Source organism: Pongo abelii, chromosome 3, assembly GCF_028885655.2.
Source record: "Pongo abelii isolate AG06213 chromosome 3, NHGRI_mPonAbe1-v2.0_pri, whole genome shotgun sequence".
Lineage (NCBI taxonomy): Eukaryota > Metazoa > Chordata > Mammalia > Primates > Hominidae > Pongo > Pongo abelii.
In genome coordinates this window covers 158,770,534-158,914,712 of record NC_071988.2, presented here as the reverse complement: position 1 = coordinate 158,914,712, position 144,179 = coordinate 158,770,534, and the positions used below count along the sequence as shown (strand labels likewise).

The window sequence follows — 144,179 nt, the reverse complement described above, 5'->3', positions numbered from 1 at the left end:
ACTGGTCTGGTCCCAGTCTAGTCCCCCCCAACACTTGTGCATATAGTTCAGGGGGCTGTCTAGGGGTGTGTGAATTGAGGATTGCCTTGCCCAGTCCAATACCACTAGTACCTGATCACTCCATGGGGTCTGAGGTCAGGCCAATCCAACCAGCGGACACCATCCCAGCTGATATTCATCCACATAGGCCAAAAGGCAGACAACCTTCCCCTGTCTACACAAAGCAGCAGCACTTCTGCATCAGAGAACAGGCAAGTCACAAAGCTGTTTGTTTTGAGCCCAGGGAAGATCTTCCACCCTGAAGCCAATTCAGTGGAGAGCTGAAGAGGCATTTTTTAGATCTCAGCTAAATTATGGACTGAAGATAGACAACAGTATTGGGCTGAACTGAGTCAGGAGCCCAGTACAGGAGTGTGATAGGGAAACAAATCATTTTTCTGCCTACCTAAGACATACAGCTGGTGCAGCTCCTTCTGGACATGTGGAGAACTTAGTGATTGTCACCACGAGCAAGCTGCACCACCCCCATCAGGGATGGTGCCTGTGATTATCACTGGGGTATATATGAGTGAGCTTTCCAACACAACTCTGCCTAGCATTGTCACCTCATCCCCACAACCTTGGTGTTGAGCAAGGAACTCAGGACACCAGGCATTCTACAGACAGGTCCATCACCTGAGGCAACAAAGAGCACATCCCAGTAAACAAATATCAAGCACATATCCATCTGCTTGTATTCAGCTGGTTCTTGCTCATAAGCATCATCTACTGGCCTGGAGGTTGAACTGCACAACTCAATACAAAACCAGCTGACGAAGTGCACAGCCTTGGAGAATGAGATAACATTACTGAAAGCTCTGCAAATTGCAGTCCTGAAAAAGGAAATTAATCTGCTCATACACCCAGTACATCACTACTACAACCAGCATTTGAGAAAGCTACCACACAAAAGCTATCTATAACAAAGAAACTCATATAGAGCATTAGCTCCCTGAAAGCACCTAAAATCAAAACCAAATAACCATACACAACACAAATTACAGTCACACCTGCAAGAGGGAAAACAATGTCCCACCTGCATGAAAGTAAATCCAAAAATAAAAAGTGACAGCTTCTTTTAATGAGAAGGAACCAGAATAAGAACTCTCACAATATTAAAAAACAGAATATTATGACACCTCCAAAGGGTCACATAAGCACTCTAACAATGGATCCAATTCAGAATGAAAATTTTGAAATGACAGCTAAAAAAATTCAAAATATGATTTGTAAGGAAGCTCAATGAGATCCAAGAGAAAGTTGAAAATCAACCCAAAGAAATCAGAAAAACAGTTCAGGATGTGAAAGAAAGACTTACTAAAGAGATAGATACTTAAAAAACAAATTCTGGAAATGAAACTTTTATTGAAGTAATTACAAAACACAGTTGAAAATTTTAACAATAAGCTAGACCATGCCAAAAAAAGTATTTTAGAGCTGCAAGATAAATCTTTTAAATTTACAGAGTCAGACAATAAAAAAACTTTTTTAAAAATGAACAAAGCCTTTGAGAAATATGGGAAAATGTAAAGCATCCAAACCTATAAATCATAGGTATTCCATAGGGAAATGAAGAAAAAGTTAACAAGTATGCAAAACTTATTTAGGGAAATAATTGAAGAAAATGTCCCTGGTTTTGCTAGAGATTTAGACATCCAGATAGAATAAGTTCAGAAAACTCCTGGGGAACACACTGCAAGAGGGACTTTGATCAGAGCAGAATTAAATGACATTGAGACCAAGGGGAAAAAAAAAACAGCAACAACAACAAAAACCCACACACACAATACAAAATGTCAATGAAATGATGTTTGTTCTCAGAAAATATTAAAAAATGGACAGATTACTAGCTAGATCAACCAAGAAAAAGAATGAAGATTGAAATAAGAACAATAAGAAATTAGAAGGTGACATTACAACTGATATTACAGAAATAAAAAAGATCATTAGAGACTACTATAAGTATCTTCACACTCAAACTAGAAAACCTAGAGAAATTGGATAAATTCCTGAAAAAGTACAACCTCCAAAGATTGAGCCAAGAGGAAAAAGAAATTCTGAACAGACCAGTTATGAGTAGTAAAATTAAATTTTAAAAAATCACCTCCCTCAAAAAAGTAGCCTAAGCCCAGGCAGATTCACCGTTGAATTTTACCACACATACAAAAAAGAACTAGTAGCAATCCTACTGAAACTTTTCCAAAAAATTGAGGAGGAAAGAATCCTCCCATACTTACTCTATGAAGCCAGTATTAACCTGATACCAAAATCAGTTAAGGACACAACAAGAAAGAAAACTTCTGGCCAATATTCTTGAAGAAAATAAATGTCATAATCTTCAATGAAACTAGCATACTGAATCTAAAAGCACATCAAAAATATAATACACCACAATCAAGTGTGTTTTACTCCAAGAGTGCAAGGATGACTCACCATATGCAAATTAGTAAATGTGATTCACCACATGGAATTAAAAACAAAAACCCTATGACCAGCTTAATAAATGCAAAAAAAGCTTTCAATGAAATCTAGCATCACTTCATGATAAATACCCCAAACAAACTAGGCATAGAAGGAACATACCTCAAAATAATAAGACTCATATATGATAAACACATGGTCAACATTAAAATGAGAGGAGAGAAGTTGAAAGCATTCCCTCTAAGAACTGGAACAAGACAAAACTGCCCACTTTACTCGCTGATGTACAACATAGTACTGGAAATCCTAGCTGGAGCCTTCAGGCAAAAAAGAAAGAAATAAAAAAGCATCCAAATGGGAAAAGTGGAAGTCAAATTATCTCTGTTCACTGATGACATCATCTTATACTTAGAAAACCCTATATACACCTGCAAAAGACTTCTAGATTTGACACATGACTTCAGTAAATTTTCAGGATACAAAATTAATGTACAAAAATAAGTAGCATTTCTATGCTTCAGTAATGACCAAATTGAGAACCAAATCAGGAACCCAGTCCCATTTATAATAGCAACAAAATATAAAATGAAATAGCTAGTAATATGTTTAACCAAGGAGATGCTAGATCTCTACAAAGAGTAGTATGAAAGTCCTAGGAAAGAAATTGTAGATTACATGAATGGAAAACCATCTCATGCTCATAGATTGGTAGAATCAATATTGTTAAAATGACCTGACCTCCCAAAGCTATTACAAGTGTTATTTTTCACATAATTAACCAAAACAATCCTAAAATTTGTATGCAACCAAAAAAATAGCCAAAATAGCCAAAGTAATCCTAAGCAAAAATAATAAAGCTGGAGATATCACATTATCTCACTTTAAATTATACTGTAAAACTTTAGTAACCACAAAAGCATAATATTGGAATAAAATTAGACACACAGATCAATGGAACAGAACAGAGAATCCAGGAATAAAGTCACATACACTAACTGATCCTTGACAAATTTGACAGGAAATATACACTAAGGAATTAGTGTATATTGAATAGTGTAAACACTATTCAATAAATGGGGCTGTTAAAATTAGACGGCCATAAGTAGAAAAATCAAACTGGGCTCCTATATCTCACCATATACAAAAATTAACTCAAGATGGGTTAAAGACTTAAACCTAATACCTAAAACTATAAAAATCCTATAAGGAATCCTGGGAAAAACTCTTCTGCACTTTGCCCTAGGTAGTGAATTTAAAAGTAGGTCCTCAAGAGGAAACCCAACAAAAACAAAAGTAGACAAAGAGGGCTTAGTTAAACTAAGAAGCTTCGGCACAACATAAGAAATAATCAGTGGAGTAAACAGACAAACTACAGAAGGGAGAAAACATTTATAAGCTACGCATCTGACAAAGAGCTGATATCCAGAATCTACAAGGAACTCAAACAACTCAGTGAGAAAACAGACACAAACACACACACACACACACACACACACACACAAATGATCTCATTAAAATGTGGGCAAAGGACATGAACAGATACTTCTCAAAAAAAGACAGACGTGGGCAACAAAGGTGAAAAAATCGTTAACATCACTAGTCATCAGAGAGATGCAAATCAAAAACAATGAGATACTATCTCAGTCAGAATGGCTATTCTCAAGAAGTCAAAAAATAACAGATGTAGGATGCAGAGAAGAGGGGACCCTTATACACTGTCGGTGAGGATGTAAATTAGTACAACTTCTATGGAAAACAGTATGGAGATTTCTCAAAGAACTAAAAGTAGAGCTACCGTTTGATTCAACAATCCCACTACTGTTTATCTGCCCAAAGGAAAGGAAATCATTGTATAAAAAAAGATACCTGCACTCATATGTGTGTCATAGCACTATTTACAATAGCAAGTCATGGAATCAATTTAAGTGTCCATCAATGGATGAGTGGATTAAAATGTTGTGTATATATGCCATGGAATATTAAGCAACCATGAAAAAGGATGAAATAATGCCCTTTGCAGCAGCATGGGTGGAAGTGGAGGTCATTGCAGTAAGTGAAATAAACCAGAAACAAAAAGTCAAAAACCACATGTTCTCACTTATGAGAGCTAAACCATGAGTGGACATATAGTGTGTAATAACAGACATTGGAGACTCCAAGGGAGGATGCAAGGGGGTGATTGTTGAAAATTTCCTATTGGGTACAATGTTTACTATTTGGGTGATGGGTACACAAGGAGCCCAGACTTCTCCACTTCACAATATATCCATGTAACAGCTGCACTTCTACACCATAAATCTATAAAAGTTAAAAAAATTTAAAAAGAAATAGCAAGGAACGAAGTATTCTAAACCTTAAATTCTCCAATTCCATGGAAAAATTCCTGTGGGATTAGATCAACGATCTTGTGCCTGACATGCTATTGACTTTGTACAGACTAGCAAGACTGCCACTGTTTTCTCTTTTGTTCCCATGGGCCCCAAATTTCTCACTTAAGTGCTCTCCCTAGCAGTTGAGTAACCCACTAGTGTGAATGGCTATCTAAATTTCAGAATGAAATACCCTTTGATCCATATTCCAGTTGTTTGTCTTTACAGCTATTGTTGCTCAGCAATATCTCTGTTCTGTTTTGTGAATATTCTTTACAGTTCCTCTTTTTGAGTTGTGCCTCCAAAGGAAGTCATCCTGAGATAAAAAGCAGAGGACATTTTTGTGCTTAGTAATCATTGACAAATTTTTATTCAGTAGAGACCCAGAGACCCAGTGATACAATAATTAACATTAACTATATAAAAGTTGTCTTAGACAGTGAGTGCTGCTATAACAAAGTACCGTGAACTGGATGGCTTTAAGCAACAAAAATTTCTTTCTCACAGTCTGGAAGCTAGGAGTCCCACGGTCACGGTGCCAGCATAGCTAGGTTGTATTGGATGATCTCTTCAACGTTGCAGACTGCCATCTTCTCACTGTGTCCTCACACGATGGTAAAAGATTTCAGAGAGTTCCCTGGAGTCCCTTTATAAGTGCACTAATCTCCTCCTAGAGACCTAATCTCCTTGAAACCATCACAATGGGGCCAGGACTTCAACATATGGATTTGAAGGGGACACAAACATTCCACCCCTTGGAGAAGACAAATATTTAAATAAAATTATAGGTTTCGTTTAAATCTGTAATTTAAGAGATTATAGTGCTAAAAGCTTACCCCATAAGCTAGCAGAGGTTAAACATGCCCTTATGATGCTATGAAGCACCAAGGGAATAACAAAATCTAATAGTAAGTGAACCAGATTAGTTACTGTTTTTGTTAGCTTTCAAATTGTCAATTGTTACAGCTACTAAAAAGGAAGGACACTGGACGGCCTATGAGAATGTTATCGTTTTATTTAGCACTTTCCATTGTCTTCCAGATGTTATTATCGTCGAAGTTTTCTTCTTTACATCTTACTATAAGTCTAAAAAAATCAACATGATTGTTACTAATCTTACCCTATTTGATGAACACCTAGAGATCATATAAACTACATGAAATGAGACAAGTCCTCTGATTCTAGCCCAGGTGCTGACACTTTTCAAAGGAACTGCTGCAGCGAACCCATCATGAGTTATCTCTCACTGTGCAAAGTAAAGACATCTCCTACACCAACTTTATTCCTTAAATTCTCTACAGTTTCTTATCTTTTAATGAAGTCTACCACCCACATTTTTCATATGTGCTATCCTGAACTGACCATATTTAACCTAAAAAACTATTGCATCCATAACCATGTCTCTGAGCATTTTCATCAACTCTTAACATCAACAAATTTTTATCTGATGACGTCATCAACTCGCCTACAGCCTTTAAAAGTGGTGGTCTTGTTGCGAAGATGTGGAACAACCGGAAATCTCATGCACTGATGGAGGAATGTAAATTGGTACAACCTACTTGTTAAACCAGCAGCAGGTAAATTCTATACTTGAGCAATTTATCATCTTAGGTATAAAACCAACAAACATTTGTTCATATAGTCACCAAAACATAGGTACTAAAATTTATGGCAACAATGTTCATAACAGCTCCAAAAAACGTGTAGTGTAGTATATTCCTATTTCTGGAATATCCAAATGTCTACAATGTAGTAGAATCAATAAATACAATGTGATATATAATGCAAATCTTTATAGCAAAGACAAAGATCATTATATAGTTATGATATTGTGTTATACAAATAAAATGTTGAGTGAAATAAACTGAATATAAAATCCATGCATATTCTATTATTCCACTTAAATGAAGGAAATAAGAGTGACATGGTATTAGAAGTCACAATGGTATTATTCTTAATGGCGAGGGGCTTTAATAATGTCTGAAATGAACGTGAGTAGTTATTTGTGGGGTACTGGTAACATTCTGTTTATTGATCTTGGTTCTGATTACATTCATGAATATTTGTATTGAAATAACATTTAACACTTTAGAACGTTTCTCTTTTCTCTTGTTATGGTACTTTGAAAAACAGAAATTTCTATTTTATTATATCAAATAAACTAATTTTTCATTTATGGTATCTTTCTCTCCTGCTTAAAAAATGTTTAAAGTCAGGAAGATATTCTTAAATATTTCCCTTTAAATTATTTCTCTTATAACTTTCACACCGTTATCTGCAATCCTTTTGAGCTGTGTGTGTGAGTGTGTATATGTGAGTAGGTATAGTATATGTAGAGTTCAAAATGCATTTTTTCATAAGTGTAACCATTGTCATAAATGAGGGTTGGATCTGTTTAAGTACTCATAGTTTGTTTAAATGTTTGCCACTGCCAAATTGTCTTAATAACCCAGGTTAAATAGGTCTGGATATCTGGTAGCACAAGTCCTTATAGGTTATGTTAAGTCCTTATAGCTCATAGCTAGGCTCTTCTCCAAGTTTGAATTGACTAAATTTTGATTTATATTGAACTTATTCTATATATTAAAATTTGGAAAGTCAGCATCTGTAAAATATTGAGGCTCCCAATCTATGTATTTAGTGCTTAATTTCTCCAGTGATACATTATAGTTGTCAATGTGGAGATCTCACAAAACTTTAGATTTATTCCTTGGTATTTATTATATGTAACAATATTATAAATAATATTTTAAACCTTATTATACTGTTTGTCTCTGGCGTATAGAGACACTACTAATTTGTAGACAATGTATCCAATATTTATGTCTTTAGTTTATATTTTACATTTCAATACACTGATAAAGACTATAGTATGATATACATGATAAAATACTATGCAGCCATAAAAAAGAACAAGGTCATGTCCTTTTCAAGGACATGGATGCAGCTGGAGGCCATTATGCTTAGCAAACTAACACAGGAACAGAAAACCAAATACCACATGTTCTTACTTAAAAGTGGGAGCTAAATGATGACAACACATGGACCCATGGAAGGGAACAACACACACTGAGGCCTTTCAGGGGGTGAAGGGTGGGAGGAGGGAGAGGATCAGGAAAAATAACGAATGAGTACTAGGCTTAATACCTGGCTGATGAAATAATCTGCACAATAAAACCCACAACACAAATTTACCTATGTGATAAAGTTGCACATATAACCTTGAATTTAAAAAAAGTTAAAAAACTTAAAAAATATTCTCAACTATTTGTTTAAGAAAATAAAGTTCTTAAAAAAGAAAGACTAGAGTACAATATGAGAAAATATGTCCGTTTTTGTCTCATTGACAACATATAAAATATTTAATATGTTATCATTGCATATGATATTTGGAACTTATTGATATAAAGTATTTAACAGGTTTCAAAGTTTTTCTCATATTTGTAGTTAACAAAATAAATATTTTAGAATCATGAGTAGTTGTTGAATTTTATCAAAAGTTTATTCTACAGCTATAAAAAATCATATAATTTTTCTGCTTTTCTCAATTAATGTGGTAAAGCCTAGGCTGAGAAATACCTTTGTATTTCTGAAACAATCTGAGTAAATCAACTACGTTTTTAGTGCAGTTTGAAATTCACAGCAAAATTGAGCAGAATTCCCATATACCCACTGCCTGCACACCTGTACAACTTTTCCTGCTATCAGTATCACCCTATCAGAGTGGTACTTTTTTTTTTTTTTTTTTTTTTTTTTTTTTTTTTTTTACAATTAGTACACCTACAGAGACACACCATCATCCAAAGGCCATATTTTACATTAAGGTTCACTCTTGGGGTGTACACATTATGAGTTTGGACAAAAGTATAAAGACATGTATTCAACATTGTAGTGTCATTCAGAGTAGTTTCACTGCTGTAAAGATCTTCTGTTCTGTGTCTGTTTATTTCACATTTCCCACTATCCTCTGGCAACCAACCCCTGATCCTTTCATTGTATCCATAGTTTTGCCTTTTTCAGAAGGTCATATAGTTGAAATCATACAGTATGTAACTTTTATAAATCTGCTTCTTTCACTTAGTAATGTGCATTTGAAGTTCCTTCATGTCTTTTCTTGGCTTGACATCTCATTTCTTTTTAGCACACAATAATATACCATTGTCTGGATGTACCACTAATTATCCATTAACCCATTACAGAACATCACGGATGCTTTCAAGTTTTGGCAAGTATAAGACTTGTAAAAGTTTTATAAACATCCATGTGCACATTCTGTGTGGAAGTAAATTGTGAGTAAATACTAATTAATGTGATTGCTGGATCAATCCTACAGTAAGAGTTAGTTTGGTAAGAAATATCTAAAAGTGTGTTTTCTTTATGAGAATGACTTGTAATAAGAGATTCAATTTCATTAGAAAATAGTCAGATTTTCTGTATCTTATTCTGCCAGCTTTGTTTAGTTGTAGATTTTTAAGGAATTGGTCCATTTTTAAATTTTTGTTAAACTTGCTCATTTTAAGTTCATAATACCTCATTTTTCTCAGTTTCTGTAAGATTTCTATTGATGTTCTCATCTTTTTTCCTGAGAATCTCTGTCTTTCTCTTCCTCTCTCTGACTAGTTTATAGATTTCATCATTGTATATTTATTCTTTTTTGTTGGTATCTGTTCTAATTTTTATTATTTTATTCTGTGTACTTAATGTGTTTACTTAGCTCATTTTAGAGAGTGTCTCACATGTCTTATATTCTTTGATTATTTTTCATTCTTTTTCATGTCTGTGCTTTAATTTAGACATTTTTATTGACCTTTTATCCATTTCACTTTTACTTGGTACCACTATACCTACTATATCAATAATCCATTTATTAATTTTTTAATTTCAAATATTCTTATTTTTAGTCTTAGAATGTTTGATTCTTTTTCATACATCTTTATTTCCATATATCTTTAATAAAATTTGCAATGTGTGGGAAAAAAAAACATTTATACTTAGTTTTTTATCCTTTCCTGTATTGTCTTAAACATAGTTATTTAAAATTCTCACTTGAATAACTCTAAATCCTGGATTATCACAGGGTTTACTTCTTTAACATACTTCTCTTCTTGAACAATATCTTGAATGTTGGTCTCATTTTATTGCTGCTTTGTATGTCTAAATTTTTTATTATGTATTGGATATTTGTATAAATGATGTTACCATTCCTCAGAAAGCATCCTTTATTGCCTGTATTTGAAACACGGATAGGTGACTGACCATATTTATTTTGCCTGGTGTGGACCTGGGCCTTGTTGGATTACCAGTTTAGCAAGATAGAGCCTGCCTCCAATTTATCCCTTTTACTAGAAGGGGGCCCTCTAGAGATTTCAATTGAAACCCTATTAAGTCTTCCTTTATATAACCCTGAAAACAGGAAAATTCATTTAAACTCTTCAGAGTATTATCAGCAAAGCTCTTTAACTTATTTTTCCCTTGTAGATTCAAAATTTAGTACTAAATTTGAGGAGGAACTAGCTGTGTTTTTGAGATGGCTTCATTATCTATCTGTCACTTCAACCCTGAATGAGCTATAAAGTCTCTACTGGTTTCTTTGTAACTCAAAATAAGCATCTGCCAGAGGGCAAGCCTATTTTCCCAGATTCTAGCCAGCTCTATAATCAGTAAACGGGCTGCATACATCAGTATTATTTCACTATTCCCTTTTTAGAGCTTTCATCTTTTGCATATTTTACCTTCAGGCCCGTTATGGTCAGCGCTATTGTTGTTTCCTGAGTGCTGAGGGTCTGATGGAAATACATCTTTTCCATTTGCAAGTTTTTACCTTAGCTCTTTTTAGCCTCCCTTAAAGACTTACATTTCCAGAAATACCTTCTGGGGCAAATAAGCAATCTGTTGAAGGCTTTTCAAGCTTTTAGTTTTATCACTTTAGCCCTGAATGAACATTCTGCTGGTTCTTTCTTCCACTTTCCCCCAAGAGTATCCCTCAGAGTGATTCTCAGATTCTCAGCCCCAGTCTAAACTAGCAAATGCCCTCTTAGTGGGAGGGATCTTACAATATTCAGCTCATCTCTAAATCTTAATTTTCTCTTTATTAATTTAGTCCGCCTAATCCTCATTGTTTCCACAACTCTCTGATGTTTTGAAAAGCATTATTTAAAAATACATAGACTTTTCTATATGTTGTCAGAGGAAGCATATTTTCTGTCATCAAAGATAATGGGTCTCATCATGACTATTAAACATGACTCCAATGGTTCTGGCTAATGTAGTATGATTCACAACAGAAATAATGATGTTTTATGGCAAAAAAAGACCAGATCATAATTCTTTACAAGTGATAATGGTTTTCTTAATAATCCAGAAAATAGGTGAAAACTTATTATGGTCATTTAGAAAACTTGTTGAAGTGAACCATCAAAAATCCTTAAATGTCCTGAATAACAGACTGTCAAATGGCAACAGTGGTTAGGCTTGGTAATGTTCATTTGTAAAACAGAGCTGATAAGAGAAAACCTGTCCTGTGAAAAAGAAATAATTTCCACTGAGTTCTACCCAATGGAAAAACATGTTTACTGTGACAGTCTTTCATTTTTCTTAATATAAAGATGTAAATTCAGATTTTCAAGTGAAGTATTCTGTTATTTTATAATTACCCTTTTCAAAGAGGTTCTATAGATAAAATATGTCATTATTTTCAAACTAAATTTTTCTGTGGATGGTAGGTATGCTTCCTTATATCTTTTATGTCCTGTTAGAATATACTTTGTGAAATAATCCATTTACAGTAGTATTACAAGATAAATTAACCTGATAAATACTGCATGTAATCTATGGAAGAAAATAAGGAAAACCACAACATTTAATTGGGAGATAATACATACCTGGAGGTAATATACAATTCCTTATTTGGAAAAACTGAGCATTATGAAGGTGTTCATTACTTTAAAATATGGATTTAAAATTTAGTCTACATATAATTTACAGATTATTGGAATGGTGCCTTCAATTCCTAGTTCTTAATATGAATATTCATCTCCTCGTATCCACAGGGGATTTATTCCAGGACCTTGTGTAGATTCCATAATACATGGATTCTCAAGTGTCTTATATAAAATGGTGCAGTATTTGCATATAACCTATGCACATTTTCCCATGTACTTTAAATCATCTCTAGATTACTTAGAATACATAATACAATGTAAATGCCATATAAACAATTGTCATACTGTGTTGCTTAGAGAATAATAAGAAAAACAAGTATATTTTCAGTAAAATGCAACCTTTTTTAAATTTGAATATTTTTGATATTCAGTTGGTTGAATCCACAAACTTGGAACCCACAGATATGGAGGGTTGGCCCTACTAATTTTAACACGAATTGAGTCTGAACCTGATTATACTTTTACTGAACACTGTGGGATCTGCAAAAGTGAAGAGTAGGCGATGGTATGAAGTGGTTGAGTAAAGTTATGTCATAATGACTCTTGAGGGACTGGTACATTCCCAATATGTGGGGCATAGAATTGGCATTCTATCAGTTTATGTTGAATGAATACTCAACTACTACATTTTGTTATTGAGTCAAAAAGTGAGAATAGAATTTGGTAATCAAGCAGAAATGTTATTCATGGTAAGAATAAAGAGAGTGTGTAAAATATTAGAAGAAAAGGAAATGAAGAACAGATTGAGTTAGGTTAATATATGTGCAGCAGACAGGTAATGAATGTTTTCTTTTAAGTATTTTGGGGAAATAGCAAGCAGTCATCGGCTAAGAGTTAGAGGTGGATTTGGTAGAAGAGAGAAAAGAAAATATGTATTAATCATCTAGAATAATGCAAAAATGAATGGTTTACAAATGTATACTATGAATTCTGGATAAAATTAAGATCTTTATAAGACTAATTGCTTTATAACTTAAAATAAGACTTGCCAGCAATGTGGTACACTTTTGTTCAACCATGTTCAACTGTATGAGTGCAGGCAAAAAGTAGGTGGAAGGCCAAATATTAGGTTTTATTTTACTAATAGAAGTAAGTACAGTTGAGCGTAGACACACATTGAGCTTATATCTATCTATGTAGTAATAATTATCCTAAAATTTAAGCTTGTTAAGGAATAAAATTAGACTATCAATGAACAGTAAGTCTAAATGGGATCAAAAGCTTGGGCGATCAGTCAGAGAGTTAGATGGTTGAAATTAGGACTATGGAGAATATTCTGCTTGTTATTAATCAAATGACTCTATCATTTATTATACAACCTGGCACATCTTTATTCACTGGACACATTATATGTATATTAATTTAAGGCATTTATCTAAGGTAGGTGATCTTTGGCCTGTGGAAGGTAAATGGCTGGATTGGGCAGTTGGGAAGAACATTGGAAAACAGAAAGAAAATAGTCTTAATGATGATAGGTTTTGGAGAGATTAGGCATCTAATTAAGACAGAATTATGTTGGAGATAGAGACAATGAGCTTAAAGCAACCTCCAAAGAAAGACGGAGAGAGGCCCTGGATTACCATATAAATGCCACAAAGACAGAGAGTTAATTGTATAAAATTAAGAGCTGCAAATGTTAGGGTTTCTTGTTTTTGTTTTTTTATCAAATATGCATTCAGTGCTTATCTTCATTGCTATACTTTAATTCAATGAAGAAAAACACAAATTAATATTCATTGTTGTGACTGCAGCACCAAATATTATAAGCACTCAGGGAGTATTAGCTGAATAAATGAGTTAATTAAATTAAATGTTGTATATGAATGTGCATTGTCCATATAATGCCACAAATATATTTGAATTCAAACTTTCAAAGTGAATGAATGATGTCGTGAGAGTATTTCCAAGGAGTGAATATTATTATTATATGACGCTGCTATTATAAAGTATATAAATACTTACTTTTATCTTCTAACTACTACAAAAATCATACATTGAATTGACCAAATTGAAGCAAATCAACTTCAAGCATTTCAATGTTTCGAATAGAATTACATTTATATCAATAGAGTTTAAAGAAAGCACGGACAATATGTAGGCTGGCAAAGAGGTCTTTGCTGCAGAATTTTGCATATTACGAATGCTTAACAATTTCCAGGCTTGACACTGGGCAATATCACTTTAATATCAACACTTGGAATCAGTCATGCCACGTTAAGAATAGAAAATGACTTCCTTTTTTTAGAGGTAGATAAACACTCACAAAACTAACAAAATTTTTTTTAATGCTGCCCTACTTTGCTGCTTCACTGGTTACATTTATTGAAAGGATTAGAATTTTTTATTTGTTTCTCATATTTTATCTTCTTAATGGTTATGGAATTAGAGCATGTGGGTATCTGATATTCTACTTAGGTATATAGGTCCATAGCTTCTCTCCCCCTTGAGGGCTCAAACGTCAAAAGGAAAAAATATATATATTTTTTATTTTATTAAGATAAGGACCACTATAATCAAAAAGCAAAACAGAAAAAGTTCTCACATCAAATTTCATTATGTTTAACTATTTCAAATTATATTCCTTAGAGACTAGAGTTTCGCCTGAGGTGAACCTGGCTTGTCACAAGAGGTAAGGTGAGTGAAAAGCTCAGTATGTGTACCCTTGACCCATAGAATTTCAATCTTTATTTAAAAGACAAGAAAATCTCTACTTAGGTATGTTATATATTGAAGTTTCATATATTAATGTTAAAATATTACATTGTTTAATATTCTTTAGTGACATTTGTTTTCATTTCCTTTGCTCCTAGTGTAGTGATAAGTACAACTGCCAAACTCTTGGAGTTATCATAAGTAAAGGACGTGTCTTGGCTATTTGCTTATTCTAATGTTGCTAGTTTAGTGCACATAAATGCTAAAACCTTGGTATATTTGCTCTTCAATTGATGTAATTCATACAATAATTGATATTTCTTCATAAGGTTAAATGGTTGCATTGTTGTACTTGGAAGAGAATACTCTATTTCAAGAGATTAGATTTGTAATTAGCAAGTTGAATTTTCAGAAGCCTGAATTTAGCTTTACACAGTAATATTGTGTGTGTGCTTTAAATACATACCATACAATAAAGAAATGGGGTACTTTATTAGCTAGTGAGATCCCTGTAACTAGATCTATTCTGCAGGGTTGTAGGGATACTTTATTGAATTGGTGGTTAGATAATTCCATAGATTTCTTCTGTGTCTGAAACCGTATGAGTTGTCTTCATATAAAAGTAGACTATTTAATTACTTGTATGATTTGATTGATATATTTACTTTGATTTTACAGATTACAAATGGATGGATAAGGCCCATTTGCCTTTCTTATATAACGAAAACTTAAAACCTTACATTGGTTACTAAGATTGTTAATCTTATCACACATGCCTTCACCTGTCTGTATACACTTTATTGCTGGGATAGGAGTACATTTTTAAAAACTAACATTTCACAATATGTTTGCTCACTTTGTAGAAATAAAATCCTATTTGCATGCAAATAAAACATTATTTTAAAAATTATATATTGTTTCAAACGTTCAGTTTTAAGTAAATAATATCTTTACAAAAGGGTTCAATAACTACAATAGTCAAAAGAAACAGTAAAATAAGTCCAGAGTGAGAAAAAAATTTATTTGCTTCTGGTATGGTCCTTTCTTGACATTTAATTGAATTTCTTATAAGGGAGTTTTACTTTTAGTATGCCCACTGGTATGCTATGATGCCTTAAACCGAAGAACCATTAGTGCTTCCAAGATGGCAATGTGTAGACATAATCATCTTGTTTAAGTTGGCACGCCTCACAATAGTCAAGCATTCTGGGAATCTGTGTGTTACCAAATCCATATGCTGGAAATCACTATGTTTAAGTAATAGACATGCTCCTTTCTAAGAGCTAAGGCTCAACAGAAACCTGAAATATAAGATCATTTACCTCCAAGAGGCTTCATAAGAAAACAATCAAGGTATTCTATGACATGGACACACTTCATTAATTGTCTATAAAAGGATGAGAAGGTGGAGATCTCAGCAGGTTTGTTTCTGTGCTGTATTTTTGCATGTCATTGTGGTCGGGGTAACTTACAGAAGATAAATGCACTAAAATATATCAGTTGGGTTAAAATCACTCCTTTTAGTCACAGCTTAGATTATTTTCTTTTTTAAGCATTATATTTGAATTTTCAGCTTTCAATAAGCCAAAGGATTGTAGGGGTGCCAGAACATTCTAAAAGATAAATCTTTAAGTCTTATAGCAAAAATGATAAAACAATAGTAAAGTAATTTACTACTGTTTAGAAATAGAAATATCAATGAAATAAAAAATAATACAGAAAGGCAGTATACATGTTGAAAAAGAGACAGAGAGAGAGAGATGAATAGAAAATAAGAAAGAATAGGAAAAAGGTGCCATTACAATCTTTGAGATGGACAAAACATTCCTGCCAGTTATGTGGAACAACACATTAGACACAATGGAAAGTAAATGGATAAATAGAAAGACAGATACAGATAGATAAAACAAGAGCCATACTTATCTCCTTAAACGAAAATATGTTTTAGGATGATCAAAAATGTAAACATAAAAATAAGCTATACAATAGAAAAAATAGATAATTTTAAAATATTTCATGGCAAGACATGAACCCATAAATCACAGAGAAAAAGATAATTAAATTTGATATTTAATTTGAATTTCAAATAGCTAAACATATATGCAATTAGGTAGTAGAGTAGTGAGGCTTGTCTTTTAAATATTGATTAAAATCAATAAGAAAAAATCAACAGGCTAACAGATAATACAAAATATATGAATGTATAATTCATAACCAAAAATAGACTGAAACAAAAAAGATGCTGAACATCTCTTATAACATTAAAATATCAAGATATACCTATTTTATTTATATATTAGAATTGAATTTATTATAATAATAATTTTTGAGGAAATAGGCACTCCTATACTGGTAACCAGGTAGTAGTTATTAAATTAAATAAACACATTATTTCATCCTGCAATTCATCTAGTAGAAATGTGTTTTACATATTTACTGTCAATTGTATCCAAAGATACTCATAAACTGAGGTTTTTATATATTATTTTTGTAATAACACACACAAAATATGATTAACACAAATGTCTTTTAAAAGAGGACTAATTAAATTATTGATTACCAATATAGACTCTAAAGGACTCTACACTATTATTGTAGGATGAAGTACTTAAGATATATTGTTAATTAAATTAGAAAGGAGGGTACTGAAAATGTGGGTCACATACTCCCACTTGTATAAAAACAAAACACACAATTAGGAAAATTTTCTGTACTGATACAAATGACCTTATTGGTAGTGATAATTTTTCAAGAATAAAATTATAAGTCAAGTTTGGGAAGATGTTTTACCTTTTATAAAGCTTTTTACTGTTTTAGTTTATAATATGTGCAAGAGTTTCTATGATAAGACAAATAAGGAAACAGTAATAATGTTAAAAAAGCTATTTTACTGTTACTATGTACTAAACATTGTAGTAGGTACTTTATGTTCACATGTAACTAAATTCTTAAACAATTCTTAAGAAAAAGTATCATTATTATTTCATCTCGCTTTGTACAGACAAAATGAAATAGAAGAGCAGAGAAGTTAAATAACTACCATGACTTGTATGACCAGAAAGTGACTGTGCTGAGAAGTCTTATTTCCAAATTTCTGCTCTTCAGTGCCTTACTCAAAGGTCATGAATCAATATCTGATATAAAGGATAGTGGTCTTGTTATAAGCTCCTGACCTACTTTTCATTTGACCTCACTTGCATTTTATGTTAACATGGAAGAAACAAATAATTTTATATAAATCAGAGACAAATTAGTATCAGTAGAAATTAAGTAATTCTTCCTTTGTCTGTCACGTAATCTGAGTATTGATATCTTTTCAAGAGAAACAGAAACCTGCAAACTTAAGGTTCTCTATTCTCTGAAATGACCTTCTAGGAAATGTCCTGATTTACATGCTTTCGGCTTGTCTAATCTTAGTGCCAAGAGCTCAGTCAGTACACGCTGGTCTCAAAACGGGTAATTATTTTTAAAATAAATTACTTTTATTTTCTCTATAAAAGACAAAGATTTTGACATATTCATCTATTCTTAAGAGCTCATCTTAGTAGTGAAAGCATCTGTGAAAAAATCAAACAGCTGCGAATCTAAAATAGTATCAGATTCAGTCTTTACAACATAAAGGTTGGAAATGTTGCTGCTCAACATGTGAAAGTATAAATGACAGTGCTATATGTTACAGAAATCACAACTTTGGAAATTGAGCTTAATGCTAATTTATCTCATAGAGGGATGCTATTATGCATCATCACATATATTGTACTACATTTTTCTAGTGTGAATAGGCCCACATGTGACTCATAACTCAAAAGAAAAGTTGATAGAAGACATAGTTTATTGTTGTTTCTTTCTTATCGATAGTATGGTATCTCAGGGCGCAAAAATACTGCCACTAGGTAAAGAAAAGCAATGTTTAAAGAAATTTCAGCTAAGACAATCCAGTTAATGTGAACACAAAATAAGTATTTTTTAAAAGAAATAAGGGATGGTAAAATGATTTTACTAAAAAATATATATTTTTAGTTATTTTCTCACAATGTCATATCCACTCTGAAATTTCTTCATATTCAATATAATATCATTTGAATTAATTTAAAATTATGATTATGTGAAACAAAAATTTACTCACAACAATAAATTATATTTATCATGTTATATTTGCTAAGGTAGAAAATGTACTGATATATTTTCAGCAACAGGAATTGAAATAACAAAATTTAAAAAATCAACTAAGAAAGTAATTAATCAAACATCCTGTTTTCTAATTACTTAGGTTTCTTGGCAATTCACTAGAGAAGTGATAAATAACATCTGGTTTTATATGGTTAATGAATGTAACATGATACTGCATTTCTTTTTGCCTAGGGTTGCTGTGTCTTTTTTCCTCCTCTCATTATATAAATAAATGCATAAAATCGGTAGCTATTTTTGTCACATACATTAATGTGAAATAGCCACAGTGCAGTCTCTTAGTAGTTTTCTTTATTTTAACTGGTGTGTTTTTCGGAGCCTGTAATAATAGTGATGGATTTAACCTATGTGACCGCCAAAAAAAGATATTAAAATGAAATCCAGGGACATAAATAGGTAGAATACAAATATCTTTTCAGTGTAGGGGCTGTACTACAGAGGAGAAAATGCTACAATAAAACTATTAAGTAATTTGGGGTTTTAATTCAAAGATATTTAAGCATGCCTTTTATGGAAGAAGAAGACTACTACAAATTTATCTTATGAGAAAATAAGATATACTGGGCAGCAAAGAGGTGAAGAAAATAATGCAGAAGAAATAAAGTAAATATTCTTAACACTATGTGCTGTATATGCCTGAAAACACTTTATCTTTATAATGTATATTTTATATTTAATTTAAAATTAAGGAAATATTGGTACCAAGAAGTTAAATATCTTGCCCATAAATGTATATGTAATAAAAGAAGGAGAATTTGATACAATTCTATTAAATTTGAGTCTTTTTAAAAAATACTTCTGCATTTATCTTGATAGCTCATATTAAAACAGCAAAGATTCCAGGAAGAGAGACAAACAGTAAGGGGAAAATGACTTATAGAGAGTGCTATTCATATATAGTTATTTAAAATACAATGTAAGTGTTGTTTTACATTGGACAATAATTCTTCAAATGTTTTGGTAAAATTAGTCTTTTATTTCCTTAAAGTGTGTTTGTGAAACATATGCAGAAGGACTACCAGGGGTCTATTATAAAGGCAGATTCTGGTGCATAGAACAGATTATTTAATCAAATATATTTGGTAATAGAATGTGGTCATTTAGAGATATGAAAAGTAGTTCTTTATTTTGCTGCTTAAAAACAAACAGATAAATAAAAACAGGTCATCAACTTTTTAAAAAAACTAATGAATCTTTAAAATATTTTATTAATTCCCTGTATTTGGGAAATACAAAATATCCATGAAACGTTGCTGGATGAAAACAAGACTATGGTATTGAATTAATAGGAAAAGCCTACTGAAGTAAAAGTGTACACACGTTTGAGTCTAAAAATGTAAAACTTGTATGTTGAACAAGCATAATGAATGACCCTAATAAATACATATTTTATTCTTGTCTTTTAGTTCTTTTCTACCACTAGTAATTTTTCTGTGGTCCTGGATAAAAATTGGACCAGTGCCCATAATACTTTGCTTACTTCTATTTAATAGATAATTCTATAGTTATTTAAAATCTCAAAATATAGTCTTAATCAGAAATCTAATACAAGATATAAAGCAACACTTCAAGCTATGGCAAAAGATAAGACCTACTCTCCTATATGCAACTAAAGACAGAGTTTTGGGAGACTTGTAGCTAGGAAAGAAGGTCTGGTGTTTTTTTAATTTTTTTTATTTTTTTATTTTTTATTTTTTTTCCTTCCTCTGCTACCTTGTGGGAATAGACAAATTAAAAGTGAAGGGACAGGGGATTTTTTTATTTGCTGATCTCTGGATCTGGCAGTATTTAAAGTTGATTTCACTCAGGAGTGCTTTGTGGGCTTGTGGATGCTTTTCTGTTTGGACCTCCTCTGCCCTCATTTATCTGATTGTCCACTTTTCCAGTTCTCTCGTTGTTCAGGTCTTCTGGCTTAAGACCTCTTGGACAATGATTTCTCTTTTTCCTGTTCTGCAACTGACTCCTAGTCCTTGGCAAATTGAATCATCCAATCTTTTCATTAATAGATGTAGGAAATGTAGGGCCTTTAGCTTTCTCAGGCATTAAAAAAAATCACTTTTATATGTTAAATCAAGGACTCTGAGTGATATCATCGAAGCTGCCTTTACTATGCTTGGAATTCAAATGTAATATGGTAGAGGTGATAAGAAAGGAAATCATATCTGATAACAGTTCTCTTCGAAGAAAATCTTCCCGGAATTCCTATTTTGTTCTCTGTATCTTGACTTTTTTAAATCTTAAAGTTGGAAAGTTCCTTGCATCTTTGTTCTCTGTATCTTGATTTTTTTTTTATTTTTAAGTTGGAAAGTGGTCCAGTAACGTGAAACCAATTTTTTCTTTTACTATTTTTTACTATTATTATTTATAAATTCAGCATATAGGGAACTATCTTACAAACACTTTGGGTTTTGATATCTATAATGTTGGTACATAAGTGAGAAATAAATAAGGTGGTTCTAATTCTGCAACCTGATATATATGTGTACACTTACAAGTGCATATAAACAAGTACATTAAGAGAGAAAGGAAAAAGAAAAAGGAAAAAAGGAAAGACCGTTTATTGAACCTCTGATTATACTGTTAAATATTATAATACAGTTCAGGTGTTAAAATCATCTTTTTCTATATTAAATTTTAATAGAAAAACACAAAATTATACCAAATCGGCCCTGTCAGAATAAAATAGAGGCATGTATAACTCCCACGTTGTTTTATTCTCCTTCCTTAAAGTGCATTTATTGAATACCTTTACCATATAAGTTAAGTACACTCATCAACTGTTTATCTGTGATACGTATTTTATCAATTATTGAAGAAACTATCCTTCAGCAATTTAACACCATTATTTTCAAAATGATGGTGTTTTTTATTTCCCTCCTGCTTTCTACATGAATGTAATTGTTTAGATGAAAGTAATCCAATTTCTAAAAATTTGTTTTGTTGTCATATAGCCCATGTTCATTGGGCTAGAATGCATGATTGATTATTCATTAAGATAATGTTTAGATAAATAATGCAAAGATATTAATCATGCTGTGAACAAGAATGACTTGTTACTGTAGTGAGCAAAAAGAGAAGACATAGTGCTAAGTATGGGATGTTTATGTAATTTTAATACACAATTTGAGAATTGCAACATAAATCATTTTTGCTAATAAGTCCAGTTAAAACCACTATTTGGCTGATACTATTTGTGGTTATATTCAGCATATTTTATTATACTTGAGAGCTTCATAAGATTTCATTTAATCCTGACTTCACATAAAAATCAAACATCACCTTTATTTTCTTTACCTTTGTATATCAAAATTCTCATAAGTTCACAGAAATTTGAAAAAAGAAATAGCACAGAAAAGTCTTGTGTGTCCTTCATCCAGTTTCCCCAATGGTGATAGTTTGCATATAGTACAAAATCAAACACAGTAAATCGGCAATAATACCATCCACAGACCTTATTCAAATTTTACCATTTTACATACACTAATATGTGTATTTGTATAATTATATTTACACATAAAGTTCCATTACAACAATTAAACTCCAGATATACAACTCTCCCATTACCCCAAAAATCCTTTACATTACCTTTGATAATCACACACAACACTCACTTCCTCCCTATCTTATACTGACCACTTATACAAAACCCCTTATACAACTTATACACTTATACAAAACCCCTAGACTAGAATAAGTTATGCACATGTAATGTAATATCTAAAACAAGTACTAAAAGATTTATAGAAAGATATACTCAAAACCACTATGGATAAATAAAAATAAAATTTTAGAAAATGTTTATGTAACACGCAGATGCGCAGGAAAAAAAAACAAATAAATTTTTAAAAGCCAACAAAGAAATCAAACAGAAATCAGAAAAGAAAAAGGAAGATTTAGGCCCTATTATATAAATAATTACACTAAATACAAATGGTTTAAATTTATAACTTGACAAGTTTGGCATAGTGGATAAAAAGTGAACAAACAAAAATTAATCAACTGTTGTCTATAAGAAGCTCACTTTAAATGTAACAATATAACAATACAAGTCAGTTTAAAGTAAATGAATGCAAAGTTACTTAACATGAAGGCATTAAACAAAAAATATTAATAACAGGTAAAGGAGAATGCGAAGAAAATTGCTAGGGACAGAAAGGGTCTTTACACACAATATGTAAGTCTAACAAAAAACATAGCAATCTTAAGTATGTACACAGCAAAAACAAAGCTTCAGAATACTTGAAGCAAAAACTCATAAAACTTAAAATAGAATAAACAAATTCACAGTTATAGTTAAGAAAAAACCATCACTGAAAAATTGATAGTACCACTAGACAGAAATTATCAAGGGTATAAAAAAACAGAACACCATCAACCAACAGATTGTAATTGTCATTCATAAACACTTCACCAAACAGCAGCAACATACACATTCTTTACAAGTGCCTATGAAATATTCAACAAGATAGATCACATCATTTTCCATTAAAAAATCTAAACAAAGTTAAAATAACTGTAAATATACAAAGTATATTTTCTGGCCAAAATGGAAACAAATGAGAAACCCATAAGAGAAAAGTAAGAGAAAAATCTACAAACACCTGGAAATAAATAACACATTTCTAAATAACCATAAGGAATTCTAAAGACTATTAAAAATTACATTGAATGGAATGAAAATGAAAATATAACATATCAAAATGTATGAAATATGGCTGATGCAGTACTGAGAGATACATTTATAGCACCTAAAATTTACATTAAAAAAAGAATATTATCAAGTAAAAAATCTAGGATCCCACCTCAAGAAAGTATAAAAAGAAGGGCAAAATAAAATCAAAGCAAGCTGAAGAATAAAAAAGAAAAAGATAAGAGCATGGCAATGAAATTTAAAATTAAAGTTCCAAGAGCAGTGTTTCACATCTGTAATTCCAGCACACTGAGAGGCAGAGACAGGTAGATCCCTTGAGCTCAGAAGTTTGAGACCAGCCTGAGCAACATGGTGAAATACAATCTTTACAAAAAAAAAATTGTTTTTAATAACCAGGTGTGGTGGCATGCGCCTGGAGTAACAGCTACTTGGTAGGCTGAGGTGAGAAGATGGCTTGAGCCTGGGAGGCGGAGGGTTGCAGTGAGCCGAGGTCATGCCACTGCACTCCAGCCTGGGCAACAAAGCCAAAAAAAAATTAAAAATAGCTTAAAAATTAATGAAGTAAAAGCTGGTTTGTTAAAAATGTCAATAAAATTGATGAACATCTAGCAAAAATGACAGAGAAAAAATATGACCGGTATTAAGGAATGAAAGTGTGGATGTACTACAGACCCCACATATATCAAAAGGATCATAAAGAGGCACTATGAACAAATCTATGCAAATTTGATATGTTAAATGGACAAAGTCAATGAAAAGTTTGAACTACCAAATTATTCCCAAGTTGAATTAAATAATCAGAATAGTCCTATAACTATGTTTTAAATTCAATTTTTAGTTTAATACATTCCATAAAAGAAATATCTAGGCCTACTTATTTTTACTGGAAAATTTTACCAGATATTTAAGAAAGCATTAATATCACTCCTATACAATATCCTCCAGAAAACAGCAAGAAAAGGACACTTTTCAATTCATTTTATGAGAACAATATTTTATTAATCCCAAAACTACATAAAAACAAAAGCACCAATTTCAGATCAATATCCTGGATTAAGAGAGACATAAAAATTCTCAACAAAGTATTAGCAGATAAAAAACAGCACTATATACAAAAAATAACCCATGACCTATGTTATTCCAGGAAAGCAAAACTGATTCAGTATTCAAGAATAAATCAATGTAACTCACCTTATTAACTTGTTGAAGTAGAAAAAACTCATTATCTTATCAAATGATGCAGGAAAAAAATGTATTTGACAAATTTAACACCCAACAAATCTTTGGAAATAGGAAGTATATGTATACCAATACTTCTTGGTAATGTGTGTTGTGTTGAGGAGCGGGAGAGGAGGATTATATGAGAAGCATGAGGAAGCTTTCTGGGATAGTGTGTACGTTTGCCATGATGATAGCGATAATAGTGTACAAGATATATACATATGGCAACACTTTTAAAATGTGCTCTTTACATATGTGCAGTTTATTGTATTTCAGTTATACCTCAATAAAGTTGTTAACTTGTGGAATGTCACCACACCTTTCTGACCTTGGCCTGTTTCTTAATGTATCTATCAAGATTTTGATAAAGACATATTATTACCTTTGCTTAGGAAAACATAATATAAAAATAGAGGTAAAGCTTACATACAAGATTTATCAGCATTGAAAAAATGACATTAAGTGGTATTGTCAATCCTAATTAGAATGTTATTCTAATCTCAGTGAAGAACATGGACACCTTTGATGTGTGTACACTAAATCTTCTATATTTTTCTTCTATCCTCAATCTTGACAGCTGATTTTCTCTTTCCCTTCCTTGAAAAACTAGAAATCATCAAAATGAACTTCTCTTCTGCCTACCTGCAATTGGCCAATCAGACAATCAATCAAATTCCCTAAGCTTATAACCATCTACTTCTTTTATTTTTCTTTTATGTTATTTTATCTTATTTTATTTCAATGAAGAAATCATATTATGTTCAATGACTTTATGTATGCTATAGATTCTACTGTTCTACCATCTTGATAATTTTATTACACAAAGAATCTCACTTCTATTCTTCAACAATATTGTATTTTCTAATGCAAGACCACACTTAGCATGAAAATGTCCACTACCCACTCCTGTTAAAAAGATACAAAAACAAATCCTCAGCCTCATATCTAAATACTGTGACATTTCTCCTTTTCCCTTCAAAACCAAGAGATATTTACACTTGTGTGAAATGACTCAATACCCAATTAATCTTCCTCTAACTAGTGTCTGACTTTTACAACCTTCTCTACAATTTATTTATTGGTATCAAACTACCATCTTTAATGTTGACAAATGCAATAAGCACATTTCTATTTTTGTTTCAGATATTTCACCTTCTTGCAATTCTCTTTTGGAAATACAAGTCTTGCCTTTTATATCATCAATTTAATTTTGCTCCCACTTCACTGTTCACTAATTTTCAGTTTACTTTGCTACATTCTCCTCCTCTGTCTATACTCTTAATTTCAAAATACCTTGGAGTTTGTTTCTTGGCCCTTTCTCTTTTTTCTGTATACTCATTTCCTAGGACATGTAAATTATTTGTGGACATTTGTCTTCCAGTTGATTTTTCATTTCTTCCTAATAGAAATTTCTTGCCTAGATCTTACCGAATATAAATCCTTTGTCTAGATTAATCAAGGAACACCACTCTTTTATTGCCATGTCACTGTGAGACATTCTACCTGAATGCAACAATCACAGTAAAATCCAAAATAGATCTCTTGAGTTCACTCTTTTTTGGACATGTTTTCTAATTCTAATTTTACCAACTAATAAGTGGCATCATTCTGCTCAGTGTAATCATTGATTCCTTTTCTGTCATCTCTCACATCCTATTTATGTGTGAATGCAAGTCTTGTTTATTAAACTCAAAAATATATCTCAAATACAAACATTTCCCTTCATTTCCGTTGCTATCATCACTCTCATACTTTTTACTGGACTACTATGATAGTCTCCTCACTGTTTGCATATAGTCACTCTTAATTTCCTCTATCTCAAACTGTATCTAGTTAGAAAGCTCTTCTGTATGCACGGTTATTCCCCATAGCACTTGGAACACATTACATTCAACTTACCCTGACCTTAATGACCTAAATGAGCTAACTCTTTCCTATCTCCTCTGCCTTCTCTAGCAGCCCTTTCCCCTAGGTAAGCTATAGCATGGGTGGTCATGTGCTTCTCAAAATGCCAAGCTCTTTCCTAGTATTAAACTTTGGTACATAACATTTCCTCTTGAGTGAAAGCTCCATCCTCCACTTTTGCTCTGGGTATCTGTTACTGAATTACAAATGCCCTAACTTTTGGGACTTAAAACAATAACCATTTAAAAAAACCTCATGGTTATGTGGATTGGAAATTGAGGCAGTCCTTGGCTGGCCTATCATCTTCTGCCACATGCGTGGACTGGAATTGCTCAATGACACAGAGTTCTGGCTGACCTAGTCTAGAGGCTGGTGTCTCGGGGGGGAAGGACTGCCTTAGCCAGCCCATTTTTTCTTTTGGCATAATTTTTGGATTTCCCCTCTAGCAAGGTACTTGAATATAGCCATTTAAGACTACGGGAGTGTTCAAGATCTGTAGTGCAAGGTAGTCTATTAAAGCTAATGTCTGGAAACTTGCATTCACTTTTGCCACATTTTATTGATCAAAGCAGACAGTCTCCCTCAGATTCAAGACAAGGAAATACAAACTTCTTCTCTTCTTTATATGAAAATTTTCAATAAATTTATAAATGTTTTTAATTCTGACACAATCACAAAAGTAGATCTCATTTGGTAAATGTTTTAAAGTAAATAGTATAACATTGCAGCTAAATATATGAAGTAAAGAGCTTGATAATTTGAGAACCCGGTGGACTATCAGTAGGGCTATAGCTTAGATAGGCAAAAGGGCCATTAGATAAGGCAGAAGAGACAGACAAGAGTTAGATCATTTAGGATATTAAAGTCAGGATAAGTAAATTAGTAACTAAATATTGCAAAAATGTGATTCTCTAAGTATCACATTTAAATTGGGTGTCTCCAGCAAAAGAAATAATCATCAGGGTAAACAGACAATTCACAGAATGTGAGAAAGTATTTGCAAACTATACATTTGCAAAGGATCCAGAATCCACAAGGAGCTCAAAAAAATCAGCAGAAAAAAAAAATCACATTAAAAAGTGGACAAATGACATGAATAGACAGTTCTTAAGAGAATATTTACAAATGGCCAACAAACATACGAAACAATGATAAACATTGCTAATCTTCTGAGAAATGCCAATAAAAACCACAATAAAATACCCCCTTACCCCTGCAATAATGGCCATTATTAAATATCAGAAGACAACAGATGTCGTGTGGATGTGGTGAAAAGGGAATCCTTCTACATTCCTGGTAGGAATGTAAATTAGTACAACTTCCATGGAAAACAGTATGGAGATAACTCAAAGAACTAAAATTAGATCTACTATTCTATTTAGCAATACTACTACTGGGTATCTATCCAAAGCAAAAGAAGTCCTTATATGAGAAAAACACCTGGGTATGTTTATCACAGCACAATTCACGTTAGCAAAGAAATGGAACAAAACTAAGTGCACATCAGATGAGGGGATAAAAAATGTGGACTTTTACTCAGCCATAAAAAAAATGAAATAATGTCTTCTCCAGCAACTTGGATGGAGTTGGAGATCATTATTCTAAGTGAAGCAACTCAAAAATGGAAAACCAAATACTGTATGTTCTCACTTGGAAGTGGAAGCTAAGCTATGGGTATGCATGGACATACAGAGTGGTGTAATGGACATTGGAAACTCAGAATGGGGGAGGGTGGAAAGGGGTGATGGATTAAAAAAACTACATGTTGAGTCACAATGTATACTACTTGTGTGATGGGTGCACTAAAATCTCATATTTCACCACTATAAAATTAATCCATGTAATCAAAAACCACTTGTACCCCAAAAGCTATTGAAATAAAAACTATATATAAAGTAAATAAACAAATTGGGTGTCTCACCAATTACATTTCTTTCAGAGCATCATTTGCTTGTTTATCAACATGTGCAATATACTAGCAAAATGTATTTTTGTGGTTTTTAAAAAATTTTTGTCTTTTTCTGTGCTTTATCTGTTTGAAAACAATTAATAAAATGGGAGAGAGTGTCAATGTGTTTACCTCTGCCTCTCCAGTGCCTGACATAGTACTGGTAATATAGCGTGTATTCAGTAGATGTTTATTGAATAAATTCTTGTTTGGAATAAATAAAAATTGCCATTTTATTAAAATATTGTACATAAATGCAGAGCAGAGCATCTAAGAACAACTACTGTGAAAAGTTTTAAAGAATTCAGTTGGTCACAAATTCAGTGAAGTCACTATGGCTATTAAGGGATTAGGTGACAAAAAACTGAATAGGATGCATTAAAAATGACAAGGTTAAATAGAGGAGTGATGTTCCAAACATGCCAGTCAGATCACATTGGCAACGTGAGTCCAGCTCTAGTCATATTTTCAGAGGGCTAGAGAATGACATGAGAATATGTAAGTGTGACATATGAAACACTTGAAGGAACTTGGAATGTTCAGCTTGTAAAAGCCTGAGGGACAAATATAATTGATATCTTCAAATGTTGAGCAGCTGTCATATGTAAGATTTTTCCCTCTACTTTTCTCAAGAACTTTGATTAACAATATGTTAAAAATATATGTTACAGTTAAAATAATACTTAAGCAATCAGAATGATTACTCTATAGGAAAAAAAGAATTTAAAATGCTTCTGCCGGTTTTTCTTTAGGTTTTTATAGTTGCTTCTTCCTTTTACACCTGGGATTAGATTTGAAGCTTTCTGGGCATCTTTGGAGTGGTAATTACGTTTGCTTTCAGTCATAAAATGTAGGTCAACTAAATACTCTATTGTCATATTCATTATTTAATACTAAATAAATTAATATTTATTAATATTAATAAAGCAACTATACTGTTTAAAATTGGTAGTGAGGAAAATCATAGTGGACTGTATAGCAGTCATTTCTTGTCAGAGAATACACTCAAGTGAATGAAAAGAAAGCTCTGCAAATTAATTAAAAACAAGAATAATAAATCACAACATCTAAATAGCATAGTTCCCATACTTGTATTTATATACCTACTAAAAACTCATCTCTACATACTCTTTTTTCAAATTTGTTATGATACATATTGTTGTTGAAGAGTTTTGACAGATTTTGAAGATTATTGCAAAGTTTTGCCTGGGCAATTTATTAATTACTATTTTAAGCATCAGATATTTAGAATAGTGTTTATGCATTTTTAATAGTTCCTAAGCTGATTTCTTTCAGTTATATTTCCGGTTTGTCATTCTTTAGGTATTTTTCAATTTATGCCAACAAATTATCAGGAAGAAAATTAATATCAGTAACCAAATTGAATGTTTCAGGTAGTTAATCCTATTGAATTTAAACTCATTTCTTGGTTTATTCATTTTATATATTTTTGTAAAAGCAAAATTTAGCACAAAATAATAAAACTCTCCCAATTTCTTCTACAGAATAATTGAACTTTCTCCAGAACCTATACCTAAACTTAGCTAGGAGAATCTCTTTTTAACTTTGAGATTACCTCTTGTGAGGATCTTAGTGTCTGTAAGTGTCAGGGGATAGGGCAAAGAAAGTGAAGAGTTTGTTCTTATAGTCACTGCTGTATTTCTAAGGTGTGACAATCCTTAGGAATTAATTGAACTTTCAAGAATGAAGCCTGCTTCAATGTTAACCTCTAATAGTGTTAGATTTAGTTCAAAATATAAACCCAACCCTTTAAAATTGGTAAGAAGCTTTTTAAGTATGCTCTTTTGAAAGAATCTTAGTACTTTGCAATTAAATTATAGCAAATCTGGCTAGCACTATACTGTGAAATGTCTTGTCACTGTACCTACATGTAACAAGACTTAAGACATCCAGCTTCTCATATCTCTGCTTCTCTCACCACAAAGCAGAGAGGACATTTACACAGATGCAGTTTTTTTCTAAACTACTTTGTTGTTCTTTTTAGAAATTATTACTAAAATAATGACGAAATTTGTTCACAGTGGTATAATTCATAGTTCATAGTGAAAATAGTAAGTGTAGTTACATGAAATGTGCAATGGTTTAACTGTTTCTTCCAGAACTCATGTTGAAACTTAATCTCCAATGTGGCAATATGGAGAAAGGGACCCGTACAAGGTGATTAGGTCATGAGGGCTCTTCCCTCATGAACAGATTAATCCATTCATGGATTCATGGATTTTAGGGTTAATGGATTATCATGGGAGGGAAACTTGTGGCTTTGTAAGAAGATAAAAAGAGACCTGAGCTAGATGTTAGCACACTCAGCCTCTTCACTATGTGATCTTCTGCATCATATTGGGATGTCACAGAAAGCCCTCAACAACAACAAAGCCTTCACCAGAGGCACTCCCTTCACTTTGGACTTCCCGGTCTATATAACTCTAAAAAATTAATTTATTTTCTTTATAAATTACCAAGTTTTAGGTATTCTGTAATGAGTGACAGAAAATGAACTAAGACAGCATGTGTAATACAATGTGAAGAAGTGTATGAAATATAAAGAATAGACTGAAAGGCAAAATGATTTAGTTGTCCATGTTTTACTAACTAAAGGGAACCTATACTATAATTAAGACAACTTTCTCTCTTCTGTTCCTATTTTATTTTATTTGAGTTCATAAATTTCTCATATCATCTCACTCCATGCTGTGTGAGATCTATTTATTTTTTACTTTTTGATCTTATTACTAGTTTTAATATTTGCTTGTGTCCTTACTCAAAATCTGCCTTAATATTGAGTCAAACACCAATTGATTTCTTGAATAACTTTTGCTCCTCCGCCATGATCATATGGTATTTATATATCAGAAAAATAATTTAAAAATACACAGTGAATGGCTTTAATGCTAAATAATTCCGGCCTTTCCAATTTGAGCACTTTATTCATGAGTTTTCTGAAGTGCCTGAATCTTTCTGACTCCTTCCTTCACATTCGGTGGAGTATGGTGATGGATGTGCCTAGTATTACATCCAAGTTTCCTTCTCCAACCAGCTCCATTATTGGAAAGCAAATATAGATGGCATAAAATTTTAACCTTAAATGAGTATACATCTCAAAAAATGCCTTTTTTAAAAAAAGGAAAATTTATTGATAGTACCTAATATATCTTCATGTTGGCAAGTCTCCATTGTCTCATAAAGGTTCTTAAATACTTTGTTCTTTTATAGCAGTATAGAAAAACACATTTTATATGTTTTGCATATCTCTTTGCCTCTTTTAATCTATAAAATCTCCTCATTTTAAAGCCTTTCTTTAAGGCTGAGCGCGGTGGCTCATGCCTGTAATCCCACCACTTTGGGAGGCTGAGGCGTGTGGATCACCTGAGGTCAAGAGTTTGAGACCAGCCTGCCCAACATGGCAAAACCTCGTCTCTACTAAAAATACAAAAAATTAGCCGGGCATGGTGGCAGGCACCTGTAATCTCAGCTACTTGAGAGGCTGAGGCAGGAGAATCACTTGAACCTGGGAGGCAGATGTTGCAGTGAGCCGAGATTGTGCCAGTCTGGGCGACAAGAGTGAAATTCCGTCTCTAAAAAAAAAGAAAAAAAAAAAGAAAAAAAAAGAAAAAGTATTTCTTTTAAACAAGGAATAATTATTATGTCATTTGTCTTATATAGTTTTTGAGCTAAATTGCATCCCTATGATATCATTTAACATATTCCTCTATTTCCTTTATTTTATATTAATGCATTAAATTGAAGAGCTTGATCAAATTCAACTTTGACTTTTTAGAAATACCTTATGATGCACAATGATGTCTGGTCATCTCTCCTTTTTGCAGTCCTCAGATGTAAAGTTCTGTATCAGCTTTTCACTTAATGTTTCAGCAGTCATTGTAGGTCATTAGCAATAGCCCATTATCTTATTAAGGGCCAAAAAGTGGTGATGGTCCAACATTATTAGTTTTGCTGTGAATATCAGCTGTTATTATTCCATACAAAAGCTTTCTTCGTTAACTATTTGATTACCATTAAATACATTCACAGCCAGGCGCTGTGGATCATGCCTGTAATCCCAGCATTTTTGGAGGTCAAGGCGGGCAGATCTTGAGGTCAGGAGATCGAGACCATCCTGGCTAACACAGTGAAACCCCGTCTCTACTAAAAATACAAAAAATTAGCCTGGCGTGGTGTCAGGTGCCTGTAGTCTCAGCTACTCAGGAGGCTGAGGCAGGAGAATCACTTGAACCAGGGAGGCAGAGGTTGCAGTGAGCCAAGATCACACCACTGCACTCCAGCCTGGGCGACAGAGCAAGACTCTGTCTCAAATAAATAAATAAACAAACAAACAAACAAACATTCACACACTAAAGGAATGATGAATTCTTCAGTGTCTACTCTTACGCATCAGTTTCCAGAATTATGCATTTTTTCCTAAGCAAGCTTCAGTGGTGATCAATGAGATCTTTCAGATTATTACGAACTCATGGGTTTTTAACATTTTTGCGATGTTCATTGTGGTTATATTATTTGATGTTTAAATCATGTTGTTTTAAACTAGTAAAGCCCCTTTACTTTCTTACTGTGAACTTCCAATAGGATTTTTATAGCCTTTGATAGTTTCTTTGTTTTGCAATTTGGTATAAAAATATTTCCAGGCTTACACTGTACGGTTCTTATCACAGGGAAAACCTGTCATTTCTCCAAGAAGATTTGGTTTATTTGACTATGAAGTGGTATTTAGAGACCACAATCTGAATTCTCTTTATCTGGATTTACCATTACTTTTAGATCTTTCCTGTGTACCAGTTAGAAAATATGTATTTTATTGCATAAGAGAAAATAATCACACATAGAGTTTGTACACTAATTGAAATTAAAAATTAACAGTAAAAGATTTCTTTGTCTTTTTTTTTTTACTCTTAGTTCTTACTCTGAAAATCTTCTTTCTTAAGAACGCTAATATAATTGCTTATTTTCTACCTATTTGTCTATCTACATATAAATCTTCAAAATAATAGTACTGATATTATTAGTATTAACATGATCAACAAATGCTGTTTAATATTTTATTTCAGCTCTTTTTTAACCTTGGTATATCCCAGGAAAGATGTACAGTCAAGTCATACATAACAACATCTGAGAAAAATCCCCAACATATCGGCCAGACCAGTCGATGTCACACAGCCTGAGTGGCTGTCTGCGCTTTTTTATCCTTTCTTTCTTTTAACTTTTATTTTAGATTTCGGGGGTACATGTGAAGTTTTGCTATATAGGTAAACTTTTGTTATCAGCATTTGTTGTACAGATTATTTCATCACCCGGATATTAGGCCTATTGTCCAATAGTGATTTTTTTCTGCCCCTTAACCCTCCTCCCACCCTCCACTTGCAAGTAGAGCCCAGTGTTTGTTGTTCTCTTCTTTTCTTTTCTTTTTTTTTTTTTTTTTTTTGAGACGGAGTCTCCCTTTGTCACCCAGGCTGGAGGGCAGTGGTGCGATCTCGGCTCACTGCAAGCTCCGCCTCCCAGGTTCACGCCATTCTCCTGCCTCAGCCTCCCAAGTAGCTGGGACTACAGGTGCCCGCCATCACGCCCAGCTAATTTTTTGTATTTCTTTTTGGAAGAGACGTGGTTTCACCGTGTTAGCCAGGATGGTCTCGATCTCCTGACCTCGTGATCCACCCGCTTCGGCCTCCCAAAGTGCTGGGATTACAGGCGTGAGCCATCGCGCCTGGCCTGTTCTCTTCTTTGTGCTCATGAGCTCTCATCATTTATCTCCCACTTATAAGCGAGAACATGAAATATTTGGCTTTATGTTCCTGCGTTAGTTTGCTAAGGATAATAACCTCCAGTTCCATATACTTTTCTGCAAAAGACATGATCTCATTCTTTTTTATGGCTGCATAGGATTCCATGGTGTATATGTACCATATTTTCCTTATCCAACTTGTCATCGATGGGCATTTAGGTTGACTCTATATCTGTGCTATTGAGAATAGTGCCGCAGTGGACATTTGTGACTGCACTTTCTTTCAAGATTCTCTTGTGCCTTAGGGAAATCATCAGTGTATCATTAGCTTCAATTTCACTGTTGCTGCTACTTCTAAGTGGTTTATTTTTTCCCTAGGTTATTGTCAATGCCTTGTAATTCTTGTGCAGGTCATAAATGTGCAGTGTTTTTAAAGTTATAATTTACATAAAGAAATATTTTTAAAAGCTTTTAAAAAGAAAAAAACGTACAGTCAAATTACCATGTTTTAAGGTAATTCAAAACTATTCTTGCATAGTTAAGTCATCAAATTGATATATAATTTAGTTAGTTTGTTTATTTTTTACTATTTTTTAGGATTGTTTTATTAATTTAAGCTGAATTTTATTTTATAATTATGCAAAATAATTAGAAGGCTCTAAATTGTAATCCATAAGAGAAATTACATACAGAGAAGTGTATTGTTTATTAATTTCCCTTTTTCTGATGTTTCTATGGTGTAAATAATACTTTTCACTAGTTTTTTTGTTTTTACTTATATTTATAAAATAAGAATATTTCTTATATATATGCACAGATGCATATATATTTACATCATTTTATATATACATGTTACCCCCTTTCAGAAACAAAAGGTAGCATAGTAATAACATTAGTCGGCACCTTTAAAATATTTTTTAAAAATTAACTTATAATCATCTAGAAAAATATTTCTCATTCTTTTTAGAGATATATATTACTTCCCTCCACGGATATACCATAGTTTATTAAACCAGTCCCCTGTAGATGAACATTTTTATTATTTACTCTTTTATGGACAAATTGGACAAAAACATATAGCCTTTTGCATATGCCGCTTTAAAATTTTGCCTGGATAGCCTTAAAAGAAGGGTTGCTGTTTTTTTCAGATATTCCAAAATTACTTTTCATAGATGTTGTATATAGAAATATTTTCCTCAGCAGTATATAAATATGTATTTCCCAACAATCTCTCCAATGGATTATATTGCTAATCTGTTAATATGTTGTTTAAAGGGAATTTTTTTGCATCTAGAGTTGAAAATGAATCCTTCTATTAGACAAAATATATTCAAGTCATTGTCTATTCAAGAACTTTAAATAATATTTTTGCCTTTAGAGGCTCAGTGGGTATATGACTTTTAACAGTCATACTGACTTTTGAAAAAGGCTAATCTAATCATTTGGGCATCTTCCAGTAAAATCTCTCTGGGAGGAGTGATAGCTCAAGAAGATATACAGCACAGTAGTTTACTTGACTTCAGAAGGCCTAAAAATTTAAGAAAACTTTTAGGAATAGAGCCTATGCTGTAACCTTGATCCAGCATGAAATCCACATCAGTACTACTCTCTAATTTCCTAGAGTGGAAAACTTTGGATGAACTTCTAGTTACCTCTATTTAAAGGGATAATTAGGGAATAGCCGTCTCCCATAAGTGAACATGAATGAGAGCCTACAGAGTTGGATTATTAGTACTTTTTTAAATATTATCTTTGGGCCTTACTGGTGCCCTCATCACTATAAGGTATGCATGCTATGCTTTACTCAGCTGTGTCATGGCCTATTCCCCTGGGAATCATCTCAGAACAACAGAGTCACTGGAGGGTTAAAGAGTGTGGATGACAGCAGTTAACCACCACAATGCACCTGTCAGATGTCCAGCTGGCTCACATATCACTGAACATAAGGCTGATTGGCTCTCTGCCCAGATATTCTAGTGTATCCTGAATGGTGCCATATTGACAATTATGGATATGCAAAATTGTTCCCACATTTAAGGTTAAGAGCAACTTATTTTGAGCTCATATCTTTATGCAATTTATTTGATGGCATATGGGGTCATTTTGGAGTCTAGTCCCTAGTGGCAAGAGTTGCTGTGGCAACTAACTTGTTCTAAATTGCTGTTGCTGTTTCAATAGTTTAAAAATTAATTATCCTTCTAGATTTCAATGATGATTTTGAATTATTCAGGGAAAATTGGGAAATAATGTAAATTAGCATCTAAGTTATAAAGAATAAATTTATTGGTTAGAGCTGGGGGGACAATGATGGATGATTTCTGCTGAAAACAATAGTGTCTATTTGACAATTATGTGTTGTAAAACAACGTAACAGCATGAAACTAAATAATTAATTTATCCTCCTGTAAACCTTGTAAGGGGATTCCCAAATAAATAATTATCTATTTTCTGATTTCACATTGAAGATAAACTACCGTAATGTGCTATGGTGATCTTTATTTTTTTACAGTCATTCTAGACAGAGTATTTATTTTGTGTATTCATGACAAGGACTCATGTCTTTGAACAGTGTTTTGTAGTTCTCATTGTGGAGATTTTTTTACCTCCTTTGTTAGCTGTATTCCAAGGTATTTGATTCTTTTTATAGCTATTGTGAATGGGACTGCATTTTTTATTTCACTCTCAGCTTGGATGTTGTTGGTATATAGGAATGCTACTGATTTTTGTACATTGATTTTGTATCCTGAAATTTTGCTGAAGTAGTGCATCAAATCAAGAAGCTACTGGACAGAGACTATGGAGTTTTTTAGTTATAGAATCATGTTGTCTGCAAACAGGGATAGTTTGACTTATTGTCTTCTTATTTTGATGTTTTTTATTTCTTTCTCTTGCTTGAGTGCTCTAGCTAGCAGTGGTGAGAGAAGCCATCCTTGTCTTGTTCCAGTTTTCAAGGGGAATGCTTCCAGATTTTGCTCCAATCAGTATGATGTTGGCTGTAGATTGGTCATAGATTATTATTATTATTATCATTACTCTTATTATTTCGAAGTATGTTCTTTCATTTTCTTGTTTGCTAAGAGTTTTTAACATGCAAGCCTGCTGAATTTTGTTGAAAGTCTTTTCTGCGTCTATTGAGATAATTGTGTGGATTTTGTTTTTAGTTCTGTTTATGTGAGGAATCACGTTTATTAATTTTCATATGTTGAACCAACCTTGCATTTCAGGGATAGAAGCTGACTTGATAGTGGTGGATTTGCTTTTTGATGTGCTGCTGGTTTCAATTTGCTAGTTTTTTGTTGAAGATTACTGCATCGATGTTCATGATAGATACTGGTCTAAAGATTTTTTGTTGTTTTTGTGACTCTGCCAGGTCTTAGTGTCAGGATAATGCTGGTCTTATAGAATGAGTTGGGGAGGAGTTCGTCTTCCATTTTTTAAAACAGTTTCAGTAGGAATGATACTGGCCCTCCTTTATAGATATCTGGTAGAATTCAGCTGTGAATCCTTCTGGTCCTAGGCTGTTTTTGGTTGGCAGGCTTTTTATTACTGATTTAATTTTGGAGCTCATTATTGGTCTGCTCAGGAACTCAATTTTTTTCTGGCTGTATGTTCCAGGAATTTATCCATTTCATCTAGGTTTTCTAGCTTGTGTGTATAAAAGTGTTTATAGTAGTCTCTGAGCATTTTTTTTTCTTGTATTTCTGTGGAGTGGGTGGTAATGTCCCTTTTGTCATTTTTGATTGTATTTATTTGGATCTTCTCTCTTTTTTTATCCCTTAGAAATGACACAAACAAATGGAAAAATGTTCCATGCACATGGATAGGAAGAATCAATATCTTTAAATGGCCATACAGTTCAAAGAAATTTAGAGATGCAATGCTATTCCTAAAAACTACCAATGAAATTCTTTACAGAATTAGAAAAACTATTTTAAAATTCATATGGGCTAGGAGCAGTGGCTCAAGCCTGTAATCCCAACACTTTGGAATGCTGAGGTGGAAGGATCACTTGAGCTCAGGAGTTCGAGACTAGACTGGGTAACATAGTGAGAGCCTGTCTCTATGAAAAATCAAAAAATTTATCCAGGCATGATGGTGTGCACCTCTAGTCCCAGCTACTCAGGAAGTGAGGCAGAAGGATCACTTTGAGCCTGGGAGGTTGAGGCTGCAGTGGGCCATGACTGTGCCACTGCTCTCCAGCCTGGGTGACAGAGTGAGACTCTACACCCCCAACCACCCTCAAAAAAAAAAAAAATCACATGGAACAAAAAAAGAGCCAGAATAGCCAAGGCAAATACAAGCAAAAAGAAAAAAATCTGGAGGTATCATGTTACCTGACTTCAAACTCTACTGCAAGTCTACAGTAACCAAAACAGCATGGTACTAGTACAAAAACATACACATAGATCAACGGAACAGAATAGATAGCTCAGAAATAATGCTGCACACTTACAACCATCTGATAACCATCTGATGTTCAACAAAGTCAACAAAAAACAAGTAATGAGGAAAGGACTTCCTGTTCAATAAATGGTCTGGGAAAACTGCCTAGCCATATGAAGAAGATTGAATCTGGAACCCTGCCTTACATCATATGCAAAAACTAATTCAAGATTGATTAAAGATGTAGTTGTAAAACCTAAAATTATAAAAACCCTGAAAGATAACCTAGGAAATGCCATATTGTACAATTCTGGACATAGGCCCTGACAAATATTTCTGGACAAATATGCAAAAAGCAATTGCAACAAAGACAAAAATTGATTAATGGGACCTAATTAAATGGAAGAGCTTCTGTACAGCAAAAGAAACTATCAACGGAGTAAACAGACGGCTACCAGCATGGGAGGAAAAGTTTGCAAACTGTGCATTCCATAAAGGTCTAACATCCAGAATCTATAAGGAACTTAAATGAACAAATATAAAACAAACAGCCCCATTAAAAAAGTGGGCAAGGAACATGAACAAACACATTTAGAAAGAAGAGATACATGTGATAAACAAGCATATGAAAAAATGTTCAATATTACTAATCATTAGAGAAATGCAAATCAAAACCACAATGAAATACCATGTCGCACAAGTTAGAATGGCTATAACTAAAAAGTAAAAACATAACAGATGCTGGCAAGGTTGCAGAGAAAAGGGGAGGCTTATACACTGCTAACGGGAATGTAAATTAGTTCAACCTTTGTGGAAAGCAGTGGGGCAACTTCTTAAAGAACTTAGAATTACCACTTGACCCAGCAATCCCATTACTGGGAATATTAATCATTTTACCATAAAGACACATTCATGTGTATATTCACCACATCATTATTCACAATAGCAAAGACATGGAATCAACCTAAATGCCCATCAACGGTAGACTGGATACAAAATGTGGTACATATACATCAGGAAATACTGTGCAGCCATAAAAAAAACAATGAGATCATGTCCTTTGCAGCAACATGGATGGAGCTGGAGGTCATCATCCTAAGCAAACTAACACAGAAACAGAAAATCAAATACTGCATGTTCTCACTTATACTTGAGAACTAAACATTGAGAACACATGAACATAAAGAAGGAACCAGCAAACACTGGAGTACACGTGAGGCTGGAGTGTGGGACGAGGGAGAGAATAAAAAACTACCTAAGCAGTAATATGCTTATTACCTGGGTGACAAAATAATCTGTATACCAACCCCGGTGACATGCAATTTATCTATATAACAAACTTGCATATGTACTGCTGAACCTGAAATAAAAGTTTAACAGTAATAATAACAAAATAAATGCTACATACTGCCAAAAAACTTCTTATCCACTTAAAAACTACGCAATTAATTTAATTTATTTTTTTCTAACAACAATTTTCTGCTACATTGTCCCTTGTGTCAGAAAATTCTTGTACTTTGGGACATACTGAGAGTAGATTTATTGAGTGAATAAATCCCTCTTTGAAAGAAAGTCCAGATATTTCTTAGGTTTTACTTAAATGAGTAAAGGGGATTTTTATTTTTTAACCATTCTTCAACCATTATCCAGATAAAATTCTTGTTAAATTAATTGTTGAAATTATTCTTAACTTTTCCAGGTCAGTTGTTAACTTGGGTAATATTATGTTGATAAAAATTTGATGACTGAAATAAATTTTCAGGAAATTTTCACATACCTTTGTATTATCTTCTTCAATATCTTGTCATTATTCAAAGAGCTTTTGTCATTTTACTATGAGCAATAATGAACTCATAATATCTAAAATGACTCATTTTATTTTGTTTTATATCACTTCTTCTAATAATATCTTAGTCTAAAAGATTACTTCAGTTGATTCAGAGTTCTTACAAATTTTATTAATGTTCTATTATTATTTTTAGTTATACATGCATTTTCCCAAATTTGCTTTATCTCCACTTCAATATGGGGTATTTATACTCCTTGTTCATTTGCTACTAGTTGTGAAGATGCTACCTGCTGCTGACTTCAAATGAATCCTTGATTATTCACTAAATCTTGTGGAATATTTAGCTCTACTAAACACTTTTAAAAAAGCACACGGAAACTCCAAAATAAAGACACTTTCAAATAACTTACAAAATGAAGGCTGTTATTATGGCTATAGGTTAATTTGTCTCTAATGCTTCTGTTTCTATTCTTCCCAGTCTTGTAGAACCACATTTAACTAAACTTTATCTTGGACCTGGGGCTTCAATTTAGGTATGCTTTTCCACTCATTGCTGTTTGAAAGTTAATTTATTTCTCACTACCAAAAATTCAAATTGTTTTTCTTTTCTCTAATTCTTATTTTTTTCAAATATTCTTTAAAAACAAATTTCTTTAAAATCTCATTTTTCTAAAACCAAACTTTCTAATCGTCCTCCATTCTGATTTTATTTCATATTACTTCTTATTAACATGTAGATACTTTTAAGCCAGCCTTGCTAATTTTGTATTGCTTATAAAAGTTTTTAAATTTTTAAATGAACATATTGTGCATCTCAAACCAAATTGCATATTTCTGTATTTTTCATTCCATATCTTTAACTATTATAAATGGATTCAGCATACTGATTAACTGTAATTATTCATAATGTATTGTTGATAGAGTTGAAGTCCTTAATTTTGTATGTACCAAAGGTAAAATATTGAGAAAAGATATGTAAAACAATGCATGTGAGAGTAATCATATATTATCTTTTCTCTCTTGGACTATAAAAATATATATGAGACATTGATGAAAGAAACACTCAGTATGATAAAGTGAAGGCAGATCCCCAAATTCTTCACCCCAACTTGAATCCACATCCTTATCATTGCCTCAATTTTGAGATACTGTATTTCTCCACTTTTTGACTTTTGGACTTTGGCCTATGGCATGAGGCAGTAATGACAGTGTGGTGGTGATGGACCAAAAGAGGTCTCATGTGATTCTACTCTCTCTGTGTCTTTCTCTTGCCATGAGAACAACACACCCTGGCTAGTCTATTGGTCCACTGTGGATCTACTTTATGATAAATAAACGGATGAACTTGGTTTCGTCCTGGTTTACCATGTACCATGTCACCTAGAAGTTGCTAGACTAATAGAACATTGGCATGGACTCCTAAAGTACAACTAAGACATTGGCTTGGTGATTAAACCCTGAACAATTTCAAGACTCTTTGAGCCTATGGCTATCTTATGGTACTGAGTTATGTTTGTTAGGTAGAATGCAGGTGTCTCAGAACCAGGTAATCAAAGAAGTACCCATTTGGATAATTTCTATAGTTATGTGCCTACTGGACTAGAGGTTCAGGTTTTCATGGAGGAGCAAGTATATTAATGGACAGAATAAACATCACACTAAAACGAAAGGCTGCCACCTGATCATTTGTGTTCTTTATTTCAGCAGACCAGCAGGACAAGAAAGGTCTTATTAGTCCTGATTAATAATGAAGAAATAGTTGTTACAATCTGTTGAAGGCAGTAAAGTATACCTGGAAGTTGAGAGAGTCACTTTGAAGCCATGTATTGTTTCTATATCCATAATTGTGATTTGACAATTGCGCCAATCAGACCTAGCAAGAGCGTGGTAGCAGATTCCGACCTCTTTAGGAATATAGATTTAAGTTACTTCACATTGCAAGCAACACAAATCAGCAAATATTCTGGTCAGGCATGAAGAGCATCAAGATAATCGGCAGAAGAGGAATATGATGAATATTAGTTATTGTCTCAGGATTATACACTGCAGTATGGATTTAGCTTGGCACACTAATACTTGTTTTAAGTCCTTTCTTCATAACATTGTCACTGCACACCACCTTTAACAAGCAGTTACAGGTTGAAATGGATTTAGTATGGTGCATGAGTAGATTTGATCTGTGGCCACTTCAACAGAAAATACATTGTGTTCACCTTCATCCGCTTTCTCATCCTGTATCTGTGCAAGTAGCCCAGAACTCCAAATGCAGAACCTGCATCTCTGTCTAAGGGCTTCTGCTCTCAGACAAGCTCTGCCCATGGGTGCAGCAGGCCAAAAGTGTCAACCGTCTCAGGTTCCCTCAGGAGGGATCCTCAGCCAACAATGGAAAGTGCAAAAATATCTCAGATCTTTTGCCCCCCTGTGTCATTTCAGTGAGGCATTTATACTACTCTGGCTTTCAGAGTTCCCCAGCATGATCAACGTCAGGTTTCCCACATGATAACATACTTGAATATGTGCCTTTAATTAGCTGCCTTCCCTCTCCTTTTACTCTCCCATTCCCTATTGTCTCCAGGGATTACCTACCCAATAAATTGTTGTGTTCAAACCTCATCTCAAACCAAGATACAAATCTAAAACACATATTTACCATTGTCTCCCATAGAAACATATAACATTGTATTTTTACCTTATAATCTGGTATCAGTATTTTGTATATTATTTTAACATGTGTACATAATTTCATAATTGTATCCTCTCAAGAACTATAAGTTATACCCTAGTATTTACAGGACCAGTAAAGAAACCAGCTCCAAATTGCAAACTTAATGACATAATGCAATGCAATAATGGAAGAAACAGATACAGAAATAAGTTTCGCTGGTTCTTGATTTGGATTCTCTCAATTATGTTTTTTTGCCAATTCCTATGTTAATAAAAAAGCCTGATGCTTACTTGCACATTCACTTTGAACTGTTAAGAGACAGCATGTGCTATATGTATTATAAGTGGTTCTAATCATGTAAAAGCTGTTCTGAAGAGAGAAGGAATTGTAATTTTATTTTTGAAAATGAAATTATCCCTGTATTTAAAGAGGCATAGATTGGGATTTACATATAACCTTAGTGCATGAAGGAATAAAATGAATAAGAGTTTTAAAGTCTTCAAGTAAGTATCTTGAGCAAAGTCTTCAATAGAAGGAGACTAACAAAGATAAATAATAATCATGCATTATACTTACAAAGAACATCGTAAACTAGGAGGTATTTTCACCCAGATTCTTGAGCCTCACAATGACTCTTGAAGTGAACAGTATAACAGTATAATGGCCATCTTCTGTAGTGAAGCATTCAGACTCCAAGTTGTCAAGTGGGTTATTCATTACTAAATGTATTTAGAAAGTGCTAAGGTCAAAACTACCAATTAAATTATAAAAAACTAGAACACTCTTTTATAAACCAACACTACGTATAAATAAAGCATGAATTAGAGGAAATCCAATGCTTTGTATTTAACGTCTACCTCTGTAAACATTCTTATTCCTTAATTAGAAATTTTACTGAAGAAATGAGATCAAATAGCTTTGCATAGAAAAAAAAACTTGTTTGGTGCTTTGGATAGTATTTATATTGCAAACACTACATGGGATTAAATATAAGAAAATGGGTATTAATCTGTATTCTCATTTTTAGTTCCCAAACAGAGAGTGAAATATGAGTTTCATGTCAGTTAGTATGAGTGAAACTTATCTGGAAAAGAGAAATTACTAACTTTCAACTCAGGACTCTCAATTCTACTATTTGTAAGTAAGCAATTAATTATGTATCCTAACAATCTATATGATGCACTATAATTAATGTTCAAATTTATTTCTGATTGAATTGACTAACATCACTTCATGAAAAGCCAATTCAATCTATGCAAAAAGTGAAAATGTTTTATCAGTAGGCAACTTCATTTTTAAAATCATAAGTGATAATTAGATAACTTACTTTCAAAGATAAAATATTAGGTTTAAAGCAGAACAAAAATTCGTATATATGGTATGAGATCACAGATTTTCATAAAGATCATTATCTATTATACTTTTTTATCTCTGAAATTAAGTAGTGTTCATGAAGTGCATCGTAAAAGTTATAAAGTAAATTACAATAAAAATATTTAAATATTTTTAACTAGTGTTTTATGAAATGAATTACATTTGTTTTAATCATAAAAATAAAACAATCTTAAAAGCTGTAAATATAGGTATATTTAATTCACTGTTTATTGATATTTGAAAAAATGGCTATTTCAGTCACTAATTTAATTACAAGGTAAGAATATTAACTTCAGAAAATAGATTACTTACCTGTTTGTCAGGGTGCATTTAATTCCTAGCTCAATTTCAGCTTATAAATTCAGCAAAAAAATATTATATCATTCCACTTTTCCAATTTACAGAATGACAATTGTATAAATAATTCCTTTAGTTTGAGAATGTGTTCAATTCTCAGTAATTTTTAATTCAAGAGGACTTTACAAACATGCATTTGAAATTAAAATGCCATTTTGCAACAATTTCAGTATTTTTGTTGTAAAATACATTTTTAATAAATGCATAATTCTTTCACACTTGTATTACTAAATACAGTATTTGCACAGCTCAATAAGTGACATCATACCTATGCATTGTTCCTAAGTAAATTTCTATAACCCTATTATATTTGTACATTTATACCACATATAAATAATTTTTTAGGCTTGAAACTGAAATCATTAGCACTTATCCTGAATGCAGCTGTTTCTAATAATGAGTACAAAATTTAAAAATTTAGACAGTAGTAGTCAGACATAGTGTTTGAATTAAACATCAGATATTTGTTGAATAGTTTCCACAAGCTCCGTTTTGTTTTGATAAAGCATGGACATTGAATTAGGAAATAAGTTTGAATTTTATTCTTGCTGCTCGCTCAGTAACCAATCTGGGGGAAGCTTCTTAGAAGTCTTTTAGATTCAGTCTTTTTTTTTTTTTTTCTTTTTGGAATGTAAAACATCGGAACATCTAATTCATAGGATTTTTTTTTAATAAATAAATGAAATAAATTGTGTAAAATACCAGTAACGGTGTTGAGCTTAAGAAAATTTTTATTCTGAACTTTGGGAGGCCGAGGCAGGTGGATCACGAGGTCAGGAGGTCGAGACCATCCTGGCTAACACGGTGAAACTCCGTCTGTACTAAAAAATACAAAAAATTAGCCGGGCGTGGTGGCGGGCAACTGTAGTCCCAGCTACTCGGGAGGCTGAGGCAGGAGAATGGCGTGAACCCAGGAGGCGGAGCTTGCAGTGTGAGCCAAGATTGGGCCACTGCACTCGAGCCTGGGCGACAGAGCGAGACTCCGTCTCATCAAAAAAAAAAAAAAAAAAAAAAAGTTTATTCTGCTTTAATTTAGCAGGATTTAGAAGGATATTAATATTAATAACTTATTTGACTTTTACACAAATTGTTGGAAACTTTGTATTGTAATTAAAATCCACAAGAGAAATAATTCATTGATTAGTACCAAGAAATTCATTCGGGACTTGTCTTTTCCTGAATGACTTAAATGTGTTCATTTGATTGGCACCATGACTAACCCAAAATCAAGAGTGACAGCAGGCCAATAGGGAGAAACAAGACGGCAAGTGCCTGCACAGAATGGAAGCTGCAGACCCGGATGTAATCTAGTAAGACTAAACTGGACTAATGAGTTGCTGAAGTCTGACTGTGACCTGGTGTGAGAGTAAGAAGCCCATAACGACTAGAGATACAGAGAGAGGTTCATATTCTCTTTTAGGCTTTTCCTTCAGGAAATCCAAAAGGAGTCCACAGGGAAGATCAAAAAGGATTATGAGAAGTCTCATCTGTGGAGCTGGCAGTGGGAGAGGAACAGTGGTCACTGTAAAAAGTTCACCCAGACTCATTTTCTCTATCTCTCTGATGTTACGAAAGTCTTAAGCTACATGGGGAAGGGAATCGAAACTCTAGGCTGAAGCCACTGCTAAAGTTCGGTACAAGTGAGGAATAAAACAGGAAGGGGGTTACAGGAAGGGGCAAGAGGCGTTCTTCCACCGAGGAAGATCCAGGAATATGTGCTAGGTTCAGCGTTATATATACCTAGAGAAGGGAGAGGGACATGTGTGAAGACCATACAACTGAGACATCCATTTACGAAGCTGGCCTAAGGCTGAAGCTTTGTTGTAATGTTAGAGAACTCAACCCCATTCCTGCAAGCCTTGACTAAAAATTCAGAATAGAATACAGCTGGGGCTGGAGAACTGGAAGAGATAGCCCATGTCTGGGGCATAGGACAGAGGAAATACCAAACACCAGGATGCTAAACCAAAAAATGTTAAGCTTCAGATTAACTGAAGGTTAAAATACTAACAACATTCTTTGTAACTCTGTCTACCCTCGGTATAGAATTATAGATTGACATTGTTTTGTTTTAATACTTATACTTTAAACATGTTATTCCATTGTCTTCTTACTTTTTTGTTTCCAATGGGAAATCTATTTTCTTCTTTACAACACAACATGCCTTTTCTGATCACTTATAAGATTTTTTTTATCACTGGATTTAAACAATTTCATTATGACATAGTGTTTTGTGTGCTTCCATGTTTTGTGTGCTTGAATTTTGTTTAGCAGTTATTTTAAACATATAATAAAATTTGAAAATTTGTGGCCAACAGTTCTTTATTTTCCTTTATTTCCCTTTCCTCTCTTTCAGAGACTCCAGTTACTTCTATATTAAGCTATTTGAAGTTCTACTATACTTCACTGATGATCTGTTATGTATTTATTTATTTCTCTTTTCTGGCTGTGTTTTATTTTAAATAGGTTTTACCGCTAGCTCTTCAAATTCACTAATCATTTCTTCTGTAATGTCCAATCTGTTAATCTCATTCAGTGTATTTGTTAACACACACATTATACCTTTCTCCCTAGAAGTTTATTTAGGTCTTTGTTACATATTTCATCTTCCTTTAACTCTTTGAACATATATAATTTAGTTCTAATAACTCCCTTAGTGTCTTTGTCTGCAAATTCTAGCATATTCATCTGTTCTTGGAATCTATCAATTGCTATTTCTTCTCATTTGGGCATGTTTTTTCTACTTGTTTTTGAGAGCTTTGTAGTATTTCATTCAATGGTAGGAATTAAGAATTTTACCTTGTTGCATGCTGGATATTTTGCATTTACAAAAATATCCTAGAGCTATTTTCTGGGGGCACATTGAAATTAAGTTTGATCTTTTTCTGTCTTCTAAGATTTGTTGAGCAGGCCCAAAGTAGTGATCAGATTTGGACTAGTTATTTCCTCACTACTGAGGCAAGAAGACCTATGTACTCTGCACATTACTCTTTGAATCTTGAGGATTTTTCCATTTGGTTAGTGAGAATACAGGAACTATGACCAGTTCTGTATATGTATGCCAGGCACTGTAAACTTTTTCTGATATTGTTTCTTTTGACTGAAGTTGGTTTGTTTGTGAGCATGGGCAGCTGAATACTCTAAGGCAACTTCTACAGAACTTTGTAGTTCTCTCTCTTGAAAATATCTACTATATAATTATTTGTCCTGAAATCTCTAGCTTCCTTGTTCTCTGTAGACTCTCAGCTCCATCTCAACTCAGGAAGTTTGTCAGGCTTTACCCTGGTGTATTAGTCAATTTTCACACTGCTATAAAGATACTATCCAAGATTGGGTAATTTATAAATAAAAGAAGTTCAATTGACTCACAGTTCCACATGGCTGGGGAGGCCTCAGGAAATTTACAGTCATGGCAGAAGGAGAAGCAAGCACCTTCTTCGCAAGGCGTCAGGAGAGATAGAGTGCATGGGAAACTGCCCCTTTTAAAACTGTCAGATCCTGTGAGAATTCCTTCACTATCATTTGAACAGTATGGGGGAAACTATAATTATTATCCAGTCACCTCCCACCAGGTCCCTTCCTTGACACATGGGGATTACAATTCAAGAATGAGATTTGGGTGGGTACACAGAGCCAAACCATATTACCTTGTTTGCCTTCCCTGCGCAACAGATTCAAAATTCTCTCAAGAGAATAAACTGGGTTAATTTGTGGAGATTGCCTTATTTGTTTTTCATTTCTCAGGAATCATTGTTCCTTGTTGTCTGATGTCCAGCATCTTGAAGAATATTGTTTTATATATTCATTTTTCTGATGTTCAGGTAGAAAACATAAGTTCAGTGTCTGTTAAACCATCTTGATCAGAAGCAGACATCTCCCTTATTATTATTAAATAAAATAGCCAAGTGTGATGGCTAATTTTATGTGTTAATTTGACTGTGTCACAGGGTGCCCAGATACTTGGTTAAACATTCTTTCTGGGTGTTTCTGGATTTTATTAGCATCTAAATTGATAGGCTAATTAAAGAAGTGGCTTTCTCCAATGTGAGTAGGCATTTTCCTATCTGTTGAGGACCTGAATAGAACCAAAAGGTAAAGGAAAGGAGATTTTACTCTCTGCCTGACTGATCGAGCTGGGAAATAGGTCTTCTCTTGCCCTTGAACTGGAACTTACAACTATTGGTGTTCTTGGTTCTTAGGCCTTCAGATTGACACCACTGGAATGAAAATATAATACAATGAGACCAATAGGAAAACACTTTTGGCTATCCTGGGTTCCAGCTTGCTGACAGATTATGGCACTTCTCAGCTTCCATAATTTATGGGCCAATTTCTTACAGAGGAAATATTTATGATACATATTATCTCTTTATCTCTCTCACTCTCTTTCTCTCTCTCTCTCCCCCCGACACACAAATGTATATTTATACTATATAAGAAATATCATTTCTTCTATTATATCTCCTATGGTTCTGTTTCTCTGGAGAACCCTAATTAGTGCATCCAGTATGCCTGTGAGAATACACAGGGCACAAATTACCATGTGGAATAAAAGAACAACATCAAAAAATTGTGCAAACCCTAGGCTATTGTGAAAAAAGTTCTTTCTATGACTGTGACTATAGAGCCCCGTCTATAATCCAAGGACTTCTACCATAAAATAAACATTGACACAAACCATGCCATAAGCTATGATTACGGTCTGGTCCTCTCTTTGTATACATGTCTTTGACCGCCTTATGATTGAACCAGGGTAGCTTATTTTTTTCCCCGTTGCTCTCACGTAAGTAAAGCAAATGTGACTAAATCCCTAATTTTGATTGATGAGCATCAAAACTCGACTCCCCAGGCTCCTGAAAGCTGACATGTCAAAGATTTTCCAGGACCATATTGGGACAGTAAAATTAATCCTGTAAAAGACAGCCTAAATATACCAATTGGTGGTCCCAGTTAATAAATTATTTTGCATTTCTGGAATCTCTTTGTTTTTGTGTCATTTTTCTATGCTCTTGCATATGCTACATTTAAATAAGCAGATTTAGTTTCAAGAGTAGGCTCTCTAAATTTGCCATATTTGAAGCTATTAGTGATCCTATTTCTTACCATATTTTGAATTGACATTTATTAAGGACAATCATTTTTAATAATGAATTAGTCATATATATACATGTATATGTAAGTGTGTGTTTTTGTGTATTCAGTTACTCAGATATTTAAAAAAGATGCTAAAATGTATTATTTCAATGAGAAAACTTGAATGATACAGTTACTGTCTCTGTATGTGGTCATGTAAATTTATACCAAAACTGAAGATATCTTTAGATTTATTAATGCTGTTTAGCAGACTTACTTAGCTAAACCATATTAGTTACATTTCTTAAAATAAAATACATAGTTATTTTTATTACTAGTGTTTTGCTGTTTTGTTTTGTTAATTCAACCCTATAACATTAGATTTGTTCATAATATAAATAAGCAATCATCTAAATGTTCACTGGAGGAAGTTTAAGTTTTAAATGTGAGTAGAAAGTTTCTGTATTATTTAAACTTGTGGCCTATTGCTAACTAACTATCACTTCAGTTACTCCCACAGGTATGTAACTCACATAGCTTCAGTCTTATTTAGTATATCCAATTTTTTGCCAACATTATTCCGTGATCCCATACTGTAAAACAATATGCTCTGTTCACTAGTCTACATTTTTCTACATGCACAAACATACACACACATACACATACACACAGAGTATAAAATTCAGATAAAATATTGTTATCTTTCAGCAAGTTTTTTACCAGTTAATTCAGATCCAACAAAGACTTTCTTGGCAACTGCGTATAATCACCTTATACTTCCAATCATATTTTACTTTTTACTCAGTAGTAAATAGCTTTTTTCTTTCTCCAATTCATATTCTGTATCTCTCTAGATGTATCATCTCTTTGTATGTCAGTCTTTTCCAAAAGACTTCAAGACACTTTGGAGAGAAGTAGAGAAAATAATGCATACTGAGTTCTTGATATGTTATTATTTTACATACATTATTAAGGAAAACCTCTTAACTTGCATATGACTTAGAAGTTATTTGCACAATTTTACTATTGATATAACTTAGACTCAAAAAAATTGGTTTTCAAAGGTAGGATATGATATGTAGCACAGACAAGATTTAGTTCCAGTTACATTCAATTCAAATATATATTTCTTACTTCTCGTCATGTTAGTTTATTTATATAAACTTAGCCCTCATCATGTTTATTTATTTATATATATTTGTTGACTGAATTAATATCACCTCCATGTTTTCTCCTATATTGATTCCTCTATTCATTCATCTTTGTGTTTATTTCTCGTCCCAAACATTGTTATTTATGCAAGACCATTTAGAATGTTTGGCACACATATTTTAGGGGTTAACAAATACTTGTTCATGATAAATGCACTTTAGGAAATACATGCTTATTATTTTCTTAATGCATAAAATTAATTCAAGCTTTGGATTAACATGGTAGCGGATAGGCCATAATATAGGAACCCAGAGGAAGGAGCTGCTTAAAATAGAGATGGGAAAATATGAAACCTATATTTTTTTCATCTATAGGGCATGTTGCAGTTACGGAAACCTCAACAAATAGCACTCCTCTAAATTTTTCAACTGAGTGTTGAGAAATAAAAAGTGGTAGATGGAAAACAAAAATATTCCATTACAATTTATAAATAATAGATTTGAAGGCATAGATTATATATTACATATGAGAACCAATAATGGGATTCTTAAAAGCAGATATCAAAATTAATAGTTATTGAACCAGTAGACCTGCTCTCCTTAAGGAACAGCAGACAATGAATTATCTCTTCAGATTTGCTTACTATAAAGAGAAGGAAAGGCATAGATGAGCAAAACATGCCTACTTAACTACTTCCACATTTACCAGTCATAAAAAGTACTCCATCTCCTGTTAGCGGATTGAATAAAAAGATAGAGAGAGGCTTGGAGTTAAGATGATTCAGAGCCCTTCTCACAGAATAAAACATCACACAAAAAGCATCTTTTTTTAACACTTCATAAGTTCAGTTAATATTTATGATCATTGGCTAGAAAACATATGGAAACAAGTTCATTCTAGATTTATAATGATGATCATTAACCATATTTTACTACAGCAAAAATTATATTTCCAAAGATTCTAAAATTCATCAGGGATGTATACATAAAAGATAAAATTTCAGATAGAACTATTTTGATATACCTAAATTTGCTTCTGCATTAATGTCAAATCATCAGACTAGTTGAAAGATAGGGAAATTATTCTCAGTGCATCTGCCAAGCAATTCTAGACAATTTGACTGATTTTTTAGGTAGTAAGTTCTGAAAACAGAAACTGCTAAAAGCTATCTGACCTGAATTTATTCCACAAAATTTTATTCCCATCTGAAAGTGTGCCTTTGATTTATTCTCTGTCACTGCTGTATCTACACTAATGCACCATTATGCATAGCTGATGTTTCAGATGTATAACCATCATTCTTCTTGAAGCCAGAACTTTATGATTACGTCAGACATTGTCTGCCATAATCTATTTAGCTAGTCGATTTTACCTCTACAGTTTCTAATGAATTTGGAAGAATTACTTAAATATTTACTCTTCTCTGTTTAAAATTTGCTACAACAAAGAGATTATGCATGCAGAAAGTGTGCAGGGGGGTTGAAGATAACAAATGATACATCAAGCCCAGCCTAATGTGGCTCTACTGGAGTAGAAACAGTGGTAATAAATCAACTGCCATTGTTGATAATAAAATACTGCATTGGCCTCCATCAGCCACAAGAGAAAGGTTAAATGTTATTTCTCACAATAACCATGTGGTCTTCATAGCTGACACCTTTAATATTAAACCCCATCATTATTTTATATCCAAAACATTTTATCTTTATTCCTAACGGAACATTTTTATAAAGAGCTACTTTGTAAATATCTAATATCCCTGAAAGAGTTTCATTCATTTTATGGTTATTTTACCCCATAAAAGTATCTCCTTTCTTTAGTGCAAGACTACTGTTTTGTAATGGGTAGCTGTGGGAGGTTGAAATTCATTCTGGTCAACTGCAAAGTGATCTTTTAATGATTGACTTCATAGGAAGCCAGTGTTAGTGTAGGGTGGAAATTGAAATGTTATTAGTAAAAAAACTCAGGGATTTATTTTCTAGGTTATTAGATCTAATCTCAATTTTGCTCATATTGTATTCTAAGTAACTCATTTCAAACACCAACCTCATATCTTGACCTATCTATACAATTATTTTTAATATGCTTTCTGTTAAGAATTAATTATTACAGAGTAGGTTTGCAATGTGTGTTGATCTTAAAGGGGAAGGTAAGCAATCTGTTTCAGAAAATGTAAATATGAGGTTTTTATTTGTGAAGACGTTGATGATATATGTACACATGAACTAAATGATTGCACATCCTTCCTGCTGTGTTCATAAATGAAATCACACTAACCATTCATGCCCTACCTACACCTGAACCACCTCCACTACCTGCTGCAATATTGCCCACTCTTACTTCTGAAAGATGTCAGACTGGAAACCTGTATCTACCCTAATGCACCATTATGTGTAGCTGATGTTTCAGATATATAACCATCGTTATACTGTAATGGCCATAAGCATCTTTCCTGTGCTTCCCCTGTTCAAGAAGTCACTTTAAGGGAGATCTGCTATGAGTGCTCATCAAGATAACACTAATGTTCATCAGAATTGTTTTATGTTTGGCATTCACTAAAGAGCCAATCTTAGAGCTCTTAGAGTGCCCCTGGGCAATGTGCAGAAGTAGACAGAGTGTTTTCCTGTGTGATTCATTGCAGAAATGTGTTAACTGGGTACCTAAAGTGACATTGCATGTGACCACTCACAGACTTACACACACTAATACTCATACCCCTCCACCAAAACCAGCAATGATTTTCTGGACAACTCATCCCAAGGTCTTACTTTGAAAGTTTCTATAATAGACTGTCTTTTATTTTACTTTTATTAGTCTTTTTATTTTACTTTCATTAGTCTATTATCTATAATAGACCATCTTTTATTTTTCTGTTTTTTACATGCTGTTAAATCTTCACACATGTTTTCTGACTACAGAATCTTTCAAGAAACCTAATTTGAGAATACAATCTGCTTTTTACTACAGGATTGTCAGCAACTTAAGTGTAAGTGCTGTTAACTTTCTTTCTCACAGCTGTATGCTCAACAATTCCTGGCATAAGTGAACGATCCTCAGGGTTGTTTCTGGCAAAGGTATTTGCTTTTGTTTGTTTCCTGGGCTGAAAGTGGCAAAGATTAAATCCATTTTAATCCTGCTGTATCTTCAGCATGGTCCTGACTTGAGTACTTTTAAAGAAATACATAAATAAATGAAGGCAATTTGGGTAATTTTTCCAAGTTGTATCAGTCTAAATAAAAAGATAATTCAATATTCTATATCATATCAAATTATAAATAATGCATATATTTGAGATTATGGCTTTTCAGTTTTCTGCCATCACCATTAAGTTTTGAAATATATGAGATCAATGATCAGTTTTAAAAAGAGGCAAAAGTACCTGTTTATGTCATAGATAATGGAAAACAGAACATTTCTCCAGCATATATAGCTTAGAAACTAGAACTCATTTTTGTAAAGATGATGAAGAGCTTGTCATCCTTATTTTGTTTTGTTTTTGCAGCAATCCCTGATAGAACAAATATATACACAGGTGGGAAAGAGAATTCTCTAGATCTTACCTTGCTACCATTTAGTTCTTACATATTTGAGCGTACAACCAATTGTTTACCAAGAAACTTATGTCTTTCTTTTAATATTCTTGTTTTGTATATTCTTCAATTGCACTCTCATTCTAGTGATAATATATTTGGGTGATTTGGGAAAGTGAGGTGCACATCCTACTGAAATAGAATTCCAAATTTTGCACTTAAATTTGCACACATTTCAGAGGAAGAAAGCATTTATATTTGCTGAGTTTCTTAAGGGTTTTTAGGCCCAAATTATTAAGAACAATTTTTCTGTGTTTCTCATGTTCAGTTATACCATTTTATTCTCAGACTAATTTTAAAGCAATACATTTTAAATTTGACACTCTTATCCTAAAAGGATAATTTTCATAATTAGTTACCATACTACTTGTTTCTTCATAACCAGGAATTTTTCTAGCCAAATGTAACTAACAACAAATCTTTTGCTACCATATGTTGTTAGAGCTTGCAATGCCAATTTGTACATAATAATTTTATTTATAAATACTCAGAATATATTATATTACCTGGATACAACGCTTTATATTAAATCACACCTAGGCCTTTGCCTGTATTATCCTTTAAATTTATTCCTGGCTTCAAGTCCCATATTGTTTTGTTTCATAAGAAAGGAATGCCCGTTCCTTCAGCTTCCTTAATCTTTCAAGATGAAAGTAAGTGTCTTCTCCCTAACAGCAGACATTAAACAGATTTTGTCTTTCTCTAAAGTCCAGACACAAGATGTTGTGTCTCTTTGGGGAAATATAACCATATTTAATTTATATTGAATAAGATTTTTTATAGTGGGAGCAGAGTGAATACAGGAGCAAGAAAAATGTCAATGAAATAATAGAAGAAAAATTTCCAGAAATGTATAAATATTAGGGAATTTTTTTTAGCTTGGAAGAGCTCTACTAACTGTGGAATAGCAGGAAAAGTAAAAGACTTCAAATCAAACATGTCTTTACAAAAATTATATTAAGTATTACCTGATATTGCTCATCAAAACGTTTTTAAAAATTAAAGAAAAGAAAAAGACAAATACATTCTAAGGAAAGAAATGTAGATTATCTAGAAATTAATAATAATTAAATATGTTCCATATATCTTAATATTAAGTGTAAGTGAGAAAACACCTTAAAGCAAAGCTTTCAAAATCCTAAGGGAAAAATATTTCAAAATTAGAATCTTATATTCAACAAAATGATATTTATCAAAAGGTTAAAATACAAACATTTTCAATTTATGGAAAGACACAGAGTTTATTTCCCAAGTACCTTTATTGAACAACATCAATAGCAAAAGAAGGTGTTTATTACTTTATTACTTGGTGTTTAACAGAAAATACATTTAATACATGTTTAAAATTTTACATAGATGAAATATTTCTATAGCTTTCTCCTTTGTTTTTATAAACTTCTTATAAAACATATATTTCTTTCAAAATAAACAGGATAACTTTCTGTATTTATACGTTTCAGAAAAATATATAAAACGTGGGAAATAAGTGATGTTTAATATATGCTATTACATGGATATATGAGTAAAACAAAATGGTACTCTACTATTTTATATAAAAATAATGCATTTTGCTTTCTTAAAAAATAAAGGATGATAGTCTTGTAAATCTTTTTCCATAAGTAAATAGAGAAATTCACCATTTATTTTAGACGTCCATGATGATTGAATTCATAGATATACAGTAGTTGCCTTTCTGCAGTTTTAGTTACCCACGGTCAACCACAGTCTGAAAATATTAAATGGACAATTTCAGGAATGAAGAATTTATATGTTTTCAATTGTGTGCCATTCTGAGTAGTGAGATGAAATCTTACACCGTCGTGTTCCATCCCACCTGGGATGTAAATCACCCCTTTGTCTACCGTATCCTCACAGTATATGTTCCCTGTCCATCAGTCATTAACATCCTCTACTCCAGACATTCAACCATTGTCAACATCATGGATCAAAGATCCAGGATCTCCCGAGGCAGATGATCCTCCTTCTGACATATTGTCAGAGGTCAATAGTAGCCTAATGTTATCTCACAATGCCAGATCATTCACCTCACTTTATCTCATCATGTAGGCATTTTATCATTTCACATTATCATAAAATAAGAATGATTATAGCATAATAAGATATTTTGAGAAAGATCAGATCCACATAACTTTTATTACAGTGTATTATTATAATTGTTCTACTTTACCAGTTAGTGTTGTTAATCTCTTATTGTGTCTAATTTATAAATTAAACTTTATCATATGTATGTGTATTTAGAAAAAACGTGTAATATATTTCGGGTTTGGGACTACCTGCAGGTTCAGGCATCTACTGGGCATCATGGAATGTATCTCCTGCAGATTAGTAAGGACTACTATAATATTATATTTAGCCAATTTATTGCTCACTGACATGAGACTGCTTTCTGATTTTTTACAATTATAAAAATGATTAAACAAAAACTTGAAAATATTGCATATTTGACGCATATTTTTATTGGAAATAAAACTTTTTTGTATTTTATGGTATGCAAATATTATTTTGAATGGCCGTTACTTAATTTCCCTTCAAATATGCTAATATTTGTCTTTTCAGAAATAGTATGTGTGTGTGTGTATATATATACATAATATATATATATATCCCTTCCTTAATCTTATCTTCAATAATATTCTATGTCATTCTAACATCATCACAAAACTAATTCAGTAATTATTTATGTATCAGTCAATGGCAGAAATTTACAATGTATTAACATATGTAATTAAAAAAGAGTTTGAGGAAAATCTATTTACAAAAGTATGTTTGGTTTTCTTAAAAAGGAATAATGGTTTTACAGTCACCCCAACAAGGTTAACAACAGTAGATCAAACTTAATAACCTAGACCAGAACGATCAAGATCAGATAAAGCAACTTACAAAATACAGTAAGAACCTAGCTATAGAAGAAAACTATCTCTTATCTTGGGTGGAGCATTACATCCACTGCAAGCCTATAGGCTGGTGAAATGGGAGCCGACGTGGGAAGAATAGCCTGACATTCTTCCTGCTTCACAATATTCTGGCAATGTATTTCACTGGCCAAATCAGAAGCCAGAGGGTAAGACCATCTAGTTTATACCTTAACAAATGTCTGCCTTCTGGGTAAAGACCAGGATGGAGAAAGCTAAAACATGGCTCTATGGAGGCAAAGGAAGACTAATCATAATACTTAAAAAACAAAGAACTTTTTTGTCCCGAATCTATAGTATTTCAAGATCATAGTTTTAAAGTGAACAATTTCTCTTTATCAGGAAAATATAGCGATTGCAATTACATATGCAGGCAACATCAGAGTACCTAAATATATAAAGCAAATATTAAATGATTTGTAGGAAAATATAGGTGGCAATACAATAATAGTAGGGGACTTCAATACCCCACTTTCAGCAATGACTAGAACATCCAGAAAAAAAATCAACAAAGAAACACTGGACTTCGGCTACACTTTAGACCAATAGGATCTAACAGACATATACAGGACATCCCATCCAACAACTACAGAGTACACATTCTTCTCAAGTACACATGGAATGTTATCCAGGATAGGTAATTTAGCAAAAAAACAAGTCTTTACAAATTTATGAGGATTAAAATGATATCAATTATCTTTTCTAATCACAAAATATGTAAGTAGCAATCAATAACAGTAGAAATCTTGGACAATTCACAGAACCATGGAAATTAATCAACATGTTCCTGAAAACCAATGAGTCAGAAAATAAATAAAAAGAGAAATTAAAAAAAAAAATCTTAAAACAAATGAAAATGAAAACACACATATGGGATGCAGCAAAACAGTTCCAGGAGGGAAATTTATAGCAATAAACATCTGTATCAAAGAAAAAGAAAGATCTAAAATAAAAAACCTAATGTAACAACTCAAAAAAATAGAAAAAGAAGAACAAACTAAGTCCAAGGTTAACAGAAAGAAGGAAATAAATAACAGCAGAAATAAATGAAATATAGTTAAAAAAAATTTAAAACTCAATAAAACAGATTTTTTAATTAAAAAGATAAAACTAAATTCACAAACCCTTAGCTAGACTTACTAAGAAAAAAGAGAGAAGCCTCAAATAAAATCAGAAATGAAAGAGATGGCATTACAATGGATAGCACAAAAATCAAGAGCTTTATAAGAGACTTATTAACAATATGCTATCATATTAGATAGCCTTAAAGAAAGAAAGAAATTCCTAGACACATACAACCTACCAAGACTGACTCACAAAGAAAGAGAAAATCTGAAGAGGCTAATAAGCAAGGACATTGAATCAGTAACAAAAAATCAATAGTTCTTGAATCAAAGAAGAGCCTAGAACCTGATGGCATCACAGCTGAATTTTACCAAACATTTAAAGAACTAATGCTAATTCTTCTCAAACATGACCAAAAAAGTTAAAGCGGAAGGAATACTTCCAAACTCATTGAACTAGGCCAACGTTACTCTATTGACAAAGCCAGATAAGGTGACTACATAGAAATTGCAGGCCAATTTTCCTAGTGAACACAAATTTTTGAAATACTCACAAAATACTAGCAAAAGAAATCCAGCAGTACATTAATACGATCATTTGCCATCACCAAGTGTGATGAGCAAGGATAGTCCAAAACATGCAAGTTAATAAATGTGATACACCACATTAACAGAACAAAGGACAAAAAAAATCATTACAGTAGATGCAGAAAAATCATTCTACAAAATGTAATATCCTTTTATGTTAAAAACTTTAAACAAATTATGTGTAGAAATAATGTACTTCGACACAATAAATGCCATATCTGAAAAGCCCACATTCAACATACTGAATGGAAAAAAAATAAAAGTTCTGAAAGCTTTTTCTCTAAGATCAGGAGCAAGACAAGGATTTCTATTCTTGCCACCTCTTTTCAAACATTGTGCTGGAAGTCCCAGACAGAGCATTAAGGCAAGAGAAAGAAATAAAAATGAATTCTAATCAGAAAGGAAGAAGTAAAATTGTCTCTGCTGATGACATGATCTTATATATAAATAACTAAAGATTCCACAGAAAACAGCTAGAACCAATAAATGAATTCAGTAAAGTTAAAGGATAAAAAAAAAATAGAAAAATCGGTAGAATATCTGTACACTGACAATGAACTAGCCAAAAACTAAATTTTAAAATATCCCATTTACAATAGACAAAAATGACAAAATACCCAGAAGTAAATTTAACCAAGGAGATGAAAGATCTGAAAACTATAAAACTCTGATGAAAAGAGTTAAAGAGGGCTCAAATAAATGGAACAATGTCTCATGTTCATGGATTGAAAGAACTAATGTTGTTTAAAAGTCCATACTTCTTTTTTTGTTGTGTCTCTGCCAGGCTTTGGTATCAGGATGATGCTGGCCTCATAAAATGAGTTAGGGAGGATTCCCTCTTTTTCTATTGATTGGAATAGTTTCAGAAGGAATGGTACCAGCTCCTCCTTGTACCTCTGGTAGAATTCGGCTGTGAACCCATCTGGTCCTGGACTTTTTTTGGTTGGTAAGCTATTGATTATTGCCACAATTTCAGCTCCTGTGATTGGTCTATTCAGAGATTCAACTTCTTCCTGGTTTAGTCTTGGGAGGGTGTATGTGTTGAGGAATTTATCCATTTCTTCTAGATTTTCTAGTTTATTTGCATAGAGGTGTTTGTAATATTCTCTGATGGTAGTTTGTATTTCTGTGGGATCGGTGGTGATATCCCCTTTATCATTTTTTATTGCATCTATTTGATTCTTCTCTCTTTTTTTCTTTATTAATCTTGCTAGCGGTCTATCAATTTTGTTGATCCTTTCAGAAAACCAGCTCCTGGATTCATTGAATTTTTGTAGGGTTTTTTGTGTCTCTATTTCCTTCAGTTCTGCTCTGATTTTAGTTATTTCTTGCCTTCTGCTAGCTTTTGAATGTGTTTGCTCTTGCTTTTCTAGTTCTTTTAATTGTGATGTTAGGGTGTCAATTTTGGATCTTTCCTGCTTTCTCTTGTGGGCATTTAGTGCTATAAATTTCCCTCTACACACTGCTTTGAATGCATCCCAGAGATTCTGGTATGTTGTGTCTTGGTTCTCGTTGGTTTCAAAGAACATCTTTATTTCTGCCTTCATTTCGTTATGTACCCAGTAGTCATTCAGGAGCAGGTTGTTCAGTTTCCATGTAGTTGAGTGGTTTTGAGTGAGATTCTTAATCCTGAGTTCTAGCTTGATTGCACTGTGATCTGAGAGACAGTTTGTTACAATTTCTGTTCTTTTACATTTATTGAGGAGAGCTTTACTTCCAAGTATATGGTCAATTTTGGAATAGGTGTGATGTGGTGCTGAAAAAAATGTATATTCTGTTGATTTGGGGTGGAGAGTTCTGTAGATGTCTATTAGGTCCGCTTGGTGCAGAGCTGAGTTCAATTCCTGGGTATCCTTGTTGACTTTCTGTCTCGTTGATCTGTCTAATGTTGACATGAACAGACACTTCTCAAAAGAAGACATTTATGCAGCCAAAAAACACATGAAAAAATGCTCACCATCACTGGCCATCAGAGAAATGCAAATCAAAACCACAATGAGATACCATCTCACACCAGTTAGAATGGCAATCATTAAAAAGTCAGGAAACAGCAGGTGCTGGAGAGGATGTGGAGAAATAGGAACACTTTTACACTGTTGGTGGGACTGTAAACTAGTTCAACCCTTGTGGAAGTCAGTGTGGCGATTCCTCAGGGATCTAGAACTAGAAATTCCATTCGACCCAGCCATCCCATTACTGGGTATATACCCAAAGGACTATAAATCATGCTGCTCTAAAGACACATGCACACATATGTTTATTGCGGCATTATTCACAATAGCAAAGACTTAGAACCAACCCAAATGTCCAACAATGATAGACTGGATTAAGAAAATGTGGCACATATACACCATGGAATACTATGCAGCCATAAAAAATGATGAGTTCATGTCCTTTGTAGGAACGTGGATGAAATTGGAAATCATCATTCTCAGTAAACTATCGCAAGGACAAAAAACCAAACACCGCATATTCTCACTCATAGGTGGGAATTGAACAATGAGAACACATAGACACAGGAAGGGGAACATCACACTTCGGGGACTGTTGTGGGCTGGGGGGAGTGGGGAGGGATAGCATTGGGAGATATACCTAATGCTAGATGACGAGTTGGTGGGTGCAGCGCACCAGCATGGCACATGTATACATATGTAACTTACCTGCACATTGCGCACATGTACCATAAAACCTAAAGTATAATGATAATAATAATAATAATAATAATAATAATAAAAGAAAAAAAAGTCCATACTTCTGAAAATTATCTAAAAATTCAATGTATTTCCTGTCAAAATCTTAATGTCATTTTTTACAGCAACAAAATAGTCTACACAATCTTGAGCAAAATGAAAATAGCTGGAGGCATCACAATAACTGATATCAAAATATAGTACAAGATTATAGTAATCAGAACAGCATTTGTACTGGCATAAAAACAGATACATCAGTGAGACAGAGAACTCAGAAATAAAGCCATGCATGTATGGACAATTGATTTTTAATAAAGATACAAAAACATACAATAGATAAAAGGCAGTCTCTTCAATAAATGATGTAGGTGCATTTAGATATCCACATGCAGAAGAAATTGGACTTTTATCTCACACCATTTGCTAAAACCAATTTAAAATGGAACACAGACTTAAATGTAAGACCTAAGATGTAAAACTACTAGAAGAAAATATAAGAAAAAAGCTCCACAACATTGGTCTTGGCAACGATTTTTTTGATATGATCCCAAAATCACATGTAACAAAAACAAAAATAGACAAATAGGATTGCATCAAACTAAGAAGCTTCTGTACATAAAAGAAAACAATCATTAGAGTGATTAAAACGCACAGAGTGGGAAAATAAATATTTGCAAACCATGTATCTCATAAAGGGTTAACTTCCAAAACATATAAGGAACTCAAACAACTCGATAGCAAGAAAAAAATGCACAAAGGATTTCAACAGACACTTCTCAAAAGAAAAATGACCAACAGGTTTATTTTAAAAATGCTCAATATCACTAATCGTCAGTAAAATGCAAATTAAAAACACAATGAGATAGCATCTCACATATGTTTGAATGGCTACTATAAAAAAGATGGAAAATAAGTTTTGGCAAGAATGTAAAGAAAAAGGGCCCCGGTACACTGCTGGTGAATATATAAATTAGTACAACCATTATGAAGAATAGCATGAGTGTTCCTCAACAAACTAATAATAGAATTGCCATATGATCCAGCAATTCCACTTGTGGGTATATGTCCAAAAGAATTGAAATCAGTATATCGAAAAGATAATCTGCACTCTTGTTTATTGCATCACTATTTGTAATAGCCAAGATCTGGAATCAACCTAAGTGTCCATCAAGGGATGAATGCATAAATAAAACATGTTAGAGATACACAATACCCCCCCAGAGGCCGGGGGGTGGAGGAGAGCATGGGGATAAATTGACCAAAGTATACTAAGTTCAAATTAGACAAGATTTAGTTTTCACAATTTTAACAAAACAAGATTGTCATATTTAATATTAATGTATTTTATATTTCAAAATTGCAATAGGTATAGATTTTAAATATTCTCATCGCAAAAAAAGATAATTATGTGATGTTTATTTGCTTGATATAATCATTTCATACCATATACATATATCAAAACATTATATTATAATCCATATGTACAATTATTTTCAACTAAAAATATAAACATAAGTAAAAAATAAAATGAATCAAATTTTACATAACATCAAGAAACACATTATTAAGTATTAAGAGAAATAATCACAACTCACTTTCTGCATCTTAATGTGTTAAACAACGTGCACTTTTGATTTCCATTTAAATCCCTGACATTTGCAATGTGTTTGCATTAATAGAACATAATTCCAGACTTTTCTTGAAATGGTTTTGTGTTTTGAAAAATTGTTTGTGGTAGCACTGGGCAGATTACTTATTGTTGCTTCTGAAAATAATTTAGGAATTTTTGAAAGAACATTCTCAAACATGAATTAAATAACAGCACTGAATAAATGTACCAATAATTTTCCTATCTACTTTTAAATACACATTTCTCTGCAAAACAAACTAATAATTTTTAAAAATCAGGTAAAGATCAATATTTTAATATAAATTCATTTTTTATATTTCCAGCTATCAATTAATTATATTTCACATAAAAACATGGGTGTTCTTTGCTATATGGAAAAGAAACATTCCTGGTATATAAGCTTGCATTTTAAAACTTGAATCACATTTTAAAGGCACCAGGCAGCTTGCAGTAGAAAAGATAGCATGGTCAATTATTTAATAGAATAAAAAATTACTTTGAGAATCATATGCACATGTTCTCTCTTAGGAGTCTATAATAGTATATCTAGTACCTGCTTATATACATGCATATGTACACATATGTATACATGCACATATATATATGCACACAGAGATTTATAAGTTACCACATCATAGTTAATTTTATGTGCTAAGTTGACTGGACCAGGGAGTACCCTGATATCTCATCAAATATTATTCTGGGTGTTTTGTGAGGATGTTTTTGGATAGGATTAGCATTAAAATTAGTAGATTGAGTAGAGAAGATTGTCCTCCCTAATGTGGATGGCTTCATCCAATCTGTTGAAGGCCTAAACAGAACAAAAAGTCTGACCCTCTCCCAGATCAGAATTTTTCTGCCTGTTTTAAAACTGGACCATTTGCATTTTCTTACTTGAGCTGAAACATTAACTCATCTTGGATCTTGAGCCTGCCGATCTTTGGACTGATGGTCCATCATTGGCTCTCCAGCTTGCTGACTCACCCTGTAGATCTTGAAACTTATCAGCTTCCATACTCTTATAAACCAATTCTTATAATAAATCTCTTTAGACAGATATAGATATATAACTATATATATCCTATTGGTTCTGTTTCTCTGGAGAACTCTAATTAAAACACGTTGCATTTAATAATATGGATAGCCTATAATTTAATGGTCTGTGGAAAATTACTTGGGGGCCCTTGGTTTTGGAAAACTGTTTGGCTCAAGAAAAAAGTCTTGTAAATATTATTTAACCTTTAACACCAGGTAATCTGCATAAATTATTGAAGTTCAGGGTATTGGCCAAGGCTGACTGTGAAAGAAGAAGAAAAAAAAATATGATCTGGCTAGAATTTAAGAAGTTTTAATTTAAGAGTTAATGCCTCAATTTTGAAAATATGCTCACAAGGTCAATCACCCTATTTAGTTTTGGAAGTGTTCCATCATAAACCCATCAATGGTTTCACAGTCCAAAACAACTAAAGATCTTTTTAACATAAATTTTGTCCAGTGTCTGGAAAGCATTGGAAGGAAATTACAAAGAATATAAATTTGGGTCAATTGTTATATCAATTTCAGGAAGAGATCTCTATTGTGTCTGAAATAGTTGTGTCATATGGAATAAGTCAGTGTGTTTATTCCTAGAAATGCACATTAAACAATATTTTGTAATGGCAAGCCCAGGGAACCACCTAGCAGTGAATGATGGTTCCCAAAGGGGATTCCAACAGGACCATGTATGGAATATTTAGCTCTTAGGACTGTAAAAGTCTGATGCAGTGGCAAGGAGCAAGCCAGAGTTCGGACCTTCAAGTGCAATGTCAGGCACTCCAGGGAAGAGTAACCGTCTAGTTCATATTCTAAAGGGTCATAAGATTAAGAAATAAAAGTGAACTACAGAATGCAAGGAAGTGGGAAGAGCTGGGACTATGGCTTGGGAGAAATGACCTTTACTCAAACTTAATAAAGTTGGAGCAGTGGAGTAGGTCAATTTCTCTAGCTTAAGAAATTGTGATTACTTGTTTTTTCATACTTGGGGTTTTCAACAGAAAAGTATATAATACCAAGTCAGGTTTATATACATAAAAATACCAGTAAGATTCTTTTTCATTTTATTCAGTAATAGCATGATGAAACTTCCAACTATTGGTTCTGAATGATTGAATTGAATCCCTAATGAATCCAACTGTACATTTTGTTTTTTAAAAATTGGTTATCTTTATATATAGGAAACTCAGTATATTCAGATTATAATATTGGGTACCCTGATTTCCAAATGAAGACATTTCAGAGTTTCTGAGGGAATAAGCCTATTTCCAGTATGTATAAGACAACAGTTATAATCCTGATGAAACATTTCTTTCAAGCCCCGGTGGTTAGCTGTGCAACTCTCTGGTTCAGTTTACTTCTCACTTGCTACTTATGGCCTTGTGACACGTCATCAATGGATTGACATCCTGATCTTAAATCAAGGATCATATTACTAGCAGAGGTAGAATTTTGGCTTTCTTAACTATTGGTTTTAGTAAATAAATCTTTATTAATGGATTTTTCCAAAAGATTTTCTAACATGATTTTTTTAGGTTGGTAATGATATTTTTATCATACTGGTTTTATCTGGAATACTATGCATACAAGGAATATTTTTTAATCTTTGCTTTCCCCAGAAAGAATCACTTTGCTTGAACTCCTAGGTAAAATAAAATATTTCTTGTAACACAGAAATATGATTATTACAATTACTGTGCATTTAATCTTATTCTTCTCTTCTTACCCACCTTACTAATTCAGAATTTTTTCCTATTTAACAATTTCCTGTTTCTTTACACATTAAACCCCCATAAAGGCCCTGCAAACTATGGCTTCATGGTATAGTTGGAGTGAGAGACCAATAGGGAGTGGAAGAGCTCTTTTATAGGACAGAATAGCTTAAAGCAGTTGATTCTTTAATGTGGCCTTTCTCATCCTCTGCTCAGGAAAAAAAATACAGCATTTTAATATCAAAACATGTAAGAGACTATATCCTCAGATTTATATTACTTGCAGAAAAATTTTAAGTTATCATTCTTCTATATTTTCCCCTTATTTATCTGTGACTTGATGAAAATATTTTTATTGATTGGTGCTTTTACAAGATCCTATTGGGAACAATTGGCCTAAAGAATAACATTGACACTCAGAATTGTGACATGTCACAAACATTGAAAAAGGAAGTACACTTGTGTTACTTCTAGCCCCACCCCAGGAGTCATCTGGTAAATTTAAATAAAAACAAGTCAATGAACTTTTATAGGCCAACTTATTGATAAACCTCTTCTATTCTTTAGGGTTATGTCATTTCATGTATACATGATGTAGTTTAAGATTGCCATATTTGCTTGTTCAATAGTATGGGAATAGAGGTCTGCTGAGAAGGTATTTTCCAGCTCTTTTACTTTACAATGAAAATGTTCTTATACATTTGTTAATTATTTTAATATTTAAAAATTTAACTTATATTGTCCTTAGCTTTTTTCCACTATGATTCTTTAGTTATAATATGTCACGTAGTTGAGGTCCACTAAATAATATCTAATACTATATCATCACTGAACTTAATATTTTAAAAATTATTTATTAGCAAGATTTTGCTATCTCTAATCAAATATAAATTTAATTCAGCTTATTCATTGCATACATTTCAATTTAAAATACATTGTTCAAATTAGTTTTTCTGACAAAATCTTTGTTTTCAATAATATGTTGAGAAAAAAGGCAGTCTATTATTCTCATTGAGGTATATATTCTCAATGACTGAAGCTGCTTCTTAAACTATTAGCAAATTAAGTTATTAATGTAGAAATATTCATAAATTAAGCAATAAATTGATTTTAGAATGACTTGAATTAGAAGCTTCATTTCTACTCGAGAGAATTTTAATCATGCTTGCAAGTTGGACAGAGGTGCTAGTATTGAGAGACAATGAAATGTATATATATGGTGGTAATAATATAATTACTTCTAAAAGTCAGATGACTCATATAAAATAATGAGCAATTAGTGCTTACAAATAGTCATTTGTTATATATTATTATTAGAATGTCTACCATTAAAAGGGAATATGTGAAATATTGCCAATCTTAAAAAGTATTATTTCAGAGCAATTATATTCTTTGATTACACAAATCACCTCTGATTTTTAAAAAACTGGTATATGTATTTGCTGTCTAGAAAAATATATTTACTAGGTTAATGCTCATTGTTGAAATAGATACTGTGATGTGCCTCCCAGATTTCTCTAGGAGAAAACTCCTTTTTCAGGAGTTTTGACTGCTGAAGTCTCAAAACTGAGCTAATCCCTCAAAATTGCCCTCACCCAATATTATGCCCATGCCCTGAGAACAGTCTACTTCTAAGAAGTGATCAATCTGTACAAAAACCTGGTCCTCTTACTTTAAGTCAGGATATGTTTGAAGAACTATCCTGACTTATCAGTTTACAGTTCCCTATAAGTTGAGGCCCCTATTGCAACCACATCACAATTCAAATCCCCTTTCAGCCCAGTCCCATTTCTTCCATTTCCTTATAAGATGAACAAACAATGTTATGTTTATTAAAATGATGATGAGCAAGATACAGCTAATATAAGGGAAGCCTCGATAAAACACATGCATTCCAGAGCGTGAGAAATTAATTCTATTGTCACGGAATTTTTGGGATGTTGTTCTTTTAGCCTGAAACCTCTGTGGCCCATGGCACCTTTGCCTGAGTTTTTCCTCACGTCTGCTGAGCTCATTCCACCCATTCCACCTGACAGTCTGTGCTCAGCTCATGCTACCAACCTGAATCTCACACCTGCCATGGGTGAGCCAGGCACAGAGGGCTGTGTGAGGGAGCAAGCACGGGCTCCAGCCACTGCACATGGCCAGGCATGTCAGCTGCAGCAGGGTGGGTATCTCCAGGTGCTGGCTCCTGCAGAGCTGCAGCTGGACCAGACACACTGCAAGCACCTTCCATGGCTGGCACCAGGGAATGCAGTAGCACTCAGAAGCTTGGAGATGGCATGAACTGCATTACCTCAAAGAGGATGTCATAGCCCTGGCTCGGGGACCTCCCAGGTCTGGGCTCCCCAAAAGGCTTCAGCTCTTCTCTCCTTCTCTCTTTTCTCATCATCCACAACACGGCAAGCAAGGGGCATGTTTAGCCCCGCCATTCGGCAGGTCCCGAGTTCCTGTCCTGCATCCAGGAAGAATGAAGTAAGTGGACAAGCGGAGGGTGAGCAAGGCGAAGAGGAGCTTTATTGAGCAACAGAACAGCTCAGAGGAGATCCACAGTGGATAGCTCCTCTCCACAGCAGGGTGTCCCAATGAATGTTCAGCTTTCAGCAGAGAAGAGACCCTGGAGTGGGTAGCTCTTCTCCACAGCTGGTAGTCCCAACCTCTGCTGGGTCCAGGGGGTTTTTATGGGGTTCAGAGGGGAGGAAATTCATGCTGATTGGTTAACGGGCAACTACGGGCAGGCCCAGAAAAAGCAGCGTAAGTTCTTATACTGGTCTGTCAGTCCAACCCCCAGACTTCATCTCTGGCTTGAAGGTGGGGCCTCACCAGGGACCTTCCCCTTTCTGCCAGGAGCCTATCTGCCTCCTGCCATCACCTAGGCTGTTTGTGCTGAGGGGTTCCTGCAGGCTAGTACCAAGCTGCCCTCAGCCACCACTTGGCCTCCTCCTGTGCTCATCAACACCCAAATTCCAGAGGGGACTGAGGCAGCAGGTGGCTGGCATATCAGTGCTGCCCTGAGCGTGCACACACCCAGCTGCATTGCAACAGCACCTGGACTCGGCCTCAACTTTTCTCCAAGATCAGAGCAAGCACTGAAAATTGGGAGAGACTAGGCAGAGGGAACAGACACTTCTGAGCCTGTGGGGGTGAGATGGGGGACTTCCGGGCCCTTGAGAGTGCAGACATGCCCAAGTCTGCAGCCACAGCTGGGCAGCTGCAGCTGTACCTGGGAGGGCAGGGCTCCCTCTTGCTCCCAGCCCCCAAGAGAACAGGGATGCCAGGGTCCAGAGCAGCAGCTGGTCAGCTGCAGCTGTGCCTGGGGAGCACAAGGCTCCCATCCTGCCAACTGGGAAGGGGGTAGGGCTTTTGCCTGTCTCTGGCTTCTGCTGGCTCCATGGAGCATGCAGCCCCAGCTGTGCTTTCCCTACTGCAGCTGGCATCATGGCAGCAGCTGCTCCAGATGGGCCATCACTGCCATCACTATAATGTTTTAGAGACTGAGCATATGAATGATATTTAAGAGTCCAGCCATCTGTTGTACTCTGGTGTATTCCTTTCAAAACAAAAGCTAATCATGACACTTCATACCTCCCACCAAAGTAAAGGAAGCAAGATTCCTAGATCTCAAATAAATCAAGGATGCATGTTACAGTCTTACAATCTCTACTATAACCACTAAAAGAACAGTAAAAGCATGTATAACTAATTAGGTGCAAAGGTTAATTGTAAAACTAAAAATAGTTACAATTGATCAAAAACAAAGCCAGAAAGGAGAAAAACAGAACAAAGAACAGATAGTATAAATGGGAAGAACTAGTAAAATACTAGATTTAAATACCAGACTATAAGGGATGACATTACACGAAAATGTAAATAATACAAATAAAAGACAAAAGTTTTGTAATCTGTATTTTAAAATTAAAATATATGTTGCTTACATTAAATATATTTAAAAATAAGAATAGAGAATATTTGAAATAAAATAATCAAAAATTATATACATTGAAAACACTAACCAAAAAACATCCAGTATAACTCAACTTAGGTAAAGCAAACTTTAAAGCAATAAGTATTTTAGAGATAAAAAGGGAAATTTTGAAATATAAAAGGAAAACTTAACAGAAAATTTAAATGAAATTGGGGCCCGAGGTTAGTCAGCATTGAGTTAATCAAGGGTTAGAGTATCCCACTTGGGTCTTTTAAAGACATCAGATGATGCCTTTAAAAGCAGAGAGGTTTCCCAGAAGCCATGCTGTGAACTACTTATAGGTTCAAGTGGCCTGTAGCAACTTAGAGTGATCTTCCAACAGTCGCTGGAAAAAAAATGGGACCTCAGTCACGAAACCATGTGGGATTCAATTCTGTCTGCAATTCTGAAAGAACTGAAATGAGGTCCCCATGCTACAGATGGGAACCACAGCCCTGGAAGACGCCTGGATTGCAGCCTTGTGAAAACCGAGCAAAGGACCCAATTGAGCCCTGCCTGGCTTTCAGTTCTACAGAGCTGTGAGATGATACGTGCGTGAAGTTTTATGCCTCTAATTTTGCGGCAATAGAAAACCAGTACTTGCATTGCATTTTCAAAATTTTGTTTGCTGCTTTTAAATCTTGCAGAGAGGTAATATACCTTTAACATTTGTGGAAAAAAAAAAAAAAAAAAAAAAAAAAAAAAAAAAAAAAGATTCCTAGATCTCTTTGGTTCTTTGGGCAACATATTCTGCACTTGAGAGTACCACTTCCACCCATTTACTTACTGAAATGAAAACTGCCACCTTCGATTGGGGCATGCGTAAAGAATGGCTTTGCAGCTGTTTTGGGCTGCAATGCAAGTCCTATTGTTAAGATCATACAAACTAGTAAACTAAGGAATTAAAGACATTTGTGGTAGGAAAATATTCATAAGCCCAGGTGTGGTGGCTCACACTTCTAATCCTGGCACTTTGGGAGGCCAAGGCAGGAGCATCACTTAAGCCCAGGATGTTGAGGCTATAGTGACTTATGATTGCACCACTACACTCTAGCCTGGATGACAAAGCAAGACTCTAAAAAGTGCAGGTGGGGCCAAGATGGCCAACTTTAAGCAGTGGTGTTCAGAGGCTACCATTGAAAAAAATATAAGCATGTGAATCCTTCACCGACATCCAAGGTATCCAGATTCTCTCATCCAAATTAACTAGAAGGCTGAAGTGACCCATGGAGAGATAGAAGAAAGTGTGGTACATCAGCCCACTTGAGAGCCACACGGGGCAGGGGAATTCCCCTTCCCCCAGGCAAGGGAGGCAGTGAGTGAGTGTGCTACCCAGCCTAGGAAACTGCTTTTCCACATAACTGTGCAACCACAGATCAGAATATCCCACTCACAGGCCCACTCCATGAGGGCCTAGCGTCCCAACCTCAGAATGAGCAGATTCTTACAGCATCTCAGCTAGAATCTGCTTAAGCCTACCAAATTCCCAGGGTGGGGAGAGGCGACCAGCACTGGCTGCTGCTGCCTGCTGTCTAAGCCTTTTGAGCTCCTTTGGGGAGGGGCAGCTGCCAGCACTAGGACTTGCAACTGCCTAACATACTAAGCTTCCTGGGCTGGGGAAGGGCAGCACCCATTTCTATAGCTTCAGGTGGTGTTTTTCCTCTGCTTGAGCCAGGATGGCTGGAAGTCTTGGTCCCAAGACTTATCACCACAGCCCAACACACTGGCGGTGGTAGTCTGTGGCCAGAGTGCCTCTTTGGGCCAGACCCTGATGCATCCTTCCTCATTGGGCAGGATTCCCTACAGGAACTCCAATAACTCCAGCCAGAGGCTTAGGGACAGAATTTGGATTTCCCTGTGCCTGAGCCCCAGTGGGGAGGGGTGGCTACTGTCTCTGCAGACCAGCAGACTTAGCCTCTCCTCCTGATAGTTCTGAGGAATCTAGGCAGCCCAGATGAGTGGAATATCCCCCAGTGAAACATACCCCCTCCAACAAGGGACACAGTGCTTCATTAAATGGGTCCTAGCTGGGTGAGACCCTCCAACAGGGATTGTCAGACACCCTATACAGGAGCAATCCTACTAGCATGAGGTTGGTGCCCCTTGAGGCCAGAGGTCCCAGAAGAAGGAGCAGGCACCCATCTTTGCTTCTCTCCAGCCTCTTTGAATGACATCTCCAGGCACAGGAGCGAATCAGATGAATAGGGCCTAAAGTGAACCCCCAGAAAACTGCAGCAGCCCTACAGAAGAGGGGCCTGACTACTGACAGAAAAACAAGCAAGCAGAAAACAACAGCATCAACAACAACAAGAAAAGGTACCCACAAAATCCCCATCCAAGGGTCAGCAGCCTCAAAGATTGAAACAAGCAAATCCATGAAAATGAAAAAGAGTTGATGAAAAAATCCTGAGAAAGGTCAGAATGCCCCTTCTCCCCCAGATGATCGTAATATTTCACCATCAGGGGCACAGAACTGGACAGAGGATCAGATGGCTTCAGATTATGGGTAATTAAAAACTATGCTGAGCTAAAGGAGCATGTTCTAAACTAACGTAAAAAAGGCTAACAATCTTGATAAAAGGGTAGAGGAATTGCTAATTAGAATAACCAGTTTAGAGAGGAACATAAACGACCCAATGGAGCTGAAAAACACAACACAAGAATTTCAGGAAGCATACACAAGTATCAACAGCTGAATCAACCAAGCAGAAGAAAGGATATCAGAGTTTGAAGACAACCTTGATGAAATAACATGCACAAAGAATAGAGAAAAAATAATAAAAAGGAATGAACAAAGCCCCCAAGAACTACGGGATTTCATAATAAGACCAAATTTATGAATGATTGGAGTACTAGAGGAGATGAGGAGAATGGAAACGAGCTGGAAAACACAGTTTAGGATATGATCCAGGAGAACTTCCCCAACCTAGCAAGACAGGCCAATATGCAAACTCAGGAAATACAGAGAACACCATTAAGATACTCCACGAGAAGATCAACCCCAAGGCACATAATCATCACATTCTCCAAGGTCAAAATGAAGGAAAAACTGTTAAGGGCAGCAAGAGATTAAGGCCAGGTTGTCTACAAATGGAAGCCCATCAGACTAATAGTGGTCCTCTCAGCAGAAACTCTACAAGCCAGAAGAGATTGGGGGGCAATATTCAACATTCTTAAAGAAAAGAATTGTTAACCTAGAATTTCATACCCAGGCAACCTAAGCTTCATAAGCAAAGGAGAAATAAAATCCTTTCCAGACAAGCAAATGCTGAGGGATTTCATTACTACTGGGCTTGCTCTGCAAGAGCTCCTGAAAGAAACACTATATATGGAAGGAAAACTGGATCAGCCACTACAAAACACACCAAAGTATAAAGATCAATGACACTATGAAGAAACTGCATCAACTGGTGTGCAAAATAACCAAATAGCATCATGATGGCAGCATCAAATTATACATAACAATACTAACCTTAAATGTAAATGGGCTAAATGCTCCAATTAAAAGACACAGACTGACAAATCGGATAAGGAGTCAAGACCCATTGGTGTGCTGTATTCAGGAGACCCATCTTACATGCAAAGACACATAGAGGCTCAAAATAAAGAGATGGAGGAAAATTTACCAAGCAAATAGAAAGCGAAAAAAGAGCAGTGGTTGCAATCCTAGTCTCTGACAAAACAGACTTTAAATCAACAAAGATAAAAAAAGACAAAGAAGGGCGTTACATAATAGTGCAGGGAGCAATTCAACAAGAAGAGCTAACTATTCTAAATACATATGCACCCTATATAGGAGCACCCAGATTCATAAAACAAGTTTTTAGAGACCTACAGACAGACTTAGACTCACACAATAATATTGGGAGACTTTAACACCATGATGTCAATGTTAGATAGATCAATGGGACTGAAAATTCACAAGGATATTCAGGACTTGAACTGAGCTCTGGATCAAGTGGACCTAGTAGATGTCTACAGAACTCTCTAGGCCAAATCAACAGAATATTCATTCTTCTCAGTGCCACATGGCACTTATTCTAAAATTGACCACATAATTGGAAGTAAAACACTCCTCAGCAAATGCAAAAGAACTGATATCATAACAAACAGTCTCTCAGACCACAGTGTAATCAAATTAGAACCTAGGATTAAGAAACTCACTCAAAACCACACAACTACATGGAAATTAAACAACCTGCTCCTGAATTACTCCTCAGTAAATAACGAAATTAAGCCAGAAGTCAAGAAGTTCTTTGAAACCAATGAGAACAAAGACACAATGTACCATACAGAAATCAAGAAGTTCTTTGAAACCAATGAGAACAAAGACGCAAAGTACCAGAATCTCTGGGACACAGCTAAAGCAGTGTTAAAAGGGAAATTTATAGCACTAAATGCCCACATCAGAAAGCTAGAAAGATCTCAAATTGACACCCTAACATCACAATCAAAAGAGCTAGAGAGGCAAGAGCAAACAACTCCAAAAGCTAACAGAAGACAAGAAATAACTAAGATCAGAGAAGAATTGAAGGAGATAGACAGAAGAAAACCCCTCCAAAAAAATCAGTGAATCCAGGAGGTGTTTTTTTTGAAAAAAATAACAAAGTAGATAGACAACTAGCTAGACAAAGAGAGAGAAGAATTAAATAGACACAATAAAAAACGATAAAGGGGATATAACCACTGACCACACAGAAATACTACAAAAACCTCTACACAGATAAACTAGAAAATCTAGGAGAAATGGATAAATTTCTGGACACATACACCCTCCCAAGACTAAACCAGGAAGAAGTCAAATCCCCTAATAGACCAATAACAAGTTCTGAAATTGAGGCAGTAATTAACAGCCTACCAACCAAAAAAAGCCCAGGACCAGACAGATTAACAGCTGAATTCTATCAGAAATAAAAAGAGGAGCTGGTACCATTCCTTATGAAACTATTCCAAACAATTGAAAAGGAGAGACTTCTCTCTAACTCATTTTATGAAGACAGCATCATCCTGATACCAAAACTGGGAAGAGACACAACAACAACCAAGAAAATTTCAGGCCAATATCCCTGATGAACATTGATGCAAAAATTCCCAATAAAAAACTGGCAAACTGAATCCAGCAGCACATCAAAAAACTTATCCACCAACATCAAGTTGGCTGCATCCCTGGGATAAGAGGCTGGTTCAACATGTGCAACTCAATAAATGTAATCCATCACATAAACCAAAGACAAAAACCACATGATTATCTCAATAGATGCAGAAAAGGCCTTTGATAAAAGTCAACATTCCTTCACGTTAAAAACTCTCAATAAACTAAGTATTGATGGAACATATCTCAAAATAATAAGAGCTATTTATGACAAACCCGCTGCTAATATTATATTAAATGGGCAAAAGCTGGAAGAATTCCCTTTGAAAACTGGTACAAGACAAAAGGATGCCCTCTATCACCACTCCTATTCAACATAGTATTGTAAGTTCTGGCAAGGCAGTTAGGCAAGAGAAAGAAAGAAAGCGTATTCAAATAGGAAGAGAGAAAGTCAAATTTTCTCTGTTTGCAGACTACATGATTTTATATTTAGAAAACCCCATCATCTCAGCCTAAAAACTTCTTGAACTGATAAACCACTTCAGCAAAGTCTCAGGATACAAAATCAATGTGTAAAAACCACAAGTATTCCTTTACAACAACAATAGGCAAGCAGAGAGCCAAATCACGAATGAACTCCCATTCACAATTGCTACAAAGAGAATAAAATACCTAGGAATACAGCTAGCAAGGGATGTGAAGGACCTCTTCAAGGAGAACTACAAACCACTTCTCAAGGAAATGAGAGGAAACAAGCAAATGGAAAAATATTCTATCTTTATGGATAGGAAGAATCAATATCGTGAAAATGGCCATACTGCCCAAAGTAATTTATACATTTAATGCTATTCCCATCAAAATTGACATTCTTCACAGAGTTAGAAAAAACTATTTTAAATTTCATATGAAATCACAGATGACCTCGTATAGCCAAGACAATCCTAAGCAAAAAGAACAAAGCTGGAGTTATCACATTACCTGACTTCAAACTGTACTACAAGGCTACAGTAACCAAAACAGCATGGCACTGTACCAAAACAGACATATAGACCAATGGAGCAGAACAGAGACCTCAGAATTAACTCCACACATCTACAATTATCTGACCTTTGACAAACCCGACAAAAACAAGCAATGGGGAAATGATCTCCTATTCAGTAAATGGTGCAGGAAAAACTGGCTAGCCATATGCAGAAAACTGATACCAGACCCCTTCCTTACACCTTATACAAAAATTAACTCAATATGGATTAAAGACATAAATGTAAAACTCCAAACCACAGCTACTCTAGAAGAAAACCTAGGCAATACCATTCAGGACATAGGCATGGGCAAAGACTTCATGACAAAAATGCCTAAAGCAATTGCAACAAAAGTCTAAATTGACAAATGGTATTTAATTAAACTAAAAAGCTTCTGCACAGCAAAAGAAACTATCATCAGAGTGAACAGGCCACCTATATAATGGGAGAAAATTTTCTTACTCTCCCCATCTGACAAAGGTCTAATATCCAGAATTTACAAGGAACTTAAACATATTTACAAGAAACAAAAACCATCAAATATGGGCAAAGAATATGAACAGACACTTCTCAAAAGAAGACATTTATGTGTCCAACAAACATATGAAAAAAAGCTCAACATCACTGATTATCAGAGAAATGCAAATCAAAGCCACAATGAGATACCATCTCATGCTAGTCAGAATGGTGATTATTAAAAAGTCAGGAAACAACAGATGCTGGCAAAGCTGTGAAGAAATAGGAATGCTTCTACACTGCTGATGGGAATGTAAATTAGTTCAACCATTGTGGGAGACAGTATGGCAATTCCTCAAGGATCTAGAACCAGAAATACCATTTGACACAGCAATTTCATTACTGGGTTTATACCCAAAGAAATATAAATCATTCTACTATAAAGACACATACACACATATGTTTATTGCAGCATTATTTACAATAGCAAATACATGAAACCAACTCAAATGCCCATCAGTGATAGACTGGATAAAGAAAATGTGATATATATGCCCCATGGAATACTACGCAGCCATTAAAAATAATGAGATCATGTCCTTGTAGAGACCTGAATGAAGCTGGGAGCCATCATCCTCAGCAAACTAACACAGGAACAGAAAACCAAACACCGCATGTTCTCACTCATAAGTGGGAGTGAACAGTGAGAACACATGGACACAGGGAGGGGAACAACACATACCATGGCCTGTTGGGGGTGGGGGGTGAGAGAGGGAACTTAAAGGACAGGTCAATAGGTGCAGCAAACCACCATGGCACATGTATATCTGATGGAAAAAAACCTGCACGTTCTGCACATGCATCTGTTTTTTTTTTTTTTAGAATAAATAAAGAAAAAAAAGACAAGGAAACATAAAACAAAACAATAAATAAAAAATAAAACTGATAGACTTGGCTACAAAATAAAGACTTTAAAAAGAAAACAAAATTGAAAGAAAAACATTCATACGTCACTTAAAAAAGATCTTAAAATGCTACTTAGCCATGAGAGAAATGCTGATCATGGGCTATCAGGTGACCATGCAGCCCATCCTTTATGAGCCGGCTTCTGTGAGACCCTCCACATCATATGGTCATGTAGATCCAGCTATCTATTCCAAGGTTGAAGGAAAGTATTTGAAATTGGGCAGAATCAAAGTTAGGGCTACAAGTAATTTGCATAAAGTGGCTTAGAATTTCAATTTATCAGACACTGCTGCACTGGGCCCTGTCCCTCAGCTCACCCGTATGGTTACATTGGCAGCCACTCAGAACAGCCTACGTTGAAGGCAAAGGCCAAGAAAAAGATTATGAGTACATTGGCTTGTGGTTGCAAATTAAAAATGCGCTAATGTTACTGTATAAGGTGGGTCTTGTTAAAGCTCATGCACTCAAGAGTGTGAGAAATATACTCTATAATGTTTCTGGGACTCAACATATCGATAAGTGCATTGTTTAGGGGTCCAGTGGCCTGGGGTGTTCTGAAATGTTCCTCAAACATAAAGAAACCCAAATTATAGTATCTCACAACTCCCACCATAAAGAAATAAGCAACATGTTTAGTAGACTTCATTTCTGAAGAAGTGGTCATGAATGACATTGGTGAAGAGGAATTTTCATGTGGGCAGAGCTTCAGATGATATACTTGGTCATTCACATTGTGTGGCAAGAATAGTTTCCATAGATGACAATATATATGAACTCATTGGCAGTGGGGGAAACACTTGCTTTGTTTATCAGGGGCCTAGAAGCAGACAGCTTAGAAGACTGAGACAGAGGTCTACAGAAAAGGCGTGTGCATAAATGAGGGGGGTAAGCAAAAAGAGTGAAGATCTTTATGTTACCTTATGATGCTTTATTAGTCAAGGTTCTCCAGAGAAACAACCAATGGGGTGTGTGTGTGTGTGTGTGTGTGTGTGTGTGTGTGTGTGTGTGTAGAGAGAGACAGAAACATAAAGATTTATTATACGTAAAATATATATTTTAAATTTATACATAGAGATAGACAATGGATATAGGTCGGTTTTAAGGAATTGGCTAACACAATTATGGAAACTTACAGGTCCAAAATCTGCACAGTGGACCAGCAGGCTAGGGACCAGGAATGAGCCACTGTTGCAGTTGGAGTCTGAAGCCCCTCTGCTGCAGAATTATTTATTACCCAGTGGAGGGCGATCTTTTATTCTCTTTAGACTTTCAACTGGTTTGTTAATGTCCACCACACATTATGGAGTACAGTCTGCTTTATACAAATTCCAACTTAAATGGTAATCTCATCCAAAATACTCTCACAGAAACATCAGAATAATATTTGACCACATATCTGAGTACTGTGGCCCAGCCAAATTAACAAATAAAATTAGCCATCACAAATCTCTACCAGAGATGCTCATCATGAAAGAGGCATTAATAAATAGAATGCTCCAGCCAGTTAATGTTCAGACTCTTATCAGCAGCCCTTCCCGAGCTAGCACAATGGGTGCATGAATAGCTTGGGTTTCTACTCACCAAGAATGACCTAGTTACTGCCGCTGTTAATTATTCATCTTGCTAGCAGTAGAAATCAGTACTAAATTTCTGATATAGGAATATACCTCTTAGACACTTAATGCCAAATTGACTACAGAGACTAACTTACATTCTGAAAAGGACAGTAATTCCTCATGACTGCAGTTCACACATTCTTTAGAGCCTCAGTTTTTGCTAGTATTTCCTTTCCCACAGAGCCTCAGTTTTTGCTAGTATTTTAGTGCATAGAGTGTTTGATCCACTAATATGGTATTCTGCATAACATTATATTATAACAAGGAACTCTACAGGAAAGGATATGAAGAAATGGAAAATTGAGGCATGTTACAGAAGCTAGGTTGGTAACAACACCCTGGTCAGATGGGGCACCATATTTTAGGAACAATATACACACTAAATCAGTATAATAATGTGGTGTCTTTCCTCATTATCTAAAATAAACAAGCTTCAGAACCAAGAGATGGAAGTAGGAATGGCTGTAATTACCGTTACTCTCAGTGATTGACTTGGTGAATGTGTGCTTGCCATGTCTACAACTGTAGTCTCTTCAGATCTGAAAGTTTAGGTTCCCCATGAGGATACACTTCTACCAGGGATGACGGCCAGAATTTCAGTAAATTTTAAGGTATGGCTACCACATAATGTTAGTCTCCTAATACCAAAAATAAGCAGGGAAGAAAAAAGTCACTATCTTGGCAGAGATAGTGACTTTAATCATCAGAAGAAAGAGGTAGGGTTATTATTAAATCATAGGTAAAATGAAAAATATATTTGGCATCCAGGTGATTCATTGGGTCATAACTTGGAACTCTTCTGCCATTTTTTAAATAATTTTATTGATATATGATTGACATAAAATACAATTTTCCTACTTACACCATTCAAGTCAATGATTTTAGAGTATTTCGTTGTTTCTTAATTGTGGTAAAATACATAAAAACTGTATATATTATAAATTGAATAAAATGTATATATAATATAAATTTTATAATTAAATTTATTTATTTGATAAATAAATTAATTTATTGATTTTTGATAAATAAATTAATTTATTGATTTATAATTTAAATTTATACATAGAGATTTATAATAAATTATAATTGATTTATAATACATAAATTAATTTATTGATTTATAATACATGAATTAATTTATTGATTTATAATACATGAATTAATTTATTGATTTATAGTACATGAATTAATTTATTGATTTATAGTACATGAATTAATTTATTGATTTATAATACATGAATTGATTTATTGATGTATAATAAATGAATTGATTTATTGATATATAATAAATGAATTGATTTATTGATGTATAATAAATGAATTAATTTATTGATTTATAATAAATGAATTAATTTATTGATGTATAATAAATGAATTAATTTATTGATGTATAATAAATGAATTTATTAATTCATTATATAGAGAGATTTATCTAATCTCTATATATAACCTCCATATAATTTTATATATTTATATATTAACATAAAATTTACCATTTTGATTATTTTTAGGTATAGAATTCAATAGCATGAGCTACATTTAGAATGTCATGCGACCTTCATCACTACCTATTTTGAAAAGTTTTTTGTCATCCAGGAAAGAAATCCTATAACCATTAAGCAACAATTTCCACTTCTCCCTCCTTTCATCTCCCCTCTCATCTAATCTATTTTTTATCTCTATAAATTTACCTAAATATTTTATATAATTGGGATTATATAATGGTTGTCCTTGTGTATTTGGCTTATTTCATTTAGCATAATGTTCTTAAGATTCATCTATGTTGTAGCATGTATCAGAACTTCATCCTTTTTATTGGTTAGTAATATTTTATTGTATATTTGGAGTATATTTTATTTATCCAATAATCAGTTTAAATACACTCAGATTGTGTTTACCCTTTGGCTATTACAAATAATGCTGAAATAAATATTGGCATAAACATATCTGTTTGAGTCTCTATTTTCAAATCTTTTAGGTATATACTCAGGAGTGGGTCACATGGTAATTCTATGTTTAGCTTTTTGAGGAACCACCAAATATCTGCCCAGTTTTGACAATAAATACATGACCATAGCAGCCTTAACTGGAGAGGGGCATCATGCCCTAGAGAATCAGCTTTTCAGAAGAAAAGTTGTCTCTCTTGACTAGTGGAAGTTACAGTTGAAGTTGAGGGGAATCTAGAAAGGGTAGCAGAGGAGGAAGATTATGCATATCATTTGTGGCCCTGAGACCAGCTGAAGCTAGGGAAGAAAGGCTTGTGTAAGTCTCAATAATAATTTTCCCTCAGGAAATGAGACCTGAAAAATCTATTTCCAGAAGAAGTAAATTTATTATTGGAAACAAAGGCTCTAAGAGACACAAAGGGTGGACTGCAATGGAAGTTGTAGTGTACTGTTTAAGTCCCCTTTCAGAGTAAAGATGCTTGTTACTCCAGGTGCTGAGAATAATAGCTGCTGATGTATCATAGAAGTATCCCTTCCAAGGATTTTCTCTCAGCCAAAAAAGGCATCCTCATACACTCTTACATCTCCTCAATGGGAAGAAACCTATAACAAAAGTAATTAGTACAGGAACATAAAGCCTCAATACTTTTCCTCAATTTGGGGTACTTCTGAAGGTCCAACTCAGCTTTAGAGCTCACAGTGAGATCAGGGGATCTGTTGCAACTATATCATAGTTAAATTTCTTCTTCTACCTATTTTTGTTTTCTTTTTTTTTCCCGTATAGGCATAATTCCTTAAATTATTATTTAATATATTTTTCTTTCATTTGCCATTCTGGTAACCTGATTAAAATACTAATTGTCTTAGAAAATCTGAGAAATTGCAATTACTATTAATAAGTACTGAAACTGATTTTTGGTTTGGGTTTTTCTTTCTTTTCTTTTTTTTTTTTTTGAGACGGAGTCTTGCTCCGTCGCCCAGGCTGAAATTCAGTGGCGCGATCTTGGCTCACTGCAAGCTCCGCCTCCCGGGTTCACGCTATTCTCCTGCCTCAGCCTCCGGAGTAGCTGGGAATACAGGCGCCCGCCACCTCGCCCGGCTAATTTTTCGTATTTTTTAGTAGAGACGGGGTTTCACCGTGTTAGCCAAGATGGTCTCGATCTCCTGACCTCGTGATCCGCCCGCCTCAGCCTCCCAAAGTGCTGGGATTACAGGCGTGAGCCACCGCTCCCAGCTGGTTTGGTTTTATCTATGGCTTATGATTTCCCATTTACAGGAAAAATTCCAGTTTGTTAATATTGAAATTCCATATTCTTTCCAGAATGACGCTTTTCTTTTTCTCTGATAGTGCAAAGAATCCATTACAATTTCTATTTAAAATTAACTTATGGAATATGATGGGTAGTGAAGACGGTAAAGGAAGTCAAAGCAAAGCAATAACTGAATGTGTAGGGAAAAAGTAATAGTAATATATTGTATGCTTACGAGTATGCAAAAAAATACATGGCAGCAATAGTACAGAGAATAAGATGAGAATAGTTGAGACTATATGGTTATAAGATAAACTGCACCTCAAGGGGAAAGATATCATTGGAAGTTAGACTACAATTGAGTAAAAATGTATATTTCAAACGTGGGACAACTACTAAAAAAATTAAACAGGTGTACATAACGAGACAATAGTGAAGATAAGATGTAACCATGTAAAATGTTCATTTAACACAGAGAAGGCATAAATGGAGAAAAAAAGCCAAATAAAAATGGAACAAACAGAAAGCAGCTATAACAATACCCACATTAAATATAAAAGGTTAGAAGATACCAGTTAATAAAATATCGGTAGATTGAATGAGGAAAGAAAGAACCAATTATATGTTAGCTACAGGAAGCACACTTTAAATACCTGAGCTTAGAGCCGTTACAAGGAAAAGGATGAAAATCTTTATACCACACATATGTCAAAATAAACCTCTTTAGTTATACTAATATCTGACAGAATAGATTCAGAACAAGAAATGTTACCAGGGATAAACAGTGACATTACATAATGATAAAAGTGTCAATTTTCTAAGAAGATATAAAAATTTTTAATCTGCATGCACCTAATAACAGAGCTTTGAGTTATATAAAGCAAAAACTCATAGAAGTTGAAGAAGAAATAGAAAAAAAATCCAAAATTAGTTCTGGAAACTACAACACACCTCTCTCTGTAATTGATAGAACTAGAAGCCAATCAGTAAGAACTTAGAAGAATTGAACAACTTCATCAAAGGAAATAGTTGACATTTATGGAACACTTTCCTAACGTCAGCAGAATACATGTTCTTTTCAAATGTATATGAAACCTTTACCTAGACAGAGCATATCCTTGGTCATATAGCAAACTATACAAATAGAAATACTAGAAATAATACAAATTATTTTTTTCTGACCATACAGAGCTAATCTAAAAATTAATAATTATTTAAAATAGTCCAAACTATTTGGAAATTAATTAATATACTTTTTTTTGAGACAGGTTCTCACTCTGTCTCCTAGTCTGGAGTGCAATGGCACAATCTTGGCTAATTTCAACTTCCACCTTCCAGGCTCAAGCTATCCTCCCAATTCAGCCTCCTGAGTAGCTAGGACCAAGGCACTTGGCTAATTTTTTTTGTGTATATATATATATGTATATATATTTTGAGACTGAGTTTCACCATGCTGGTCTCAAGCAATCTGTCCCCCTGGGCCTCCCAAATCCCTGGGATAACAGGCCTGAGCCACTGCACCTGGCGGAAATTAACATATTTCTTAATAACCCATGGGTTAACGAGGAAGTCTGAAGATATATTAAAAAAGAAAACTTAAATTGATTAAACATGAAAATAGAACATATCCAAATTTGTGGAATCCATCTAAAACTGTGATGTGAGTATAATGTATAGCACTCAACTCTCATTTTAAGCAAAAATTACATTCTCAAATAAATAATCTCAGATTCCACCTAAATAAAGCAAATAAAATTCAAAACAAGTGGAAAAAAATCATAAAGAATTGAGCAAAATTCAATGGAGAAACCAAAGAAAATAAACAATTTAAACGAAGCTAAAAGCTGTCTCATTGAAATGAATTATAAAACCAATTGCATTTTATCAATGAGTAGATTAACACTCAGAGAGTTTAATTTATTTGCCCAAAGTTATACAGAGGCAGAAATTGAATAGAATCTAGGCCTTTCTTGATCTGAAAACTCCTAAGTACTAGCCTGAAAGTTTACATATTTCACCTGGGTTAATTTAAATGAGAGAAGACTACCAGAGTCTTCATTTAAATAAGAAATTTGGCAGAATGTTTTTGTTTTCTCCTTCAGGTATAGAGAAGATATATGTTCCAATCTCGTCTCATAAATCAAAGAAGAATTGCAAAGATATGTGTCATTGAGAAATCAGAGATGCCAAATTAAATTCTATAATGATGGCAACATTTTATTAATTAAGACAACCTATCCATGGTTAAAGTTTAGTTACACAAGTCATAGTAACATTTTCTAAAGTTTGAATGTCTTACAAGTCTTACTTATTAGAAAAATACATGTATAGACACTTCATTTTTATAAAACTCAGGGTATTAAACATTTTTCTTTCATCTCTGAGAGAATGAGAAAGATTTTATTCTTCTAATTTTGCTGAGATTTCTTTAATTCACAGTTAGAAGATCTTGCAGTTTCAGATCCTTAATCACAAAGAATGGAGAGTCCTCAACATCTCTGTTTGCAATTTCTCAAAGTTCATACTTTATGTACTGAGTCATTATTGTTTGTTCATATCTATAACTGCAGCCCAGCTTCACAAAATGCTTGAATTTGAGTTTTGCTAAGTTGCACTTATTTACAAAATGATTATTACAAGCACATTGTATGCCTGTAAGAGTGTCTCTTAAAGGGCTGTCTGACATACATTGTGATAAAATTTGGGTGGGGGGTGCTAAAACCTACAGTCAGTTTTAGTAGAAAGTGCAGATTTATGATGGAGTTGAACCTCAAAAAGAATCCCTCTGTGAATATACTCATGAATTCATGAACTAGCTCAACATTCTCTGAATTGAGGCTCACATCTTTATTTTCTATTTTATTCCCAAGATAAATTACTCTATTATTTTAGGGTGGTGTCCATAGCAAGAGATAAAAAATCTCAACTAAAACTGGCTTAAGAAGGGATCTGATTTGTTCACATTACTGAAAAGCACAGACATAGCACAGAAAAGCACAGACAGAATTAGCTTCAGGGAGAATTTCAATCCAGAGTCTTCATTAATAGCAGCGGATCTCAGTATGTATGCCTGCATTATCACAGCCTCAAATTAGGTAGAAATAAAAAAGAGTATGTCTTCATTTGGTGTCCATACAAGTCTCTTGTTAATTAATAGTAATTAAACCAGCTTGAGTCATAGGCTTATCTCAGAACAATGGATGTGGACAGGGGTTGAAAATGACATTGTTTAGTTCTGTCTTTGTTCCATTCTTAAATACTAGACCCAGTGTTTTCTTTATCATATGGGATGAGGGTTAGGGAAGATTTTGTTTTTGTTTGACTTGGTTTTTGGTTTTTGGGTTTTCTGTTTTGCCTAAAGGAAAATTGTGAGTCCCAGAAGAAAAGCGTGTATGCTGAGGAGGCAGAAATAATAACCACAGATTATAGTTTTTTATGTAAAAAAGACAGTAGAATAATTTTTGAGAATAGTTCTCCTTTTCCATTTCAAATACAGCAGCACAACTTCCGACATGAAGTGTCACTCTCAGTGGCATATTTCAGAATGACATGCCACTTAACACTTCTGTACTGATTAGTTTGGGAGGAAGTTATGATCGGAATAGTTCTTGCAACTATTCTACTTGTGTGTGTGCTGACAGGAATTCAGAGAAGTCTTGCTTGCTTGATGGGAAGATAAATGTCTTAAGAATTAAGAGGAACATTATATTCATGTTTTAGAGATGACTGTAGGTTGCTTGGTTAAAAAGGTTAAAAAGGGAAAGCTGCCACTCAGTGGTAAGTGAGAAAGTGTTTGACTTTTAGAGCACTATGCTTGAGCTACAGACAGAGTGAAGAACTCACCAAGAAAATGGGCTGCCCTTTGGACATCTCAACCTAAATGTAACACTTCTATTCAAAACCAATGTCTTCAATCAATAACTCTGCAAATACAGCAGAAACTATATCTACAATTTTCCCATAGTTATCTTCCAACACCCATATGGGCAATGCTGAATTTAATGTGACCTGTGACATGGATATTTTTTCTATTCTTACTTATCCTCCTTCAACAATTATAATTGCTCCCTCAGGGAATAATTCGGGATATTCTTCAAAATTCACCCCTACAAATGATAGGCTATTTTCAAGCTCAGGTCTAACACAATAAAATGCAATATAACATGTAGTCAAAAAGACTTGCTGAAGATTGAAATAGATAGTTTAGTGGAAATTCGTAACTCGGATTTCAATCTGTCATTGTTTTGCTATCTTTAGGAATCCAAATACTCATGAAACTTTTCTAAATGTATTTTCTTTCTATTTTACTCCCATTTTTAAAAGTTAACAAAACCTAATTAATTATAACTAACACTTCTAAGATAGACCATTGGCTTTGTGCTTTTGGCATTTTAATTGTATTTAATTATTTACTTAGTCATTGACAGTGCCTATAACACACAATGGTCTCTTTCTAGTGTTGATGCAGCATTAAAAAATGGTATTATTAAAGCTTTAATATTTAGTTCTTCCAAGAGTTAATTTTTTAAATTGCAAACGTAATTATTTAGGAAATAGCTGAAAATTTGTGTCTGATCTATATGAATTTTCCATGTCAATTTGTTACATCTTATTCTTCTATCTAGTTAAAGTTACATCTTATTCCTTATATCTGTTACATCTTATTCCTTCTATCTTATTCCTTCTGTGTAGTCTCAAGAGAAAGAAAAGAAAAATCAAAAGTATCAAATAAGTTCGACATAAGTACGGAAATACTCCCTCTGTAACTTGTACATTTCTACATATGTTAGACAGTGTTTATGTTTATGTTTAGGTGCTTTTCAGCTGTTTGGGATTCTGGCACATTATTGCACATCTTGGAAACTAATGTAAAATCCCTAATATTTGAAAATATTATGTTGTTGCAAGGTAAGAGTGGGGTGCAGGAGGGATCTTGATATGGGGAGATAATAAAATGCCTTTATTTATTCATGATACAAGGATTTGAAAACAGAATGATAATTTAGTGAATTGGAAACACAGAAAATAAAGTAGAAATATGTCACCTGAAAAATGTGTATAAGATAATTTAATATGAAAAACAACAATAACAACTATGTAGCAGGCAGCCATCACAACCTAAAAATTCAAATTCAGAAAGACTTTCAATTATCTCACTTTCTTAAAGCAAATTCAATATAACTACAATTTTACTTTTCTCTAAGGTATTGGGAAACTCACTACATAATATTAATGGTGCCACTCCTTTCTCTCCTTTCTGAAAATCACACAAACTCCAAGAGAACCCATAAAATTGGAAAGACCTCTAACAGCCAGGTTTTATAGTCAATGCCAATGTCTTAAACAATCTTAAATAAATCAGGAAAAAGGAGTTCCAATCTTGCGCAAACATATATTACAGCATGAAGAATTAAAAGAGCAGTGTACTTGTTATATCCAGTAAGATTTTGAATATATTTGGCTACATATTAAAATCCCATGATAGCCAATTTAATATAAAACCTCAAAAATACCAACTAATAGGAGCCTTGTTTAATTTTCATATAACATGCAAATCTAAGTGAATTAAATTATGTGTGTCCTTCCAAGTATGCAAAAATTCTGTATCAGCTGTTTGACTAGCATATATAAATCAATCTGAAGAACTCAAAAATGTTTATCAAATTAATACTGGGATATTAATTAATGTTTTATTACTTGTTGTGAATGTTTATTACTTAGTTTTGAATGTCTATAATGATTATGCAGCATGTGATCATCATAAAAATATATCTTTTATTTGGTCTGCTGCAAATTACAACAGAGGATTAAAATTAATGTGGAGTTTCTACATTGTTTTGGCATTAGTACTTTCATATTTAATGCTCTAAAACATTTAGTTTCAGGTTAAAATCATCATATTATTCATGGATAGAATTGTTTATTCCTAATTCTTTAAAAAAATCGTATTATGTTGACATAATCTACCACTTTCGTTTAGCTTTCTCTTGAGGGAATCTTCTATATTAGACGTTTGTTATTTGTTTGATAAAAGAAATTGTGACTGTGAAGAAAAGCTGTAATGTTCAAAATGTTCTTTATTAAAAGTAAATATTATTGCTTATTTGAAATAATAAAAAATAGGTTATTCCAAATTGAACTGAATGATAGTCAACTGTCTAGTCATCTCTTCTTTCCACAGAAAACATATTTATTCAATCTCTGAGTGTTTAGAACAAAAGAAAATCATGGCTGAACACATCTTGGCAGCAAACTATGTAATTTATTTAAACCTTAAAGTTTTTTCTGAGTAACAGTTCTCATCAGTGATTTCATGCTATTGCTAGAGATGTCTGCTGCAGGGCCATTGTCACCATGCCTTACAAAACAGGAAATAGAAAATATCATGCATTTTGTCTATTTATCTAATTCTTTTCTTATGCCTAATTTTGTTTCTCTTCATAGATTGTTTAGTAATTATATGTTTGTAAATCCCTAGCCATCTGTCCTCTCGTCACTTTTGCTTCTATATTTTTCTCTTAAAAATCTGAGAGAAATATTGAAGTATTTTCTCTTCAAATATTTGATTTTTAATTGTATTTGATTTTCAAATACTTGCTCAAGTTTCACATTTGAATTATCTTTACAATATCATTTAAAATGTGCTTTAAGTATTTTCTTCTTTTTTCCTGTTTTTGACAACTCAAACAATATTTTTGGAAATTTGTAATTTAGGTCAGTTAAATTAAAAATTCAAGAAGTTATATTCTGCAAAAGTATTGCAAATGTACCCAATATTTCCTTACAAAGAACTTAAGGTTTTTGATACATATAATACAATTTATCTTGCAAAAATTGGGCCAATTTAAAACATACTTTACATAAATTGAAACTGATATTATAATTTCTGTGTCTGCAAATTTTAGAGTAAAACCAAAATGATATCTTGTTTAATTTGCATTCCTTCTATACTACTTTTTTTGGATAGTTTCCTTTATTTGTTCTCTAGTTTTAATTTTTTTTTCATAGATTTTGTTTTGAGGATTTTTAAATTTTATGTCATTTTTTGTTGGTTGGTTGGTTTTTTTTTTTTATGTACAGTATAGCCAAGAACATCTGCAGTCTTCAGAAGGCAAAAGCAGGTCCAGAGAATTCCACTGAACAATTAAGAATTATGCCTAAACCAAGACTAATTCTGAGTTCATTTTTACTCCATATATGCCTTAACTTATTAAGAATTCTCTATTTAAATTAATATGTATCTGATCAAAGGTTATAATTTTGCTTGGCAATTTTGGCAATTTCAGGGTATCCACGTTTAGCCACATATTCACATTTCTGCAGTTTCCTACACTTGACTTGATAAAATCTAATATATTCTGTTCATTTTGTATACTTAAAGAGAACAAAATCTAAAGGATGTACAGTGGGTTATATCAATCTTCACTCCTTTTGTTATTAACATACCAGTTCATCATGGTCTCTGTTGCATAAAACATTAGAAAGCAGCAGATCCAGGATCCTGTGCAGCCCAGCCAAATCCATGTAGAAATGACAGAATTTCTGCCTTCAATCACAGGCTCACCTGAAGCTCTGTGTTTTGAGGGAGCAGACTTCCTCACAGGTTACCAGAAAGGCCAGGTAACACAACTCAATAAACTCAGGGACTTAGTGCTCACTCTGTGGAACAAAATTGACCACTGAGAATAAGGAGAGAAGAGTTAAATTCTGCTCACTTACTATAAAGACTGTTCAGAGTTGCAGGGATCACTCCCAAACTGGCCACACAGTCTCAGAGAGCTGTATACAACTCAGGAATGCACTCCTTTAAATATCCTAACCATTCTTTCCTAACTTAGTGTCTGCTTCTCTCCATACCTTCTCCTGCTTTGAGTCCACACTCCCCACAGTTGTGATGTTCAAAAGTCTATTTTTAAGTTATCTCAGGCAATGACGTTTGGTTCCTTCATAATTACTCCTTTATATATCCCTCAATTCTTCTTTCTTCTTTAACATCCTCACCCTCTCTTGACAAAACCACAACCCTGGTTTGATTCGACACTGCCTACTCCAAATTTGCACCTATGTCCTTACATATAGGTGGAAAAATGCATAAAGCAAACTTAATGCATTTGTATTAATGCATTTGTATTAACTTAATGCATTTGTATTAACTTAAATTTGTATTTCATATTTAATTTTAAATATATGTCCATGAACCTCATTAAGGATTACAAATCCCATCTTTGCATCTATCACTGATCATTCTGATGCTTCTATCTAAATTCGGTTCCTCCACATACATGCTTGCTAAGTTCCATCTTTATTCATTTACTTAAAGACACTGCTTCAGCAAACCTCTCTTTATTTCCTAACTCATTACTTTTTTCTGTAATTTTGTTGAATGTTTCCCATCAGTATGCAAACATGTTTTTATTGCCTGTGTTAAAAACAATACACGTGAAAGACACTTCTTTGACCCCTTTTACTCTGTATTTATATTCTTCTTTCCTTTTCATTGTAAAATTCTCAAGAGAGTTATTTTTAATTCCTATTCTAATCCCTCTTCAGTACATTCCAATCAGGGTTTACTAGATTAGCAATGACCTTAAAGTTGCTAAATCCAGCAAGTAATTATATGTCATCATTTTTTTTTTTTTACTTAATTCACAGCAGTGACTTATTTTCTCATCTTCGATGTGTATGTGTATGTGTATATGTACACATATATATTTAACTTGTATTCTAGGACATCAAACTCTGTTTTCATTCCTTCTCAGTAATTGCTCCAGTTTAGTCTCTTTTGATTATATTTTCTTTTCACTCTGACTAATGTTACAAAGCGTAAGTTAACGTAACAATGCAAAACTTAGTCCTTGACTCGCATTGGACTACACTAATTTTTTTGTTGTTGTTATTTTACCCAGATTCAATGATTGCATTACATTCTGTATGGTGATGAATCAGCAATAGATAACTCCAGCCAATTACTCTCCATCTCAAACTCCTATTTGTTTATATAACTTTCTTATTGCCACGTCCTATTGGTCGTGTGATAGACATTTGTAGCACAACACAATGAAAACTAAATTCTTGTTCATTCTGAAACCAGCTTCATCCACATTACTCTTTATAACCATGGATGACAGTTCAATCATTTCAGTGGACTAGTGCAAAAAGCTCATAGAAATTATTTCTTTCTCTTTCTTTCACACTCCATAAGAAGTGAGAATGCAGTCAATGCTTGTTATTCAGGATAATGTGTTCTACGAAGTTAACAAAAACACTGAGTTAGGAAATACTCAACCATTGCTCCTACACATGGAGAAGAGAGTTTCTGCAAGCCTTCGCTTACAGATTTTTGTTTACTGATCAATACATAACTTTGTTTTATGGGGGTTTCTGTTTAAAGGTACTTTATTTAATATGCACTGCTGATTTATTAACATTGAACTTCCAGCCAATATAACTGTGAGTCATGGCTGAGCAAAGTTTATGTAACAGAGGTGTTTTCTCCATAAGGCACATCACAGCCTTCTTGCACCTGTGAGCACTAGACAGCACTTCTGCACTATGCTTGGGGCCATTTTAAACAGCAAGATCACAAACCAAAAGCATGAAAGGCAAAACCATGATACTAAATAAACCATGAAAAGATTTGTTTATAGTGGAATCACTGAAACAAGAAAGCAGCATCACTTTATTTGACCTCAACTTAGTAATATGGATGTTGGACAACTCAAATTATTCCTGGCTCTGTGCATGTACATAAATGTGCATGAAAGCAGCACAAGTATTGCTATTGGGGATACAAATAATTTAGTAAGTAGGCAAATTCATAAATATTAAATCTTTGAATAATTTGGATTGACCACATTTTGAAATGTTACTTACCAAATATCACTAGAATGTTAATGTTCATTACCCTCTGGTTCAAATTATAATCATCTCTCACTTGGATTCTTCAAATAGCCTGTTTTATGTTGCTCCTTGCCTTCAATACCTGCTTTTTTACTGTCCTTCTTCAATGCACTCCAGATGTGATGTATCTCTTAGAAAATGGGAGGGGGAGGAGGAAGAAAACAATACTGCAAATTATTATGACAGGGTACCTTAGATTATAATAGTTACTCCAATTTTTACTCCAGTTTTACTTGGGGGAAAATGTGTCTCTTAGAAGTGATGAAATATAATACTTCTTGTTTATTTTATATGCTTAAGTTCAACAAAATCTAAAGGATATGCAACGGGTTATAAGAATATCCAGTTTCTTTATTGAGATATCAGTGTAATCGCCTTTGACTATTAAGACTAAAGAAACCATGGCTATTATCCCATAGCATTTTTGTATGATGTCTCCATCTTGTTTCACAGATCTAAATATCAAGTCCCTACCTTTGCTTATGCTTGCACTGGAGTATTGAATTTAGGTATTTTTCAATTGTTTCTACGGAAATACTTATTTCCTCACCAATAGGCTTTGAAACAATGCTGTTTGTGGTTGTGTCTTGCTCCAGTTTTTTATCTCTCTGGCTTGAGGATTCTTTGACTTTTTTGTCTTTGTTCTCCTTACAGAAAGAACTATAGGCATACAGAACACATATTTTAATGGTGGAGAAAAATAAGTTTCTGCTGAAATAGGATATAATATTGTGTATCACAAAAATAAAAAATTTTCAATATTTCTGGCTGCAGTAGCTCCTGGGCAACATGGTGTTGAAACTTTTTGGCCAAATATTACACTCACTGTATCAATAGGCCTCACTACTAAGACTGAGTTACGACAAAACTTCTGCATATAATTCCCATGTAATCATTTAGTGAAACTATTTAGATTTCATTTTCAGTGATAGTTTAAGTCAAATATAATTCTAAATTGCATCTGATAATCTCTATGAGATTTTACTATAATTAACTCTGAATTGCCATTTTAATGAAGGCAAATTAATCTTTAGAAGTTGACATGTCCAACCCCAATAAATGGGTTTAAACTGAATGCAAAGAGGCAGAGGAAATATTGTGATAGCAATAAATTGATAAAAATACAACTCCCAGTCAATTAAAGTCAAAAAGTAACCTAATCAAATCCACATAGAGGTTAAAAGGTTCTCATTTAAAGATTACCACTTTCAGATGAAAAATGCTGATTTTATGTGACAGAAGTTGAATCTAACCCACCTGAACTTGCTGTTCTCTTTTGTCTTGCTTGTTCCCTCTCCCCTCTCTCCTTCCTGCTTTCTTTCCTTCTCCTTTTAAAACTAAAAACAAACATTTATTTATAGTGATAAAACACACATGCTTTAGAGCCAGAGAGCTTTGGTTTCATGCTAGTAAAAACACTTATCATTTATTCTTGAACACATTCATTTTCTCATACCTCAGTTTCCTAATATGCTATTTAATGGTAATGAATAATGCCTTTCTCAAGAGTTTGTCAGGATTTTCAGCATGAACTGAAAGAAGAGCAGAGCACAATGCTTGGCATATAGTAACTGCTTAGCTAATGGTAACAAAGACATTTTACAACAAGTAGAAAGTACATGGTTATCTGTATACATTTTATTATTTCCATGTTGATTGTTATTTAAAATGATGTAACAGCTTTATACATCACATATCATTTTGCTTTAATTTACTGAAATCTAATGATTTTTAAATAGTTTTGCATATTAATTTAAAGATCCTTTACAACAAAGTGATGCCAAAATAGATGAAAAGCAAAAGAAATACAATATTTATATTTTCGCTGAACCATTACATATGATATTAATAAGTATTGATCACTTATAATATGACAGAAACTATGCTTAGTGTTTTACATGAATTTTCTTATCAAATTCTCACAATAACACTATAAGGTCAATAATAAACACTACTTGAAAATATGTAAGTATTTGGCAAACATTTTTTTCTGTTAAATAATTCAAGATGGATTAAAGACTTAAATGTTAGACCTAAAACCATAAAAACCCTAGAAGAAAACCTGGGCAATACCATTCAGGACATAGGCACGGGCAAGGACTTCATGTCTAAAACACCAAAAGCAATGGCAACAAAAGCCAAAATTGACAAATGGGATCTAATTAAACTAAAGAGCTTCTGCACAGCAAAACAAACTACCATCAGAGTGAACAGGCAGCCTACAGAATGGGAGAAAATTTTTGCAGTCTACTCATCTGACAAAGGGCTAATATCCAGAATCTACAATGAACTCAAACAAATTTACAAGAAAAAAACAAACAACCTCATTAGAAAGTGGGCAAAGGATATGAACAGACACTTCTCAAAAGAAGACATTTATGCCACCAACAGACACATGAATAAATGCTCATCACCACTGGCCATCAGAGAAATGCAAATAAAAACCACAATGAGATACCATCTCACACCAGTTAGAATGGCGATCATTAAAAAGTCAGGAAACAACAGGTGCTGCAGAGGATGTGGAGAAACAGGAACACTTTTACACTGTTGGTGGGACTGGAAACTAGTTCAACAATTGTGGAAGACAGTATGGCGATTCCTCAGGGATCTAGAACTAGAAATACCATTTGACCCAGCCATCCCATTACTGGGTATATACCCAAAGGATTATAAATCATGCTGCTCTAAAGACACATGCACACATATGTTTACTGCAGCACTATTCACAATAGCAAAGACTTAGAACCAACCCAAATGTCCATCAATGATAGACTGGATTAAGAAAATGTGGCCCTTATACACCATGGAATACTATGCAGCCATAAAAAACGATGAGTTCATGTCCTTTGTAGGGACATGGATGAAGCTGGAAATCATCATTCTCAGCAAACTATCACAAGGACAAAAAAACAAACACCGCATTTCTCACTCATAGGTGGGAATTGAACAATGAGAACACATGGACACAGGAAGGGGAACATCACACTTCGGGGCCTGTCGTGGGGTGAGGGGAGGGGGGAGGGAGAGCATTAGGAGATATACCTAATGTAAATGACGAGTTAATGGGTGCAGCACACCAACATGGTGCATGTATACATATGTAATAAACCTGCACATTGTGCACATGTACCCTAGAACTTAAAGTATAATAAAAATAAATAAATAAATAAATAAATAATTTCAGGTACATTTTTATCTTTACATATGTACAAAGTATTAAAAATCACTCTCCACTTCAAATTTTTTCTCAGCATAGTTCATTGCATTGCATATGCATAAACCTAAAAACAAAATCCTCAAATTCACTTGACTTACAGGTTTTCTTCCAAAATACAATTTTGTACATTTTTCAGAAAAATGGCAAAATAGAAATTGTTAGTGGTGACCAAATAGCTGGACAATATTTATTGTGCCCTTACTATGTGTCAGGTAGGTTACCAGAAGTTTTGTCCACCATTTCTTATTCATTCTGGCCACAGTTCTATGAAATAAATATTATTGTTTTCATTTTATATATTAAGTAATAAATGAAGACCAGAGAATTTGAATAACAGTCTCAAAAGCTGCACATCTAGAAAACAGTTCCTTTATTTGATTTCAAAATCTGCGATCTTAAGCATAATATATTACCACTAGTCTCAGCTTGAGTGGCCCAAAAAGCAGAGCCTAAAATAAAAATCATGCATTATGTGCATATTACAAAGCATAAGAAAGCATTCTAGGTTGTGCATTATTGAAAAGCAGGCAGTTCCTGTGGCTTTTTTTTTTTTTTTTATAAACAGGGTCTAATTCTGTTGCCCAGGCTGGAGTGCAGTGGCATGATCACAGCTCACTGCAACCTCAAACTCCTAGGCTCAAGTGATTCAGTTCAGCCTCCTGAGTTTCTGGGACTACAGGCACGTGCCACCAAGCTGGCTAATTTTTTTTTTTTTTTTTTTTTTTTTGTATTTTTTGGAGAGACAGGGACTCTCCATATTGCCCAGGCTGGTCTCCAACTCCTGAGCTCAAGGGATCTGCCTGCCTCCACCTCTCAAAATGCTGGCATTACAGGCATAAGCCACTGCACCCAGCATTCTCTGGCATCTAATACATCAGAGGCAATAAAGAAGCCCTAAGGTGGAGTAATAAGTCAAGAGTTATAGACATGAAATACAGAGCTTTTGCTATTGACTGAATAGTTGTGTCTCCCCAACTCGTATCAAAATTTATATGTTGAAATCCTAAGCCCCCAGGGGATGGTATCTGGAGGTGGGACTTTGGGGGTAATTAGATCTTAGGGGCTGAGCCCTCATGAATAGTATTAGTAACTACAAAAGGAACACAAGAGAGATCTTTTACCCTTGCCCATATGAGAAAGAAGCAAGAAGACAGCCCATTATCAGTAATTGGGTCCTCATCAGACATCAAATCTGATGGCAACTTGATCTTGGACTTCCCAGTCTCCAGAACTATTAGAAATAAATTTCTTCTGTTTATAAGCCACTCAGTCTACATTATTAAGGCAGCTATTGTCAATAAAACCTGTCAGTCCACACAGGGCTGCTGCTATGGTGGCTACAGTGAAGGGAGTATTCAATAGCTCAGATGATGTGTATGAGGTGTCTAATAGACCCACCTCATATGTCATTGATGGAGCTAATCGTCTAAGAGTTTCAAATTTTATTTTGGGGAAAACCTAATTATCTGACATATAGGTTAAATGGTGATCCATATAAATTGTGAGTGAAACCCACAGATATTTACAGCAAGAGAACAAAATAATGTTTCAAACATTCATAATTGGTAATGAAGAAGTGCTTTCCATAACACAAGTATTCCTCACAGAGCAAAAAAAAATTATCCAAATATTCTTTTGAAAATGATAGTGTTTGGAAAAAAGTATCAACACTAAATTACCAAATATTTACATTTCGCCACCTTCCCTGTGGTTTGGCTGTGTCACCACCCAAATCTCATCTTGAATTGTAATCCCCATAATCCACGTGTCATGAGAGGGACCCAGTGGGAGGTAACTGAATCTTAAGGGTGGTTTCCCCCAAGCTGTTCTCCTGATAGTGAGCTCTCACAAGATCTGATGGTTTTAATAGTGTCTTGGCATTTCCCATGCTGGCACTCATTCTGTATTCTGCCACTCTGTGAAGAGGTGCCTTCCACCATGATTAAGTTTCCTGAGGCTTTCCCAGCTACGTGGAACTGCGAGTTAATTAAACCTCTTGTTTTATAAATTACCCAGTCTCAGGTATTTCTTCATGGCAGCATGAGAACAAACTAATATAGTAAATTGTTACTGCAGAGAGTGGGGTGCTGATATAAAGATACCAAAAAATGTGGAAGTGACTTTGGAACTGGGTAACAGGCAGAGATTCAAACAGTTTGGAGGGTTCAGAAGAAGACAAGAAGATGTGGGAAAGTTTGGAACTTTCCAGAAACTTGTTGAATGACTATGACCAAAATGATGATAGTGATATAGAAAATAAAGTGCAAGCTGAGGTGGTCTCAGATGGAGATGAGGAATTTTTTGGGAACTGGAATAAAGATGATCCTTGTTATGCTTTAGCAAAAAGACTGGCAGCATTTTGCCCTTGCCCTAGAGATCTATGGAAGTTTGAATTTGACAGGGATGATTTAGGGTATCTGGCAGAAAAACTTTCTAAGCTGTGAAGCTTTCAAGAGCCAGCAGAGCATAAACTTTTGGAAAATTTGTGACCTGCTGATGCTATAGGAAAAAAAAAAACAAAAACAAAACAAAACAAAAACACCTTTTCTGGGGAGAAATTCAAGACTACTGAAGAAATTTGCATAACTAAGGATTAAGAAGTTACTCACCAGGACAATGGGGAAAATATCTCTAGGGCATGTCAGAGACCTTCATGGCAGCCCCTGCTATCACAGACCTGAAGGCCTAGGAGGGAAAAATGGTTTTGTGGGCAGACCCTGGGCCCCCCTGCTCTGTTTAGCCCCAGAACATGGTGCTCTGTGTTCCAGTTGCTTCAGTTCCATTTGTGGCTAAAAGGGGCCAAGGTACAGCTTGGGCCATTGCTTCAAAGGGTGCAAGCCTCAAGCCTTGGCAGCTTACACATGGTATTTGTCCTGTGAGTGAACAGAAGTCAAGAATGGAGGTTTAGGAACCTCCAACTTGATTTCAGAGAATGTATAGAAATGCCTGGATGTCCAGGCAGAAATTTACTGCAGGGGCAGAGCCTTCATGAAGAACCTCTGCTATGGCAGTAAAGAAGAGAAATCTGGGTTTGGAGCCCCCACACAGAGTCCCCACTGGAACACTTCCTAGTGCAGCTGTAAGAAGAGGGCCACCATCCTCCAGACCCCAGAATGGTAGATCCACTGGCAGCTTGCAGTGTGCCCTGGAAAAGCAGCAAGCACTCAATGCCAGCCAGTGAAAACAGCTGGGAGGAGGCTGTACCCTTCCTGCAAAGCCACAGGGCAGAGCAGCCCAAGGCTGTGGGAGTCCCTTCTTGCATCAGCATGACCTGAATGTGAGAAATGGAGTCAAAGGAGATCATTCCAAGTTTTAAGATTTAATGACTGCTGTATTGGATTCTGGACTTGCATGGGGCCTGTAGCCCCCTTTTTTGGCCAATTTCTTCTATCTGGAATGGGTGTATTGACCAAATGCTTGCATCCCCAGTTTATCTAGAAAGTAACTAACTTGCTTTCCATTTTACAGTCTGATAGGCTGAAGGAATTTGCCTTGTCTCAGATGAGGCTTTGGACTTGGACTTTTGGGTTAATGCTGGAATGAGTTAAGACTTTGGAGGACTGTTGGGAAGGTATTATTGTGTTTTGAAAATGTGAGGAGATGAGATTTGGGAGGGGCCATGGAGAGAATGATATGGTTTGGCTATGTCCCCAAGCAAATCTCATCTTGAATTATCCCCACGTGTTATGGGAGGGATCCAGTGGGAGGTAATTGAATCATGGGGATAGTGTCCTCCATGCTGTTCTTGTAATAGTGAGTCAGCTCTCTCAAGATCGAATGGTTTTATAAGTGTCTGGCATTTCTCCTGCTGGCACTCATTATCTCTCCTGCCACCCTGTGAAGAGGTGCTTTCCACCACAATTATCAGTTTCCTGAGGCCTCCCAAACCATGCAGGACTGTAGGTCAATTAAACCGTGCAGAACTGTGAGTCAATAAAGCCTGTTTCCTTTATAAATTACCCAGTCTCAGGTATTTCTTCATAGCCACATGAGAACAAACTAATACACTCTGTGATCTTTGAAAAATGGGCAGCTCAATTGCTTCCTAAGCCAGTGTCAACAGGAGCTACATTATTCAATTCACTTTTTTTGTATGTTGGTAATCAAGCAAAACCAAAAATCTAGAAAAGGTGAGCAGTATGGGATGAAGCTATTTGGCTCTTGCTCTTCTTCTTTCTTCTTTCTTCTTCTTTCTACTTCTTCTTCTTCTTCCTCTTCTTCTCCTTCTTATTCTTCTTTTCTTCTTCTTCTTCTTTCCCCTCCTTCTTTTTCCCCCTTCTTCTTCCTTCTTCTTCCTCCTTCTTCTTCCTCCTTCTTCTTCCTTTTCTTCCTCTCTTCTTCTCCACATATTGGGTAGAAGGGAGAGCACTGGAATCAAGCACAGTTTAAAAAGTAAGCTCAAGATATATCTTATTGTTTATTTTTTCCAATTAATAATATAATTAAAAAATATTAATTATAGGTGAACCTAGGAAAGATAAATATATCATGAGTTATAACTTGATGTTTAGCCACTGGAGAATTTGCAACATTTGTTGTTACAGTATGATGCACATCTATTAGATTTATTACATGAAGATATTACATATTTATTATTTTATATGATACTTTAGTCATCAGATATTTTATTAGGTAATTGCACACAAATGATTGGTCTTATGTGAACAAGAGTTTGCTTTCCAAATTATCAACATCAGAATTTTAGTCCTATACTAAATGGTGCTAAAATTATTTTGTAATGTATTAGATATGTCATGTTTTATTTTATTATTGTGATCCACAAGTGTTGCTTTGTATTTGCCCAAATTATACTTATGAAATTTGTGAGTAATATTAAAATGTAGTTGTGAAAACTACTAACTCCTACAATTCAAATTATTGAATAATACAGGTCAATTAACTAAATGGAAACATAAAGCAATTATATAAATTTAATAAGATGATCTAAAATGTTAGTAAAATAAGTGCCTTATAAATATTTTATCCACTAACAATTTTCATTGGTGATTATCCATTGCAAATGTGTTTTTCAGATTCGATTAAATTTTATTCAAAAATTTTGAAGAGTTCTTTATAATTTCTTTAATTATATTATTTACCCTATATAATGGCTATTAATATTTTAAAGCAGAGGATTCAAAAGGCTTAAGTAAAAAGCTTTTTACAAAATTATACTGTTAGTTAATAAATGGTGGGGGGCTAGGGTGTTTTGATTCCAAACACATCATCAACTTCACCACATCATAAGCTAAAATTAAACTGTACTTGTGTGGTGGCTTCCTGTAGAACAAATTGCTGTATTCTCCTTGAGATTGTATGTTTTTAGCAAGTGAAACAAACAAATCCAGAAAAACAACAATCAAAACAAAAGCCCAGTCTATACTAAGTCCTTACAAGATAATGGCATAAAACACACACGCACGCACAAGATAGAGAGAGAGAGAGAGAGAGAGAGAGAAACAACTTCAGCCGAAGTACACTAGAAATGTTGATATCATGCAGCTTAACAGGAGTGCAGCGTGTAAGAAGACCTCTCAAAAGTAAACCTACCAGAATTAGATGGATAACAGAAGGCAGGCTGGAGGGGACAGCATATAAGATTAGAAACAAGTAAAAAGTTTCTAGGCCAGAAGGAAAGAAGAAAGGAAGGTTAAAAAACAATGAAAAGAACTACTCCAACACATTCTAGGGGAATGGAAGAGGAGAGAGGATATGCAGACTCATTTCAGGTAAGAGAGCAGAGGAGTGGCCTATCAGATATGTACTTCACTTCAAATTGAGGAATGGAAAATGGACTGTTGATAGTACAGAGGAGAATAATGATGTAGCCCATGAATGTAGTAGGAGTAGTATAAAAGGGAGCTAGTGGGCTGGGCGCGGTGGCTCAAGCCTGTAATCCCAGCACTTTGGGAGGCCCAGGCAGGCGGATCTCCTGAGGTCAGGAGTTCAAGACCAGCCTGACCAACATGGAGAAACCCCGTCTCTACTAAAAATACAAAATTAGCTGGACATGTTGGTATATGCCTGTAATCCCAGCTACTTAGGAGGCTGAGATAGTAGAATCGCTTGAACCCAGAAGGTGGAGGTTGCGGTGAGCTGAGATCGCACCATTATACTCCAGCCTGGACAACAAGAGCAAAACTCTGTCTCAGTAAATACATAAATAAATAAGCTAGTAAGTATGCATCTAGGTCCAAGTTATACCTACCATTAGACTAATTATAATAAAAACCACACATATCTCACTGTTTTACATGTATTAGTTTAAAATATTTAATACTTGTAACAATGCCAGGGATTAGGTACTTTAATTAGGTACTTCCTTTTTTGGGAAAAATGAAGCACAAGGAGTTTAAATAATTTGTCCAGGTATGCACAATTAAAAAAGGATGAACAGAAATGCAAACTCAGGGGGCTGACTCCAGAGTCTATTTTCTTATATCCTACGCTGCTCTGCCAGATGGCTGGACGCTTGAGGGTAGCTGTATCACACTTAGCAAATTACATGGCTTCTTTATACAGCAGTTGCTTCAAAAGTAAAGATGGGTGTGATAAACATTTTGTATTTAACCTTTCCATCTTTTTAATGGGGGTTAATACATTGTAGTCAAGATTAGATCTTACTGATAAAGGCACAGTTTATGAAAGTACCTCTCTTACTTAGTCTTAAAAATATCTCACAGCACCAACTGCTGCAGATTTATCACACTCAAGCCCTACTTATTGTAGGAGGCTCTTCTTTCCTTTTCTGGTACCAAATATCACTCTTATCTAAGGATTTCTTAGTAACACTTGTCTGAAACTCAATAGAAGATCTTTTTGTTATTGAGGCCCAGAAGTTGATATTCAGTATTTGGGGAGAAATTTTAAGCAATTTATTTTATTAATAGTAAAATTTGATTGTATACTAGAGAAATAATTGGAGTGTCATCATCAACTGATTGGTCACTTGAGGAAATTCCTTCTGTTGATGATATGCTAGTAGATGTTGATAAATACTGCTGGCAACTATTATCCTGGAAGTAGCTGTGATTATCATCCATATATCTATCAATGGCAGGCGCAGTGAGAAAATGAATAAAGAGGGTAAGCTCAGCCCACATTTCCTGCCAAATTTTATAATACACAGACACACACAGAATTTTAAATTGAAAATAAGTAATTTATAGTCCTAGGTAACAAGAAACAGTGCACTCAATTTTTTATAATTTCTCTAAGTAGAACTCCAACAAACTTGGCTTGTTGAACAGAAGTTTTTGTAGTGTATTTTTCTGAAGAAACTTGAAAGTCAGAGTCTATAGATGCAGAGTGTGGAGTCTGGTCTTGTGTTAGTCGCCAGAGGGTACTAATAAAAATGTCATTCAGAGTAACAGGACAGAAAGTCTTTCCCATCTCTTATCCGCACAGAGCGAGGGCAGTAACAGCTTCTTGTGCCCACAAGAATGTCTTGGAACTGTAGATATAGAGAGTGTTCCCTGTAGCTGCTAGCTTCTTGCCAGCATTCAGAGACATCTTAAGCTAATTCCATCCAAGCAAACTTCACACAACATGTCTGCTATGCTTACTGCACAAATGATGAATTTTAGGAAAAGTATTTTTTAGAACAAATTGATAAAAATTAGATAAGCTATGTAATGTAAAGGATTTTTTTATGTTAGTGCACTGTTAATGAAAACATTGGTTTATTACACTTTTTCCCGTCATGAAGTTATATACCATAAATAACAGACTCATTGCAATGAAGAATTTTTCAAACATTCTATAGAGAATATTTTCCAGTAATCACACTCATTAGATATCTGATTAAAAGTAGCAAAGTATAATCAGCCAGAATCTTGAATCAATTACACATGGCAGCTTTGCTATTCTCCCAGTGCATGCATAAAACTGCCATTTAACATTACTAACATTTGAAGTCTTTGGAAAAAAGCGGCTATTTGAAATGTTAAAAAAAAAAAAAAATGCCTTCAGGCTGGGCATGGCGGCTTATTCCTGTAATCCCAGCACTTTGGGAGGTTGAGGGGGCGAACACTTGAACTCAGGAGTTCAAGACCAGACTGGACAAAATAGTGAAAACCTGTATCTACTAAAAATACAAAAAATTAGCTGGGCATGGTAGCAAGCGCCTGTATTCCCAGCTACTCTGGAGGCTGAGACAGGTGCATTGCTTGAACTCAGGAGGCTGAGCCTGCAGCGAGTCATGATGGCACCACTGCACTCCATCCTGGGTGATATATTGAGACCCTGTCTCTGAAAAAAAAAAAACATAGCCTTCTGTATTCTTTCTAGTCATTTCTGTACAATTAAATTTATGTAACTTAATCATGTGCAAATTTTCTTACAATTTAATAAAATAAATATTAATATTAATAAGTATAATTCTAGGAGGCATAGCCAATAAAATACATCAAAATACTTTGTTCTGTCCTTTGCAATATATTTCTTGTTTACAATGAATCTGGCTGGGTACAGTGGCTCACACCTATAATCCCAGTACTTTGTGATGCTAAGACAGGTATATTTCTTGAGGCCAGAAGTTCAAGGTTACAGTGAGCTATGATTGTGCCACTGCACTCCAGCCTTGGTGACTGAGCAAGACCACCTCCAAAAAAAAAAAAAAAAGATAAAAATTTATCATAGCATGTGGCTAAATAAGATTTATAAATTTAAAATAACTCACAGCTTGAGAACTTTCTTCTTCAACCACAAGAGTCTCGATAAAATTTAACATTATGGAAACATTACTGATAAATTATTTTAAAGTTTTATTATTACTTTAAGTACCAAGGACTTAGAAGTGATCATTTGAGAAATCAGAATCACTTATATGTATTTTTTAATTCTACAAAGACAAATGTGTGAAATGTTAGCTTGCTGCATTTTTTGCCTGAAACTAAATGTGCTAAATTATGACAGTTTTTTTCCTTTTATTCCTAGATTCAAATTAAATTTAATTGAATACAACAAATATTTATTTAATATGTAATCATTTTTATTATCTAAGGTATTTCAAGGAGGAGTGCGTAAAGCCCTTGAGAGATGAACACCCACGAGTCAAACATTACCAGATTGTAGTCAAGAAAGTATTGTCAATCCCTGATTGAAGTGTAGATGCAGTTGTGTACAGACAGGTATGTACACGCAACACAGATACACACACAGACACACACATACAGAGGCAGCAACAGTGATTAATATTTTCAAGTATTCAATTCCAAAAATAATCTTATGTCATATATTCTATACTTTTTTTCAGCCAAGCTATTGCCAAGACCATAAATTAGATGTACATTATTTACACATCTTTTAATCTTTTTTCTCCTTAAATCTTCTGGAGCATATTATAGTGTAAATAAATTAATAAAAGCATGATGCATAAATAATATGATTTCTTATGAGATTTATTTAACTCAGGATTCAGAGGTTTAAGAGTGTCAAATATTTCCATCCACCATTGCATGCCTTAACAGTAGCTCCAATGGAAGCCACCTCAGAAGAGAGTCTGCTTTTTTAAAAACTAATTCATAATATAATGCCAGTTTTACGTTTTAAAAAATGCTATTTGTGAAGAATAAATGTTTACAGTTTGAAATCAAAACTTATAAACTGTGAATATCTATCTAATTTTCCTAGTGATAAATGGAGTTTTTTTCTCTTATTTCATAAGTGTTATAGGGACAGAAATAATTTTTAATTACTAACACTGAATAAATGATAAATCTACTCATTTTTTTTCCCCAAAAAGAATGCGCAGAAGGTCTTTTGGCAAATACTTTATTTTTATTTATTTATTTATTGAAACAAAGTCTCACTCTGTCACCCACACTGGACTACAATGATGCTAAAATCCTCCCACTGTAGCCTCCTGAGTAGCTGGGACCACAGGTGCCACCACGATGACTGGCTGCTTTGAGTGTTTTTGTAGTGATCGCATTTTACCATGTTATTCAGGCTGGTCTCAAATTCCTGGGCTCAAATGATTTGCCAGCTGAATTAGATTTAGAGGCAAGCTTTTGCCTCTGATTGAATGTGCAAATTTCATTTCACAATGGAAATTTCTGAAGTTTGTCCCAACTTCAGAACTTTGGACACCCATTATAAAAAGTTCATGAAAGGTTAGGGAGTCATATCATTTATTTTGGTGAGATGCTTTGTGTCAGGAACAGCTTAGCAGAGGGATTTTATTTTTTATGTTGAGAGAAAGTCATTAAATTTAAAAACCCAGAGGTTTGTGGAAACACAACAAGATGACAAAAGTGATATTGTAGCTAACGGTTTCTGTCAACTGTGAAATTAGTCATAAACACCAATATAATTCCATGAAATCTAACGCATATAGAGGATCCAAAGCCTGGTTTTTACTGGTAGAAGAACACTTTAAATTTCTTATAAAAAACATATATATATGATTTTTAGTAATTTCAAGCACATATGAAAATCGGAACATGAAATTAACTCATATTTCAAATATGTAGTTACACAAACAGCTCAAGAAAGACCCGCCTCCATAATTCAATCACCTCTCACCAAGTTCCTCCCATGACACGTGGGAGTTAAATTCAAGATAAGATTTGGGTGGGGACACAGCCAAACCCTATCAATATGCATGTTTTCAACCTATTCACTTCTGAGAAATCTAGATGCATTTTACAATCAGTTGAATTTTACAATCACTGCCAGCTGGTTGAAGTCATGACATAGACGTGTGAAAAAATCTCCCTTAGAATCTTCTGGAAAAACCAGGAAACTGTCAGCATCAGTGGTGCTTAAATTTCATGTGAGAAAGCTTAGTGAGTGACTAAATCAAGGGTGATTTTTTTCCCCTTTTAATCTTTTACTCAGGTTTTAAAAATTGTGTGATTTTTGTAAAGACAAAATTTATTAACAAACGCCGTAAAAGAGAGCATACGAGGAAATGAAATGAAGGAGGGACATGTGTTCTTAATATAGACCTATAAAGTCCTGCTGAAAGATTAGAAATAATGTCACTTTAACTGTATTGAAAACAAAGATTGGCACAGAAACAGGATAGCAAAGAAAATTAAAAAGTAGAGAAGAGAAATTGTACTGAAATATTACTTTCTTTATTGCTTTTGAGAAAGTTGTTAGCTTAGCAAAATTTAAAGTAACTAAGCCAATTAACTTGATGTCAGGTTTAGGTCCTACGTAACACATACAACCTTGGCCAAACCACTGCTCTCACTTACATTTAATTATTTCCATTTTTTTAATTGGGAAATATCCCAGCAAGTTTGGGAAAGATTGTTAATTATGTAAATATTGGGAAATGTTATAAAACACCTATTTGAATATGACTACTGAGTCATACAGATTCTGAAAAGTTTTAGTGCCAAGATATTTTCATCTTGAGAAATGCCAGTCTTATTTACAGATTTTGAGGGATAGCATTGGTACCAAAATTACCCATAGTAAATGTACAATTAAGTGAATTTTACTAGATGTATACAATTGTGAAAATCTGCACAATTCAGTTTTAGAACATTCGTGTCACTCCAAAAATTTCCAACTTGTTCCTTTGCAGTCAAACCCCCTTCTCACCCTAAGCATTGATCTGCTTTCTGTCTCAATAAATGTGCCTTCTCTGGACATTTCATATACATAGAATCATGCGATATGTGACTTCTTTCACTAGACAATGTTTTTAGATTTATACACGATGCAGCATGTATTAGTAGTTTGTTAAATTTTATTGCATACTATTACAATTTGTCCCTATACGGCATATTTTTAATCATTCACCAGTTAATGGACTTTTGTATTCTTTTTAGGTATTGGCTATTACGAACCATGCTGCTGTGAATGTTCACACATGTGTCTTTGCATGGACTTGCGTGTTCACTTATTTTGGTAGATTTCTATGAGTGGAATTGCTGTGCTGTATGATAAGTTTATGTCAAAATTTTCAAGTGCCCAACTGTTTTCCAAAGTAACTTTACCATTTTGTATTCCCACTAGCAATGCACGAGGGCTCCCATTTGTGTACATTTTCCCCAACACTTGGTATTTTCTGTCTCCTTCTTCCATAACCATTCTAGTGGGTGTGTAATGGTATCTTATTATGTTTTTCATGTGCATTTCTCTAATGATTAATGACATTGAACATCTTTAAACATGTGTCCTAAACTTTTATACATCTTCTGTAGTAAAATGTCTATTAAAATTGTTGATCATAATTTTTAGGAAGAATCTAAGAAATCCTTATCTAACCCAAGATCATGAGGCCCTTCTCCTAATTTTTTTATATAAATAGTTTTAGGTTTTTCATTTAGGTCTTGTGATTTGCTTTTATTTAATTTTTGTATATGGTGTGGAGAATTTTATTGCTATTATCATTATTATTGATTGCATGTGGGCACTTTGGTTGTAAAGCAATTGGCCATAAGCACATGGTTTATTTGAATTTGCCAAGATCACAATAGAAGACATAAGGTTTCCACAATTCTGTTTACTGAAAAGCTCACATTTGGCTGGGTGTGGTGGCTCACACCTGTAATCCCAGCACTTTGGGAGGCCAAGGCGGGAGGATCACGAGGTCAAGAGATCAAGACCTCCTGGCCAACATGGTGAAACCCCGTCTCTACTAAAAATACAAAAATTAGCCTGGCATGGTGGCACTCACCTGTAGTCCCAGCTACTCAGGAGGCTGAGGAAGGAGAATAGTTTGAACCCGGGAGGCAGAGATTGCAGTGAGCCGAGATCACACCACTGCACTCCAGCCTCGTGACAGAGCGAGACTCTATCTAAAAAAAAAAAGCTCACATTTTATTACTGGTAATGAATATTGCTATTTGTTTTTCTTGAAGCATCAATCTAATTAATTAATTTCTCAAAAATATCTGCCAAATACCAAAGTCTAAATAATTACATTATTTTTAAAACCCTTTTCCTATATAGCTTCCTTCCTTCTCTCTGGAGCAACTTCTATACCTAAAGTGCATCATTTTGTCTGTAAGTCAGTGTAACTAACATGTTCTGTTGACAATCTCCTTTCTTGATGAGTGTTCTGGAATATGTTTCCTGGAAGAAAACTGAGGCAATGGTAGAGATCAACTTGTTGGTTTTCTTTCTCTCTGGGACCAGAGTCTTAATCTGGCATTTGGGTAACGTCAGAAAATAGTTTTGTCTAGTCCTTTTGGTTGTTTTTTTTTGTTTGTTTATAGATATAGACTTTATGTGTTCTTTTTTTAGTCCATAGTCCATTGTAATTGGAAGCCAGCTACAGTTCTTCATCATATCATTTTAGTTGAGTCATTCTAGTAATTGAATAATTTTAATTATAGAGTAATATTTCTTACTTCAAAAAATAGTAATGATATATTATATGATTAATTTGAGATAAGAGCTCTTAAAACCAAGAAATTTGTCTTAGTATTTTAGCTGTTCCGATGTGAAAAAAAAATGGACAAATGGTATTACATCAAGTTACAAAGCTTTCTACAAAGCAAACGAAACAATCAACAAAGTGAAGAGACAAACCACAGAACAGGAGAAAATCTTTGCAATCTACCACTGACAACGGATTAATAACCAGATTGTATAAGGAGCACAAAAAACTCTATAGATAAAAATCTAATAATTCAATTTTTAAAATAGGCAAAAATTTTTGAATAGACTTTTCTCAAAAAAATAAAACCATACAAATGGCAAAGAAATATCTGAAAAAGTGTTCAACATCACTGATTATCAGAAAAATCCAACTAAAGCTACAATGAGACATCACCTCATCCCAGTTAAAATGACTTTTATCCAAAACACAGGCAATAACAAATGCTGGCAAGAATGTAAAGCAAAGGAAACCCTTGTACACTGTTGGTAGGAATGTAACTTATTATAACCACTACAGAAAACTATTTAGAAGTTCCTTAAATACTAAAAATAAAGCTACCATATGATCCAACAATTCCTCTGCTAGGTATATATCCGAAAGAAAGAAAAACACTGTATCAAATATCTGCACTCCCAAGTTGTTTCAGCACTGTACACAATAGATAAGATTTGGAAGCAATCTAAGTGTCCATCAGCAGATGAATGGATTAAAAAATGTGATGCTTACACAAAATGGAGTACTATTGAGCCAAAATAGTTAAAACTGCAGTTACATCAGCATGAATCAAAGTGGAGACACCAAGTGTACGTGTAGTCAATGCGTTCTTCACTGCCTTACACTTAGAATAAAATTAAAAATTCTAGTTCAATTCTAGTTCAAATAAATGCCCTAAATGATAAATTTAAAATTGTTATTTTTAAAGGTATCTACCACTGATTTATGCATGTTTAATATTCTGTGTGAAGAAATAGGGAGCACGCCTAAAGTACTTAATGCTGAGTACATATTATGGTGATTGTCCCAGAGAAAATAATTTGTGGACTACTTTTAGTGGCTTGGTGAGCCAGCCATTGTTTTTATGGAATGTAACATTTACTTGATAAGTGAAAGAAAAATAACATGATTATTTAGACTTTGATATTTGGCAGATAGTTTTGAGAACATGAACAAGTGAGAGACTGACTGCTCAAGAAAAGCAAATGGCAGTCTTCATTACCATTAATACAATGTGAGCTCTTGAGCAACAATTAAAATTTTAGAAATCTTGTATTCTCTACTGTGTGCTTGGCAATTTCAAATACTTGAAACTTTTTTAATGAGATAGGTAATGAGATTAATAAACATGAACTTTTCATATTTTGTACTGTGTTAAAATTTTAAAGATTTATATAACTTAGTGAACTAATATTTTTTAAATAATGCATATTATGAAAATATGCATTGGTAAATAATTCATTTGAAGTTCCAAACAAGCCACGAAATTATAATGTAATGTAATGTGAAAGAGTACCAAAGAATACCAAAGTTCACTGAGAGGGTTTCTGATCCCATATTGCAATTAATCTTTAAGAAATTATCACTTGTTGAATTTTGGTGAAAACCAAAGAATATTATTCACAATTACCTAAAAAGGTCATTGTAACTTTTTAAACTACATTAATAATTGAACAGATTTTATCCAAATACTCCAACTAAAACAAAATATTGAATGAAGAAAGAAATATGAGAATCTACATGACTTCACAGATATTTGCAAATGTATAAAACGATCCCTCCCTTCTCACTGAATATTTTATTTTGAAAAATGCAGATGTTTTTAATAAAAGTATACTGATTTTACTATGATCATTATTCATAGTACCTAGTACATTTATTATTGTTATTCCCTAATTAATTTATTACTAGATATTTTAAAAATTTCTTTTTGATATCAATATGGTAGATATTGATAGACACAGCACACACAAACAAAAGATTTTGTGAGTCCTCAGTAAGTTTTGGAGCATAAAAAATTGGATTAGATGGGAAGAAGAAAGTCAAATTTCTGTCTTGTAATACATCCCCTACCTCATTAAATTTATACATATCATGTTTAAATTAAATCCCATAAGCCATTCTGTATGTTTGCTGCTTTTAGATGGCATCAATTTTCTGTCCTTTTCACATTCAGTTACTTAACAACAAGATATTTTTGAGTTCAAATTTTGTCAGCAATTTTATATTACTATATTTGCTATTTTATACAGAAATAGTAATTGGTTTATAGTATCAAAGAAAGAAAATTTTAGACCTCTTGAAATTAGACAGAGCTACAGTATTATATCAAGGGTTCTTCTAACCATGGTAAACAGAACGGTGAGGGAAGTTATATTCTATCCCTTAGGTGTTTGCTTACAATGAGGAGGCAATGATAGAGGACAACAGAGAGCATAAAATATTTATGTAGTGCCACTTGTTTTGCCCATTTGGGAAATCAATATTTTAACAATCGTATTTTACAATACCCAGGATCATGAGTCTAGCATGCTAAGAATAAGACAGTTTATAGAAGTGGAGACTGAAAACATAAGGTATATAAAATTTCTTAAAAGTGTACATCCTGGAGCTATAAAGACAGAGAAAACATAGCACTAACAGAAACTAAACCAGCAATGTTCTTCTTGCTTTTTATCTCATACGCATTAAAACTCTCTTCCAAGTTTCTATGTTTTCTTTATGGTATTTGATATTCTTCCAACAATATTCTATAAAACAATATGCTGTGTTAATTAGGCTGCTTTTAAAAGATCTCAACTGAAAAATAAATACTCATACAAACAGCACTATTTTTTCAGAATCATATGGAGACCACTTTTTTGTTAAAATATTGTATGTTTAATGTAATTATTTTTAGTGTTTTATGATGTCTTAGACAGATAAAACTACCTAAAACACATATAAATGTACTTGATTACTGTAATAACTTATAGAATATATATAGTGAAAATATTCTCTGTCATATATGTGATTTAAGTAATTCATAATTATGGGGGGTTTTATTTTCTTTTGTTATTCTTGAAAAGCGAAATCCACCATTTGTTCTATTTACCAAGGGTATTAGATTTTAAATGACATTTAAAGGCATGAAACATAGATTATTAAAATATTTTAATAAAAATAAAAGTGTAGAGGCTATAAGAATGAATATGTGAATTTAGAATAATTAATAATTTTAAAGATAATTATGTTGGCATATTATAAAGTTAGAAAATTGAAATAAATATAAAAAGCATAAGAGTAAACTAATCCTCTCTATATATAGTAAGCCAAGAGTAAGCCAATCTACTCTGTATATACATATATATATGTGTGTATATGCAAATGATATATGCACATCTATATATATAGAGAGAAAGAGTGGAAGGAAGGAAGGAAGGAAAGAACAACTAATTCAGTGGTCTCAAAGGAAGGAAGGAAGGAAAGGGAGGCTATAAATTTGAACTTTATACAAAATCTAATATATAATTGCATATCTCTTTATTCCACTTTTTGTATTAAAGAAGATAGTTACGCAATACAATTTTCCTTTTTTGACTATGCATTTCTCTGAGTTTCAATAAGTGTATAATCATGTTAACTGCCACTATAATCAAGATGTAAAACAACTCCATCAATCTCATCCACTCCCATCCCTATTTTCCTTTAATGCTTTGTATAACCCTTCCTCACACTGCCAGCTCCTGTCAACCAGCAATCCGTTTCTAGTTCCTGTAGTTTTGTCTTGTCCAGAATGTTGTATAAATGATGTCATATACTGAAACCTAATCATATCCTTAGACCCTGTAATTGAGTCTGTTATATTTCAGGCAGCACAACTCATTTGAGATTTGTGCAGATTGTTGTGTATATTGAGTAGTTTTTTTTTAACTACTGAGTAATATTCAATTTTGTGGATATCCCAGATTTATTCCTCTGTTTACCAGTTGAAAGAACTTTGGGTTAATTTCAGCTTGAGAACAGCTACAAATAATGACACTATAAACATTTCTGTATAGGATTTTCCATAAACTAAAGTGTTTACTTGGCTAAAATCTGATGAGTAAAGTGCTTCTGTTTGTTTGGTGATTTTATGTTTAATTTTATGGGACTACCAAACTATTTTCCAGTGTAGCTATATCATTTTACATCCCTCCAAGCATTGTTTGACTGTTTCAGGTACTTTGCATCTTTTCTAACTTGAGATGGTTTTATTTTTTATTATCATTTTAACCACTTATGTATTTGTGTCACATATCTTTTCATGTTTTCATTTGTATTTATCTGCTGATGAAAAAGATTGAGCATCTTATTTGCTTTTTGCTATGTTTATGTCTTCTGGTCAAGTATCTGTTCAATTATTTTGCCAATTTTCAATTATTATTAGTAAACCAGACAAAAAGGATACATACTAGGTGGCTTCATTTATATAAATTTCTAGAAAATGCAAACTAATTTATAGTGATAGAAGACAGTGCAGTAGTTGCCTGGTGATGGGAAAGCAGGGAATAAGGAGGGTTATTATGGGGAGATTATGAAGGGAAATGTGTAAACCATGGATGATAGACATGTTTATGTATCAATTATGGTTATGATTTTACAGACATATATATGTTAAAACTTACCAAATTATACAATTTTAATATATGAAGTTTATCATTTGACAATTATGCCACTATAAATATATTTTAAAATGAAGCATAAACAATAAATGGGTACATATTATGTTTTTACCCACCTGCCTTTAGACAATTCTTATTACAATGGGCTAGGAGGACTATTAAAAGTAAGTCTGATAATATGTTCATTTGCTCCATACTTCAAGTAATTTCCCATCTTTGTCAATGTTTTTCAGGGGTGTAAAATTTCTTTCACCATTGCTTCCCAATGTACTGATATCTAGGAGAAGTTTTAGAAACGGGATACTGTTGTGGCAGTGATGACTGGAGATCTACTCGCGCTTACTGGGATGCTAAATGCTCTACAATGTTCAGAAAAGTTCCACAAAATGATTTTTCTGATATTATGCAAAAACATCTGAATTTCCTGCTAGACATTTATTCAAAAGAGTTTTGAGCCTAAAACACTACTCCATTTTCTTGAGGATATTAAATATTTTTGCACAGTTTCAATTTAGGAATATAAATCACATGAAAGTGTAGGAAGGCTGTATTTGTTGTATCTCTACTTGTTAGTTTTTTTTCTTTTTTTACCATTTCAAAAAAATAACAGAAAGTAAAAGTAGACACCCCCATCAAGTCTGTATTTATAGCTGTAACATTCACATTTACTCTACACAGAGGTACAAACATCTGACTTCAGCATCACATGTTCTGGAGTAGTTGTGCCTGAGCTTTCACCTACTGAAACACTCAGATTTTATAAAGACTTTACATTAGTGTTTTTAAATAGTGATGTCAGGTGTTACAGGTTGAGTTCTCAAGAAACATACTCTCTGAGGTGGAGTTTAAGATTCAAGCCCTTTATTAGGTAATATCCTTCCAACTCAAATCTGTTGAAAGTAAGAGTAGGAGCAGGACTGAGCAGAGCGTGAGGTGGGTCTGCAATGCAGACCAAAGAACAACTAATTCAGTGGTCTCAAAATTTTGGAGTCAGAATACTCCTTCTGAGTTAGATCTCATTAGGCCTGGATGTCCAGGCATTTGTCAGTCATTTGACGTGGACTGCCTCAGTAGTTTTATATCAAGAGTACTGCCTTAAATTCAGTTTATTGTGAAAATATTCAATGCCCTGGCTCTCAGCATTTTCCCATTACCATCACGGATAGTTCGAAGACTCGAGTTTGTCAACTTTGAATAAACTGCCTAATATACAGTTAAAAAAATCTTGGGGTATTAATTATTAATGCATGACTACTTGACTAGTGGAAGACCTTGTGAGTGATGCCCTTTTCCAGGCAGTGACATGCATGTAGGGAATGTTATCTCTGTGGCTATGTACTGGCAAGTACGCAGCCAAATATCAGAAAATTGGATTATACTTAGAGGCAAGCTTTTGCCTCTGATTGAATGTGCAAGTTTCATTCCACAATGGAAATTTCTGAAGTTGGTCCCACTTAAGAACATTGGACACCCATTGTAAAAGATTTATGAAAAATCAGGAGGTCATATCTTTTCTTTAGGTGAGATGCTTTGTCTCAGGAAGAGCTTACCAGAGGGATTTTATTTTTTTGTTGTTGTTGAGAGAAAGTCCTTAAATTAAAAAGCTTAGAGGTTTGTGGAAGCAAAACAAGAAGACAAAAATGATATTGTAGATAAATATTTCTGTCAACTGTGAAATTAGTCATAGATACCAATATAATTCCATGAAATCTAAGGCATAGAGAGGATCTAAAGCCTGTCTTTTTTATTGAAAGTAGGACACTTTCTAGCAGTTTTATCTGTTTTGTTTTTAATTTTATTTTCTTTTAAGTTCCAGGGTACATGTTCAGGATGTACAGGTTTGTTACATAGGTAAACGTGTGCCATGGTGGTTTGCTGCACCTATCAATCCATCACCTAGGTATTAAGCCCTGCATGCATTAGCTGTTTTTTCTGATGCTCTCCCACCTCCCTTCCCTACCCTGACAGGCCCCAGTGTGTGGTTGTTTCCCTTCCTGTGTCCACGTGTTCTCATTGTCCAGATCCCACGTACAAGTGAGGACATGAGGTGTTTGGTTTTCTGTTCTTGTGTTAGTTTGCTGAAGATAATGCCTTCCGGCTTCTTTCATGTCCCTGCAAAGAATATGATCTCATTCCTTTTTGTGGCTGCATAGTATTCCATGGTGTATATGTACCACATTTTCTTTATCCATTCTATCATTGATGGGCATTTGGGTTGATTGCATTTCTTTGCTATTGTGAATAGTGTTGCAATGAACATGTGTGTGCATACATTTTTATAACAGAATAATTTTTATTCCTTTGGGTATGTACTCAGTAATGGGATTGCTGGGTCAAATGGTATTTCTGGTTCTAAATCTTTGAGGAATCACCACACTGTCTTCCACAATGGTTGAACTAATTTACATTACCACCAATAGTGTAAAAGCATTCCTATTTCTCTGCTACCTCACCAGCGTCTGGTGTTTCTTGACTTTTTAATTTATAGTCGGGGACTCTTCATTCAATCTTAGATGCTGTTTGGTTACTTGGTATATTAATTTAGTGAATTATCCAGGTATAAAATGTGCATCTGATACATTCAAAGAAACCAACTTCTTTAGAGTCAATATCTGCCAAGTCAATTGGTTTATTTCTCAGTAGAGGTTAAAGTTTTATGCCCAAATTGTATAACCTTGGGTTGTGTCTTACGTTTGAATAGGTAAGACATGGTAAGCATAAATACGATGTTGGTTCCTTTTCTGCTGAAGGTAGACAATGTAAAAATTTTACAAATGAAACATCTGAATACCAACAATTCACAATGTGTAAAGATTTTTCCAACCCATTGATTACATACTTTAAGATCATTAAAATATACCTGTGAAAGCATGTCAAATGTGTATTGCACCCCTTTCCTGAGGAGATATGCTGATATTTGTCTTTTAGATGAGCATAGAAAAGAAGGCATTAGCAAAAGCAAAGGCTGTATTCAAATGCTAACAGAGGCAGCAAAATATTCATTTACTGTAGATTCAACAATGGTCATGTTCTTGTTAAAGCTTTGGTAGTTTACAGTGCTGTGCCAAGTAGCAATAGCTTCCAGAAAATGATACATAGTGTTCAACTTGTATAAATCTTGTAAAGGAATACTATTTATTTTTCTCCTGAATTAGTTCATTATATGACTTTGGCAGCTGTAAGAAGTATGAAAGTTCTTGGCCATGTATATTAGTTCCTTTTCATGCTGCTGATAAAGATATACATAAGACTAGGCAATTTATGAAAGAAAAAGGTTTAATTGGACTTACAGTTCCACATGGCTGGGAAAGCCTCACAATTGTGGTGGAAGAAAAGGAGGAGCAAGTCACATCTTACATGGATGGCAGCCAGCAAAGAGAGAGATTGGGCAGGGAAACTCCTCCTTTTGATATCGTCAGACCTCATGAGACTTATTTGCTATCATGAGAACAGCACGGGAAAGGGGAAAGACGTGCCCCCATGATTCAATTACCTCCCATAGGGTCCCTCCCACAATACATGAGAATTCAAGATGAGATTTGGGTGGGGACACTGCCAAACCATATCACCATGCATTGGAGTTACCATTCTAGAAAACACTAGTAAGGGTCACAGTGGATGTGCTCAGATACTATATTCACATGCTTGCTTCTACAAAATATCCATACAAAATATATGGGATCTCCAAAGAAAAGCAAGCATAACCTGTACAGATAATAATGATAATAATGACTAGTATTATAACTGTAATTACAATCTTGTAGGGTGCAGTACTTGGCTTAGGATTCAGTACTTAGCCTCCTCTTGGAGAAAAGAATGGAAAATTGAGTTTCAAAATTAGTCAATGTCTCTGTTTTCTTTTGCCTCTGACTGTGAAAGAAAAATTATTTCTGCATTTTCACATTACTCTATTTCATTATACATGTTTCTGCCAAGTGGAAGTAACCCAATCCATTCCTGACTTAATCTCGAGTTATCAGTACTTTTGATTTTCACCATCGTTGTAAACATTGTAGCTTTTAGCTTAGCTCAGACAAGTAATATGCATAAGTCACTGTTAGGATACAAAATATATTGCTCAGAGGTACATAGTCATGAACCACTATTGCCATGCAGTATTAATGTAAAGTAGCACCTACTGGAGAAACTCAGAGGCAAAAAGAGCACTTGAACACATATGATCTTGAAGCTCTAAGTATTCTACAAAAAGATCGGTTGGGGCTGGACATAACTGAAAAACTGTGGAGGAATTTCAGGAAAGAGATTTCACACTGTGATAATTTACATGTTTGTAGAAGACTTGAAGGAGGGACAAGAAACATGGGTTACATGGTTTAAACCATATCACAATTACAGCTTTTTGATCAAGGAGAAAGCTTTGTCAAGACCCTTCCCCTGGTATTATTCAGAAGCCTTATGTTGTTCTGCTCAGCTAATTTTGATTAAGCTCCCAAATATAACCCTAGCATCATCCATGTATGCTTTCCATTAAAATCACATTAATGAATCTATGAAATAGTGATCATAGTTATGCTTGCAAAACATCAAATGGAAGGAAATAAACTAAACATAATTTGTAGAGTTTCATTTAAAAAAATAGAGCATATCTTAACAATGGACTGCATATCCCATGCCATCTATATACTTACATAAATACTATATTTATATGAACTTAGTGAAAAGAAACAAGGATCACTGAAGTGTGCCACCTCTCCTTCTATGTAGATAACTATAAATAATAGACAAGAAAATGATTAGAGAGATGCATATTTGTCTACAAAACATCAAAGTACACCTGAAATGATGCTGCATTTTAAAAAAGGAAAAGGATGCGGATATGGGTGAAATATTTACTTTTCATTGAATCCATTTTCTGTAATATGGGCTTTTTAAATAGCTTAATCTACTGGGTCTTTTTTTTCATTAAAATAAAAAGAACCTATTACTTCCCAGAACTTGATTTCCAATATTATTCTCCAGTAAAAATAACCAAGGTTCCATGAATAAGTTGCTGATCCTAGTGCTGAGGTATGAGAAATCAAAGAACAGGGAGCTTCTTGCCATGCCAGGAAGTAAGGATGGACACACTGGTGGAGACATTTTAAAGAGATATAGGATCCACCTTAAAGAACTTTCAGTGTCCAAAGTTGGAAGAATATGAGCAATAAAATAACTCATATAGTTATATTATAATGCAAAACATAGAATAAATGCATATGATATGGTTGGCTCTGTGTCCCCACCCAAATCTCATTTTGTACCTCCCATGATTCTCACATGTTGTGGGAGGGACCCAGTAGGAGATAACTGAATCATGGGGGCAAGTCTTTCCCATGCTGTTCTCATGATAGTGAATAAGTCTCATGAAATCTGATGGTTTTAAAAATGGGAGTTTCCCTGGACAAGCTCTCTCTCTTTACCTTCTGCCATCCATGTAAGATGTGACTTGCTCCTTCTTGTCTTCCACCATGATTGTGAGGACTCCCCAGCCATGTGGAACTGTAAATCCATTAAACTTCTCTTTGTAAATTTCCCAGTCTCAGGTATGTCTTTATTATTAGCATGAAAACAGACTAATAAAGCATATGAGTCCATATTAATACAAATAAATGACTAAATAAATAAATAGAATGAGAGGACATAGGCAAATCTGTGTAAAATAATTCCAAAAATTTATATAGATACTCTCTATTCACAGATGTGAAACTTAACTTTCTTTTCTTCAAGTGTGGGCTGCATAAAGTGATTTCCTTCCAAAAAATTAGGTATGTAAATGGAGAAAATGATAGTAACTTTACAGTGGAGAAACATGACAAGCACAGTGCCATCCAGATGAAGGTTAATCTCAGTTGTAATAAGTGATATTGATAGTATGTTTCTTTGATGTGATGTGATGAGATTGGCGCTTTACCTCTCTGATTTTCATTCCCCTAAAATGATAATTATTATCTAACATTGAGGGGAAAAATCTAAGCAAACCCAAATTTAAAGTCATTCTGTAAAATACCTTCCCAATATTTCTTAAAACTATCAAAGTCATCAAAAAAACTGAGAAATGTCATAGTAGAAGACCCTACAGAGAGATGAAAATGAAATGCATTGTTATGTCCTGGATGGGATTATGGGAACAAAAAAAGACATTAGCTAAAACCTAAGGAAATCTACATGAAATATAGGCTTTAGTTAATAATAATGTATCAATGTTGATTCATGGTAAATTTATCACACTAATAACCTAAGATGTTAATAATAGGAAAAACTCAGTGTGAGGAGTATTGGAATTCTCTGTTATATGCTTTGTAGATTGTATGTACTTTCTCTGTGTATACCTTGTTAAATTTCCCTTTTTTTTAAAAAAAAAGGGTTATAAATATAATATGACAGTACCTGTATGTAAAGATTTCTTTTCAAACCTATAAGATACTAGAGCTTTTATTAATGGCCCTATATTTATTAAGAGAGGGTTACCTATTTTATTGATTGTTATTGTTATAATTGTGGAATGATTTATTTTGAAAATATTTTTTAAAGATATCTTTTTAAAAATCTAGGAAAATAACACATAAATCTGCAACAAGGAGCACTGCTGTAAAATTTTAAGAATCGATAAACCCTGCTGAGTTGTTGGGTTCATTCTACCATCTGTTCCAACTATTTTTCAAAAAATCTGTTTTAATAGATTACTAAATATGTCTCCAAAGCTCATATCCCACAGGCAATAAAGATCCTGGAGATTTCTAAGCATAAAAATAATTGTGTTACAACTTTATTAATTTGAATCCAGGATGTGGCAATTAGCTCAGATCTGGTAAAAATTAGTCTTATTATATATTGCCATATGCAGATGGCCAATAGTGTTCAGTTATTAATCTATTTCATTTCACTGTTTCAAGTATCACTTTCTAACTTTTATATCATGCCTGCTATGGATCTTCTATTTTCTGTACTAAGCAATAGTACCCAAGTCACAATTCTGCTATCCAAATTTCATCTGAGAGAATATTTTAAGGAGAGCTCTGCTGTGAACTAAGTGCTGATGTCCCTTGAAATTCATATGTTGAAACCTTTATCCCTTGTGATGGTATTTGAAGATGGGGCCTTTGGGAGGTAATGAGGTCATAAGGACAAAGCACTCATTAATAGGATAATGCCATTTTAAAGAGATAGGAGAAAGATAATCTTTCTTTTTACTGTATGAGGATACAGCAGGAAGTCGGCCATCTACAAACTATAAAGAGAGCCCTCAACAGTAACTGAATCTGCTGGTATCTTGATCTTGAACTTCTCAGCCTCTAGAACTGTGAGAAATATTTTCTGTTATTTAAGACACTCAGTCTATAGTGGTAGTTATAGCAGCCTGAACTGACTAAAATAAAGCTCTGACACTAGCACTAAAACATGGGACATACAGTTAAATCATGATCTGTTTCCCATTTGCATCTGTGTCTAACAAAGATTCTAGGTGATTATATCTTGAATAACTAAGGTAAGATTTCTCTCAACAATCTTGAGTACATTAGGAATATTTACAAGAGTGTTAGCACATATATTCAAAATATTGAGTTACAGACCAAACTCAGAACCGTGTGTAGAGATGGTTGAAATCAATTTGGAAAGAGTTGACACCTTAAGAGTATTATGTCTCCAATTCATGAAGATGGCTGGCTAACACCACTTCGTGTATACTTCATCTACTTACAAGAACCAAATAGTGTGTACATAACTGCACTTTGAATCTATTGTCAAAGAGACAGCATGGGAGTTCAACAGAAAAGTGATAGGAAACATCAAAACTATAAAGGATAAAGAAACAAGCAGCACACTTGGCCAGGACTGGCTGGGTACCAGGAATGACTCCCCAATATGGGAAAGAGGTGCATGAGAATCTTTCTGTGGTCTAGTTTCCTACTGGGGAATCAAACAGTCAAGGCCACAGGAGAGCTCCATTACCCGCCTAAGCTTTGAATCTAACTTAGGGAGCAGCTGGGAGACTATGAGAAAGAACTGCTCCAGGGAAAGAACTCACGTTGGTTCCCAGACCCTTTCTGAAACCTAAGCAGCTACAGCAAGATGCCATTTTTTATTCTAGCTTTAAACAGACTGTGTTCTGTCATGAGAACCAGCATCATCAGTCCTAGGCATTATCAAAACTCATGCTATTGATTGCACAACTGGGATATAAGTTGGGGGTGGGCTCTTACAGCAAGAACTTGGAAATGACTGTGGATTGGGCTTTTACTGCTGGTGGTGGGAAAGGGGTTTCTCCTCTGGAGATTGAGGGGAAATCGAGCTGCCATGAATTATTGATCTTGAATTGGGTGGGCACTCTTAAGGCCTGGGGCTGAGTTGTGACCATTGTGCAGACTTCTAGGTCTGACAGATACCCTGGGTCCACTGCAATAACCTGGACTGGGGAATGAGCTCCATTGAGACGGGCATGACAAGGACATGTGTCCCCCACTCATGAGCCAAGACTGTGGCCACTGGAGCTGGCCACACCCTCCCCATGGCAGGACCTCAGTGTAGCAGCTACTGCCCTTAAACCTAGCAAGCAACCAGAGGCCTAAGGATCACTTTGCAACATGTGTTCCCCATTGTGAGGCCTGAGCTTAAGCCTGCCCAGTCCAGCTCTACCTGGCTTCATTTCCACTCTAAGACAATACAGGGTTGTCTGTTGTCTGAGGGACTGGACATTCCAATCCACCAACCAAGCACTCCTTCTGGGGCACTGAGGTTGGACCTGTACATCCCACCACTTCCACCTCAGCCGTCTCCTACCTGCAACTGCCATACACATGCTGACCTAGGGGCCAGCCTGCACAGCCCACTGCAACCACTACCAACACAAGCATACATTGCTTGGGATCCAGCAGAGAATGTTACCACTGCTGCTGCCATTGCTCATACCACACTAGAACCCAGGGGCTCAAGGGAATACTCACACACCTGATACACTACTACCATAACTGGCATCTGGGAAAGCCACCCAGAAGCCCAATAATCAGCTGGACTGGAAATGCCAACATAGGTGCCTGTGTACACTGCCCCAGATTACAAGAATAGAAATGCCTAGCTCTCCAATGCCAGTGCTGAATCCTGAAGATAGGCTCATCTGGCATTGCAGTCCCCAGCACAACTCTTCCACAGCCTCCACTATTAATTCCACTCCAACATGCCAAGGAAACCACAGATGCCACTGATGCTGTTTATAGCAAAGAAATAAAATGGAGACTTTACTGCTATATGCATTCAGAAGGAAAGCCAAAGGGTCCTACCCAGCCAATACCATTGACACATCTTCAGAAATAGTCCCCCTTGAACAAAAGTAAACTCAAAAATAGGAAAAAGCGACTGTTACACTACATGTGCAGAAATCGATGTAAAGACACAGCAAACATAAAAAAGCAGGACATGTGACACCCTAAAGAAACACAATAATTCTCTAGCAATAGATTTTAACCAAAATGAAATTCTCAAAATCTCAGAGAAAAAATTTAAAATATTTATTTTAAAGAAGTTCAATAAGATGAAAAAGAAATCTGAATACCAATAGAAAGAACAAAAAAAAATCAATTCAAATTGTAAATAAGAAATTTACCAAGGGGCTAGTTATTAAATAAAAACTGAAATTCTGTAACTACAAAGAAATTACCGACGGGAGCCCAAAATATACTTGAAAGCCTCAATAATAAACTAGGCCTTGCAGAAGGAAGAATTTCACAATTGGAAGACAGTTTATTTGAAATAATTTAGTCAAACAAAAATAAAGAAAAAGAATTTTAAAAAGTGACAAAGAAAACTTCAAGAAGTTTGAGACAAGATAAAGCAATTACATTTATGAATTATGATTATCTCCATGGGTAATAAGAGAACTAAAGGTTTAAAAAGTCTATTTGATGATACAACAAATGAAAAATTCCCTAGAATATCGAGAGAGTTAGAGATCCATATACAGGAGGCTCATTAGTCCCCAAGAAAATACAAGGCCAAAAGGATTTGCTATGACACATTATAATCAGACTGTCTAAAGTCAAGGAGCAAGTCATAAAATCAGCAAGAGAAATGTGTCCAGTCACCTGTAAGAGAAATACCATCAGACTAACAGCAGACTTCTCAGCAGAAACCTTATAGGTTAAAAAAGAATGGGATATATTCTAAGTGAATATATATATATATATATATATATATATATATATATATATATATTTGAAGTGCCAAAAAATCCTTTTTAGCTAAGAATTATATATCCAAGTAAGAATATATTTAGCTAAGAATTATTTAGCTAAGAATTAAATATCCAGCAAGGTTAAACTTCATAAATGAAGAAGAAATAAAGCCTTTCCCAAACAAGCAAATGCTGAGGGAATTCATCACCACCAGACCTGTCCTGCAAGAATGCTTCAAGGTGTCCTAAACGTGAAAGCAAAGGAAAAATTATAAAAACAATGGAATTATAAATCTCACTGGTAAAACAATTACACAAAGGAGGAAAAGAAAGGAATCAAATGGCACCACTGCAGAATTCCATCAAACCACAATGAGAAACATTAAGTGAAAAAGAAACCAAGAATTTATAAAACAACTAAAAAATTTAACAATATGAAAGAACTTCCCGTATCAATAGTAATCTTGAATGTAAATAGTTTAAATGCTCCATTTATAAGTTCTAGATTGGCTAAATGCATAGAAAAAGAAAAAACATGATCCAACCGTGTGTTGCCTAAAAGAAACTCACTTTAGCAGTAAAGACACATACAGACTGAAAGCAAAGAGGTGAAAAAAGATATTCCACAAAAATGGAAACGAAACTGAGTCAGGCATGGGAATGATGAGGGGTGTGTGGACAAGTGAATTCAGGGTTCAGACACTGCACACAGCCTGGCACGCTGGCTGCTGGAGCAGCACAGGCAGCTCAATGTTCCGTCACAGGTACCAGCACCATGGGAGGCTGCATCTGGACCAGATGTACTGCATGCAGCTTCAGTTACAGGCACCTGCGTCTGGATGAAGGGAACATGGTGGCACCAGAAAGCCTGGAGATTCCAGGAACTGAAGATCCCCAAAGAGGGGTCACAGCCGTGATTCCAGGAGCCTCTAGTTCTGGGATCCCCAAAGGACCACAGATCTTTTCTCCTTCTCATTGCCCGCAATGTGGTGAGTGGGGGAGGCGTGTTTCAGCCATGTTTGTGTTATAGCTCTTTTAGTCCTGCCATTCAGCAGGTCACAAGTTCTTGTCTCATATCCAAGAAGAATAAGGTGCACAGACAACGGGGGTGAGCAAGGTGGAGAGGAGTTGCATTGAGCAACAGAACAGGTCTCAGAAGATCTGAAGTGGGTAGCTCCTTTCTGTAGGCAGGTCATCCAGATGAGTGTCCAGCTCTTAGTGGAGAAGAGACCAACAGCGAGTAGCTTCTTTCCATAGGCAGGTCATCCTAATGTCTGTGTGAGTCTGGCTGAGACTAGTGTTTTTATGGACTTCAGAAGGGAGGAAGTGTGTGCTGATTGGTCCATGGGAAACCATGGGCAGCCCGGGAAAAAGCACCATAAGTTCTCACTCCAGGCAGTGGCCTTCACCTGGAATTGACAGCCCCACCCCCATGTTTCAGGCTGTTCCTGGCGTGAAGGTAGGGCTTCACCAGAAACTTGCCTCTTTCCACCCAGGAGCCTGTCTGCCTCCTGCCACCATCAACATATCATCCACAGCACCCAGGCTATTTGTGCTAAGGGACGTCTGCAGTCCTGCACCAAGCTGCCCTCAGCCCCCACTGGCCTCCCTTCCTGAGCTCACTGGTGCCCAACGTTTCAGACAGGGCTGAGGTGACAGGGGAGCTGGTGTGTCAATGCTGCCCTGAGCATGCACACACCCAGCCGGCTCACAACAGCACCTGGGCTCGGCTTCAACTTTGCTCTGAAATTCAAGCAAGCACCAGGAGTGCGGAGAAACGAGGCAGTGGGAGCAGGCACTTTTGAGCCTGCAGGGGCAGTGGGTACTTCCCAGGCCCCCGAGAGTACAGGGATGCATGGGTCTGCAGCCATGGCTGGGTGGTTGCAGCTGCGCCCAGGAGGGTAGGGCTCCCACTTGTTCCTGGCTCCCACCAGCTCCATGGAGTGTGCAGCCAGTGTCTTCACAGCAGCCGCTTCAGACATGCCACCACTGCCATCAATAGTATTGGAAGAAAAATATATGCATAGTTCAATGGGAAAAAATAGAGAACCCAGAAACAGCCACATATTTACAGCCAAATTATCTTTGCCAAAGCTAACAAAAATACACTGGGGAAAGGACACCCTCTCCAATAAGTGGTGTTGGGAAAATTGGATTCTCATAGGCAGAAGAATAAAGTTTGACCTCTACCTCTCACCATATACAAAAATCAACTCAAGATCAATTAAATACTTAATTTTAAGACCAGAAAGTACAACAATACTAGAAGAAAATATAGAGAAAACTCTTCTGGATAATGGTCTAAGCAAAAACTTTATAACTAAGACTGCAAAAGCTTAGGCAACAAAAGCAGAAATAGACAAATGGGACTTAATTACACTAAAATGCTTCTGCATAGCAAAATAATCAACAGAGTGAAGAGACAATCTGTTGTATGAGGGGAAATATTTTCAAACTATTCATCTGACAAGGGACTAAGCAACCAGAATATACAAATCAAACAGCTCAACAACAAAAATAAGTCTATTAAAAAGTGGGCAAAGTATATGAATAGACTTTTTTAAAATGACATACAGATGTCCAGCAGGTATATAAAAAATTTATCAACATTACTAGTCATCAGGAAAATGCAAATCAATACCACAGTGGTATATCACGTTACACCAGTCAGAATGGTTATTGTTTAAAAAGACAAAAATATCTGAAGATGGCGAGAACGTGGAGAAAAGGTAACACTTATACCCTGTTGGTGGGAATATAATTTAGTTCAGTCTTTATAAAACAGTGTATGGATATTTCTCAAAGAACTAAAAATAGAACTACAGTATGATTCTGCAATCTCACTACTGGGTATGTACCCAAAGGGAAAGAAATCATTAGCTAGAAAACATATCTGCACTAGTATGTTTACCACAGCATTATTCACAACTGCAATAATATAGAATCAACCTAAGTGTCCATTAACAGATGTTGGATAAAGAAAATGTGGTATATATGTACTATGGAATACTACTGAGTCAAAAAAGTTAAATTATGTCTTTTGCAGCAACATGAATAGAACTGGAGGTCATTATCTTAAGTCAAACAACCCAGGCACAGAAAGACAGATATCACATATTCTCTCTTATAATTACGTGGTTAAAATGGGTTCATGTGAATGTACAGAGTGAAATGATAGCTAATGGAAACTCAGAAGAATGGGGAGTGGGAGAGGGGAGGATGAATATAAGTCAGTATGTTATTTGGGTTATGGACACCCTAAAAGCACTGACTTGACCACTATCCAACCGATGCATGCAACAAAATTGCGCATGTATCCCATACAGTTATACAAATTAAAAAAATTCAATTAAATTTTTGAATTAATTAATTAGGCTTTGAATTCTTTTCCTGTGACTGCTAAAATAATTTACCACATGATTTCTGGCTTAAAAAAAATCCCAGAAATGTATTATCTCACAGTTCTGGAGATTATAAGTCTGAAATCAAGATTGTAGCAGGGCTCTGCTCCCTACAAACATTCTAGGAAAAAATTCTTCCTTTCCTCTTCCAGGTTCTGGTAGCCCCAGGTGTCCCTTGGCATGTGATGGCATAAATCAAATCTCAGCCTCTATTGAATAACTTTAATATGTCCCACCTGATAACTGTGTATAATTCTTTGTATACATTGTTGTATTATATTGGTAGTATTTAACTAAAGATTTCACATTCATGTTCATGAGATATATTGGTCCGTAGTTGTTCTTCTTGTAATATTTTTGTTTGGTTTTGGTATTAGGATAATACAGGCCTCATGGAATGCATTAGGGCATTTCACCCCAATTTTATCTTCTGAAACTGATCATAGAGAATTAATGTAATTTCTTCTTTAAATATTTAGTAGGATTTGCAAGTAAAATCGTATGGACCTGGTATTTTGTTCTGTTTTAATTTTGTAAGGTAATTATTAATCAATTTCCTTAATAAGTACAGCCCTACTCACATTATAGATTTCTTATATTATAAATTTTGAGAGTTTGTGTTTTCTAAGAAATCTGTTTATTTAAGCCAAGTTATCTAATCTCTGGGCACAAAGTTGTTCACAGTATTATAATATTATCTTTTTAGTAGTCATTAAATCCTTAGTAAAAGCCCTTGTCTTATTTATGATATTAGCACTTTGTTTTTCTCTCTGTATATATATCTTTTATTTGTTACCCTGGTAAAGATTTATCGGTTTTGTTGATCTTTCTCAAAAGAAAAAAAATTTTTTGTTTTTATTCACTTTCTCTATTGATTTCCTGTTTTCAATTACATTGACTTCTAATCTAACCTTTATTATCTCTTTTCTCCTTCTTTAGGTTCATATTTTTCTTAATGTGCTACCTTAGACTGTTGATTTTTATAACTTTCTTCTTTTCTAATATATACTCGATGATATAAATTTTCCTTCAAGCAATACTGTCATTGTATCTAATAAGTTTTGGAAAGTCTTGTTTTCATTTTCATTTAGTTCCAATGTTAAAATTTCCGTGGAGGCTTTTTTTTTTAATACTGTATTATGTGGAAGTGTGTGTTTAATCTTCAAATATTTGAAGATTTGCCAGCTATCTTATTCTTCTTGATTTCTAGTTTAATTGCATTGTGTTTTGAGAACATGCTTTGTACCTTTGTATATTTTCTATTCTTTTATGTTTGTTAAGGTATATTTTTATGACCCAGAATGTGGTCTATTTTCATGAATGATCCATGTCAGCTTGAAAAAAAATTATATTTTTTTGTTATTGGATGAAGTATTCTATAAGTATCCTTTAGACACCCTTTATTATTGGGGGTGCTGTTCACTCCCTCTCTAACTTTACTGATTTTCTGCTCACTGGATCTATCAATTACTGACAGAGAGATGTTAACGTCTTCAAATTTAATTGTGAATTTGCCTATTCCTTTTTACAGATTTCATCACTTTTGGCCTCATGTATTTTGACACTGTTGTTAGGTGCATGCATGCTAAAGATTGTTATGCATTCTTATAAAATTAACCTCTTTATTAATGCTCCTATTTATCTGTGATAATTTCCTTGTCCTGAATTCTACTTTTTCTGCAATTATGCAGCTACTCCAGTGTTTTTTACACAAGTGTTAGTATAATATTTTCTTCTTTATCCTTTTACGTTAATCTGTCTGTGTCTATATTTAAGATAGGTTTCTTGTAGATGGCATATAATTGTGTATTGGCTTTTGTTTGTTTGTTTCCATTCTGACAGTCTCTGACGATGGTGTATTTGAATCACTTTTTACTGTCCCTCCTTTTACTGCCTTCTTTATTCTTAATAGAGCATTTTAATGTGTTTTCATTTTCTCTCCTTTCATAGAAAATAATTTATATTTAAAGGTATTTACACAGTCCAATCAATTGTGTCCTGAAAAGAAAATACAAAATAAAGGAAATAAATAAACATGTTTAAGTATTGCCCTAGAGTTTGCAATATACATTTACAACTACTCTAAGTTAACTCTTTTTTTTCCCCCTCCCCACCGAGACGGAGTCTCGCTCTGCCGCCCAGGCTGGAGTGCAGTGGCCTGATCTCAGATCTCAGCTCACTGCAAGCTCCGCCTCCTGGGTTCACGCCGTTCTCCTGCCTCAGCCTCCTGAGTAGCTGGGCTTACAGGCGCCTGCCACCACGCCCGGCTAATTTTTTGCATTTTTTAGTAGAGACGGGATTTCACCGTGTTAGCCAGGATGGTCTCGATCTGCTGACCTTGTGATCCGCCCTCCTCGGCCTCCCAAAGTGCTGGGACTACAGGCGTGAGCCACCGTGCCTGGCCTACTCTAAGTTAACTCTTACATTATAACCTACTGATTCACAGGTAGCACTGGTGTAACATTATTGTCATTCATTTTATTTATCTATATGCTATAATTACCTAAAATATTGATGGTATTATTACTTTGAACAAACATTACTCTATTAGATGCACTAGGAGTAATAAAAATAAAATACTTCACTTTACATTCATTTGTCCCTTCTCCATATTTTCTCTCTACATAGATTCAAGTTTCTGACCTATACCACTTTTCTTGTCTCTGAAGTACTTCTTAACGTTTCTTGCATGACCTGTCTACTGGCAACAAACTCCTTCAGATGTTTCCTTCACTCTTGAAGAATATTTTTTTGTAGAAGTCTGATGCAACTTCTCATCCTTGTTCCTCTATTTGTAAAGTCTTTGTTTTTAATATTTTCACTTTTTTTTGTTTCAGTTTGCATATGATGTGCCTTGCTGTAAATTTTTGGTATTTATCTTGCTTGGTGTTTTCTAAACTAGCTTGGTATTGGTTGTAATATCTCCAGTTTCATTTTTAACTGAGCTCATTTGGATCTTTTCTCTTATTTTCCTAGTTAATCTCACTAATAGTCTATCAATTTTGTTTATCTTTTCAGAGAGCCAGCTTTTTGTTTCATTTATCTTTTGTACTTTTTTTTTCAATTTCATTTAGTTCTCTGATCTTTGTTATTCCGTTTCTTCTGTGTTTTTTTTGAGGGGAGGGGTATTGATTTGTTCTTGCTTTTCTAGTTCCTTGAGATGTATTGTTAGATTGTTAATTTAAAATCTTTCTACTTTTTTTTGACATAGGCATTTAATGCTATAACCTTCCCTCCCTCTTAGCACTGTTTCTGCTGCATTCCTCAGCGTTGGTATGTTGTGTTTTCATTTTGATTTGTTTCAAAAAGGTGTTCATAGTAGGCTTGAAAGATCTTTTGTATTTCTGTGGTATTAAGCCTGTACTAGTGGTGATATGTATTAGTGGTATTATGCCTGTATTAATCAGGATTCTCTAGAGGGACAGGACTAATAGAATATATGTGTTCGTAAAAGGGAGTTTATTAAGGAGAATTGACTCACACAATCACAAGGTAAAGTCCCAGAATAGGCCCTCTGCAAGTTGAGGAGCAAGAAAGCCAATGGTGGATCAGAACGACTCCCAAAACCTCAAAAGTAGGAAAGCCAACAGTGCAGCCTTCAGTCTGTGGTCAGAGGCCTGAGCTCCCCTTGCAAACCACTGGTGTAAGTCTAAGAGTCCAAAAGCTGAAGAACTTGGCATGTGACGTTCAAGGGCAGGAAGCATCCAGCATGGGAGAAAGATGAAGGCTGGAAGACTCAGCAAGTCTGCTTTATTCTAGCTGTAATGGCAGTTGATTAGACGGTATCCACCCACACTGTGGGTAGTTGTGCAACTAGCAGTTCACTGACTAAAATGTTAATTTCCTTTGGCAACATCCTCACAGACATACCCAGGAACAATACTTTTCATCCTTCAATCCAATCAAGTTGACACTCAATATTAACCATCACACTGACCTGGGGTTTTCATATAGTAGAATGTTTTGCAGAAGTGGTACATATCATTTCCACTCACATTTCATTGCCACACCTTGTCACATGGCTTCTCCCAAACACAAGAAAGCCAGAATTATAATCTGTCTTATGCCCAGAAATCAGAGAGTTAGAAATATTTGTTTACGTCACTTACCACCAAAAAGTAAAATAATGGTAGAGAATCCAATGACATACAAGCATTTTCATTTCCACCATAACAACTCTGCATTTGATGGTGTAAAATCATGGCAATATAAATAAAAATCCTTCTAATATTAGTGGACAAATATTGGAAGCTGATACTGTCAGCTGGAATTTCGGGTCCTTTTGCCAAAATGACAATAAGGAAGAAAAAGGAGTTATTGACCTGCCTCAAATCAAGTTGATATCTGTGTTTTGGTATGGAAAATGTATAAGTAGAAACCAGTTATATTCCCATATAAAAATAGGACCTCCAAAATTAGGACAGAAGTTGGCAAACGTTTCCTGTAAAGGGCCAAATGGCGAATACTTAGGCACTGTGAGGTGTAAGTCTCGGCAGCAACTACTTAACTTTGCCATTGGTAGTGATAAAGTAGCCATTGACAATAATGGGCATGACGGTATTCCAATAAAACTTTAGATGGAAATTCTGATTTCCCCATCTACTGTGGTTTGCTAACTCCTGTCATAGATCTTTAAGGAATGAAGATTTACAAATATGTTTTTTTGTGGGAATATTTTGCAATTTTATAACTTAAATGAGGGGTGAGCCATAGTAGTTATTAATTTTTGTTTTATACTTTTTTCCATGTTCTTCTTTTCCTTTCTCCACTTCCTCAACTTCTTATAATTGACTTTATTTTTGCTTCCACACTGAAGACACATTCACTCCATTTGCTAAGAGATTTGTAGCTGACACTGACAGTGCTTAAGCTCCTCTAGTAACACCATTCAATGTGGGTTAGTGATTAGTCACCCTTCTAGACTTGTTTACTTCCATCTGTCAGACTTAATTTCTTGTAAAATATAAAATACATGGTGCTATTTTAATATCAACTCAAACATCATTGATGTAGCAACTTCAATTGCTCAAATACTTATAATGGCCTAGTTATGAGTTGAACAAAAGAGAAGCATGAACTTGTAGTGGGGCCCTATATTTATATACAAATATTGGGCTTATATAGGGAATTGTGATTTATTTGATTGTATACTTGACTAAATCAAGAAACAAGTTCTCTCTCTTATATCTGAGTCCTCTTAGTCCAGAGTACTATGGGCGTTGTAGGGACAGCTGACTCACTGCTGTGATTTTAAAACATCATAATATCTTCCATTTTAAACATTCTATTTAGTAACTTGTAAATACATAGCTTTAAAGGATTTCTGCTTCTCTCTTTCTTCCCAAATTGGCATCTGTATTAAGGGAAAGCTTACTTGCCTCCACTTCCAAGCGATGGTGTCCTTGGAGCCAAATGTTCATCCTTTTCTCCTCCTCTGGGGCTTTGGTAGTATCTGTGGCAATATGTCATATTAAATACCAGGTTCCCTGCCAGCTTCTACTGATCAGCTCTGGCCGACCCTGCAGGATTTTGTGATTCAGTCACATTTTCTATTGTATGTAAGACTTATGCCATCCTACCCCACAGCCTCCACTCTGGGGTCACCTTACCCCTTACCTCAGTGGGGGATCGTCACAATAACAGGTCCATTGCCACTTTCTGTGTCTCTCTCAAGGAGCACACAGAAAAAAAGGGAAAACCTCTCCTTTCTAAATTACAGGAGCTTGGGGAAATTTGAGGCATAAATCCTGGTAGCAAATTTCTCTGTTGAGCCTGCTCCAGATTGACAGAGACACATTCTAAAAGGTCTTCTCACAGAATCCCAAATGGGGAAGACGGGGCAAATATCTATTGTATTTGTTTGCTGGGGCTGCCATAACAAAGTTCCACAGACTGGATGGCTGAAACAACAGAAATGATTTTCTCACGGTTCTGGGGGCTGGAAGTCCATGATCAAGGTGTCTGTGGCCTCTCTCCTTGGCTTGCAGACAGCTGCTCTCTTAGTGTCTCTCACATGGTCATCCCTCTGTGCATGCATGCACCTGCTGTCTCTTTGTATGTCCAAATTTCCTGTTGTTACAAGGCCACCAATAAGGCTGAATTAGAGCCTACACTAAGGACTTTATTTAAACATAATTATCTATTTAACGGCCCATGTCTATATACAGTCACATTCTGAGGTACTGGGAGTTAGGGCTTCAACATGTGAGTTTGGAAGAAACACAATTTAGCCCATAACATCTGTCTGTCTGTCTGTCTGTCTATCTATCTATCTATCTATCTATCTATCATCTATCTATCTATCTATATCTATCTATCTATCTATCTATCTATCTATCTATCTATCTGTCTATCTATCTATCATCTATCTATCGTATATCTCTATCTATCTGTCTGTCTATCTATCTATCTATCTATCTATCTATCTATCTATCATCTATCTATCGTATATCTCTATCTATCTATCTGTCTGTCTATCTATCTATCTATCTATCTATCATCTATCTATCTATCGTATATCTCTAGTCATTTCTGTTCTCTTAACCCCAATAGCAGGCATTTTGATCTAAAAAGGGCCTTATATTTTTTATTTTCCTTTCTCCATTTTTTCACCTCTCTCATTCTAGAAACCACTAAACTTTAAAAAATTCCCCTCTTCCCTCTTGATTCCCAGTGCCATACCCTTCTCTTTCCACTTACCTAGAAATATGGAGATAGGGGAATGTAAAATATGCACTGACAATATTATTATAATTATATATATCTACTTCTTGAGATAAAAGATTAGATATGAAGATATAAAACAAGCTTCATATTTATAAAATATTTCTGATGAATTAAAACTTTTGAAATAGTGTATAAATTAGAAAAATATTAGCAATCTATAAAACATAGTAAATGCAGATATAAATTGGAAATAAGCAATACATATTTTCTAAACATTTTTGCTTTAAATACCTTTACAGTTCCAAGAATTATATGTTTTATAATATTAAAAAGGATTATAGACCATATAAAATAATTCTGCAAATCTCAAGAGGAATTACACATTTTCCCCTTGAGTAAATAATGTTCATTTTAATCTCCCGTGTATGGTTTCCTATAACATTCTACATGGCTTCCTCACATCTCACAGGTATTTTTAAACATAGTTTAAAGTTTGTTGTACACCGAGGTGTTCAGTAATTAAACTTGCCTCAAACGCTGAATTGAATTTTGTGAGAAATATACAAGAAAGATTAAAACTAACAATGAAGATTTTAAAAATATAAAGCTATCAGATCTAATCCTACCTCAGAAATTTTCATCTTTATTGTTAAGTATGGTGCAAATGCCTTAAACTGAGTTTAACTTAATAAGAAAAATAGTCTCATCCTATCAAGAATAAAATTAATTTAACTCCGATGATAGTAGATTCACTTAAATAAGAATAATTTTGACCACAAGCTTAAAGTTTCCAGTAAGGGTAAATGTTTGAGTTCAGGCTAACACTAAAACTAACCAAGAGGCTTTACACCTAACAAGACAAATAATGATAGTCATATTTAGTGACAATCTCTGTATAAAATGATCCTGATATTATTTTACCAAAAATTCCTTGGTTTTGCATATCACCTTAAATGCACCTAAATGTTTTAAAAAGATACAAAATCACAAAGAGAAGCATAAAGATTTTCTACCTGTTTCTAAAGTAGAGAATTGTTAATAATAGGAAATGAAACACTTGTCATTATTCAATAGAAGATTGTAGAGCTTTCAAAATCTTATAAACAACCAAGGAAATATAATTTGTATTAAAGTTTATCATATGCAACTCTTGCTAAGATAAAGGTAGACATAGATAGATGACAAAAAGATAATGAGATAGATGGATAGATGATAGAGCATAGGTAGTTTAGTAGGCAGTTAAAAAGCTAGGTAGAGAGACAGACAGATGGTTGAATACATAAGTATATAAGAGAAGAAGAAGCTAAAGTAATACGCTCTGAGAATGTTTTCAAAACATGTATACTCCTAAATACATAAATAAATCTGTTATGAACAAGAAGAAACAATCCGATGGTGGTGAAGGGTCAATATTGAAAAGTGGAAGTATTAGAATGAGTTTATAAGAGCTGGACTTGGTCACAATATCATTTACAGAGACCTTGAGATTTCAGTTTTTCTAAAGATACCTCTTCTCCAGTAATTATTCTACACTAATGTGTGGGATATTTGTTTAAAAATGATCATTTTCCCCTGGATGTGTCATTTCTTTTTCACTAGGCTATCAATAGTTTCCTCAATCAAACAGCACTTCTTTGTTAGTGAAATGATAGGTGTGATATTTTCTGATGGAATATCGATGTCTATAAAATGGCTAGAAAGTAATGCCCACCTTTCCTTTGGGGCTATTACATGGATTGTCAGTAGCTTGCATATACTCTCCAGGCTTCCTGAAATATTGATTGGAGTAATGGGTTTTTATTGATGTGTCATTTTTCCACAAGACAAATTAGAGGTCTCAAGAACCAAACTGAATGTGCTTTGGAGGCTACTAATGGGAGGGGCCTTATGGCAGACAGATAAACCTAGAGGGGTCTAGAGGTCTTCCAAATAATATTACTAAGTCATCAACTTTGGCAATCAGTTGGCATCTTCAAAACCATATCCTGGGAAGTTTCCTGGTTGCTGCCTTTTCCACTTTCAAGCTAAGTCCAACAATTCACATTTCTGCCTTTCTCCTCCTCATCCTGCATTTACTCATAATTCTATATGTCCAGCCTGAGGTTACTGTTCTCCTCTTCCCCTCTTAAACAAATGTACTTTATCTTCTCAAATATGTTATTTCAACTTACAATTGCTTGATCAGAATTCAGTGGCTGTCTAACAAGACCATACCCCTCCCTTGATAGAGATATTTTGGCCCTGCACCAATACTTCCTAAGCCTGGAATCTATAAAGATATTTCAGGCATTTGGACCTCCTATTTTCTGTCCCACAGAGGAACAGAAAGCACTAAAATACGTTTTTATTTAGAGATACTTCTCTGCACCGACTTGTGAAACAATGATGTTTTTACTCTTTTCTCCATATTTATTATCTGCCTAGAAACTGAGAGTATCAATATCTTTTATTCCCCAAAGCAGTCTGCTAAATATCAACTGAACATTGTGTGTGTATGTGTGTGGAGGGGGTGTGAGGGTGTGGGTGTGGGTGTGTGCTATGTATATATTTGCACATATGTATGTATGTGCATGCACACATATGTGTGTGCATGGAGAAAGTGAGGGAGCAGCAGGGCAAGTTATTCTTGTAACTATAAATCCTAACACTTGATCCCCAGCTCAGCCTCTAGCTGCTACTAAATTTCAGAGCAAATTAATAACATTGCTTTTCACTGCTTCCTTCTTAATCTCTCTTAATAGCCCAGAAATAGACTTGTTAAATATTAAAAGGTTGAACTTCTCTACTGGGGGCAAGACAGAAGAGAGAGGAGAGAAATTCTGCGCATAATAGTAAAGTCAAAGTTAATGATTCTGTGATTTCACAAAGGTTAAAACCTACATTCTCCATGTAACAATGCCTCAGAAAATTCTCCAGTCCTTGCCATTCCTGACTCACTACCCACTTCCCCCACCCCAAAATGTACTAAAAACTGGTTCATATCAGGGACTCATTAATGGAGAAATATTTTTATATTAAAGAATTGGGAAGTTATTTAGTCTATCAACGCATAAAAATGTCGTATTGGTGGTGAGTAGATATAATGTCGCAATATATTAAATAGAAGAGTTATTTAATTTCAGTGTTGATCTTGCTTTCTTTTGTAGAAGGTTCATTTTTAACACAATTTTGTTCACACATTTTGTCTCTTTCCTAGAATAAATATTAGTGTTTCTGCCTTTTTGGTTTGCTAAAAGTGCTAGCTCTGCAATCACCAGTGTCCCAATACCAATATTTTACTGGAGTTCGGGAATCATTTTATGTAGTTATCACCATGTGCTGCTCTTTAAAAAAAAAAAAAAAGCCATGCCAACATTTGTATAGCATGCAGAGACCTAAAGAACCCTATGTGGTGCTTTTTATTCTGACTGATTTTGGGTATATAACAGCTTTCTGATGGATAAAAATCAAGCAAGTAATTTTGCTTTACCAAATAGCTCTCAATGAAAATGATCATTCTATTTCCTTACAGGAAAAGAAAGGTGGTCCCAGGGGATTTTTTTTTTTCATTATGTCTGTCTATTCACTTAATCTCTTACCAAAGAAGCTTGTAGAAATCTGAGAACTGATTCTGCCCACTCCCAGTACACACATTTTATTCAAACACATCAATAAGCCACTCACCTAGAAAAAAACAATGTGAACTTAATATATAAAAATATATATATATATGTCTATATGATCTTCACCCATATTCATATGATCTTATTTTAAAAAATAGAAACAAGTGCAAATTCAACTTTGCACATTTAAACTTTCACGCAAGGAAATGTGAACATTTTTTGATTTCTCATTGGAATCTCTGTTAAAATGTAGCTTCTACGATGGGGTTACATTAAAATGTATTTAACTAATTTGCTATTTTCGAACATGTACACTATTTCTAATTCTTATAATCGAAACAAAACTTAGTGAATATTGTTTCATATAAAGGCACTAGTAGTTCCTAAGAAAAAAAGTATAGAAGGGAAAATTTTGCATATGGGCCATTTTATATTTTTTGGCACAATCACTAATCCTGTTATTATCATGTTTGATAAATAATTGTCTTTTCAAAGGAGAAATGTAAAATGATTGATTTTTCTGATTTATTCTAAGTATGAAGTGAAATATATTTTAGCATAATTAATTGCTATATATTTTTAGCCTTTCAAATTGTGTGTACTCATTAACTTTTCCAAGTTTCAGCTGGAACATTCACTGTTTGTATACAACTTTAAGACTGGTTTATGGTCTGTTAGATATGTGACAAATAGTGTCTCTCACATTCTTTTGCTTTTTATGTTTACGCTAGATTTTCTATCATGTTGAAAATGTCACATTTTGATTTCTACCAACTATTTTCTGATATTATATTTTTATTTATATCCAATTTTGAAAACTTCCTTGTGTCGATGAACAGATATATGCATATTCTAATTTATATTTTCTGTAGTTTAGCTTTTTTTCTTTTATTTTTGATGTTTGCTCATTTAATATCTGAAATGTACATTAGTGTAAGATGTAAGGTAGGCATCAAAATATGAACAGTTCATCTATATACTTTGGGAAGTTGTTCTGGTTTTTTAAGTTTTTTCTAGTTATCTGATAGTTTAAAGACCTCTTCATTAATTCCTATTAATCAATATATGTTTACTTGACTTTTTTCAACCAAATCAATGTGTTTACTTCCTTTACAAGACTATTTTTAATTAAATATTTACATTATTTTTACATTAATTTGGTACATATTATCTTTATATTCATGGAAGTTTTTTGGGTGTTGTCAAAACTTTTATATACCTCATTAAAATTTATATGAGTTTTAGAACTTTTCAGTTTTTGTTTTTCAACGTTACCCATACTTTTTATTCCGGAATGGAATCTGAAACTTATGTTCTTTTTTCCTGTTTTACTATATATATTTAAAATGCACAACATGCTGTTTTAATATGCATGTATTTAGCGAAATAATTACTATAGTGAAGCAAATTAACATGTTCACCTCACATGGTTACTTTTGTGTGTCTGCAGTAAGAGCATATAAACTCTACTCTTAGCAAATTTCTAGTATAAAATTATTAACTATAGTCCTCATGCCATATATTGAATCTCTAGATGTATTCATCCTACATAAACGTACTTTTGTACCCTTTGACCTACATCTCCACATCTCCCCTCCCTTCCTGCTCCTGGTAGCCACAGTTGTACTCTCGGTTTCTATATACCCAGCTTTTTAAAGATTACACATATAAATGGAGTATGCAGTATTTTTCTTTGCCTGGCATATTTATCTTAGCATAATACCCTCCAGATTTATCTATATTGTTGCAAATGGCAGGATAGTTATCCTTTTAAAGGCTAAGTAATATTCCATTGTGTGTTATATATAAATTTATACCACATATTATATATATAAATATATATACATACATTATATATATACACACATGTATACAGGTGCCACCATTTCTTTATTCATTTACCCATTGATTGACACCTAAGATTTTTTCATATCTTGGCTATTGTGAATAACGCTGGAATGAACATAGGAGTGCAGATATCTTCATGCAGTGCATATATTTTTTGAGGGTATATTCTTTATTTGCAATTATTGTCATTATGTGAAACCATTTAAAAATGTTATCTATCCTCATTTCCCTGTAATAAACCTGACTTGATCACATTTTTAAAATATAATTTTGATTTTTCTTTTTTTGAGATGGAGTCTCCACCTGCAGCTGGTTGCATGTGACCTCTTGCTCTCCAGTGCAGCCCCAAGTATAAACTGGGAAAGGGACATAACAGAGCTGTTAGGCGATAGGAGGGTCTGGGATATTTGCTCATATAACTTACTGATGCCTTCCTTCTTGTTCTACTAAGGCTTAATCCAGATACACCTTTCCTGCTTATTATGGTAAAATGCTGGGCCTGATAAAATTTATGATTTATTAGGTCTTACAGAACTGGACTCATAATGGGTACTTTTGTATACACTGTCACTTAGAGCACTATGAGCAAACCTTCTGTCTCTGCTAGGGCTGTTTCTTAAAAGGAATATAATTTTTTGGTGCAGATAGATGGCCTTGTTCCCAAATCTAAAAAAAAAATTGTTGTGATGCTCTAATTGGGATTTGCTATAAGCTCCATATTGTATATTTTTCCGCTATAGATGACTCACCAAAGTATCTGCTGAATTGTATGACCCAACCCGTACAGCTACCTTCACTACAGCTTGGATCTTTCAAAAAGCCCTTTCCCAACCTGGGGACCACTCAGAACTGGCTGCCTTCCTTATTACTTGCTGTATCATCCAGAGCATGATTAGTACGACAAGGAATCCAGAGCACAATAATATGTCTTTCAGTTTGAAAAGGAAGTCACAGCACACTCTTGGCCCCTGGTCTCCTAAAAAAGAGTTAGATTTCCAAATAGTCACAGGATTTATCTCACATTCTCTGGAGCACATTTGTCTCACCAAGACAATCTTTTGCTTATCTTATCCAATTAGCATGATTCCATGGGTGTAATTAATCATTATAATGTTAGTGGGATGTTCAGGTTGTTCAGGTCTCTTCTGACTATGTTATAACAGACGGTGAGCAACTTAACAGAGCCCTGACACAAAACTGTAAGTTTTGTCTGTCCCGAGTGAATATGAACTTTTCCTGATGCTTTTTCTAATTTAAATAGAAATTGGTCAAGAAATCAATGGCCAAATACCATGTACCTGAGGTCTTTTCAATGTACACGAGCAATATTATTATGCCTGGCATGGCCTCTCCTATCAGATTGCTCCTTTGTTGCACTTAAGTAACAATCACTCTCTACTGTCATTGCCAGGATTCACACAGTGGCTGCAGAGGTCAGACAAGAGAATTAAATAGAGATCTTATAATAGAGACCACATGCCACCCCTGCAGCTTTTTATACTTTAGTTGTGGTATGAGCTAAACTGTGTCCCCTCAAATTTGTATGTTGAAGTCCTTTTAGTAGCACAGAATGTGATTTTACTTGGATAAAATGCCTTCAAAGAGGTATGTGAAGTAAAATAAGATTCTAGGGTAGGTCCTAATACAATATGAATGTTGTCCTTATAGGAAGAAGAGATTTAAACAGGTGTGTGAATGCACAGAGAAAAGACTATTTGAGGACAGTGAGAGAGAGAAGATGGCCATCTGCAGGACAACGAGAGAGGCCTCAGAAGAAATCAAACCAGCTAATACACTGATGTTGGAGTTTTAGCTTTGCGACTGTAAGAAAATAAACTTCTGTTGTTTAAGCAACCCAGCCTGTGGTATTTTGTTATGGTAGCTCTAACAAACTAACGCAAGTCGTGATACTAGTCTCTACCATTATCCATATCCATTAAATATTGTATGTGGGTTATCATTTTGACTGGGGGAATGAAGCCATTTCTATTTGGTATTCCCTAGGGAGATAACTCTTTTCCCAGAGGCCAATAAACTAATGTGGGGTCTAAGCAAATTGTCAACTAAATCAATTCCAATTAAACATTTGGAGACTGAAGAAGTAACCACTGAGTGGTTTCTCAGACCCATTGGGTTGAATATGAGCCAGGTTCATATTGTAAGGATTTCATTTATTACCTTGCCCTTATCAGCTCTGACTCTACCAATAGGCCCAGGATGATGCTTTGGGGTTCTAGGTATTAATGTTAACTTAGACTCTGTGTATAATAATATGAACTATCTGGATATGCCACTTTACTAGAGGTGTCTTCCACTCAGGAACAGAGCCATTTCTTCAGTCCATGGTTTCTGGGTCTGGAAGTAGGCTTCAGCCTGAGAACTGAATGAGGGAGTATGACTTTTTGGTTGGGTACCTGCCATTAATCTCTTGTTCCTAGGTTCTTACCTCTTTCTGCTTGTATGTCTTTGGTAGACTGTTGTTGACTACATGCCTATTTTGTTCTTCGAAACTTCATCCACGCTCTTTGAACCATTTTCTCAATTCCCATTGGATGAAGCTTACCTATCTTTATTGTGTGACCTTCTGGTTTCTGGTGTTCAGGCTCTCATCGCCAGGCTTCTTGGTGGTTTTGTCATTTTGTGTCCTGAATTGGTGGGTTCTTGGTCTCCCTAACTTCAAGAATGAAACCGCAGACCCTCACAGTGAGTGTTACAATTCTTAAAGACTGCGTGTCCGGAGTTTGTTCCTTCTGATGTTCAGATGTGTTCGGCATTTCTTCTTTCTGGTGGGATCGTGGTCTTGCTGGCTCAAGAGTGAAGCTGCAGACCTTCACAGTGAGTGTTACAGCTCATAAAGGCACTGCAGACACAAAGGGTGAACAGCAGCAAGATTTATTGCAAAGAGCGAAAGAACAAACCCTCCACAAAGTGGAAGGGGACCTGAGTGGGTTGCCACTGCTGGCTCCAGCAGCCTGCTTTTATTGCCTTGTCTGGCCCCACCCACATCCTGCTGATTGGTCCATTTTACAGTGAGCTGATTGGTTTGTTTTACAGAGAGCTGATTGGTCCGTTTCAGCAGGGTGCTGATTGGTGCATTTACAATCCCTTAGCTAGACACAAAAGTTCTCCAAGTCCCCACTAGATTAGCTAGATACAGAGTGCTGATTGGTGCATTTACAAACCTTGAGCTAGACACAGGGTGTTAATTGGTGTGTTTACAAACCTTGAGCTACACACAGAGTGCTGAATGGCGTATTTACAATCCCTTAGGTAGACAGAAGGTTCTCTAGGGCCCCACTAGACTCAGGAGCCCAGCTGGCTTCACCCAGTGGATCCTGCACTGCGGCCACAGGTGGAGCTGCCTGCCAGTACCGATCCATGCACCTGCACCCCTCAGCCCTTGGGTAGTGGATGGAACCAGGCACCATGGAGCAGGGAGCCGCACCGGTAGGAGAGGCTCCGGCTGTGCAGGAGCCCCCCGCATGGTTGGGGAGGCTCAAGCATGGTGGGCTGCAGGTCCTGAGTCCTGCTCCACAGGGAGGCAGCTGAGGCCCGGGGAGAACACGAGAGCAGCGCCAGCACTGCTGGGGGACCCAGCACACCCTCTGCAGCTGCTGGCCCTGGTGCTAAGACCCTCACTGGGCCGGGCGGCAGTGCCGGCCGGCTGGCAGCTCCAAGGGTGGGGCCTGTTGAGCCCACGCCCACCCAGAACTGGTGCTAGCCCGCAAGCACCATGCCCCCGGTTCCTTCCCGCACCTCTCCCTCCACACCTCCTCACCTCCCCGCCAGCTGAGGGAGCTGACTCCAGCCTCGGACAGCCTAGGGAGGGGCTCCCACAGTGCAGGGGTGGGCTGAAGGGCTCCTCAAGCGCAGCCAGAGTGGGCGCCCAGGCTGAGGAGGCCACCAGAGCAAGTGAGGGCTGCAAGGGCTGCCAGCACGCTGTTACCTCTCAATTTGTTGAGTTTTAACAATTCCCACTTATGTAAATACCTCTCCTTCTGTTGTTCCTGGTTTTCAGAGAATTGCTATTATTGAACTTCTTAGTGGTGCCAGTGCCCCTATCACTGGTGCATTCCTGAAGGCCTTAGTGAACTGTGCATTCAGTGAGCCCTTCTGTGGAGCGTAATCCTTGGGTGGTTTTTCTGGGTTTATATAATATTCCTATTTTAGCATTCCTAATTCCCTTAGCATCTTTATTCTTTTGACATCACTCATCTTAGATATCTTTTTCTTTTTCTAGCCTTCTCAGAGCCTCTGTAATGGTAAACTTGCTCCATCCACTGGATTACTTGCCAGGTATCTCAAAAAATGCCCCCCATGTCAGTGAATTAATGTTTAATCTACATTTTGCCCTTCTTAATATGGCATCCTCAAAATCCAATCAATTCATACACTCTGGTTGCCTACTGAAACACACTGTTTCACTCTTGTGGCTCTGTTAGTGAATAATGTCTTTCTGCCATCGTCAAGCCCAGCATATATTCAGTAATATTATGTTGGGATTTGATCCTAGCTATTGGCCTTGATGTCAGGAGAGGAAGTGGAGAAACCTTATTTGGGGGACACTTGTTGACTTAACAGAGAGAAGTTTGTGCATTATCTGCCAACACTGGCTATGTTTTTGTTCCTACTAAGGAAGAATATGTCAGCTCTAGTGGTTCTCCCAGCACGCAGCTGGAGATCTGAGAACAGGCTGACTGCCTCCTCAAGTGGGTCCCTGACCCCTGACCCCCGAGCAGCCTAACTGGGAGGCACCCCCCCACAGGGGCAGACTGACACCTCACACGGCCGGCCAGGTACTCCAACAGACCTGCAGCTGAGGGTCCTTTCTGTTAGAAGGAAAACTAACAGAAAGGACATCCACACCAAAAACCCATCTGTACATCACCATCATCAAGACCAAAAGTAGATAAAACCACAAAGATGGGGAAAAAACAGAGCAGAAAACCTGGAAACTCTAA

General features: G+C 34.7%; 1 long non-coding RNA gene across 1 annotated transcript; it reads left to right on the top strand.

Annotated features, from left to right (window-relative positions):
- The first annotated feature begins 28,881 nt into the window (after positions 1-28,881).
- Positions 28,882-141,072, top strand: LOC129059085 (uncharacterized). The gene is made up of 4 exons (XR_008524775.1): positions 28,882-28,939; positions 43,952-44,065; positions 104,556-104,682; positions 140,887-141,072. It is a non-coding gene; the product is annotated as an uncharacterized LOC129059085 (long non-coding RNA).
- The last annotated feature ends 3,107 nt before the right edge of the window (positions 141,073-144,179 follow it).